Source organism: Notamacropus eugenii, chromosome 6 (genome assembly GCF_028372415.1).
Source record: "Notamacropus eugenii isolate mMacEug1 chromosome 6, mMacEug1.pri_v2, whole genome shotgun sequence".
Classification (NCBI taxonomy): Eukaryota; Metazoa; Chordata; class Mammalia; order Diprotodontia; family Macropodidae; genus Notamacropus; species Notamacropus eugenii.
This window is the reverse complement of record NC_092877.1, coordinates 183,064,515-183,208,693: the sequence shown is the minus strand read 5'-3', so window position 1 is coordinate 183,208,693 and position 144,179 is coordinate 183,064,515. Positions and strand designations below refer to the sequence as shown.

Genomic DNA, 144,179 nt, shown 5'->3' with positions numbered 1-144,179 from the left:
AGTACAACATTCAGTCTTGCCGCAAACAAGAGAAAAAATACTACAAACTTACCCATATGAGAACCTTTGAAAATATAAGTAAAATTGGATTAGTTAACCTATAAATTCCAATCCAGTTCTAAACTTTTGACCCTGTATTGAAATTTCATTCTTTTTCCTATTAAAAGTAGAGACAATAAAGACAAATCAGCAGATTTTGCTAGATTAATTATTAATTAACTAATTAAACATTAACACCAGGTTACTTTCATTCCTGATACAGGAATTTTTATATCAATTTCTGCTCTTAAGAATTTTATGGTACATTCGAAATTCATCAGTGAGTGTTTCTGTTCTTATATTTTGGCCAGAATAATTTTCCTTCCCATAAAGTAGATACTAAATTACCAATATTTTCTGGATTATGGAGAAAATAAAAGAGTTCCAGGAGAAAAAGTAAAGAAACAAACAAACAAAAATCTACTTTTGTTTCATTGAATTACTGATCAAAAATCTTAAGTGATTCCCTTTCAAATAAAGTTCGGATTTCTCTATTTTCTGTTTATTCAATGCTCTCTGCAACTTGGCATCACTTCACTTTTCCAACCATATCTAAGATTCTTCCCAAGAAAGACCAAGGTCACCCACTGCACCCTGAGTTATTGCTAGTCATCTTGACCTTTGCCTTTCCACTGGACTCCAATGACTCTGAAGGAGAGACCAAGGCTGAAGACTTTGCACAGCTTTGCCACACTCAACTTCAATTCACATGTAAGTCAAGACATCACACTCATGATGTATTTGCTCCTCTTCAAGAATGAAGGATGAACAACAAAAAACAACCTTTAATTCTATATAAAAACCTCACACTCAATATGCATTGTAAGAAAATATTTGAGCCAATGAATGTTAGTATAAAACAAATTCCGTTGTAGTTGATTTAATGACTAAATATTTTGCCCGTGGCTTAAATAAACAGACGTTGCATTCACCTTTGGATTCACCAGTAGGCAATCAAATTCTACAATTGGTGAAATATTAGGCAGACAACCTATTTTGCTGTTAATTTTTCCATAGAATAATATAATAATGCTGTATCTACATAATAATAATATATAACAATACTACATATCATATGATACGACATCTTTCACATTTTATATAATAGCACATATACAATGTATATACTTTTTACCTGAAGAGTTTTTTTGTTTTCTTTTGTTTTTTTTTGTCGATCCCAAACATTTGCTCTAGGCACAGTATTGTGGACGCATCTTTCATCCAGAGGTCCTCTGTTCATGAGGTAATATAATTTAGCATTGCAAAGGAATTAAGGGAACGTCTAGAAAAAGAAGACGAGATCCAGGGTACTGAAGTTAATTCTTCAGGTCACATAGCTAATGAGAGGAAGAATTAGAATTTGAACTCAGTTCATCTAACTCCAAAGCCAAGACTTTCTACAAACTACATTGCCTTCCCTTTTATTCTCCTTCCATTACATTGATGAGGAGCTAAATGACACAGTGTATAGAAGGCTGTGTTGGGAATCAGAAACCCCTGTGTTCATATCTTGCTTCAGACACAAACTAATTGGATGACACTGGGGAATTTACCTAACTTCTCTAAGGTTCAGTTTCCCCATCTGTAGGGGATACTAATAGTGCCTTACCTAACAGAAATGAAGTAAGAATGAAAGGAAATATTGCGTAATGTTCTTTGCAAACCATAAAGGCAATATATAAATAAATAGATACACATTTATATAATATTACTTATTTCACAGGGTTGTTATAAGAATGAAGATGAAATATGTAAAATGCATTATAATCATAAACTACTATTATCATTCCATAATTGCAGCTTGAGAAAGTCATTGAAAGATAGATAGGATTTGGGTTGGGGAATGCAATGCAAATAATTACACTGCTATATTATTATGCATGATAATATAATTATATCAAAGTATTAATGTATAATTGAATTAAGTGTGATTATGTGATGCATAGTATAGTATGATTGCATATTTTATAATGTTACAATCATATAAACATATAATTCTCCATATGTGTATGTGGCATTACTCATAATAATATTTTATGAATATCCAAAAAATATTTGAACATCACCAATGATCATGATGCTTTGGTTACTGATTTAGAGCCAGACATCGTGGAGAATAAATTTAATTGGGCCTTAGGGAGTTTTGCTTACAATAAGGCCAGTGAAGGTGACATAATTCAAACTGAGCTATATAAAATCCTAAAAGATGATGCTACTAAAGTGCTATAGTCAATATACCAGCAAATTTGGAAACTCAACAGTGGCCATGGGATTGGAAAAGATCAGCTTATGTTCCAGTGCTACGTAAGGGAACGGGCAAAAATGTTCAAATTGCTGAACAGTTGTGCACATTTCACATTCCAGACGGCTTAAGATTTTGCCAGCAGGCTCAGCAATACGTGAAATAAGAATTACCAGAAGTGTAAATTATTTTTCAGAAGCAGCGGAAGTAGAGACCAAATTGTCAGCATTTGCCATAATATCAAGAAAACAAAGGAGTTCCAGATGAAAAAACAAAAAGGTAAAGATCTACTTCTGTTTCATTTACTAACATAAAATATTTTGGGTTGATCATAACAAAATGTGGCTAGTTTACAAAGAGAAGTGAGTACCAGATAACTTGTGTGTCCCCTGATGAACGAGCATGTGGGTCAAGAAGCAACAGCTGGAACCAAACATAGAACAACTACTTGATTTAAGATTTGGAAAATGAATATGACAGGGTGGTATATATGTCTGAGTGCATCATGAGAAATTTCAGGTTGCATAAATCAAAAGTCAGAATTAAGGATGTTGAGAGAAATATTGACAATTTCAGATTAGCAAATGATACCACTCTGATTACAGAAAATAAAAACTTAAGAAGTCTTTTGAATAGACTGAAAGAAGAGAGGTTTTAAACTGTCTTGAAGTTTAACATTAAAAAAAAAAAAAACTAAAATCATGGTAAATGGCTCTATAAGTTCCAGACAAAGGGAGAATAATTGGAAGCAGTGTCAGATTTTAAATTCTTGGACTCAATGATCACTGCAGTGACTGTAGTCATGAAATTAAAAGACAGTTGCTTCTTAGAAAGAAACCTATGGAAAATCTGGACAACATAATAAAAAGCAGATACACCATCTTATCAACAAAGGTTCATATAAGAAAAGTTTTTTTCCCCCAGTAGCACTGTATTGTTATGAAATTTTGATTATAAGGAAAATTGAGCTCTTGAATTGTGGTGCTTGAGGTGACTTTTGAGAGTCCCTCATAAGCAAGGAGATCATATTAGTCAACATGTAAAATTAATACATATTATGTGTGGGAAGTAAACATTTTGAAGTTGAAACTTAAATATTTTGGACACATAATAATAAGATGGGAGTCACTGGAAAAGCCTCAGCTGTTGGGACAGATTGAAAGAAAAAGGAGAAGGAGATGGCAGAAGATAAGATAGATAGTGTCATGGAATCAGTGAATATGAGATTGGATAGACTTTGGAAAACAGAGTATGGAAGGGCCTGGTGTGCTATGGTCAACAGGGTGACTAAGAAGGAAACATAACTGAATGAACAACAAAGACTACAATCAGATATAAATTATAAATTTGTACGTTAAACAAACATATATGTATTTATGCATATTCGTTTCCTCAACCCAAATACACTTAAATGACTTGTTGAAAAATGATTAAAAAGTGATAACAGTATTTTATCACAACAAAGTAATTATATATAAATATATATTCACACACACGTGTGTTTATATATATGTATGCGCTGTGCAATTCTTATGTATGTGCGTGTGTGCATGCACATATGTGGACACATACATGCATATACTCACGTCACATGTACCTGCACATATGTAAACTCACATACACGTTTGTGCATGCTTACACACATGTGTTTGTATGCACGTACGCTTGTACATTTATATGTACACCTATGTGTGCGTATGCATGTATGTGTGTATGTGTTTTCATGTATATGCACGCATGTTCATATACGTATAGCACACATATATACAAACCTATACACTTTTCAAAAAAAAGCAATCACTTATATGGCAAAAGGATCATGTCATTACTTCCACTGGAAAATTTTAATGCTTTCTTATTGCAAACTTGACAAACTCCACATTTCTTTTCTTGAAATTCATGACATTATTCCTTCCAGCTCCAGTTCCCTTTTATAGCCATATCTTACCCTATAACCTTTCATGGAATTTCTGCTCTCAGGAAAACTGAACTTTCTGACATTACATACCTCCAAATTTTTTCCTCATCTAGTTTTGTGAAATTAGTATAGTTTTCTCGACCCATCTCCTTGTGATTAAATTCAATCACTCTTTTTTTAAAGCAGTTAAAACCTCTATCAAAAAATAAATTTTTTTAGACTCTCTCCCCAATGACCCCTAAATTTTCTAACTGGGATTCCCTTGTAATCCTCTGTCCCCTATCCACTCTAGTAAATTGCCTGTTAATTTAGGGCATATTATTTGTATTTTCATTTCCCCTAGTGCCTAGCATGGTCATTTCTACGTAGCAGGTTCCTGAATGCTTATACATTACAAGATGAAAACTAAAAAATTCAATTGCTAGAATCATGGGACCAGCAACTAGTTCAAATGATGCTTATGATTTCAACTAGATGCTGTTGTTTATCCTTTGTTTTCGAAGAGGACCAATGACAACACAGGGTGGGATCTTGACGAGTGTGAATAGACAGAGGAGAACAATGTCATTAGCATCACTCTCTTCTTTTACAGTCATGAAAGCCCAGTGGCAAGACAAATTAAGGATGACAAGTTAGCCTGTGATGCAGTGGATGACTTTGCCATGTTCACTTTCTGACCAAACTCTAAGCCCTCCATAGTGCCTGTTTCATCCTCCATGAAGGAGACAGTGGAACAAATTGTTCTCATCTGCCCATTCCACTAGGAGGATCTTTACATGCTTGGGATAGACATCCCTCTAAATTACTGATGGATTTGAGGCCAGTCATCAGTGAAAAATACTAATTCTGAAGAGGAGTTTCTGTCAGAGAGACCAGTCAGAAGTCTGCACAATTAGTTTAAGTGAATAATATTGAGGGACTAAAACAGAGTGATGATAGTAAGAATATTGTTCAGTCCTGTCTGACTCTTCATGACCTCCAAGATATCAACACTATAGATGAGGCTTTCTTTTCAAAGATTCCTGAGTGGTTTGCCAATTTCTTCTCTGGTTTATCTTTTGTCAGGACTCTTCTCTATGACTAAGAAAATGTCTTGGATCGCCCTCAATAGTATAGCTTATACCTTCAGTGAAATATAAAACTCCTCCACCATGACAAGGTAGTGATCCTAGAGGTTCAGTAAGAATGTCACTATATGTAAAGAAAGAAACCAACGAGTATGGAAGATCTAGAACTGATAAGTTAAAGAACAGCATATTAAAATGTAACTAAGTTTAACATTAATCTGTACTAATAGTAAAGTGAAGACTATATTACTTATTTTAAAAAAAATTAAAATATATGACCAATGTTTTTGGTATTTTAGATTAGGCACATGAATGATTGCTATGTATTTTGTAAAAATTACAAACACTTATTTTCCCATTTCCCCAAACTTTTTCACACTTTAAAATTTTTATAACTCGTTCTTCCTTCCTTGCTTATTTACTGCTTTTTCTTTTTCTTTCTTCCTTCTTTCCATTTTTCTTTCGTTCTCTCCCTCCTTTTATTTGTTTCTTTTCTTTACTAGACCAGGCTTAAATAGCATACAATAACAAAGTGTGAAATAGGGAAGACCAGACTCGAACTAAGATATGAGCATTTCTTGTTTTATAAGTACTAATATTCATGCTGAAATTTTATCCCTGGGCATAGGAAGTGAGAACACAACTAGTGCATCATCTCAGCATCAGCCAAAAACTAGTGATAGAAGTTATAGGTAATCTTGGGGAACTGTTCAGCTGGCACAAAGTTTAGTGAGAGTTTGACATTGAACTGAAAAGGTGTATATATCAACTCATTTAGAGAGATTGTGTGAAGGTGTAACGATAATTTAAATGGGAAGGTTTTTCCCATTCGTTAATAAGCCCATGTGACCTGCCTGGGTCAAATAGAAGTCTGAGTCACACGGTCACTTTGGTGAAGGAGTTTGCTGAATGGGTCAAACAGGAAGGGGTGGAAAAGGAAGGGGAGAAGAGGAAGAGGCAGAGGTAGAGTAAAACTAGAGCAGAACTGAGAGGAAATTTGGTCAGAGAGCAGTCAGAGCTAGGAAGACCCAGGCAAGCAGGTATGTGACTAGTGTGAGTGAAAGAGCTTGTATGTGATTTTGTTTAAAGAGCTTGCTTTTGATTTGTTTAATGTAGCTGGTTTATGGGAAGTCTAACAAAGTGATGGCTTTGTTTTTTGCATTGCTTTGTTTATGGATTTTTGTTACTATGATGCGTTTGGCTTTCTGGTATCTGAATATATGTTTTGGTTCTGTCTTCCATGTGGAGAGTCTGTTGTATGTCATGATTCAGAATTGCACTGGGATATTCATGGCTGCCGTAGGCACTGTGAATATTGTATTTGTTCTAGAGTGGGAAGAATATTGTTTTTTCCTGTAGGGAAAGAGATGTAAAGTATCCATTTTTTACAAATCCAGCATAAAAAACCAAAGTAAAGAGTTTGTTTAATCTCATTAAAATTTGCCTAAATCAGGTGCACAATGGAGTTTGCAAATATGAGATAAAATTAGAGAAAAACCTTTAGGAGAAAATCTAACCACATAGAAAGTAAATGGTCCTTATATGAACTTCATGTAACAGTGAACTTAAAATGTGGCATATCTTAGTGGTCAATGAAGAAAATTATGGAACATGCTATATAAAACACGACCAAAATGGAAAGTACAACAAAAATAAAAAGTGGGAGAGTTAAAATGTATGATGACTTTTTAAGGTCAAGAGTAAAAAAACAAAGCCAGAACAGGGAAGGTGATTTAGCTGCTAAAGACATTTTAAAATAGTGAGGAGAAAAGAAGTGGATCAAAAAACTGTGTGTGTTCCTGATGGTAAGAAAAAACTGCTAACAGAGAACAGTGAAAAGGGTAAGATTTCAAAAATCATTGGTTAACTGTTAATTGTTCAATTCATTATTGTGATGCAGTGGAAAGGATCCCAGCAACAACAGGGGAGAAAAGATATCTTAAAGACCCTGTATATATGTACTGCAGTCAGTAAGAGCTGATTCTATAAGACCCTACAACTATTAAGGAAATACCAGATTTTTATTTCAGACCTGATTGTTATAATACTGGAGAAATCATTAGACAGTAGAGATCCCTGAGAATTATAAAACATTACATGTTTTGCCCATCCTTAAAAAAAAAAAAAAAGAAAAGGGCTCAATCTACTCTGTTTCTGCTGCTATGCCTGGTTTCAACTTCTTGGAACATGGTGCCCCATGGCAGATATTTACTATATAAGAGAAAGAGAGAACACATCTCCACCGCAGTAGGGCAGGGCAGGAAGCCCTGGGTGGTCCAAGGCAGTGACTGCACTGTGGAATCTTGGGCATATCAGCCAGGACAGGAGTCCAGTTGAACCAAGTGAGTGAGAGCAGTGGAGCAACAGGTATCTGCAGCAACTGCTGCTCAGACTATCAGTCCACAGATAAAAAGTCTGTAAATCAAGTCTGTAAATCACCTACTTGAACTTCCAGCAGCCAAAATGGCATCTCTCCCTCCGCTTGTTGACCTTGAAAGAATCATAAAATACTTCCCCAGAAAAATCCTGGATCAGTGGGATCAGCAAAAGGGGCAAACAGTCTCGTAGCATGTGAGTCTAGGAAAATTGCTAGGGTGGATCCCTTTTGCTGTGGTGGAGCACCAGAGCTGCTCAAGAAAACACCACCTCAGTGAACCAGGAGGGGATCTGGAGACCCAGAGGAATGGAGCCTTTCAGTGACACACATCAGGATCTCAGGTGTGCCTCTGCATCCCAGGGAAATAAGGAAGATGCTAAGGCATCCAGGATCACCAACCACTGACTTTGACTTTGTTTTAGCTCAGTTGAGGAGACCTCCAGTGGCCAGATCATGCCTCCCCTACATTTAACAAGCTATATTCAAGGCAAATCCGGGAAATACAAAAAGACTTCACCTGGCCTCTGCTTTCTTACAACAGCCAGTAAAGCACCAGGTTCTTTAGCTTTTAGCTGAAAGAACCAGAGACCACAACAAACAAAACCTCATCATCATGAGTAATAAGCAGATCAGGAAAGAAAAGATCATATAATCTTTCTATGTGGAGAAGGACCAAAACACGAATGACAAACAGATAAGCATTGAGACTGTACTCCCATCTGAAACTTCACAATGGACTATGAATTGCTTGCAAACAAAAAGAGCACTCTTGGAAGAGCTGAAGAAGGATTTTCAAAGCTAAATGAGAGAGATAGAAGATAAACTGGACAATGATTTTAAAAGTATGAAAAAAGAATTCATTTAAGAGAACAGCTCCTAAAGAAGAAAAATTGGACAAAGGGAAAGGCTAGCAAAACACCTAACTGGGAAAATTGGACAAATGAAAAAGGAAGTACAAAAACTAAATGAAGAAAATAATGTCTTAAAAGGAATAACTAGACAGTTGGAAAGGGAGATGTGAAAGTTAACTGAAAAAAACAACTTGATAAAAATGAGAATTGGGCAAGTAGAAGCTAATGACTCTTTGAGACATCAAGAATCAGTCAAACAGAATTGCAAGAATGAAAAGATAGAAGAAAATCTAAAATATAAAATTGGAAAAACAACTGAGCTGAAAATAGATCCAGGAGAGAAAACCTAAGAATTATTGACCTACCAGAAATTCATGACATAAAAAAGAGTCTGGAAAATATCTTCCAAGAAATCATCAAGAAAAACTGTCCAGAAGTCATAGATCCAGAAGGCAAAATTATTATTGAAAGAACCCACTGTTAACCTTCCAAAAGGGATCCTAAACTAAAAACATTAAAGAATATCATTGCCACATTCCAGAACTATCAAGTGAAGGACAAAATATTATGGGGAGCCAGAAAGAAACCATTCAAATATCGAGGAGCTACAGTTAGGATCACACAGAACCTTTCAGCTTCTACATTAAAAGATCAAAGGAACAGGAATATGATATTCATTAAGGGAAAGGACCTGGGACTACAACCAAGGAAAGCTGAGCATAATATTTCAGTCAAGGAGATAAAGGCTCAGTGAAATAAGGGATTTCCAAACTTTCCTGATAAAAAGGTCAGAACTCAATAGAAAATTTGGTCTTCAAACACAGGTCTCAAGAGAAGCATAAAAACATAAACAGGGAAAACAACTTGGTGGTCAATGTGGCCAACTATTTGCATCCCTATAGGAGAGAATATACTTGTTAATCTTGAGAATTATAATACATAATCTTGAGAATTATGTATAATTCTCAAAAATATATTTTATTATGAAATATAAAAAGGATATACATAAATAAAGGGAGGGGAATAAAGAAAATGATGTGATGACAAAAATGGGATTTAAGGGAGTGAAGGAATTGTAACAGGAGATGTCAGAAAGAGGAGGTAGACAATGTTAAATTACATCACAGGAAGATGCACAAAATTCTATTACAATAGAAGCTAAGAGGGGAGGGAGATGAGCATTGTTTGAGAGGTACTCACATTTGATTTGCTTCAAGGAGGAAAGAAAAAACTTAATTAAGCATATAAATCTAATTAGCTCTATAAGAAGTAGGAGGGGAAGGGAGAAAGAAAGGGGAGGGGAGGCTAAAAGAGAGGGAAGAAGTAGTAAGGGTAAAGGGGAGTAAAAGGGAAGGGTGGCCAAAAGAAGAAAGGAAGACTGTGAGAAGTGATTGTCAACAATTAAAATTCTATTGAGGAGGGGAAGGGAAAAGGGAGAACTTAAAGCACAAATGCTGGGAAAGATGATAGAAGGAAAGACAAAGATAATCATCATGACTATGAACATGAATGGAATGAACTCTCCCCTAAGAAGGGATGGATAGCAGAATGGATTAAAAGCTATAATTCATCAATATGTTGTTTAAAAGAAACCCATTAGAAACAGGAGGATACACATAGAGTAAAGGTAAAAGGTTGGAGCAGGATATATTGTGCTTCATCTGATGTAAAAAAAAGGATAGTTAGCAATTCTAATCTCAGACAAAACAAGAGTAGAAATATATGTAATGAAAAGAGATAAATCTTAGCAAGATATATCTTGCTAAAAGACACCATAGACAATGAAGCAATATCATTAATAAACATAGATATTCCAAGTGGAATAGCATCTAAATTCTTAGAGGGGAGATTGGGGCAGTTCTAGGAAGAAATAGACATCAAAATGATACTAGTGGGGCACCCCAACCTGAACTTGATAAATCTAACCTCAAAATAAAAAAGAATCAAGTTAAAGAGGTGACTACAGTTCTGGATAAGATAAATATCTTAGATATCTGGAGAAAACTGAATGGGGATAGAAAAGAATATACTTTTATCTTAGCATGGCATATATACAAAAATTGACCACATAGTAGGGCATAACAACCTCATGAACAAGTGCAGAAAGGCAGGGATAGCCAATTCATCCTTCTCAGATCATAATGCAATAAAAATAATATGTAATAAAAGGCCATGGAAAAATAGATCAAAAATTAATTGGAAACTGAATAATCTAATCCTAAAGAATGAGTGGGTTAAACGAATCATAGAAGCAATCAAAATTTCATTCAGGAGAATGAAAATAATGAGACAACTTATCAAATCTTATGCAGTTCTTAGTTTATATCTTTGTAAGGCTACATGAATAAAATAGAATAAGAGGCGATCAATGAATTGAGCATGCAGCTGAAAAATCTAGAAAAGAACAAATTGAAAATCTCTACGAAAATACAAAATTAGAGATATTTAAAACCAAAGGAGAGACTAATAAAATTAAAGTTGAGAAAACTCTTGAACTAATAAATAAAATTAAGAGTTGGTTTTATGAAAAAAAATGTAATTGATAAACCTTTGATTAATTTCATTAAAAAAAGGAAAAAGAAAACCAAATTAGCAATATCAAAAATGAAAATGGTGAACTCACCTTTAATGAAGAGGAAATTAAAAGAATAACTGGCAATTACTTTGCCCAAATTTATGCCCATAAATTCTACAATCTAAATGAGATAGATGACTATTTTCAAAAATATAAATTTTCAAAATTAACGGAAGAGGAATTTGAGTACTCAAATAACCCCATCTCAGAAAAAAAAAAAATTGAAGAAGCCTTCAATGAACTCCCTAGCGCAAAATCTCGAGCATTGGATGGATTTACAAATGAATTCTATCAAGCTTTTAAAGAAGAGTTAATTGCAGTACTATGGAGACAATCTCAATAAATGCAGAAAAAAACTTTTGACAAAATACAACATCCATTCCTATTGAAAATACTGCAGGGCATAGGAATTAATGGAACTTTCCATGAAATAATAAGCAGTATCTATCTAAAACCTTCAGCAAGCATTACATGCAATGGATATAAGCAAGATATATTTCCAGTAAGATCAAGGGTGAAACAAAAATGTCCATTATCACCACTATTATTCAGTATGGTACCAGAAAGTTTCTCTGTAGCAATACGAGAAGGAAAAGAAATTGAGGGAATCAGAATAGGCAAAGAAGAAACTAAGCTATCACTATTTTCAGATGATATGATCATATACTTCGAGAATCACAGAGATTCAAGTACAAAATTATCACTTGAAACAATAAACAAATTTTGGCAAAGTTGCTGGTTACACAATAAACCCACAAATATCTTCTGCATTTTCTGTTGTTAACAAAGTCCAACACCAAGAGACAGAAAAATAAATCCCATTTAAAGTTAGGGTAGACTATCTAAAATATTTGGGAGTCCACCTGCCAAAACAAAATCAGGGACTATATAAACCCAATTACAAAACTTATCCCACAAAGAAAGCCAGATCTAAGTAAGTGGAAGAACATCAGTTGCTGGTGAATGGGTAGAGCCAATATAATAAAAATGATAATTCTGCCTCAATTAATTTATTTATTCAGTGCCGTAACAAACAAACTCTCTGACAATTATTTTGTAGAGCTAGAAAAATTTATCAAAATTCATCTGGAAGAACAAAAGATCCAGCATATTACGGGAACTAAAGAAAAGAAATGCTAGGGAAGGTGGCTTACCTCTACCAGTTCTCAAATTGTATTACAAAGCATCAATTATCAAAACCACTTGGCCCTGGCTATGAAACAGACAGGTAGACCAGTGGAATAGGTTAGGTACTCAAGACACAATAGCCAACGAAGGTAGCAGTGGATTCTTCGATGAACCCAAGGACCCTAGCTTCTGGGATAAGAACTCACTGTTCAACAAAAATTGCTGGGAAAACTGCATAACAGTGTGGCAGAAACTAGGCAAACACCGATGCCTGACCCTGTGCACAAGAATAAATTCCAAATGGGTACATGATCTAGGTATAAAGATTGATACTATAAACAAATTAATGGAGCAAATAATAGTTTATTTATGAAATAAATGGAGAAAGGAAGAATTTTTGACTAAACATGAGGCAGAAAGCATTAGTAAGTGCAAAATGGATAATTTTAATTACACGAAATTGAAAAGCTTTTGCACAACCAAATCCAATACAACCAAGATTAGAAGTAAATCAGAAAACTGGGAATGAATTTTTGCAAGTGTCTGTGATAAACTTCTGATTTCTAAAACATATTGAGAACTGAGTCAAATGTACAAATAAACAAGCAATTCCCCAATTGATAAATGGTCAAAGGATGTGCACAAGCAGTTTTCAGAGGAAGATATTAAAGCTCTCTTTAGTAATGTGAAAAAAATTCTCTAAATCACTATTGATTGGAGAGGAGCAAATCAAAACATCTCTGAGATGTCACATGATATCTATTACACTGCCTAACATGACAGATCAGGGAGATGATAAATGATGGAGAAGATGTCGGAGAGTTGGAACACTAATTCATTGTTGGTGGAGCTGTGAGCTGATTTAACCATTCTGCAGAGCAATTTGAAAGTTTGCCCAAAGGGCTACAAATATGTGCATACCCTTTGACCCAGAAACACCGCTTCTAGGACTGTTTCCCCAAGAGATCATAAAAATGGAAATGGGTCCCACATGTACAAAAATATTTATAGCAGCTGTCTTAGTGGTGGCCAAAAACTGGATATCAAGGGGATGCCTTTCAATTGGGGAATGACTGAAAAAATTCTGATGTATGATTGTAATACAGAAATATTTTGCTATAAGAAACGATGAACAGGAAGACTTCAGAGAGGCCTGGAAAGACTTATATGAACTGATGCTGAGTGAAACGAACTTTGCACACAGCAACAACTACAATATAAGAGGAATTTTTCTGGTAGCTTAGTACCTCATTCCAGTGCAAGGACTTAAATAATTCCCAATGGTCTCTTAAAGCAAAATGCCTTCCACAACCAGGGAAAGAAATATGCAATTTGATTGCAAAATGAAGCAGTTCATTTTCTTTTGTATTATGTTTTGGTATGCTTTATAATTTCTCCCATTCATTTTAATTCTTCTATGCAACATGACTAAGGTGAAAAATGTATTTAGTAGGAATGAATGTGTAAAACCTATATAAAACTGTATGCCATTTCAAGGAGGGAATTGGGAGATAGGGGGAAAGGATGGGAGGAAGGGTAAAAATCTCTGATACATGGATGTGATTGTAGAACACTGAAAAGAAATAAAATAATTTTAAAAATGAACAAAAATAGCCTTGTTATAGATAGGTCAGTTTATAAGCAATAGATTGGGATGATATTAAAAGAAATCATTAAAGATTCAATTTGCTATTACCTTAAATCAGAAATATTATTACAAAACAGCAGTATTGGCTTTTAGAAGAATTTCCTTCTGTGATGAAACAAACAGCATAATAGACAGAGAAATTATAGATGGGATCTACGTTGACATAAGGAACAAAGCCTTTAGAGTTTGATTTTTTTCACTTAAAGTCGAACAAGCTATGCTCTTGATCTTAGTGTCAAGATAAACTTGACTTACTTCAATTCAACTCATTTTAATCCAAAGATTTTACAACTGTTTGTGTGTCAATTAACATGGACTAGGCATACAAAAACATGTATTAGGACGAAGACTAGGAATGCAAAAACAAATATTTCTTCCCTTTCACCCTCAAGAATTTTGCATGCAGGAAGATGTGCAGGCAATTTGTACATATGTATGAGTATATATATATATATATATATATATATACATATATATATATACATATATATATGTACATATATATACTATATATATACATATATATATATACACTATATATATATGTACATATATATACTATATATATACATATATATATATACACTATATATATGTGTGTGTGTGTGTGTGTGTATGTATGTGTGTATATGTGTGTGTGTCTGTAGATAGAAGGTAAGCGAATAGAAACCTTGCCTTAGAGTAAGGAATGTATTAGATTAAATTGAACTTTAGATACTTAATGACTCTGTGATATTTAGCAAATCACTTTAACTTTCACTTCTGCTTCAGTTTTCTTTTCTTTCTCTAAAATCGGGATTGTAATGGTAACTATCTCTCAGAGTTGCTGTGAGAATCAAATGAAATGACATTTTTAAAGTCCTTTACAAACCATAAATTATCATAAAATTGCTAGCTGTTAATGTTATTATCATTGTGATTATTATTATTATTATTATTATTATTATTAAAGAAAAGCACAAACAAGGTAGTTTTTTGGTTAGAAGACACAGAAATATAACATCACAATTGAGTTGAACCTTGATGGAGGACAAGCCCTTGCTTCCAGATCTTATTTCATATCCGATCGTGGGCTTTTGTTTAGTAAAATGATAGTCAATATCTGTCTTCTGGACCAACCCTGTACAGACTCTTAAAATGAGGCAAAGCTTCCTTTGTTAAATCCTAGCGCACTGGGAGAATCCAGATTAGATTTCGTATTTAGTTCTACCAATTCCTATATTCCTGACCTGTACCTATCACACAAATTGCAACTATTACTGATCTGATTCAGGACCTATTGTTTCTGACTTTGACTCCATTCTTGTTGCAGACCCTTGTGTTTCTTTTTGCTTTCCTGGAAGCCCTGAGCCCTCACAGTTAAGTGGATAAATGAAGCATTTGAAAGCCAAACCCCAGGAGTAGTTATCAGTGACTTTGCATCAGCCTGGGGAGATATATTGAATGACATCCCATGAGGATCAGCACTGAGATTTGGTCTATTCAATATTCCTATTGAGGATTTGGACAAAGACATTGAGAGCATGCCAATTCAACTTACAAATAATACTAAATTAAATCAGGTTGCTAATACTGTGGAAGACAAAAATAGAATTATACTGACTCTGAATACCAGAGAGTAGCAGCATGAAATTCAACAGAGATACATAGTAAGCGTTCACTCTTGGGAACAAAAACTTAAACAATACAGAAGAAGAATGGATAAAAAAAATCTAGGCAACAGGACACAATAAAAAGCTTAAAGCGGTGGTTCTTAACTTTTTATGTCATAGAACCATTTTACGATCTGAGTAAACTCAGATACTTTTTTCAGAGAACAATTATGACTCAATAACAGTAATAATAAATATGCCCACATTTATACACACAAACTTTAAACACATATATGTATCCATAATTAAGAACCTCTGTCCTAAAAGCAAAGCAAGAAACACAAGAACACCTAGTGATATATCCATTATGTATTTAATATGATATAAGTTTGACAATTGTTAAAAGGAAAAAAAAAAACCTTTCCTCTCTTCAATATTTTGAAATATCTCTAATCTATATTAATCATTCTCTTGTAAAAAGTATTTTTTTTTGAAGACACGTCTTTAAAAGGATATGAGCAAATTGAGAAGGATACAAACAAAAGTAAAGAAGGTGATTAAATTAATGTAAAACAGAACCAGTGAAGAAGATTAAAGGAGATGGGACTCTTTTGGTGAAAAACAAAGAGATAGTTAAAGAATAACTATTGTTTCCATCAACATCATACAAATGTTCAGTTAGTGATTCTTTATCTCTCCAGCAAAACAAATATGAAAAAATTATCAGATTTTAAGGGATGACATAACGACCATAAACATGAACAGAAAAAGATATCCCCTTGGCACTAAAAATGGGGAAGATAGAAGTGCTTTGCGGAACCAAGAAAAAAAATAAATTCAATGGAAACTGAAGGAGAGTTCTAGAAAATAGAAAGCATGCTGAGCTATAGACTTGTTCTGAGAGAACCCACTGGAGAAAATAGGAACCATTTTGAATAGTCCAAAAAGAAGCTTCTCAAAGCTCCTTGTATAGAGTTTTTTGTGGAAAATTTTTGTGTGCCTAACTCAGTAGTCAAGGCTGCTAAAGGCTTATATAATCCTATGCAGAATGGAAGACTACAGTTTACTTCTCCAGGTGAGTACTTAGAACCCATCGGTTATTTCCTGACTACATTCCTTGCCTTGAAACTGTACTACCACTGTCCTCTAATATCAGCTACAGTTGCACGTGGATCCTATTTATCATTTTCACTTTCCTTAGGCCCAAGTTAAGGTCCTCCCTCTTTGTCTCTCCTCTTGCAGATAGTGCCAACATCTTCCATTAGTGGTGTTAACAGCAGTTTAGCACTTTTGATTTTGATAAAATAAAACTAATTGAGAATGTTTTATTTTACACCAATATCTCATAGCTTTGCCTAGTGCACAAAGGCTCTCTTCAGGTGAACATAGGAAATTTCTTTTGTGGACTAGTTTTAAAATGGACTGTTTTTTTGTTTTTGTTTTTTTGTTTTTTGTTTTTAGAGATCTGCTCATATTAAATACTTACCTGAATGTTTTCTCTCTTCTCTAAAATACATTCTTGCTTCCCATTTCTTTTGGGGGAATTGACAGGTGTTCCTAAATTATTTCAATTTCTTTTTCTTTCTCCTATCTTCCTCTTAGAACACAAGTTGTGGACTATGCAATTTATTCTGGACAACTTCTCTAATATGAGGATTTTTCTGTGATGGGAAAGACAGTAGATGGTACAGAGTAACAATGTTCAGTGTTCCCAATGGCTATTCCCAAAAGTTGTCCCTGAAATGATAAACTACTCAACAGACAGATTTTACACCATTATATGAGGATTCTCTACATGACTGTGATCAGTGCAAGAAAGAAAAGTCTTGTTATTTAGAATTTGAACTTCAAATAACATGATCTACAAGATGGTGAAACAGCTATTCTTTCTCAAATCTTTGTAACCAAGAAATCTCAGAAAGAGGTTAAAAGCCTTATGAGAAAACACTGAAGTATTTGTATACTTAAGATACTTACTTCCTATCACCTACCTCCAAAAATGTTTTATAATTCAGGTACAGGCAATGAAAGCAAAGTTGCAAGTTTGTGCCTCAGGGTCTACCTATGATGGTGCCTACTTGATCTACTTATGGCAGTGTTTCTACTTTAAATCTCCCTTCTTCTATAAAAAGTGTCAGACAGTGCTTCCTCTTAACTTGAAAAAAAAGAAAAGAAACCATCTGGAGGCAGTGGTGATAAATGATCTGAGGATATAGAGGGTGTGGTTTTGTGTACCTGAGGAAAAGGAGACTCGGACCTCAATTTGGGTCAGTTTATTCCCCCTGAAATTTCCTCTGGGAAGTGACAGGGACCAAACTAATAACAATCACCAGCAGAAGGAGAAAGAGCATACTCTATTTAGTTAATCTTTAAGGGCAATAGAAGAGGAACTAAAACATTATATGAGAAACAAGAGAAAAACAATTGTAAATATAAGAGAAGCTTAAAAGACCAAATGGCCAAATAACAGAGCTTGAGGAAAAACCTATTGAATAAGAAGAAAAAGGAACAAGAGATTGACAAAATAAGTGGGAAGAAACAATTACAAAATCAAAGTAAGATTAGAACATTATAACAGCACATTCTGCAATAAAAAATGAACCTCAAACTTTCCATACAAATACTGAGATTTACAGATTTACCAATGACCATAGAATAAAAGCAAGGAGCTCAAGAGTTTCTTCAAACGAGAAAGAAAACTGTACAAAGATATTAGACTGATATTAGTTTAAAAACTCAGAGCTCCTAATGTAGGTTTTATTTTGCAAAATAAAATACAATCTGATAGAGTCCTGAATTTAGAAGACATGAAGAAATTTCCCTCAAAGAGGTAAAAGATTAGAAAGAAAAACATGATAGATCTATAACAGCAAACTGTAAAAGTATAAGAAAAACTGAGAGAAACAAAACTAGAGAGCATTATATGTCTATCATGTGAAAGGCAGTGTGCTGAGTGTTAAGGGTACAAAGAGAATATAGGTGGAGGGTTAAGGGGGATTCCCTGCTCTTATAATGACTATGTGTAGAGATGGACAATGTCAAAGGAAAGATATTAAGATGACTGAGGACTGTAAAAAACATCAGACCCAAGGTAGAACTTTTTTTTAGTAGTATTTTAAATTAATTCAGCATTATTCTAACTTCCAGGAACCAAGACGGCAGATTAAACAGTGAGTTGCTCTCACCCTTATGTGACCTTGAAAAACCCAGAGAATATTGCCCTAAGAAAAATCCTGGAAACAAAAAAATAAAGATTTGTAGAACTAAATAGGAATACTAATCTTTATTCTACTTAGCAAAGAAAGTATTGCCTAATTTTAAGTACATGTACAAGGTTGGTCCAGAAGACAGGTATGGATCATCATTTTACTAAACGAGAGTCCATAATTGGATGGCAAATAATATCTGGAAGCTAGGACCTAGCTTCCATCAAGGTTCAACTCAATTGTGATGTTATGTTTCTGTGCCCCATAATCAATTTTTCTTTTTTTCACAGTATAAATAAATATTAGCTTTTATTATTGGAATGTCAGGCTATATGAACCCTAAGATTTCTGATAACTCTAAGACTGTATGATTCTAAGATACATAACTACATTTCAATACACAGCATATTCCCTTTTAGAAAGAAGTAAAAACTTGCAAAAGCATTTGGGTCAAAAAATTCTAACCATCAACAACAACCTTTCCTTTCCAAAAGGAATAAATACATCTAATTGTGTTGAATAGATCTGTGGTTTTGATGGCTTTTTTTTATTATTTTATTTGTTTTCAGTGTTCTACAATCACTTCTGTATACCTTAGATTTTTGCTCTCCCTCCCGCTTTCCACCTTATTTCCCCAGTCCCTCCCTGAGATAGCATGCAGTTTTATATAAGTTCTACACATATATTCCTATTAAATACATTTTCACCTTACTCATGTTGCATAGAATTAAAGTGAATGAGAGAAATCATAAAACAAACCAAAAGTTAATACAAAAGAAAATGATCTGGTTTATTCTGCAATAAAATTCCATATTTCTTCCCTGAATGTGGAAGACATTTTGTCTCAAAAGACCATTGGGAATTAATTAAGTCCTTGCATTGCTATGAAGTACTAAGTCTACCAGAAAAATTCCTCGCACACTGTGGTTGTTGCTGTGTACAAAGTTCTCCTGGTTCTGCTCCTTTCATTCAGCATAAGTTCATATAAGTCTTTCCAGGCCTTTCTGAAGTCTTCCCATTTATCACTTCTTATAGCACAATAGTATTCCACTACATTAATATAAAACAAATTATTCAGCCATTCCCCAATTGATGGGTTTCCTTTTGATTTCCAGTTTTTATCCACCACAAAGAGTGCTGCTATAAATATTTTTGTACATGTGGGACCCTTTCCCATTTTCATGATCCCTTGGAGACAGCAGTGGTCTTGCTAGGTCAAAGGTTATGCACATCTTTGGGCATAGTTGATATTGCTCTCCAGAATGAATGGTTGGATCAGTTCACAACTCCACCAACAATGAGTTAGTGTTCCAACTGTCCTACATCTTCTCCAACACTTATCGTCTTCCTGTTTTGTCATGTTAGCCAATCTGATAGGTATGATATGGTATCTCAGAGTTGTTTTGATTTCCATCTCTCTAATTCGTAGTGATTTAGAGCATTTCTTCATATGACTATAGATAGCTTTGATTTCTTCCTCTGAAAACTTTCTGTTCATATCCTTTGACCATTTATCAATTGGGAATGACTTGTATTCTTGTATATTTGACACAGTTCTCTATATATTTTAGAAATGAGGCTTTTATCACAGACATTAGTTGCAAAAATACTTTCCCAGTTCTCTGCCTCCCTCTTGTCTTGGTTACAATGGGTTTGGTTGTACAAAAACTTTTCAGTTTAATGTAATCAAAATTTTCCATTTTGCACTTCATAATGCTTTCTATCTCTTGTTTAGTCAAAAATTCTTCCCTTCTCCATTTTTCTGATAAATATACTATTCCTTGCTCCACTAATTTGTTTATAGTATCAATCTTTATACCTAGATCATGTACCTATTTGAACTTTCTTCTTGTGTACAGGGTCAGGCATTGATGTCTGCCTAGTTTCTGCCACACTCTTATGCAATTTTCCCCACAATTTTTGTCAAACAGTGAGTTCTTATTCCAGAAGCTTGGGTCCTTGGGTTTACGAAACAGTAGATTGCTATATTCTTTGACTACTGTGTCTTGAATACCTAACCTATTCCACTGGTCTGCCATTCTGTTTCTTAGCCAGCGTCAAGTGGTTTTCATAATTGTTGCTTCACAATACAATTTGAGAACTGGTCACCTTCCCTAGCATTTCTTTTCATTAGTTCCCTTGGTATTCTGGACTTTTTGTTCTTACAGATGAATTTTGATATTACTTTTTCTAGCTCTACAAAATAGTTATCTGATAGTTTGTTTGTTGTAGCACTGAATAAGTAAATTAATTGAAGTAGAATTTTCATTTTTATTATATTGGCTAAGCCTACCTATGGGCAACTGATGTTTTTCTACTTACTTAGATCTGACTTTATTTCTGCAATTAGTGTTTGGTAATTGTGTTCATATAGTCCCTCCATTTGTTTTTGCAGATAGACTCCCAAATATTTTATACTGTCTACCCTAGCTTTAAATGAGATTTCTCTTTTTATTTCTTGCTATTAGGTTTTGTTGGTAATATATAGGAATGCTCATATTGTTTGATCAAGCATAAAGACTGGGTATAACAGTCTTTTAACTCTGGCTTGGGAGGATAGTTGGATTAATGAAAAGGCTCTCTTTTGCTGTGGCTGAAGGGAACAAATGCAGGATGGGAGATGTACTAGCAGTACAGCAATAAGCTCCACCTCAGGGGAGCAGTGGGATATCCTGAGCACAAGGGTGGAGGAGCAGTCAGTCACCAATACCAGGTACACACTGCCTCCTGTTCAGCACCAAGTGAAATGTCAGACAGTGCATTATGCAACTTCAAGCACCTGAAGACCTAGCATAGAAAATTTTTAATCAGAGCCTGAGCCCCCAGAACAAGAACTCTGGGACAATACTCCTGAGACCCAGAAGCAAAGATCAAATTTAAAATCCCCCCACTTCCCAAAAAGCAGCAAAAAATACGAGCAAGAAGAAATTTTACAAAAAAGATCAAAGACAAATACCTATGTGACAGAGTTCATCAAAACATGAATTCAGGATAGGACAACATGGTAAATTTGCCCACATCAGAAGCCTCAAAGGAGAATGCGATTTTGTCTCAAACTCAAAAAGCCTTCTTTCAAAAGCTCAAGAAGGATTTAAAAACTAAAATATGAGAGTTAGAAGAAAAATTTAAAAGTACAATTGAGCAAATGGGAACGGAGATACAAAAGCGAACTAAAAAAATTCAGTAAAAATTGGAACTAGATATATAGAAATTTATGACTCTATGACACATCAAGAATGAGTCAAACAAAATCAAAGAATGAAAAAATAGAAAATAATATAAAAGAATTCATTGGAAAACAACTGAAATGTGAAATAGATCCAGGAGAGAGAATTTAAGAATTCTTGGTTTATAGAACAACCATGATGAAAAAAAGAGCCTAAACAGCATCTTTTAAATAATCATCAAGAAAAATTCTCCTGCATTCCTAGAAGCAGAGGACAAAATATCCATAGAAGGAAACCACCGATCACCTCATGAAAGAGATCCCAAATTGAAAATGTCAAGGAATATTGTAGCCAAATTCCAGAATTACCAATTTAATGAAAAAATACTTCAAGCATCCAGAAAGAAATAATTCAAATATCATGAAACCACAGTCAGGACTATGAAGGACCTTGCAGATTCTATATTAAAAGATCAGAGCACTTGGAACATGATACTCCACAAGGCAAAGAAGTTTGGATTACAACCAAGTGTCAACTACTCAGAAAAACTGAGCATGGTCAGTCAGGGATGGAAATGGAGATATAATGAAATAAAGGACTTCCAAACCCTTCTTGATGAAAAGGTAAAATCACAATGGAAAATTTGATCTTAAAATCCAGGACTCAAAAGAGGCATAAAAATCTAAACAAGGGGAAAAACATAGGATTCAGTAAGGGCAAGCTCTTTACTTCCCTATATGGGAGCATACTTGTCAATCTTAAGAATTGTACCTGTATTATGACATTTAAAAGGGATATACATTGACAGAGGATGTGGGTATATTTGACTGATATGATGAATAAAAACTTAATTGAGAGATGAAAATGGATTGTAATGGGAGAAGGGGAAAAGAGGAGACAAGAATGGGTAAATTACATCACATGACAAAGCACAAAAATATATTACAGTAGGAAGAAGGGAGGGAGATTATCATTTATTCAAATTGCTCTCATCTGATGTGGTTTGAGAAGGGAATAACATACTCAGTTAAGTATGCAAATTTAACTTGTCTTACAGGCATCAGGAGAGGAAAAGGGAAAACTAAGGGAGTGGATGGTTAGAGGGGGGAAGAAGTAATAAAGGAAAAGGGAAAGAAAAGGGAGACAGACTGATAGAAATGAGGGAAAATTGAGGGAGGCAACAATCAATAGCAAAATTCTTTTGAGGAGAGGAAGGGAAAGGGAGAAATAATAGGGTCGAGATAAAGACAAAGATAGCAACTGTAATTGTGAAAATGAATGGGATGAACTCTCTTATAAAATGGAAGTATATAGCAGAATGGATTACAACTATAATTATACAATATGTTCTTTAAAAGAACACATTTTAAACAAGGGGATAGACAAAAGCTAAATGTAAAAGCCTGCAGTAGAATATATTATGCTTCAACTAAAGTTAAAAAACAAGAGTAGCAGATAAATCTCAGATAAAGCAAAAGCAAAATAGATTTAAAGATATAACGAAGGAAACTATATCCTGCTAAAAGGCACTGTAGGCAAAGAATTAGCTGTGTTCCCCCTTCATTGTGGAAGAAGATCATGCCATCAGAGAAATGATGACATGACTTGAACTTGACTTTCTTTTGGGTGAGAGAGGGATGTGCAAGGTCACCATCCTCAGTTGTCCTCTAGAGTCCTCTGGTATAGCACGCAAATTGTTAGAGGACAAGTTGAGGGAGTTACAGGAAGAAATAGAAAGCAAAACTATACTAATGGTGTACCTCAACCTCCCCCTGCCTGAACTTAATAAATCTAAATTCAAAATAGACAAGATAAAGAGGTCAATAGAATTTTAGAAAAGCTAGATGTCTGCAGAAAATTTAATGGGAATGGAAAGGAATATAACTTTTTCTCAGTGGTGCATGGTGCATACACAGAAATTAACCATTTACTGGGGCATAATAACCTCAAGTCAGTGTAGAAAGGCAGAAATATTAAATGAAGCATTCAGATAACGATGCAATAAAATTATATATAATAAGGGGCCATGACAAGACTGAAAATTAATTGGAAACTTTTATGGGAATATGGGAAGGGAGGGGTGTGGTACAAGGGAGGGCAGATAGAGGGAACGGATAATCAGAATGCACGATATTTTGCGGTGGGGGGAGGGAGAGATAGGGAGAAAATGTGGAATCTTGTTGATCATGTTCAAATGTTCAAAATCTTGTTGAAACAAATGTTGAACACTAAATACAAATAAATTAAAAAAAATATTTAAAGAATTGGAAATTGAGTGGATGCTCATCACTGGTGAACAACCAATTATTATTTGTGATTGTGATGGATATTATCGTGTTATAATAAATAATAAGTACATAAGAGAAAAAATAAATCATAGGTATTTTTTTGTTAACTTTTTGACTAAAAATAGTCCATATACTGTTTTGTTCTTTAAAAATAAGAACCTCTTGGAACTAAGAATGTTGAGTAAGCAGTAAGTTGCTGTCACACTCCTTTATAGACTTTGAAATACCCAGAAAATATTTCCCCAGGAAAAATCCTGGAACAGTGGAGCCATCATAAAGATCAAACATATTTGCAACATATTTCTTTTTAGGTCATGATACTAGGGAGACAAATAGTGAAGCTCCAATTTACTGTGGCCACAGAGGTCCAGTATAGAATGCAAGGTTTCTTGGAAAGCCAAACCTGAGCAAACCACCAGTTTATCCTGAGCTCCAGGGTGGTGGATACCCCCACATGCCTTCTCATAACTTTGGAAACCAACAGACACCAGTGTTGTGAACCATCCTGTCCTCTGGCATACCGATGTCCACCAGGGTTTGAGCCTACCTGTGTTCTAACATAACCTCTGGGGAGGAGGTGACCTCCAGTGGCCAGACCCCTGCACACCCACACCTCACTCTGTATAGCTAAAGTCTATACAGCTTCCAGCTGCCAGCACCTGAGGACCACCAACACACAAAGCCAATAACCAGGCCCTAGCACAAGATGTGGACTTCAGAAAAACCTGGAAAGACTCAGATGAATTAATAATGAGTGAAACGAACAGAAGCAGGAAATTATTGTAGAGAGTTACAACCACAATGTACAATGACTAACTTTGATTGATTCACCCTTATCAGCAATGCAAGAATCTAAAATATCTCCAAAAGATCCGTGATGGAAAACGTTATCCATATCCAGAGAAAGAACTGGGTTCTGAATGAAGATCAAAGCATACTCTTTGGTCTCTTTCTCTATTGTTTTTGTTTTGTTTTTCTTTGCTTTCCTTTCTTGTGGTTTCTCCCATTCATTCTAATTCCTCTTTATAACATGAATAATATGGAAATATTTTTAATAAGCATGTATATGTAGAGTCTTAATCAGATTGCATGCCATCTTGGGGCAGGTGGAAGAGAGGGAGGGGGAGAAAATGTAAAAGTCAAAAGCTTATGCAAGTGTATGTTGAAAGTTAATGAAATTATTTTTTTAGACAAATATTTCTTTTCTACTAGGGACAGGGTGAAGGATCAATACAACTCTTATCCGATTTGCTCTCCACTGTACACACACACACACACACACACACACACACACACACACAAGTCTGGACACCCACACACAACACATTGGCAAATCTACAAAAACCTTCAAAGCTGCCTCAATTTTTCATTTTTTGACCAAAAGTCTGGATCCTGGGAGAAGGACAAAATGCAAATAAATTAATGGAAAAATGCTTGAACAAACAGGAAATTGAACAAATTGAACAAACGATTACTATACAAAATATTTATACTACTGAACTATTAAAAGGTGACATTTTGTGCCACTGTACAACTCTGGAACCTCCTGTTTCTTTCTCCAACCTAGTTCATGCTAGCTGCCAAGAATCATCACAATCTTATTTGCTTCATTCTTTGATGCTTTGTCAAAATTTTCTTCACTATCTGGTACACCGTCATCCTCTTCTTTAATGTCTACAGGCTTGGATGCTTTGTTATCCAACATTTGCATTGGGAACTTTTCCTCTCTCTTCCTAAAACTGGTTAGTGGTCAGTTCCAAGCTGGCTTGATATTTCAGGAAGCATTTCTGTGATTGACGTGGCTTCTGCATGGCCAGTGATTGTAAAGGTGTTGGCAGAGAGAGAAGCCTGGACTTTGGGGTTGATGAAATGAATAACTGTCTCATTACCTTTAATCATGTCTTCAATGGTTCTTCAACACTAGTAGAAATATTCACAGCCAAGTTTTTGAGAAAACCCTGAACTTCTTTTTGTGTGCTGTGGCTGTTCTATACATCACGTTCTTCTTTCTGCATGCTTTGCCCTTGCCTCCTGTCCAGATCTGAGCCTGAAGTTTTAGCTACAGCCAAGGGTGAAATGTGGTGGTGGTGGTTCTTCCAAAAGCAACAGGAAACAGCAACAAAATGATGTTCATAGTGGAGGCAGAGAAAGGAGGCTACATAAATTATTTTTTTTAGTGAACTGAAAGTAACCTTACAATCTAATACAACCTGCTCATTTTATTAAAATAATTATTTCCCCTTTTGAAAATGAAATTTTGCACAAACTTGGTCATGACAAGGAGGAAAGAAAGAGACTTGCTTTACAGAACAGTCTAAGGACAATTACCCAATACTTCTCCATCTATAAATAAGTGTAATATTTGCTTTCTCTTATTACTTATGTAATGAGTAATACGTGATCTGAGAAATACGTGGTCTGAATATATGTTTAAAATGAACGAAAATCTTGACCAAGATGGTTAAGAGAAAGCAGAAGTGATAACTTTCAAGTAGGTTAGCAAACGGTCTCTGTATTGACTGAGATTAGTCTAACATTTCTGTATAGTATTAAGCATATCAAAGCTGTTACTTATCAGTCATACCTTAGAAAACTGAAATGTGATAATAAATATCATGACTAGGATGTTGAAATATTGGTCTAATAAGCTTTTGAATATAAGAGTAGTCAGCAGCTATCTTACTTGGCAAAAATCCATTTTGCTATAATAATCATTTTCTAATTGGTGATTTGGTCGTCAGGTATTTCTTTTACTGAATCATGTTTCAAATGGACATGTATGGAAATTAAGAGATCTATTCCATTGTTTTATATACATTTCTGGTGCTCTTGTCGATAGTCATGGCATTGCAAAAAAGCCATCAGATCAGAAGGTATATGACTTGCATCAGTATTCAATCCCGGACATTCATTCTCTGTGTGACCTTAGGCAAATGACTCATTTCAGGATTATGGGAAGGTATTATGGTAGAGTGGGAAGAACTCTGGGTGTCGCATTAGAACAAGTGAGTTCAGATTGCATGTCTACTTGTGTGACATTAAGCAAGTCACTTTATGTTTTTGAGCTTCATCTTCCTTAGCTATCGACCTGTGAGTGGATGGAGCTGTCTGAATAGGAACAGAGACGGTTGGATAGCTCAGCTTGTCCTGTCCCTCCCCTTCTTCCTTTTCCTCTCCTCTCCAAAACAAGGTAAATCTTGATGTCCAGAAGTTGTCCATTTAACTTGGGGTTTACTGACTAGATTTCTTTTTTTTCCTTCCTCCCTTCCTTCCTTCTTTCCTCCCTTCCTTTCTCTCTCTCTCTCTCTCTCTCTCTCTCTCTCTCTCTCTCTCTCTCTCTCTCTCTCTCTCTCTTTCTTTTTCTCTTGTCATTCAAAAAACCTTAAACCCAGTTCACTCTGAAGCTCATAGTTTGGCCCACACCAGGTTTTGCTGAAGCTCCACTTATATATCTTGGGCCCTCCTGGCTTTGAGTGAATGTCAATAGTAACTGTTTCTCCCTGTAACAGCAACCCTGAGGATCTTCACCTCCCAGATTGATTTTTTTCTTTCTTTTCTAATTAAAGGAGCCACCTCTTGAATCATTTCTTAAAGAGACCTAGTAACTGAATGGGCATTCCTCAGTCAAAGTAAGAACCTGGAAAGGCCTTAGCCAAAAAGGGCCACCATGTCTCATTACATCCTAGGTCATCTCTAGTTGTTCTGATGAATATTTGACCACTGGACGCAGATGGTTCTTTAGCAGAAAGTGAGACTGGTGAACTTGCACAGCCCTCCCTCACTCAAATCAAAGTCAACTACAAGTCATGTCATCATTTCCATTTTGTCATAGTCCTCTTCAAAAACGAAGGATAAACTCAATATCTCTGGTGTCAAAATTAAGGTTTGGCTTTCCATAATATGACATATGATATAATAAAGGAGTACTTTTAGCCAAAGAAGAAAATACTGATAAATTATCAATTTGACAGTAAAGATCATTGTACTACTTGAGGATCAGTTAGAATATGTTTGATTTAAGGCTTATTATCAAGAGAGATTTAAATGAAACATGAAATATGGGACAAATGAGAAAGAAATATATCATTTGAAATATAAGTATGGAAGACAACATTGAGAAAGGATTAAAAATGTAAATAAATTTACCAAATAACAATATTTCTCTAAATGTTGAAAATGTAAAATTTGAAGAAAATAACTTCTTAAAATATAAAATAAAAGTTCAAAATGAATTTCACTGCTTCCACAGTTATTTTGTTTCCTTTCACTGTAAAGTTTCAAATAGAAACTGCCTCATTTGTTGGGGCATTCTTATTTTGGTGCCTTTTAGATTAAATGGCTTCTACTACCTTAGAAATAATAATTGTGATCTTAAATATTTATATACCAATATCAATAACATGGATTTGAATTTTTGTTTTGCCAAATAAAAGTGTGACTTTATTATATGCTGTTACGAGTTAGTTAAATATTTTCAAGAGTATGGCCAATAGCTTTTTTTTCCCATCAGACATAATAATCCTTAGTTTGGAAGAAATTATTTCCTAATGTTTATAAATCACAGATATCATATTCTTCTACAAGTGACTTATAGAATGACTTACACTGAGGTACAATATATTCTAATAGAGTGCATACTTAGAAATCAGTAAGACATGTTTCCAAATCCCATCTCTGATGTTTCTAGAATCTTGGGCAAGCATTTAATCTTAGTTCCTCTAGGCAGGGTTAATCTGAATTGGCAGAGTTTCTACTCTGAGAATCCTCCAAATGAAAGAAATTGTTCATCTGACCTTCCTCCCGAAAAAATCAGTTAGGATTGTAAAATATTCTTTAACAATTTGTGCGTATTAAGTAGCTGCATCATACCTCTAAGGCATTGGAATACCTCTCTAAGGCATCTGGCTATTTTCTTTAAGTAACCAGAAGCTTCATGTTGTTTATGTAATAATCATTTACTGATTTTTCCTTTGAAAAATCACAAATACATCTCATGAATAAATATTTTAAGTGTTTCTACATGGCATATCTAACTGTAAAATTAGCATAAACAGCACTATCTCTCAGTGTTTTTTGCCCCCACTTCTCTCTACCTTTACTTACAATGGTCTGAGTTTTCTTGAAGTGATGCCATGAGGTATAGGTTAACTCGTTCCAAAACGTATAAATTTGTCCTCTAGATTATATGCTACTTGAGTGCAAAGTCTGTCTTTTGCCTTTTTTTAGTATCCCACAAGCATAAGTGCCTGAAACATATTAGACAATAAATGTTTGCTGATTTATTGATAATTGGAGTACGAGTTAAGAAAGTGACTGTTACGAATGGAACAGTTTTCCTAAAAACTGGAACGTAAAAAAAAGAGTTTCTGAGAAGCCCTCAGTTTCTATAATTTTCCTAGTAACTTCTCCCTCCACACACTGATACCTTTGACAGGCTCAGTTAAAATGGTCTCATTATTTTTCCTCAAACTTGGCATCCCATTTCCTACTTCCTGGCCCTAAGAAAAGTTATGGCTCTTGCCTGGAATGTAGTCCATCTTCACCAAGAAATAATTTCAAATCCTTAATTTTCTTCAAAGCTCAGTTTATGTGACAGCTGAAGAGAAGTTTCCGTCTTGATATCTCCAGTTTTTTTAGTATTCTCTGATCCTCAAATTATATTGTTTTTGCTTATAGGCATGTTGCACTTGAGTGAGGACAGGCACATTATGTCATTTGTGTTGGTATCCTTGGTACTTAGCATAGTATTATTCATAGGAACTTAATAAATTTTATTTGGATTAAATTAAATTTTTGTATTCCTCTCCCCTCTCACTTTTTGTTTCTTGAATCCGCAGCTCTTTTTCCATCCCAAGGAATAAATAGTTGTAATAGACAATTTGTGGAAAGTCAGTATTAAACTACTTTCAGGTTCCCTGTTCTATTTTTGTAAAGTATTTATCAAAACTGAGGTCCATGCCTTCTCAAGGAAGGGTTCTTCAATGAGAAGATAAAGTTATTTTTGAAAAGCCTTAAATTCCTGCTTCATAGAAAATTTTCCCCCTATTTAATGATAATAGCTAGGATATTTTCCTAAATCTGATGGTATATTGTTTCTACAAGTATAAAACTAATCATGCTTGGTCTTTTAAGCATTCGGTTCTAACTAAAATGCAAACCAACAAAAAAAATAAGTTTACTATCATGAAATTTCGATATTGAAAAGTATTGTACTCTTTTCTCTGGATGATTAGAAAGTAATTCATTAATATAATAAACAAAGAAAAATGAGATTTTTTCTGGAGGACAACACTATGTACTTCATATGTAAAACCGAAAGTATTTTAAAAAATATTTATTTATTTTCATTTTCAACATTGCCTTTTATACCATATGGAGTTTTGATTTTTCTCTCCCTTCTTCCCCCTTCCTCTTCCCAAAGACAGCATGCACTCTGATATAGGACACACATACACACACACACACACACACACACACACACACACATACACATATATACATTCATATGAGTGTGTTGTCTGGAAGAATTAGAGCCAAAGGAGAAAAACTGCAAGAAAGAATAAAAAAGAAAATACTATGCTTGCTTTTCGATTCAGACTCCATAGTCCTTTCTCTGCATAACACTTTTCATCATGAGTCTTTTGGAATTGTCTTAGATCATTGTATTGCAGAGAAGAGATAAATCTATCAAAGTTTATCATCACACAATGTTGCTGTTACTATGTAGAATGTTTTCCTGGTTCTGCTCTTTTTTCATCAGTTTATATAAGACTTTCCAGGTTATTTGGAAGTCTGCCTGCTCATCATTTTTAAAAAATATATCCCATTATATTCATAAGTCACAATTTGTTCAATCATTCCCTACTTGATGGGCAACCCCTATTATGGAAGTACTTTGCATTTTTACACATGTATGCCCTATATTGAATTGCTTGTTTTGTCAGTGAGAGTGGGGGAGGGAGAGAATATGGAACTCAAAGCTGTGAGAATGAATGTTAAAAATTGTTTTTGCATGCAACTGGAAATTAAAGTATACAGGCAATGGAGTATAGAAATCTATTTTGTCCGACAGGAAAAAAGAGGGGAAGGGGAATGGGAAAAGGGTGATTAATAGAAGGGAGGACAGACTGGAGGAAGGGGTGGAGGGGGCTCACGCTGTTCTGGCTTGGGGGATGGGGAGAGGTGGAGAGAAACTTTTGAATTCAAATTCTTACGGAAGTGAATGTTAAGAAATGAAAATAAATAAATTATATATCAAAAAATAAAATAACATTTTTGGTAGTATGATTGGTATGGCACTAAATAAGTAAATTAATTTAGGTTGAATTGTCATTTTTATTATACTAAATCAGTCTACTAAAGAGAAACTGATGTTTTTCTAGTTATTTAAATATCACTTTTTTGGTGTGAGAAGTGTTTTCTGATTATGTTCCTATAGTTTTTGATTTTGCCTTAGCACATACATTTCCAGTTATTTTTATATTGTCTACAATTACTTTAAAATGAAATTTCGCTGTATTTTGCTGTTGGGTTTTGTTAGTATACAAAAATGAGAATAATTTATGTGGGTTTATTTTATATATTGTGCATCTTTATTAAAGTGATTAAACATTTCAAATAGTTTTTTTTTAGTTTATTCTCTCGAATTATCTCAGTATGCCATCATATCATCTGCATAGAGTGATAACTTGGTTTCTTCTTTGCGTGTTTTAATTTCTTCAGGTGTTTTTTCCATCTCTTATTACTAAAGTTATCATTTCTAGTACCATACTGAGCAAAATTGATGGCAACGGAAATCCTTATTTCACCCCTGATCTTACTGGAAATGTTTCTGTCTTATCACCCTTACACATAATACTTGCAGATAGTTTTATGGAGATGATACTTATTTAAAGGAAGGTTCTATTTATTCCTATACTCTCTAATGTTTTAAATAGGAATTGGTATTTTATTTTCTCAATGACTTTTTCTTTGTCGATTGTTAAATAATCATATGATTTCTCTTAGTTTTGCTTTTGATATGATGCTGACAGTTTTCGTAATATTGAACCAGCCCTGAATTCCTCATATAAATCCCACCTGGTCATAGTATATTATACTCATGATAAATCGCTATAATCACTGTGCTAATATTTTATTTAAAACATTATATGTCTTTTCATAAGGCTATTGCCCATAATTGTCCTTCAGTGTTTTGACACTTCCTGATGTCAGCACCATATTTTAAAAAGAATTTGGTAGTCCTCCTTCTTCACCTATTTTTCCAAATAGTTTGTATTTTGGATATAGTTTATTCGGATTAATTATTCTTTAATAGTCTGGTATAATTCATTTGTAAATCTTTCTAATCCCGAATTTTTTTTTTCCCTGAGGAGTTCACTAATGGCTTGTTCTATTTCTTTTCTTTTCTTTTTTTCTGAAATGGGGTTATTTAGTATGTTTTTTCCTCTTCTGATAATCCTGGAAATTCATTTTTTATTTTTTGCAAATGTTAATCCATTTCACTTAGATTTTCAGATTTATACCCATACATTCGCAACAAATATCTACCAATTATTGCTTAAATTTTGTTTTTACTGATAGTGAAGGCACTTTTTACTTTTATCGTACTTGTAATTTGACTTTCTTTTCGTTTTTTTCAAAATAAAATTAATGAACGATTTGGTTATGTTTAAAAACAATAAAACCACCTCTTAGTTTTATTTATTCAATTGTTTCATAATTATCATATCGATTTCTCCTTTGATTTTAAGAATTTCTAATTTAGTGTTTTATTGGGGATTTTTAATTTGTCATGTTTCCATATTTTCAGTTGCATGCTTACTTCATTAATCCCTTTATTTTACTCATGTAAGCACTGAGAGATAAAATTTCCTTTAAGTACAGCTTTGGCTGTGTCCCATAACTTTTGATATGTTCTCTCATTATCTTCATTCTCTGAGTAATGTTACTGATTATTTCTATCATTTGTTGTTTGACCTACCATTCTTTAGAATTGGATTATTAGGTATCTAATTAATTTTTGTCTATTTTTCCAGGGCCCTTTATTGTGAGTTATTTTTATTGCATCATGATGTGAAAAAGATGCATTTAATATTTTTGCCTTTCTGCTTAATATTGTGTATATTACATGGTAATATGTGCTCTAATAGATGGTCAGTTTTTCTGTAGTTCCCATGTAGTAAGGAGAGAAAAAAAAAAAAACGTTATATTCCTTTCCATTCCCATTCAGTTTTCTCCAGTGGTTTACCACATTTGACTTAAAAAAAATCAACTCGGAGGGGCAGAGCCAAGATGGTGGAGTGAAAGCAACGACTCACCTAGGCTCCTGGACAAACTCCTCTGGATATCTCTGAAAGAAGAATCCGACCAAACTTTGGAGGTATGGAATCCAGTGGGTGACAGACTTTGAAGGATTCGGAGCCCAGGTTAGACTGGAAGGTCTACGGGAAGGATCTGTTCCACGGGAGTGAGCCCCCAGTGCACAGCGCAGCTTGGTCAGCACAGCGGGGCAGAAGGGACCTGAGAAGCCTGAGAGCAGCAGGTGGAACCAGCAGAGCAGGAGACCAGCCAAACAGAGCCAGTGAGAGACCCTGAGCACCAGATATCAGCGCAGCAGGCCTTGAAACCTTCAGCCTGAAGACTAAACTTTGGTAAGTCACCTACTTGAACTTCCGGGAGAAAGGATGGCAGAGTGATCAGTAAATGCTGACTCCCTCCCCCTGATGACCGTGAAAGAACCATAAAATATTTCCACAGAAAAATCCTGGATCAGCGGAAACAGCAGAAGGGGGCAAATAGTCTCATAACACCAGAGGCTAGGAAAATAGCAAAGGGGGATTCTTCTTACTGTGGCAGAGGCAATCCGGAAGGACAGAGGACCCAGGGCAGAGAAAATTCGCACTGAGACCCAGGCAAGTCTCAGCGCTGGGAGAGGAGCGCCAGGAGGGGTGGGAACACGCATTAGCATCTAGGCGTGCCTCAGGCCTCCAGTGGAAAAGGGAAGAAAATAGGGAAGCTGGGATCACCATCCCCTGAGCTTGCCTTTGCCTCAGTTCAGCTGAGGAGATCTCCTGTGACCAGACCACTCCTCCCACACACTTAACAAGCTAACCCCAGGGTTGATCTGGGAAACAAAAAACAAAAACCTGCTTTTAGCTTTTTCACACACCAGCTCAACACAAAGTTCTGTACCTTCTGACTGAAAGAACCAGAAGCTACAACACTCAGGCAACATCATGAATAGGAAAAAACAGACGAAAAGTGAAAAAATCATAGAATCTTTCTATGGGGATAAGGACCAAAACACAAACACCAAAGAGGTCAGAGCTGAGACTGTACTTCCATCTGAAACTTCAGAAGGGACTATGAACCTCTCGCAAGAACAACTACCTTTCCTGGAACAGCTGACGAAGGACATAGAAGAAAAACTGGCCAATGATTTTAAAATTATAAAAAAAGAATTCACTGATGAGAATATCACTTTGAAAAGGAAAATTGAACAAATGGAAAAGGAAGTTCAACAATTAACTGGAGAAAAAAAAATCCCTAAAAGGAAGAGTTAACCAAACGGAAAAGGAAACCCAAAACCTAATTGGGAAAGTTGATCAAATGGAAAAGGAAACACAAAACCTAACTGGGAAAACTGGTCAAATGGAAAAGGAAGTGAAAAAATTGAATGGAGAAAATAGCTCCTTAAAGGCAAAAATTGGCCAGATGGAAAAGGAGATGCAAAAGTTAACTGAAGAAAACAATACGATGAAGATTAGAATTGGGCAAGTAGAAACTAATGACTCAATGAGGCAGCAAGATTCAGTCAAACAAAATCTAAAGAATGAGAAGATAGAAGAAAATGTAAAATATTTAATTGGAAAACCAACTGACCTGGGAAATAGATGCAGGAGAGAAAAATTAAGAATTATTGGCCTGCCAGAAATCCATGATGAAGAAAAGAGTCTGGACAATATCTTCCAGGAAATCATCAAGGAAAACTGCCGAGAAGTACTAGACACTGAGGGCAAAATAGTCATCGAAAGAATCCACCGTTCCCCTCCCAAAAGGCATCCCAAACTCAAAACCCCAAGAAATATAGTTGCCAAATTCCAGAGCTATCAAGTGAAGGAGAAAATACTACAAGCAGCCAGAAAGAAACAATTCAAATATCAAGGACATACAGTCGGGATCACACATGACCTTGCACCTTCTACATTAAAAGATCAAAAGAATTGGAACCCAATATTCTGTAAGGCAAAGCAGTTGGGACTTCAACCAAGGATCAACTGCTCAGCAAAGTTCAGCATAACATTTCAGGCAAGGAGAAAGTCATTCAACGAAATAAGGGATTTCCAGAGCTTCCTGACCAAAACACCAGAACTCAATAGATAATTTGATCTTCAAATGCAGGTCTCCAGAGAATCATAAAAAGGTAAACAGGGGGGAGAAAACAAAAACAAAAACTTGTTACTCAATGAGGGCAAACTGTTTACCTCCTTATAAGGGAAGATGATACCTGTTCAACTTGAGAACTGTTCAGCTATTATGATAAAAGGGATATGCATAGAGGGAACGGGTATAAAGTAAATGATGTCATGTCAAAAATATGATTTAAGTATGAGAAGGGATTGTAATAGGAGGTGTGAAAAGGAGGAAGGAGAAAATAGCAAATTACATCACAGGAAGAAGTACAAAACTACAGTAGAGGGAAGGAGGGGAGGGAGATGAGCATTGTTTGAGAGGTACTGTCATCTGATTTGTTTAAAAGAGGGAACAATAATCTTAAGTAGATAATCCTAACTAGCTCTATAGGTAGTAGGAGGGGAAGGGGGAAGAAAGGGAAGGGAGGCTAAAAGGGAGGGAAGAAGCAATAAAAGTAGAGGGGAGTAAAAGGGAGGGGGGCTAAAAGAAGGAGGGGAAGGCTGGAGGAGGAGGGAGTGAAAAGTGAATACTATTGAGGAGGGAAAGGGGGACAGGAGAGCTAAAAGCACAAATGGTGGGAAAGAGGATGGAGGGAAATACATAGATTGTAATCATAACTGTCAATGTGAATGGAATGAATTCTCCCATAATACGGAGACGGATAGCAGAATGGATTAAAAGCCATAATCCAACAATATGCTGCTTACAAGAAACACATTTGAAATGGGGGGTAACACATAGGATAAAGTTTAAAGGATGGAGCAGAATATATTGTGCTTCAGCTCATGTAAGAAAGGCAGGAGTAGCAATCCTAATCTCAGACAAAGCGAAAGCAGAAATAGATCTAATCAAAAGGGATAAGGATGGAAACTATATCCTGCTAAAAGGCACCATAAACAATGAAGCAATATCATTACTAATTATGTGTGCTCCAAGTGGTATAGCATCCAGATACTTAGAGGAGACGTTGGGGGAGTTGAAGGAAGAAATTGACAGCAAAACTACAGTAGTGGGGGACCTCAACCTCCCCCTCTATGAACTCGATAACTCTAACCTCAAAATAAACAAGAAAGAGGTTAAGGAGGTAAATAAAACTCTGGATAAGGTAGATATGATAGATCGTTGGAGAAAACTGAATGGGAATAGAAAGGAATATACCTTTTTCTCAGCGGTATATGGAACATTTACAAAAGTTGACCATGTACTAGGACATAAAAATCTCACAATCCAGTGCAGAAAGGTAGAGATAATCAATGCATCCTTCTCAGATCATAAGTCATTAAAAATTACATGTAATATAAGGCCATGGAAAGGTAGACCAAAAATCAATTGGAGACTAAATAATCTAATCCTAAAGAAGGATTGAGTTAAAGAAGAAATCATAGAAACAATCAACGATTTCATTCAAGAGAATGACAATAGTGAGACAACATACCAAATCTTATGGGATACTGCAAAAGCAGTTATTAGGGGAAGTTTTATACCTTTGAATGCTTACATAAATAAAATAGAGAAAGAGGAGATCAATGACTTGGGCTTGCAGTTGAAAAAGCTAGAAAAAGACCAAACTGAAAACCCCCAAGTAAATACCAAATTAGAAATACTGAAAACCAAAGGACAGATTAATAGAATTGAAATTAAGAAAACTATTGACTTAACAAATAAAACCAATAGTTGTTTTTTATGAAAAAACTAATAAAATTGATAAACCTTTGGTCAATCTGATTTAAAAAAAGAAAGAAGAAAATCAAATTACTAATATTAAAAATGAAAGGGGTAAACTCACCTCCAATGAGGAGGAAATTAAGACAATAATTAGAAACTACTTTGCCCAACTTTATGCCCACAAATTCGATAATCTAAACGAGATGGATGAATATTTTAAAAAACACTAATTTCCTAGATTAACAGAAGAGGAAGTTGAATACTTACACAACCCCATCTCAGAAAAAGAAATTGAACAAGCCAACAATGAACTCCCTAGGATAAAATCTCCAGGGCCAGATGGATTCACAAGTGAATTCTATCAAACATTTAAAGAACAGTTAATTTCAATACTATATAGAGTATTTTTGAAAATTGGGGAAGAAGGAGTCCTCCCAAATTCTTTCTATGATGCAAATATGGTTTTGATACCCAAACCAGGAAGAGACAAAACAGAGAAAGAAAATTATAGACCAATTTCCCTAATGAATATACATGCAAATATTTTAAATAAGATTTTAGCAAAACGAATACAGCATCTTATCACGAGATTAATACATCATGATCAGGTAGGATTCATACCAGGACTACAGGGCTGGTTCAATATTAGGAAAACTATTAGCATTATCGATCACATCAACAACAAAGCTAACAAAAACCACATGATTATCTCAATAGATGCAGAAAAAGGTTTTGACAAAATACAACATCCATTCCTACTAAAAACATTGGAGAACGTAGGAATAAAGGGAACTTTCCATAAAATAATAAGAGGTATCTATCTAAAACCTTCAGCAAGCATTATATGCAATGGGGATAAGCTAGATGCATTCCCAATAAGATCAGGGGTGAAACAAGGATGTCCATTATCACCACTATTATTCAATATAGTACTAGAAATGTTAGCTGTAGCAATTAGACAAGATAAAGATATTGAAGGAATAAGAATAGCCAAAGAAGAAACTAAGTTATCACTCTTTGCAGATGATATGATGATGTACTTAGAGAATCTCAGAGATTCAAGTAAAAAATTACTTGAAATAATAAACAACTTTGGCAAAGTTGCAGGTTACAAAATAAACCCACACAAATCTTCTGCATTCCTATATATTAGCAACAAAGTCCAACAGCAAGAGATAGAAAGAGAAATCCCATTTAAAGCTAGGGTAGACAGTATAAAATACTTAGGAGTTTACCTTCCAGAACAAACCCAGGGATTATATGAACACGATTACAAGACACGTTTTGCACAAAAAAAGTCAGATTTAAGGAAGTGGAAAAGCATTAGTTGCTCATGGGTAGGCTGTGCTAATATAAAAATGACAATTCTACCTAAATTAATTTACTTATTTAGTGCCATACAAGTTAAACTATCAGACAATTATTTTCTAGAGCTGGATAAAATAATATCAAAATTTATTTGGAAAAACAAAAGGTTTTCTTTTCTGATTTTTTTTGTTCATTTTATTTTTCTATTCCCTGGCTTTTAAAATTGAGCTCTCCTGCTGGAGCACAGAGGGCACTATTCCAAGTTTGTTCTGTTGGAAGCCAGTGGCTTGATCACTGGCTTTGTGAACTGAGGTCTCAGACGCTGGCACGTGGAGGCCGTAGACATTGGGCAGCTTACCTGATTCTGAGCTGGGGTCTTAGTGGTGGTATCTTCTAGCTTGTGCTGAGGTCAGATTTTTTTCTGGTTTTATGTGGAGCTAAAATGAGGGAAATGGAGGTCTGGTGGTTGGAACATGTCTCCTTTCTTGGGGCTACACTGGAGCCCAGGAGGCCTGGCTTCTGGAGGACATTTGTCTTTTTCTGAGAATGGTGGTGCATGTAGTGGTTTTCTGAGTTGGAGTAGATTGGTTCCCCTGGCTATGCTAAGGCATCTGGTGTTGGTATTTGCCTTCTGCAGCAATCTAGGGCTCATGATCTCCCCCTAGTTTGCTGAGGTAGGGCTTGCTGCTGACTTGCTGGAATGACTCCCATCCTGGACTGCTCTCCCCTTTGTACGTGTGTGAAATGGATATTTCATGGCGATCCTCCAAGTTCTCCAGTCTATAAGTACTGCTTCTCCCTATCCTTCTGTTGTGTCAGTTGTTCCAGGATCTCTCCTGGAGCACTATTCTCTGGGTTCTTCAGAGCTCAGTAAGAGAGAGTGACAGTAATTCACTGCTTACTCCATCATTGATCTCGAAATTCTCAAGGTGAAAGTAATTTCTAATTTTTATTTTTTATTGAATTTATTTTCCTTTTTCAACGTTCACTTCCACAAAATTTTGAATTTCAAATTTTCTCTCCATCTCTCCCCTTCTGCCACCCCAAGACAGTGTGTATTCTGACTACCACTTCCTCCATTCTTCCCTTTCCTTCTATTTTCATGTAAGGCAAGATAGATTTCTATCTCTCGTTGCCTACCTATTTTATTTCCCAGTTGCAGGTAAAAACAATTTTAACATTCAATTTCAAAGCTTTGAATTCTGCATTCTCTCCCTTCTCCCTTCAAAACACATTCTCATTGAGAAGGCAAGTAATTCTGTATAGGTTACAAATGTGTAATCATGAAAAACTGTTCCATAAGAATCATTTTGTAAAATACTACTTATATTTCCCTCTATTTCGTCCTGCTGTCTACTTATTCTATTCTCTCTTTTGATTTGTCTCTCCACAGAAGTGTTTGGGTTCAATAACCATTTCCCCCAATCTTCACCCCTTCTCTTATCCCTCCTCTCATTCCCTTCCTCCCTGATTTTGAGTAGGACGCGATAGATTTTCATACCCCATTGAGAGCGCGTGGCTTTTCAAAGCCAGGGGGTTCCTTAGCAGCTTCCCAGAATCCTCATCTGGCACTCAAAACTTCTCTTAAAAACTAAGTCCCAGATAGGGTGAGTTGAATAAGAAGTGATGATATCTAAAAAAAATAAAATTAAGGGGTGATAGAGGAATATATTTTGAGGAGAAAGGGAGAAATGGAATGGGGCAAATTGTCTCTCATAAAAGAGGCAAGATAAAGCTTTTTTTCAATGCAGGGGCAAAGGGTGGAGGTGGGAGGCAAAAAGTGAAGCTTACTCTCATCACATTTGGCTTAACGAAAGAATAACATGCGCACTCGATTGGTATGGAAATATATCTTACACTACAGGATAGTAGCGAAGATGTGGACAAGTGGGGTGGGGAGATCATAGAAGGTAAGGAAAATGGGAGGAGGGAGTAATTAGAAGTAAACACTTTAGGAGAGGGATAAGGTCTAAAGAGAAAATTGAAAAAATAGGGGGTAGGATAGGATGAAGCAAAATACAGTTAGTGTTTCAGAATATGACTATTATGGGAAATATAATAATATAATATGATAAAAACGTATGTATAATGGGATATGGATAGAAATATAACTGGATGCCAAATTATGGAGGGCCTCAAATAATATTTTAAAGTCTTATTTTTTACTTAATTTGGCAAGTGAAGTAATCCAAATGTTAGCTATCAATGTATAATTAGATTTAGTTATATTGAATTCAAATTGCATAGTATAATTTTAATTATTTGCCTTCCAACTATGTAATAACTTTAAGTATGCCTGGCTTTTGAGGTTAAAGCTAGGTATAAACAAACTGTCAAAACTATGAATATCCATTTTTGTTTGTAGTAATATAATTATAACATCCCTTAAGTGGTGTTTAAGTGGTGATATCTTAAAATCCAAGAGGTTACTCTTTCTCTGAAATAGGTAATGCCAATGAGCTCCATAGTCGACTAACGCTAACTGAAAATTGGCCTGTTTATTGATGTTAAAATGTAATAAAGTTTCAAAGTTGCTTAAAAAAATCAAAACACTTGAAAATGATTACTATTTTGATAGGAAGAGAATGAGAGTGGAGCATTGCTACAACTTTTAATTTGATAACTGATTATATAGAAACTGCTCCCAAGACCTGTAGCGCCAAGTCAATACTCATAGCAGTGGTCTTGACTATGCATATGCCAGCATAGTCCTCAATAGTAAAGTATACAAGAGTCTCCATATAGAAGGCAGAAGGAAAACATTTATTTAAACACCAGAAAGTCAAATCCCACAACCAGAAAGCAAAGTCCTTCATGGTGACCAGGAAGTTAATAAACATGATCGAAGCAGAGAGCAAAGTCATTCTCAAACCTCCCCTTCCCCAGCCAGGGCCTTCTCACTATCAACTGTCACAGTGTGTCAATTGAGCCTGTGTCAGTTGGCCTGTGTTCTTTCCCTTCTGACCTGACCCTGCTCAATCACTTCCTCCCGGTTCTACTCCACCCTTCCACCCTTCCAGGGGATCCAAGCAGATCATACTGATCTATAAATTCATGAGAAAGATCTTTCTCTTTGAAACTACTATTACAAGACCATTTCCATTTTACAATTCTTTTAATAAAAAAAGTTGTGTATTAAAAAATCAGAATTTTATTAGTTTTTACAAAATAAAATATATTCTGGAATTGGAGATGTAGTGGATAGAATGCTGAATTGAGAGTCACAAAGCCATGAGTTCCAATCCTGCTTTTGACTCATACTGATTACATGATTAGGAATAAATAACTTCAGCTCTTTGAGATTTTCTTTACTCATTTCTGGAAATCAGGGTTGCTAGATGCCTGCTAAGACCCATTCCAGGTCTAAATCCATAATCCCTATGTTTTGGTGTTAACATTAATATTTGCTATTTAAAATTATAATAATTTATAATAATATTTAGCATTTATTAATAATTTAATATTTCAAATGACTCATCTGAAGAGAAAAATAATTATTCAGGGTTGTAAGAAATGATTTATTGTGCTCAGAAGCCTCTACGTATTCACAGTTGTGCAACTCAAATAGAAATGGGAGTCACTAATCCATCCATAAGGATCCCTTCTGGCTGCATACTGACATTTTTAAAATGTAAGACTATGTATGTTTTATCATATTTTTATTCATTTGGTTAAATATTTTCCAGTTCCCTTTTAATCTAGTTTAGGCCACACTTGGGAGTTTTGTGTATTGCATATAACCTGTGAACTAGGTATTTGACAGCTGTGATTTTTTTAAAATCTCTGATATAGATGTAGCTATGCAATTTATGTAAGAGCTATGACTTTACTAGTGTATGTAAGTTCATTTCTGTATGTATGTATATATATGTATATACATATATACATCTGTTTATGTATGTATATGAAAGTGTATATATATATATATATATATATATATATATATATATATATATATATATATATATATATATATATATATACATATTTGAAAATATGTACACATGCCTATATATAAGTACACATAAAATCACTAGATAACAACTAGATAATTACTTGAGGTACAGAGAAGTTAAATGATTTTCTTAGATTCACTCTACTAATAAGTGAAGTATGATTTGAAATTAAGTCTTTTTGACATGATCTTCAGCTCTCTTTTATCGTCCTGCAGTTGTCTTTCAGAAATATGGTGCAATCAATTAATTTAAGCCATTTATTAAGCATCTATATGTGCCCACCACTATGTTAAGCATCCATGATAAAAATACAAAAGGGAGACCATTTCTGGCCTTAGAAGGCTTATGTTCTAATTGAGGAAACTCTTCATTCAGTTGAGTGTTGACCAGGGAAAGGAATGGAACTATGACCTAGAAAGTTGCAAAGATATTGAAGAGAATAAAGCTATCCATTAAAAGACACATTTCCAAAGGCAATGATGATTTTGATCTCATTACAGTTTTTGGAGTAACTTTATGAGTGGCTTCTCCTAATTGTGTTCCTTCTTTGTTGCCGAAGAAGACCATGCCATTAGAGAAATAATGACATGACTTGCACTTGATTTTGTTTTGAGTGAGGGAGGGCTGTGCCGGTCACCAGCCTCACTTCTCCTCCAAAGCCACCTGATTACAGTGACCAGATATTTATCAGGATGACTGGAGATGACCCAGGATGAGGCAACTGGGGTTAAGTGACTTGTCCAAAGTCACACAGCTAGTGAGTGTCAAGTGTCTGAGGTGAGATTTGAATTCAGGTCCTCCTGAATCCTGAACTGGTGCTCTATCCACTGCACCACCTAGCTGCCCCTAAAGTACTAACATCTCAGAAAGTCCATCATGTCTATGAGGAAGAAATTGGGCTAAAAATTTAGTTCATTGAAACTTTCCATCTATTCTAATTCTAATTCTTTTAAAAAACATCTTAAACTATTTTCAACCGAGGCACAAAATTGGAAAATTTGTTTGTGTACTTGATTGAGGAAATTCATACGGATTAAATATCCATGACGTCACCTACTTTCAAAAAAACCCACTAAAACTGGCGATTTCTGTTCTTAAATCATTTACTCTTCCTTATGTTCCCACTTCTATTATTAACACCATCAGTCCATGCTCCTAACCCTGGAGCCATCTTAGATTTGAGGCTCTTTTTATCTCCTATTACTGTAGCCGTCAATCCCTCCCTCCTTTTCTGTGCTATTTGTAACCAGTCAGGGACAGGCTCGCATTGCTCCATTCATTCACTCAACGGTTGTCTATATTAGGCATTGTACTGGATGCTGAGGGAGAAAAAGACAATCATGAGATGGTCCCTATCTTCATGGAGCTTAGCTTCTATTACAGGAATACAAGTATGTAATACAAAATACGTGCAAACTTAATAAAAAGTAATTTATATGCAGATGAAATTAACAAGTAGCACATCAGGCTAGGCTTCTTGTAGGAGTTGAATTCCCTGTAAATTAGCTGGACACTTTACTGGAATCTCTTCCGCCAGTGTCTCCCACTTCCAGTCCATTTAAGGGTCATCTCAAATGTTACTTTCTCCGTATTCTGGTCATGACAAAAAGGATTGTGAGATTCCTCCTTTGTATGGCATTTATCACCTTTTCCTTATTACTTCAGTTATTGATGTACTTGTCTTATCACTCTTACTAGATTATGAGATCCTAGAAGGCTGTATCTTACAATCTTCTTATCTTCCTATAATCTAGCAAAAGGCCTTGTACAAAACAGTCTCCCCATAAACATTTCCTGAACAAAATAATGAATGGACCTATAAAAGTATAACTAGGATTGAGTGGCTGGAACTTTGACTCAGAGCAATAAAAGTCAGTCAGTGTTAACAATCACTGGCATTTTTCAAAGTGTGGTCTGGATATTCTGGGATATCCTCAAAACTCTTCAAGGGGACATGCATAGTAAAAAAAAAAACAACCACTATTTTTCATAATATTAATAACATGAACTTTTCTTTCAAGTACAGTATCAAGACATAATCCACAAAACAAAAGTTCTTTGGGAAGAGTTCTTAAAACTGTAATGTTTCTACTAAGGGATCCTGAAGCCAAAAGTTTGAGAACTGCTGCTTTAGTAGTTCAAACAAAAAGGAGTTTAGCACCTATTAAATAAGAAAAAAATATGTTAAATACTTAGCAACCAGTAATAAAATGGTGTCCCCTCCTCAACTCAGGAAAGTGACAGCTATAGTGAGCTCCTCCCCATCCATCTGTATCCAAGGGTCTCAGATTCTTTCTCAAAAAGTTGATTTGAAGGTACAATTTTCTGCCTCTTACGGGTTACAATTCTCTCTGTGAGTATATTGAACAGTTCTTAAACCTAAATGAAAACAAGGAAAGCCACAGGACAGAATAAATCATAGATTTTCAGTTATAGCCAAGATAGAGACTTATTTTGCTTATCTATACTTCTTGTATGGGGGAAGGCTTCTTTCAGGTCTGGGATCTGCGGAGTCCCGTGGGAAAGGAAGTTGATAAGTACTGCTGGTCATGCGCAAAAAAAATGCCCAATACAATTAATATACATAATAGAGGAGAAGGAAGTTCAGAAAAGGAAATAGACAAGCAAAAAAACATCATTACTACAATGATAGATTTAACCTACACTTTAAAAAGTCATTATAATAGAGGGCCACAGTTTCACAAACAATCCTCTGTTCTTTGTAGATGAAAATGTTTATGTAGATTGATGTTGACTTCACTGTATATAACGTACTTTACATATATTATCTCACTTGATTCTCACAAATGAGGATCCTGAATTCCTAGGTGCAATTATTACACCCATTTTACAAATGAGGAAAACGAGGCAAACAGAGGTTAAGTGACTTGCCCTGAGTCACACAGCTGGATGAATATCTGAGGTGAGATTTGAACTCATCTTCCTGAGCTCAAGTCCACAGGTGTACCTACTATAACATCTCATGACTGGACCCAGATATCTCCAGGGGAGAAACTGAGGTTGGTGAATTTGCACAGCCCTCCGTCACTTAAATCCAAATCATTTGCTTGCCATGGCATCATCTTCCTGATGTCATGGTTCTCTTTGAGAATGAATGGCAAACAACAACAATCTCTCTACAAGTTTAAATATATGACATAATGTTATGTCATTTACTAAGTTATTTCTTTTTCTTTTTTACTAAATTATTTCATAATTTTTCTTTGTGAAATTTCTCTGCCAGTTGCTCATGTCCTAAATATTTCTTGGCTACATCCACATGTATAAAATAATAAATGTAATCATTTCTTCCTCATTTCAGCAATAATCTTCTTAGTCCTAGAGAAATCAATCTCTCTGAATTCTAGTTGGAATTAACCTAATTTGCCAATTTTATTTCTCTCTGGCAGTGAATGGCAAATTACAGGATAGGACAATTCTCTACAGGAGAAAAAGTTCCCATTTGGATGAAGTCACAAGACAACTGAAGAAGTATGTTTTTTTTTTTTTTTCTCATTGGAAAAGCAACTGACCTGGTAAATACACCCAGGATAGCAAATTTAAAAATTATGGGACTATCTGAAAGTCATGGTCAAAAAAGAGTCTAGGCATCATCTTTCACGAAATTATCAAGGAAAACTGCCCTGATATTCTAGAACCAGAGGGCAAAATAAATATTGAAAGAATCCACAGATCACCTCCTGAAAAAGATCCAAAAAGAGAAACTCCTAGGGATACGTTAGCCAAAATCTTCAGTTCCCAGGTCAAGGAGAAAATATTGCAAGGAGCTAGGAAGAAACAATTTGAGTATTGTGGAAATGCAATCAGGATAACAGAAAATCTAGCAGCTTCTACATTAAAGGACTGAAAGACTTGGAATATGATATCCCAGAAGTCAAAGGAACTAAGATTAAAACCAAGAATCACCTACCCAGCAAAACTGAGTATGACGCTTCACGGGAAAAATGGTCATTCAAGCATTCTTGATGAAAAAAACAGAACTGGAAAAAAAAATATGACTTTCAAACACAAGAATCAAGGGAAGTATAAAGAGGTAAACAGGAAAGGGAAATAACAAGGGACTTACTAAAGTTTAACTGTTTACATTCCTTCAAGGAAAGATAATATTTGTACCTCTTGAAACTTTTCTCAGGGTGAGGTGGATAGAAGGGGATCATACCTAAAAAAAATAAAATTAAGGGGTAAGAGAGGAATATATTGGTAGCAGAAAGGGCGAAATAGAATGATGCAAATTATCTCTCATAGAAGAGGCAAAATAAAAGCTTTACAATGAAGGGGAAAGGGGGGGAGATGAGAGGGAAAATAGTGAAACTTATTCTCATCACATTTGGATGAAGAAAGGAATAACATGTGCACTCAATTTGGTATGAAAATCTATCTTACACTACAGGAAACGAGGGGAGAAAGGGATAAGCAGAGTGAGGAGGGATGATGGAACTGTGGGCAAAAGGGAAGAGGGGGCAATTAGAAATTAACACTCTTGGGCAGGGATAAGGTCAAAAGAGAGGACAGAAGAAATGGGAGACAGGATAGGATGGAGGGAAATATAGTTAGGTTTACACATCATTACTAATATGGAAGTCATTTGCAAAACTACACATATATAGCTTATATTGAATTATTTGTTTTCTCAGTGGGGATGGATGGGGAGGGAGGAAGGAAAAGAAGCTGCAACTCAAGGATTTAGGAACAGATGTTGAGAATTGTTTTTGCATACAACTGGGAAATAAGAAATACAGGTAATGGGGTATAGAAATTTATCTTGACTTAAGGACAAGAGAGAAGATGAGGATAGAGGAAGGGAAGGGTGTTGGAAGGGAGAGCACATTGGTGGAAGGGGCAGTCAGAATGCAAAGTGTTTTGAGGTGGGGGCAAGGGAGAGATGGGGAGAAAATTTGAAACCCCAAATTTTGTGGAAATGAATGTTGAAAACTTAAAATAAATAAATAAAAAGATGATGACATGTTAACTAGATGGCACTCTTTGGCTGGTTTACTCTAATAGTCCCTCAGTTCCAATTGTACGCTATGAAGAAAAACATTCATTTATTTTTCATGTAAACTAAATGTATAGTATAGTTCAGAAATATTTCAACCACATATAAATTACAATATAATAAAGCTGGGTTTCATAATTAAGTGAATTCCATTTATTTCTTTATATAATACATGGCAAATATTAGTTGCATTAATAAGTACCTTGAATAATGAAGATTGATTCTGAAACATTATTTTTCCTAATAATGCTGAAAATCAATTTAACTGGTTGGCATAAAAGATTACAGACACTTTAAAATAATCACCTGTGGCTATGACTGTGTTTTTATGTGTGTCTGTGCAAGGAAATGACATACAAGAGTGAACGTGATAAATGCAATGAAATATGTAGTAGTAAAATATTTGCAATAAAATTGTAATAAGTCAATTCCTTACTTCTTCTTGACTGACTTATAAGAGCAATTTTATGTATGGGACAATGGAAATGAAAGAGAGTTAGAAAATTGATTGAATTGACATTATAATTAGTGACAAAGATAAATTATTTGTTTTTGGGAGAACAAGCTTTTTTCAAAAGTATCCAATAAGTTCCTTATCAAAGAGTTTGCTAGGAGCAGTTAATTACATGGTATTTTTATTAGTACAAACTTTTGGAGTTTATGAGTTCTTTAATATGTTGACTCTCTTTTGTTAGCCTCTGCTCTTCCAAGATTTGTTCTGGGATGTGACTGTATGATTATTTGTAGATGATCCTGATCCACAGTGCGGTAGAGCAGGCAGACAATGACAGGACTACTCACATACCTTATTATATCCAGGAGAAACAGAAGAATCTTGCTCCAAGACTCTCCACCTCCTTCAGTGTAACCCCAGGTGGGCACACTTCCTCAAATGGCTGACCTCCAAGTGCTTCAACACAACCCACAGCAGTTGGGCATCTTCAAGCCACTAAACATCCATGTACTACAGTGCAGCTCAGGGTAAACAGGTATCCTACAGGAGATGATGTGTTACAGTGTAGCCATGGTTAAAGGCACAAAAACCCCACTTGGCACCACCACATTCCAGAACACACCACTAGAACTTAGCTTAACACTAGGTAAGCTGCCAAACCCCTGCAGCTTCCAGTTGCCAGCACCTGGGCTTCCAGTCAATATAGCCAGTGTCCAGGCCCTCAGTCCTAAGCTTAAAAAGCTTGGGACAATGCCTACTGTGTTCCAGCAGTAAAACTCAACATTAAAAGCAACGAGGCAAAAAAAGATGAGCAAGAAGAAAAAAGTAATTTGTCAGAAAAAGGTATGGTACTGACAAGGAAAATCAAAACACAAATTCAGAATAGGGCTTCATTGTCAATATACTTAGATCTCAAACCTCAAAAGGGAAGATGAATTAGTCTTAAACCAAAGAAGCCCTCATGGAAGAGCTCAAGAAGGTTGTCAAAAGTTATTTGAGAGAGGTAGAAAAAGTGGGAGATATGAGAAGTATGTAAGAAAGAGCCAACAGCTGGGAAAGGGAAGGACCAAAACTGACTGAAGAAGCCAATTCCTTAAAACATATAAGTGGTCATATGGAAAAGGAGGCAAAAAAAAAAAAACTCACTGAAGAAAATACTTCCTTAAATATTAGAATTGGGCAAGTGGAAGCTAATAACCCTATGAGATATTGATAATCAGCCAAACAGAATCAAAATAATGAAATACTGAACATTTAAAATAACTCCTTGAAAAAAATCCATTAACCTGGAAAATAGATAGTGGAGGAATAATTTAAGAGTTTTCAATCTCCATGACAGCCACGAACAAAAAAGTCTGGAGAACATCTTTCAATAAATTGTCAAGGAAAACTAGCTTCATATCCCAGAAACAGAGGGGAAAATAGTCTTTGACAGAATCCATTGATCACTTCCTGATAGAGATCCCCAAATGAAAACTTCAACAAATATTGTAGCCAAATTCCATAATTTTCAAGTCAAGGAGAAAATGCTAATAGCAGCCAGAAAGAAACAATTTAAATATCTAGGAGACAGAAGAAGGATGACACATGGCTTCTCTATTACACAACTTCTACATTTTAATGAACACAAGGGCTTGGAATGTGATATTCTGGGAGGCAAAAGAGCTTGGGTTACAAGCAAGGATCAACTACCCAGAAAAACTTAGCATATTATTTTAGGGGAAAGATGGATATGCAATGAAATAGGGTGTTTTCAATCATGCCTGATGAGGAAAAAAACAAACAAACAGCTGAACAGAAAATTCAGTGTTCAAATGCAAGACTGAAGAGATGAATAAAAAGGTAAACAGGAAAGAAAAAAATGTTATTCAATAAATCTAAACTGTTACACCCTTACATGGGAAAATGATACTTGTCACTCTTGAGAACTGTATCTTTATTAGGGCAGTTAGTAGCGGTATATATATAAACAGAAGGTCTGGGTATAAGTTGACTTTGATGAGATGATAAAAAAATTACTTAATTGAAAGATTAAAAATTTTACTGGGAGAAAAGGATAGGTAGAAGCAGAATAGGACAAATGAAATCATATGATGTGGTGCAAAGACTCATTACACTAGAGCGACAGAAGGGAGGGGAGTGAATGTAGTTTGAACCTTATTTTCGTTAGATTTGGCTAAAAGGGTGAATAACATACATACTCATTTAGGTATAGAAATCTATCTTACACAACATGAAGTAGAAGGGGAAAGGAGTAAGGAAAGGGGGAGAATAGAAGGAAATGCAGATTGAAGGAAGCAGTGATCAGAAGCAAAAAATTAGTGAGATGTAAAAGGGAGAAAGGAGAGAGAAAAGCATAACCAGAGGAAAAAATAATAGAGAGAAGGACAGAGTTAATAATCATAACTGTGAATGTGAATGAGATTAAGTCTCCCATAAAATGGAAGTGGATATCAGTGTAGATTAAAAGCCAGAATCCTCTAAAACGCTATTTACAAGAAACACATTTGAAACAGAGTGACACACACAAAATGAAGATAAAAGGCTGGGACAGAATTATATTATACTTCAGCTAACACAAAAAGCAATAAAGGACAAGAAGCAGTTCTGATCTCAGACAAAGCAAAAACGAAAATAGATCTAATTAAAAGGGAAAGGAAGGAACTTTCATCTTGTTAAAAGGTACCATAGAGTGTGATGCAATAGCAATACTAAACTTATATGGACCAAGTAGTATAGCAAGTTAAATTCAAACTCACCTTCTCAGAACTAGATAATTCTAACCACAAAATAAATGAGAAAGAAGTTAATGAGGTGAATGGAACTTAAAAAGAGTTAGATATGTTATGGCCCTGGAGAAAATGAATTGTGATAGAAAGGAATATACCTTTTTCTGAGGAGCACATGAAACCTACACAAAAAACGACCATGTAATAGGGCATAAGAATTTCACAATTCTTTTTTTCCTGGGGGAAGAGCCAAGATGGTGGAGTGAAAACAACTACTAATCTAAGCTCTAAGACAAACTCCTTCATATAACTCTAAAAAGAGAATCTGAACAAATTTTGGAGTGACAGAATCCAAAAGAAGACAGTGTGGCAGATTTTCAACCCAGGATAGACTGGAAGGTCTACTGGAAGGATCTGTTGCACGGGACTGGTAGAGCACACCACACAGTGCACAGGCAGTAACATTGTGACCCCCACCATAACAAAGCCAAGAAGTAAACCTCAAGAGGTCTGGAGAAACCACAATGCAGAATCTCAAAAATATCAGCTCAGGACAGGTGTCCAGTGCACCTCAGTGACAGAGAACTGCAGAACCACAGGTAACTACAGCAGCTGCTCTTGAGACTATCAGATCACAGATTAAATATCAGTAAGTCATCTACTTGGACGTCCAGGAGCCAAGATGGTAGAGTGATAGGTAAATGCTCTACACCTCCCCTTGTTGACCTTGAAAAATCCATAGAATATTTTCCCAGGAAAAATTCTGGATTAGTGGAATCAACTGAAGGGATAAACAGTTTCTTAGCCCGTGAGACTAGGAAAATCGCAAAGGCGGGGAAGGAGTCCCTCTTGCTGTGGCAGAAGGGGGTCAGTGCAGGGCCAGAGCTGCCCCAGACAGCCCCACCTCAGCAAATCAGGATGAGATCTTGAGCCTGAGGGGGATGGAGCCCACAAACGTCAACCAGGGAACTCAAGCTTGAAACTGCACAGACGGAGGGGGGCGGAGCCAAGATGGCGGAGTGAAAGCAACGACTCACCTAAGTTCCTGGACAAACTCCTCTGGATATCTCTGAAAGGAGAATCTGACCAAACTTTGGAGGTGTGGAATCCAGTGGGTGACAGACTTTGACAGGTTCGGAGCCCAGGTTAGACTGGAAGGTCCACGGGAAGGATCTGTTCCACGGGGGTAAGCCCCCAGCGCACAGTGCAGCACGGTCAGCGCAGCAGGGTGGAAGGGACCTGAGAATCCCGAGAGTGGCGGGCGAAACCAGCGGAGCAGGAGACAAGCCAAACCGAGCCAGTGAGAGCCGCTGAGTGCCAGATATCAGCGCAGCAGCCCTTGAAACCTTCAGCCTGAAGACCAAACTTCCGTCAGCTGAGGAGATCTCCTGAGACTAGACCACCCCTCCCACACACCTAACAAGCTAACCCCAGGGTTGATCTGGGAAACAAAAAACAAAAACCTGCTTTTAGCTTTTTCACACACCAGCTCAACACAAAGTTCTGTACCTTCTGACTGGAAGAACCAGAAGCTACAACACTCAGCCAACATCATGAATCGGAAAAAGCAGACGAAAAGTGAAAAAACCATAGAATCTTTCTATGGGGATAAAGACCAAAACACAAACACCAAAGAGGTCAGAGCTGAGACTGTACTTCCATCTGAAACCTCAGAAGGGACAATGAATTTCTCGCAAGCTCAACTAGATTACCTGGGACAGTTGAAGAAGGAAATAAAAGAAACTGCACAGATGGGGGAATAGGGAATACAGTAGTACAAATGAGGTTCACCAGAGCCTGGTTGAGCCTGCCTGAGCTCAGTAGAGGAGACCTCCCATGGCCAGAACACTTCTCCCCCACACTTAACACATCGAGCTCCAGGGAAACTCAGGTCAAACTCAGAAAGACTTCACTTCGCCTCTGCTTTGGCACAGATCTGAAACAGGTAAACTACAGCACTCTAGCCCCTAGCTGAAAGAAGCAGAGGCCACAATACACAAAGCTTCTTCTAAGTACAAGAAGAATGGGACAAAGACCCCTGTGCCCCAGATACACTTTAAAAGCCAAAAACATGGCAATCATCATGAGCAAGAAGCACACCAGAAAAGATAAGACCACAGAATCTTTCTATAGGGACAAGGATGAATACATAAATAGGAAAGAGAATGTACACCCATCTGAAATTACAGAAGGGATTATGAACTGCTCTCAAGCCCAAAGAGCATTTTTGGAAGTGCTCAAAAAGGATTTTAAAAGCCAAATTAGTGATATAGAAGAAAAAGTGGACAATTATTTTAAAAATATGAAAAAGGAAATCAAGGAAGAATTTTAAAAGGAGAATTGGACTAGTGGAAAAGGAAGTGCAAAAACCAACTGGAGAAAATAACTCCCTAAAAGGAACAATTGGACAGATGGAAAAGGAGATTCAAAAGAGAACTGAAGGAAAAGAGAGAGAAGGAGGGGAAAAAATCTAAGATATATGGAAGTGATTGTAGAAAACTTAATAAAAATAAAATAATTTGAAATACAAGATTTAAAAGAGAACCTCATAACCCAATGCTCCAAAGCAGAGACATTAAAAGCAACATTTAAGGCATTAAAAATTACATATAATAAAACTCTTCCAAAAGATAAGCTACAAACCAACTAGATACAATAATCTAAACTTAAATATTGAATAGGTCTTACCATGCATCTTAGAAACAATGACTTCAAAGAAAATAGCAATAATCAGAACAACACACCAAAAATTTTGGGATGCAGTGAGAACAGTTCTTAGGGGAAATTTTATATCTCTCTATACTTACATGAATAGAATAGAAACAGAATGCAAAAAAGCTAAGGAAAGAATAAATTAAATATCCTCAATTAAATAAGAAATGAGAATTTCTGAAAATCAAAGAGAGCAACAAAATCAAAATTAAGAAAATTATTGATGTAATAAAACTAAGAAGTGATTTTATTTTTTCAAGCAAAAAAATAGTAAACCTTTGGTTTATTTGACCAATAAATAGAGAAAGAAGAAAAACAAATGACCAATATGAAAAATGTAAAGCCATACCAGATCTAAAATGGTATTATAAACCACAATCATCTACTTCTGGCTAAGAAGTAGAGTAGTGGATCAGTGGCATTGGTTAGGTGGTACATAAGACATAGTAGTCAGTGATTAGCAATCTAGTGTTTGGTAAGCCTAAAGTATCTATATTCTGGGATATCAATTCGCTCTTAAAAACTGATGGGAAAACTGGAAAATAGTTAAGCAAAAACGAGGCATAGAACAAGATATTATACCATATATAAAGATAAAGTCAAAATAGGCACATGATTTAGAAATAAAGGATGATACTATAAACAAAGTGGAAGAACAAGGAATAGTTTATCTGTCAGGTTTGTAGAAAATGGAAGCATTTATGACCAAACAAGAGATCGAGAACATTATGATATCCAAAATGGATAATTTTGATTACATCAAATTGAAATGATTTTGCACAAGCAAAGCCAATGCAGCCAAGACTAGAAGGGAAGCAGAAAACATTTTTACAGCCAGTGTTTCTGATGAAGAAAGTCAAATTTATAAGAATTCAATTCATTCCCCAGGTGCTTAATGGTCAAAGAATATGAACAGGCAGTTTTCAGTTGAAGGAATTAAAACTATCTGTCGCCATATGAAAAAATGTTCTAAATACCTATTGGTTTCAGAAATGCAAATTAAAACACCTCTGAGTTGTCACATCACACCTATCAGACTGGTTAACGTGACAAAACAGGGAAAATGATAAATTCTGGAGAAGATGAGGGAAAATTAGAATAATAATGCATTGTTGCTGGAGTTGTGAACTCACCCAAACATTCAGAAGAGTAATTTGTAACTCTGCTATTGGGAGTATAAAAATTGTGCATGCACTTTGATGGAGTAATATCTTCTCTAGGTCTATATCCCAAAGAGATAATAAATGTGTGTGTGTGTGTGTGTGTGTGTGTGTGTGTGAATCAGGTGTTTGTTTGTTTGTTTTTTGTGGTGATCAAGAATTGGAAGTTGTGGGCATGGCCAGCAATTGGGGAATGGCTGAACAAATTATGTATGCAATGGTATGCTATTGTTCCACAAGAAAGGACGAGTAGGGTATTTAAGAAAAAATTCGGGAAAGCTTTCATGATTTGGTGATGAGTAAAATGAGCTGACCCAGGAGACCATTGTACACAGTAAGGACAATGTTGTTCAATTACCAGCTTTGATACACTTAACTCTTCTCTGCATGTGATGATCTAAGAAAATTCCAACAGACTCATAATGGAAAATGCTCATCACTTACAGAGAAAATTATGGAGTCTGAATGCAAATCAAAGCATACTATTTTGTCTTTTTCTGTTGTTCTTTCTTTCTCATGATTTTCCTTTTTTTCTGATTGTTCTCTCGCAATGTGACTAATGTGAGAATACGTTAAATATTATTGTACATGTATAGCCCATAGATTTATTGATTTAAGATTAATAGTTAGATAGAGAGATGGACTGATTGATTGATTGAATGAGTGAATGACGTCTTTGGGGAGGAGACGGGAGAGAATGGGGAGATTTCGAACTCAAAATGTTCCAAAAGTGAACATTGAAAACAAGAAATAAATAACGAAGGAACAAAGAAAGAAATAAAAGCCCAGAGCAGAATATTTGACTTTCAATTACAAGACTCAAAAAAATTACAAAAAGGTAAACTGGAAAGGGAAAATCATAAGACACTTAATAATTTAAACTGCATTCCTATATGGTTATGTTATACTTGTAACTCATAAGACATTTTCCATTTTTAAGGTAGTAAGAATGAGTATATTTGGACAGAGGGCGCAGCTGTGTGTTCAGTATGAAACCTGAAGGACAGAAAAAATAAATGACAAATGTTGTAGGGGATTTGGGGAAATGTGTGGGGAAAAATCAACGCACTGTTGTCAGAGTTGTGAATTAATTCAACCATTCCCTTGAGCAATTTAAAACCATGACCATAGGGGTATGAAACTATGCATACCATTTGACCCAGAAATATCCCACCTAGTTCTGTATCACAAAAAAGTTAAAAGAAAAAAAGATCTATATGTACAAAAATACTTGCAATAATTCTTTTCTGCACAAAGAATTAGAAATTGAGGGGATGTCCTACAATTTGGGAATGAATGGAGTAGTTATGGTATGTGATTATGATAGAATATTGTGGTACTATAAAAAATCATGTGCAGCATGCTCCCAGGAAAACCTGGAAAGCCTTCCATGAACTGATGCAAAGTTAAATGTACATGTTCAAAGTAAAACCAATGCGATAAGATGATAGATTGTGAGTTATCTAGATGTTCCCAGTAATTCAATGATCCAAGAAAACTTTCTAAGAGTAATGATGAAAAATGCTATTCATCACCCGTCAAAGAACTGGTGATTTCTAAATAGAAATTGAGATATACTTTTTTAACTTTCTTGATTTTTCTTTTTTTCTTTTATCTATATTTTTTTCATTACATGACTATTATGGAAATGTTTTGCGTGGATACACATGTATAACCTATATCAAATTGCCTGCCTTCTCAATTGGCAGATATGAGTGTGGAAGGGAGGAAGACTGGGCCTTCTCCAATCATCCTGATGAATATCTGGTCACTGTATCCAGATAACTCAGGAGGGGAAGTGAACTTGCACAGCCCTCTCTCCCTTAAAACAAGGTCCAGTGAAAGTCATGTAATCATTTCTCTGATGTCATACACTTCTTTGAAAAAGAAAGACGAACACAGACAGATGGAAGACTGATGGGCAGTGTCTTTGTATTATTTTTGTTGCTGAATAAGAAGAGTGGTAGTGAATTCCTTTTGCTCTTCACTATTGGCTCTGGTGAGGTCTTGGAAACTGGGTGCATTTTTCTCTCCTCCCTCTTTTTCTCAGCTCTTTGCCCTTTCTCCTTATCAGTTATATGACTTCTCTTTGGAAAGAAGTCCCTTTAACACTCCAAAGATCCTACTACTCTAAGTAATACAGGCTTGTGCTTGGTGAATTATATAACATTTTCTACAATGTGGAGGAGTATAAATCCTGTATAGAACACCTCATATTAATAACTTGGAAGAAACATGTGATTGTTAATCTAGATTAAAATAATCTGTTCAGACAGTATGGCCAGTCCTAAAACAACTTCTTGACAGTAAGGTTTCTAATGGAATAGTTTTTGTATGCAATACATTTAGTAAATATTTGATAAGAAAATATATACCCATTATACTTTATTCATTTAAAAATAATAATGCTTTTATCTTTAAGTCATTTTGACTAAGTTGTAATATTTCCAATAAGAAAAGATATTATTAGAGGATGACATTAACAAATTTAATAGTTCGTGTATAAAAATAAAACTAAATGAAATGTGTATAAAAGCAGGTTAATTCACTAAGGAAAAATTTGTGAATGCAAATTGGTAGAAGATTGTTCCTAGGCAAATATGGCAGTTAATTTCCTGTTATTCACAATAAACAAATGTATGTAAAAAATCAATGTCATTTTTACTCTTAAAAGTCAATTTTTAGACAGTCACATAATAACCTCTTCTCTGTAACACCAATAGCTAATATATACCACTTCAAGATTTGCAAGAGTTTTTACATGTGTTATTTCATTTACTGCTAAAACAAAAGCAAGCCTATGAATTAGGTGTAATTTTATTCTTCAATTTACAAATGAGGAAGCAGCGGTTAAAAAAAGTTTAGGAACATGCCCAGGAGGATGTACCTAATAATTCAAGTTTGAATTTAGGTCTTTCTAGTTCAAAATACAATACTCTATACATGGTACCTTAGTGCTCCTATAATTACTCTGCTTGGCCATATATTTATTATTGTTGTTGCGCCCATCATCATCATCATCACCATCATCATCAACAACAACAACAAGGGGGAATATTTGAAGCTTGATAAGGAATTTGAAAAAAAAATAGAACAGTCAAAAGGCTTTTAGAAATTGGGAATTTAGAGAAACATTAATGAATCTAGATCTACAGAAGAAAAGACAGAGAAAAAGGTTACTTGGTTGGTTGCTGTTGGTTGTTGTCCTGCATCTTCGAAGAGGACAAAAATGACATTACCATTGTAAAGTGAAATTTCTATACCCAGACAGAAAGATTAGACTCTCTATATAGCTACCCTGTGTTTTATTATCCTACAGGAATTTTCCTTACCAATCTGTCATAAAATGAACCATCAATTTCAGAAAAAAGTAGTCAAGCCTCTTTGGAGTTTAGCAAATGTGAATTACATTTTTAATGTCAGAGATAAGATTATATATTGGATGGTTAATAGAGATTCTCTGTGTCTGTTGAAGGCATATTAAAAACAGCAGACGAGAACCGTTTGGACCAAAGTTAGATCTTGGTAATTTCTGAAGATACAGGCAAAGATTACTGATAACATAGTATCAGGCTTAATTTTCATGCTGAATATTCATTAAGTCTGTATCTATAAAAGAATTGTCATTTATCTGATTATTCTATTAGTTCCCAAACACTAGAATGATTACTATGAAGATGTATTAAGATAGAGATTTTGATTTCATTATCTTTTTGTCCTCTCTTTTCCAAGGGTGTGCCTTCCTTCATATGTTTGTAAACATCTTGTTTCTAGGACCACCATTCCTTCATCCATCCTTTATTCCTATCCATAACCCACTTAGTCTATAAATTGCAGTTTAAGTCATACCTTCCTCCATGTAGCTTTGCATGATAACCCTAGCTATTCATTGATTTCTACCTTTCCTCTGAAGTCTTGTACTGCCCCTCTAAAAGACGGTTTAGTATTTACTTACATATTTTCTTTCATTTGTTTTCAATTATTTCAAATACATAAATAAGCTTTGTCGCATCAAATAGGTAATAAGATCTTGGGGGACAAAACACATGTTTTATGCTCCTATAATCCCCACAGCACCCAACACAGTGATAAGCATGTAGTATCTGCCCAGTAAATACTTATTAAATAATTGCTGCCTGCCCAAAGGATCTGGGACCTTACGATTCAATACCAGGACATTCTCTTTTACTTCTAAAAGTATTAGAAGTCAAATATTTTCCCATTTCTTTCCTTTTAAATGAAAATTCACTTGGTTTTGAAAAGCTGGTGACAACACAGATCCTTGAGATAACTGGAGACCGCCTGAGTTGTCACAGAACCAGGGCTAATCATCACTGTTAAAGAGCATCACTATAATCTTTGTGATCAACAGAGACTCCTTTCATGTTCTTACAGTGTTCCATCACTTTCATCCAAACGGTGTTGTTCAGGTTGTTTCTGTTTTTGTTCTAGAGTAAAAAGCAACTTAAGGATGTTAAAGAAAATCTGTTGTCATGGTAACAGCTAAATGCCTTGAAATAAGACCATTTCTCATGTAAGTTGTTGTTTTTTCTTTTCACATTCCTTTCTTGGTCCTCATTTTCTTTTGCTGTTCCTTGATGTGTGTGTGTGTACACACATATAAATATATGGTAATATATATAGTAAATATATATATATATACAAATATATATTTATATATGTGTGTATACAAATATAGACATATGTATGTATATGTATATATACACATATAAACACATGCATATATATATATATATATATATATATATATATATATATATATATATATATATATACACACATATATTTTCTTCCATGTTATCCATGTGAAGGTCTTAGATTTTATTTCTAGGTCACTGACAATATTGTAAAATATTGGCAATAGTTATTTCAATTTGTGCTTTTAAGTTGCACAGTCAAACCTTAGGGATTATTACACTCAGTACCAAAACTATACTTGAAGTATATATAATGAAAACTTTATATTTGGCTAATGTGTTCACTAAATGCACTGTGAAATCATCACTCATTTCAAAATACTTCCACAGGAAGGATCTCTGAAATTTTCTTCAGAAGGTAGATGAATAATATCATTGTTCATCAGGGACAGCGAAGTCTTAGCAAAAAATGCCCGAATTTTATATGGGAATACGACTATGTAAATAGAAGTTACATATGATACAAACCTAGGCCAAAAACAAATGTTAAACATGTCTCATTTTTCTCTAGTACTTCCACAATTGATTATACCTCCTGTACAAAGATGTACTTAGTTTGCTCTGGTATTTTCCTTATTACATTTTTCCCTTACCAAAGAGACACTACTGCTCTCTTTTGCCTTCTTTTCTGGCTTGGTAGTGCTAGCACCACTTAACAGAAGAGCTACCGTCATTAAATACATATGGCCATAAGGGCTTCTGAGTAATGACATAATATAATTAGAAAAAGTGATAAAACTGGTACTGCTGTGATCTTTTTTTCCCGAGAAGCTTTAGAAGCTTTGTTACAACGTATTTAAATACATATTTCACTTATTACTTTTAGCTTCTGTTCTTTCTTGGTATTTTTTTTTCAATATCCTTTTTGGTATTTTCTTCCTATGATTACTACAGCTCCCAATTTTCTGTCACTTTATACAACTCAGATCTCCAAAACCCAGAAAGAAGAGAAAAATGGTATGCCATTTTAAAGGTGCACACAAATTTTAAATGGGAAATTCATTCCTTACAAATCAGTACTATTTTGCATTTCTGTGAAAGCTACAGAATACACACAGATACTCATGTATACATATGTATATATATATACATATGTATATGTATTTATATGTATTATTGTGTATATGTATACACATATATGCATATATAACAAATCATCAACATTTATTTTTACTAGTATGACAACAACCTTGAGAACTTTCCTTACCCTCTGAATAGATTTTATTGATCTTCCCTTTGCTCAAAAATCAAAACTTATCTCCTCTTTGTTTATCATTGAATTGTCTTAATTTTCACAGAAAATAGAATAAAAAATCAGTTTCAATGCATCTATCTACATAAGTAACCTTTTAAGTCTTTTCACACCAAAGAAAACTTATCAAGCTCCTTTCCATTCTCTACTGTAGCATATTATAAAAGTAAAATGTATATAATAGGGACAGGTCAAGGGAGATAATGGAATGAATGGAGTGCAGAACAGGATAGAGGAAAATGCGGTTATTTTTTCACAACATGATTGTTATAGAAGCGTTCTACATTGCTACACATATATGACCTATATCGAATTGCTTGATTTCTCAACGAGGGTAGGTGGGGAAAGAGGAAGGGAGAAAATGAAGAACTCAAAACTTTAAAAATGAATGGTAAAGACTGTTTTGCATGCAACTCGGAAATAAGTTGTACAGGCAGTGAGGTATAGAAATCTATCTGGTCGTAAAGGAAAATAGAGGGAAGGAGGATTGGAGAAGGGAGGTTGAAGGGAGGGCAGATGAAAAAAGGAGGGGTTGAGGTACACACTGTCCTGGGATAGGGGAAGGGAGAGATGGGGAGAAAATTTTGAATTTAAAGTCTTGTGGAAGTAAATGTTGAAAACTGAAAATAAATTGTATTAAAGTTTTTAAAAGTATATAACGTGTTAATTTTATAAATATATGTAAATATATATGTATATAAATATATATTATATATAATGTTATATACTATATATAATAATATGTTATATATGTATATGCACACATACATAAAACATCCATGATCTAAAAAAAGTGTCTTTCTCAGGTCTACATATATCATATATCCATGTCCTCTATGTGTTTGCTTTGCCTTCCCCTTCATACCTTACAGCGTCTTTCTCTTAGTAGCTTTGAGGAATACTACAAAATTCTTTCATCAATCAATCAGTCAACTGAGTAATTACTACCAATTTTGAAATTATTCTTAATCTTGGTGACTGAGTTTACCATAAATCTCTAACTTGTTAAAAAATGTGGGGTACTTATAAGAAATGACATTTAAATAAATTTAATGAATATAACAACACCTTTGAGGTAGTGAGGTACACTAGATAAAAGCTATCCCATCTGGACCTTTAAAACCGGTGTTTTTGCAGCTTTTTGCAGACCATTTAAAGTCATTTCACAGGATGGATTCAGATTTTCTTTAAGTGTAATTATTTATGGAGAACATAATGGGAACAGAAAGAACAAATAAAGTAAGGCATATGTCTCTCTCATTTTTAAGAAGTGCCAATAATATTTTGGGTAGTGGGAAAAGTGCCGTTAGAACTCATTGCTTTGAACTCTGAGACAAAGGAGGAATAAAACTTAATTCACTTCTACTTACTCATTTAAGGCTGGAGATTCTTTGTGAAAGAGGAAAGCTAGGAAATTTATAGCTAGCTTCCTGAATTGCCCTTCTCTGTCCCATACATGTGGAACCATTAAAACATACTTAGTAGCCTGAAGCTTGTGTTCTAGATAGAATTTCTAGACAGAGTGGAAAAACATTGCAAAGCAGTAACAGAGAAAAACCTCCACAAATGGAAGTCACAGCTATGAAGTATCACAGAATCTATGTTCCCAGGTTCAATGGGAGTAAAATCCAGTAGTAGCTGTGGAACTATAAGGGGTCGAATCTATGTATACAAATGGGGAAAGGGTTTTTAATTCATGATATAAAGCAGACTATTACCTTAAACTTAATTCACTATGGAAAATTAATTTTCTGCCAGTTTGTTCCTTTTGTCCAACAGTGAATGATCTAAAGGAAACGTTGTGTTTATGCATAGAATGCTACGAAGAATTCAATTTTTTTCTTCCTCCCTGTTATTGATTTTTTAACATTGAAAATTTATTAAATCATTGTTATTTGCTTTATTATTTCTAGTTAGTCTGTTGATGAGGAAGGCAATAAATAGGTATATGGGACAAAAATTTTCTATCCCCACTTTACAATAGAGTGATGCCACAGATAAAGGTAATACCTATTTAAGCTAATTTCAAGGTTTTAGAAATTATCTTTGCATTTGATTCTTACAATAATTTTGTATAGTTAGAATTATTATGCCAGTTTTGCAGGTTAGAAAAATGAAATATTAGAGAAGTGATGTGACTTGTTCAAGTTCATCCACTTAATAAATACTAAAGCTAGGAAAGGAAAGTGAGGGTAGGAAGGAGTGACAAATAATTGTTCAGAAAGAGATTGCATGGGAACCCTAGCTGGGATTGGAAGTAGGAGTCTGAGGCATTGTCAATAGACAAGGTCACTATTCAGCTGACTTGCAATTGTGTACCCAGGGTATCAGGAGCCCTCAGATCAGCCGCAGAGAAGAGAAAATCATTAGCACTTGCTGTGACAGGGGAATAAAATTGCATTGTGTCTTGTGGAGGGGGAAGGGGTAGGAAGGGAATAAATTTAGAACTCAAAATCTTATGGAAGTGAATGTTGAAAAGAAAAATAAATATATAAATTATGAAAAGAAGAAAATGTAAAATATCTATTGGAAAAACAACCTACTGGGAAAATAGATGCAGGAGAGATAATTTAAGAATTATTGAACTACCTGAAGGTTATTATTTAAAAATGAGACAGAACAGCATATTTCAAGAAATTATTAAGGAAAACTACTCTGATATACTGGAATCAGAGGGTAAAATAGTCACTGGAAGAATCCACCAATAACATCCTCAAAGAGATCACAAAATGTAAACTCCAAGAATACTTAACCAAATTAGAGAATGATCAAGTTAGGGAGAAACTACCACCCACAGTCAGAAAGAAAGTATTTAAATATTGTGGAGATACATTCAAGATTACACATGATTTAGTGATTTCCACATCAAGTGATCACAGGTTTTGTAATATCATATTCTGAAAGTCATATGATCTTGGATTATCATCATCATCACCTCACTCAAAACGAGGTCAAGCACAAGTTAATTCATCATTTCTCTGATGTCATAGTCTTCTTCGAAAAAGAAGGACAAGCACAACCTGTGAGTAGACCAAGCTGCCTGAGTGGGAACCCAGCTAGCTTCCTTCCTCTTTCTTTCCTTCCTCCCTCACGCCCTCCTCTCTTTCTTACTTTGTTTCTTCCTTTGTTTGTTTCTTTCTTTCCTTCTTTCTTCCTTTCCTTCCTAAAACCTTAAACCCAGTGTACTCTGAAGCCCATAGACTGGACAACAATAAGTCCCTGCCCAAGTTTGACTTAATGGCTGTTTTCTGGACCTTCTGGCTTAGATTGATTATCAGTAGTAACTGTTTCGCTTTCCCGTCCAGCTTGATGTAGTTATTTTTTTCCCTTTTGCTCATTAAAGTGGCCATTCCCTGCATACTTATAAAGAGGCCTATTCAATGAATGGGTGTTACCTCCCTCTAAGTGAGTAGGTAAAAGGCCTTAGTCTAAAAAGGCCAAAGTCTCCCTTTCCATCCTGGGCTGTCCCCAGTAATCCTGAAGAATATCTGCTCACTGTATCCAGACATCTGAGGAGAAAGTGGGGCTGGTGACTTACACAACCCTCCCTCCCTCAAAATAGTCAAGTGCAAGTCATGTCATCAGTTCTCAGATGTCATGGTCTTCTTCGAAAATGAAGGACGAACACAAACCAGAAAACAGTTAGCATAGTTTCCTTGGAAAAATATGGCATTCAATTAAAAGGGGGACTTTCAAATTTTCTTAATGAAAAAAAAAAAAACAACCAGAGATGAACAGAAAATCCATTCTTCAAACACATCACACAAGAGAAGCATAAACTGGTAAATAAGAAGAAAACAAACATGGTTTTTTTTGGAATAAGGTTAAACTGTTTACATTGCTACACAAGTAGATGATATGTTTAGTTCTTGAGAATAATATATTTATTAGTGCAGTGAGAAGAGGGTGTGAATATAAGTGGAGTTTGATGCAATGATAAAATAATTAACTAAGGGATAACAGTATAATAGCATTGTGAGAAGAGGAAAAGAAGAGGTAGAATCATGTAAATCATGTCACATGAAGAGCCACAAAGGAGCATTTACTGTAGAGAGGAGAATGGAATGGGGTGATCATTATTTGTTTTCATCTTGTCGGATATGGAAGAAAGAGAAAAACATATTCAGTTGTGTAGAGAAATCTATTTTACCCCATAGTAAAGTAGGAGGAGCAAGGGGGGAAAAAAAGAGGCTGTGTAAAAAAAGAAAGGCAGAAGGGATGTCAAAAGTAGTAGGGTGAAGGATAAAGAAAAAAATTGGACAAATTAAGGAAAGTGGTGGTCAGAAGCAAAACTCTAGTGAATAGAAAAAGGATGAAAAGAGAAATAAAAAAAAATAAATGGGGAGGGGAATGAGATAGAGGAACAACACGTTAAGCAATCATAACTGAATGGGATGAACTTTCCCATAATATGGAAGCAGAAAGCAGAATGGATTAAAAACCAGAATCCTCCGATATCTTGTTTACAAGAAACACATCTGAAGCAGAATGATACCCACAGAGGAAAGATAAACTGAAGCAAAATGTATTATTCTTCAGCAGAATTAAAAGGAGAGGTAACAATCCTTATCAAAGCAAAAGCAAAGCAAAAAGAGGTCTAATTAAAAGATATAAGGAAGGTAACTACATCCTGCTGAAAGGTACCATAGAAAATGAAGAATACTAAATATACAAGCAACAACTTGTAAAGCATATAGATTCTTAGAGGAGAAGTGCAGTAAGTTACAGGTAGAAATAGATAACAAAACTATACTAGCAGGGAACCTTAAAATCCACCTCTCTGAATTAGATAAATCTAGCCATCAAAACACAATAAAGAAGTTCAAGAAAGAAATAGAATTTTAGAAAAGTTAGACATGGTTGACTTCTGGAGAAAACTGAATAAGGATAGAAAAGAATATACATTTTTCTCATTTAGCACATGGCACTTACACAAAAACTGATCAAGTATTAGGACACAAAAACTATACAATCACAAGCAGAAAGGAAAAAACATTAAATGTATTGATCATGATGCAGTAATTTCTTTTTTGTTTCATGAGGTGCCGTAGAAATATATTCTAAAATTTATCTGGAAACTAAATAATCTAATTCTAAAGAAGGAGTGGGTCAAACACTAAATATTAGAAACAATAATTTTATAATAGAGAATACCAATAGTGAAACAATACGCCAAAATTTATGGGACATGACCAAGACAGTTCTAGGGGAAATTTTATATCTCTGAATGCTTACAAGAATAAAATAGAGAAATAGCAGATAAATAAATTGGGCATGCAAGTAAAAAAAAAAAGCTGGAGAAAGAAAAAAACTAAAAATCTCCAATTCAAAACCAAATTAAAAATCCTGAAAATCAAATAAGAAATTAAGAAAATTGAAATTAAAACTATTGAATTAAATAGAAAGAAGAGCTGGTTTTATTTAAAAAAAAAAAAACAATAAAACCGCTAAACCTTTGGTTAATATGATTTAAAAAAAAAAGAAAAAAGAAAACCAAATTGCCATTATCAAAAGTATAAGGGTGAATTCACCACCAATAAAGACGAAATTAAAACAATAATTAAGAGGTATTTTGCCCAACTGTATTCTAATAAATCTGAAAATCTACATATATACATATATATGTATATATATATGTATATATGTATATAATTTTTCAGATTAACAGATTAGAAAATAAAATACTTAAACAACATCATTGCAGAAAAATAAATCAAGCAAACCATCAATGAACTCCCTAAGAGAAAATATCTCCAGGATACAGAGCCAAGATAATGGAGTAAATGCAGTGAGCCACCTGAGTTCTCCCTCAAACTCTTCCAAATACCTTTATAAAAGACTTCAAATTGTAGAGCAGCAAGCCCCACAAAAAAAGATGAAGTAAAACAAATTTCTAGACCAAGAATATATGGAAAGTTGACAGGGAAGTTTTATTGTACAAGGGTGAGGAGAACACAGTACACTGCTGACCAGATTAGCACAGCCCCAGCTCCAGAAAACCAGGATCAGGCCTTGGGAATTACTGAATATGCAGTAGTAGCACTAACAACAGCTTATTTTTGAGCTCTCAGTCTACAGAGAGTACAGGGGTGGAACAACTGGTCAGAGGGAGATTACAGGGGTCTTTTTGCTTTCATTGAAAAATGTTGCTTACCCACACTCATATGACAGTTGGAGTCCTGGATGGCAGTCCCAGGGTGAGGAGGAGCACAAGCATAGCAGACCTGTTAACAGAGTGAAGGAGGGACTCTCCTCCCAGGTCCTGAGCAAGAAAGAGTGCTTGTGCCCACACACAGGTCCGAGCACAGGCTGTGAGAGTAGTAAACACATCTCTCCTTAGATCATACCACCTAGGAATAACTGTAAACTTGCAGGTCCTAACAAGTATTTCTGAAAGCAGCTACACAAAACCCGTGAAGTTTGGGAAAGTGTGCCTGTTATCCTAGAAAGAGAACCTCACTTTAACTAAGAGTTAAAGCTCAAATAAAAAGCTGGAAATAAAAGCAAACAATGGGAAAAAAGCTTCTGACTATGGAAAATTAGTATGGTGATGTGAATGGTCAAAACAAACTCAGAAGAAAAAAAAAAAAAACAAAATCAAAGTTCCTATATTCAAAGCCTCCATGGAAAATATAAATTGGTCTCAAAACCTGGAATAGTTCAGAAAGGATGTTGAAAATGCATTGAGAGGCAGAGGAAAAATTAGTAAGAGAAATTATAATGGTGCAGGAAAACTGCACACACACATACACACACACACACACACACAGTCAACAACTTGGTAAAGAAGAAACAAAAAATACTGAAGAAAATAACACCTTGTACAGAAACCATAGATGGTAGAATGAGAAGCAAGTCACACTCACTCTCCCTTATTCGTCTCTAAAAATCTAGAAAAGACTTCCCCTGCAAAATATTCTCCATCCTGGAATAATGAAGTCAAGAGAAAGATGGGGTTCAGCAGTGTTTTAGCCCAGGAGGCTTGGGAACAAGGAAAGGTTCCTCTAGCTCTTCTGGAAGGGGAGCAATAAATGACAGGAGGCATCTCAGCAAGTCAGTCTCAAGCCCCACCTCAGCAAACTAGTGGGAGATTCTGCGCTCCGAGATGATAGAGCAGGTAAGAGTCAACACAAGGATCCCCATGTTGCTTGGGACAGACAGGGAATCCAGTAGAGTATAGCTGGGAAAACCAGAATGAGTACTAGTAGGTGGGCACGCATCCTGAAGCAGCCAAACTTTACCATGTTCAGCACTATTCCAGGAAGCACAACTCCAAGCCAACAGACCTCTTCCAGTAGCCCTAATATTCTGTGCTTCAGCACAACTCATGGTGAGCAAACAATCTAGTATCAGCACACACCAGACATCTCCACTAGGACCTCAGCTCAGCACCAGGAAAGCTTCCATGCTCATAAATTCTCCAGCTGCCAGCACCTGAATAACCACGAAACAACCCTGTAACCATGTCCCTGGACCCCAGCGAAAGAAACTTGGGACAGTGATTCCAGTGCTCCAGCAGGAGAATTCAGCTTTAAAAGCTAGGAAAAAAGGCAAGTGTCATGAGCAAAAAGCAGAAGTGCACAAAGGCAATAAGTTTTTATTATGGGAACAGGGAAGATCAAAACACAAATTGAGAAGTGGACAACATTGTCAATATACACAGGCAAAACCTCAAAGGGGAATATGACTTGGTCTCAAGCCCTCCCAAAAAAACTCTTGGAAAAGCTCAAAAAGGGTTTTAAAAGTCAAATAAGAGAGGTAGACAAAAATTGGTGTGCAAGAGGAAATAAATAGATTGGAAAAGGAAGGTAAAAATTTTATGTAGACAACAATTATGTAAAAAACAAACTGGCCAAATGTAAAAAAAAAAAATCACTGAAGAAAAGAATTGCTTAAAAACTAGAACTGGTCAAATGGAAAAGGAGGTACAAAAATTAATGAAGAAAATATTCATTAAAAATTAGAATTATGCAAGTAGAAGTTATTGACTCCATGAGACAACATGAATCACTCAAACAAAATTAAAAAGATGAAAAGAAGAAGAAAACATAAAATACTTCAGTGAAAAAGCAACTGACTGAAAAATAAATCCAGGAGAGATAATTTAAGGATAACTGGTCTAATGGAAAGCCATGATCAAAAAGGAGCCTGGAAAGCATCTTTCAGGAAATCATCAAGGAAAACTTTCCTGAGGTCGTAAAACAAGAGGGTAAAATACGCATCAAAGAATGAACCAATAACCTCCTGAAAGAGATCTCAAATTGAATACCTCAAGGAATGTTTTAGCCAATTCCTAGAATTATCAGCGCATGGAGAAATTATTGCAAGCAACCAGAAAGAAACAATTTAAATAAGATGAAGCTGCTGTCAGTATTGCCAAAGACCTTTCAGCTTCTATATTAAAAGATGGAAGTGAGTTGAGGGGGCAGAGTCAAGATGGTGGAGTGAGAGCAATGACTCACATAAGCTCTTGGACAAACTCCTTTGGATACCTCTGAAAGGAGAATCTGACTAAACTTTGGAGGTACAGAATCCAGTGGGAGAGAGACTATGGTGGATTCAGAGCCCAGGACAGACTGGAAGGTCCATGGGAAGGATCTGTTCCACGAGGGTGAGCCCATAGTGCACAGTGCAGTGAGGCCAGCACAGCAAACCGGAAGAGCCCCAGGAAACCTGAGAGCAGCCGGATGAACCAGCTGAGGGCAGAAGACAAGCCAGTGAGAGCCGCTGATATCAGCACAGCTGCTACTGAGACTTTCAGCCTGCAGATTAAACATCAATAAGTCACCTACTTGAACTTTAAGGAGCCAGGATGATGGAGTGATCAGTAAATGCTCTCTCCTTCCCCCTTGATGACCTTGAAAGAACCATAAAATATTTCCTGAGAAAAATCCAGGATCACTGGGAACAGCAGAGAGGGCAAATAGTCTCATAACACTTGAGGCTAGGAAAATAGCTAAGGGGAATTCCTCCTACTGTGGCACAGGCAAACCAGAAGGACACAGGATCCAGGGAGGAGAAAACTGACACTAGGACCCAATTAAGCCTCAGCGCCAAGAGAGAAGCCCCAGGAGGGGTGGGAACTTGCACTAGCATTTAGGCATGCCTCAGCACTCCAGGGGAAAAGGGAAGACAATAGAGCAGCCAAGTTCACCATCCCCTGAGACTGCCTTTGCCTCAGCTCAGTTGAGGAAATCTCGCATGACCAGACCACCCCTCCCCAACACTTAACAAGCTAACCCCAGGGCTGATTGGGAAAACACAAAACAAAAGCCTGCTCTTAGCTTTTTCACACAAGTCAGCTCAACACCTAGTTCTGCAGCTTCTAACTGAAAGAACTAGAAGCCACAACACACAATCAACATCATGAATAAGAAAAAGCAAAAGAAGGGCGAAAAAACCATACAATCTTTCTATGGGGATAAGGACCAAAATACAAATACTAAAGAAGTCAGTACTGAGACTGTACTTCCATCTGAAACTTCGGAAGGGACTACGAACTTCTCACATGCACAAACAGCTCTCCTGGAACAGCTGAAGAAGGAAATACAAGAAAACTGGCCAAGGATTTTAAAAGCATGAAAAAAGAATTCACTGATAAGAACATGTCTTTGAAAAGGAAAATTGAACAAATGGAAAAGGAAGTACAAAAATTAACTAGAGAAAATAACTACTTAAAAGGAAAAATTAGACAGATGAAAAAGAAGTTGCAAAAGTTAACTGAAGAAAACAATTTTATAAAGATTAGAATTGGGCAAATGGAAACTCATGACTAAATGACACAGCAAGAATCAGTCAAACACAATCTGAAGAATGAAAAGATAGAAGAAAACGTAAAATATCCAATTAGAAAAACAACTGATCTGGAAAATAGATCCAAGAGAAAAAATTTAAGAATCATTGGCCTGTCAGAAAGCCATGATTGAAATAAAGAGTCTGGACAATATCTTCCAGGAAATCATCAAGGAAACCATCTGAAATCAAATCAGAAGGGCTAGACCCAGAGGCAAAATAGTCACCAAAAGAATACACCATTCACCTCCTGAAAGAGAACCCAAACTCAAAACCCCAAGAAATATCATTGCCAAATTCCAGAACTGAAGGAGAAAATACTACCAGCAACCAGAAAGAAACCATTCACATATTGAGGAGCTACAGTCAGTATCACACAGGATCTTCCTGCTTCTACATTAAAAGATCGAAGGAACTAGAATCCAATATTCCGTAAGGTAAAGGAGCTGGGACTACAAACAAGGATCAACCACCCAGAAAAGTTCAACATAACATTAAGGCAAGGAGATGGTCATTCAACGAAGTGAAGACATTTTGTCATACCTTCCTGACAAAAACACCAGAACTTAATAGACAATTCGGTCTTCAAATGCAGCTCTCAAGAGAAGCATGAAAAGGTAAATGGCAGGTAGGAGGGAGAAACAAAACAAACCCCCCAAAAACTTGTTACTCAATTTGGGCAAACTGTTTACATCCCTATAAGGGAAGATGATAAAGGTTCTTATTGAAAATTGTGCATCTATTATGAAATATAATAGGCATATACATAGAGGGAACCAGTTTAAAGTAAATAAAGTAATGTAAAAATATGACTCAAGTATGCCAAAGGGATTGTAACAGGAGGTATGAAAAGGAGGAAGCAGAAAATGGTAAATTACATCAAAGGAAGAAGAACAAAATCACAGTAGAGGGAAAGAGGGGAAGGTGATGAGCATGGTTTGAGAGGTACTCTCACTGATTTGTTTCAAGGAGGGAACAACAAAGTAGCTAATCTTAAATAGCTCTATAGGCCGTAGGAGGGGAAGGAGGAAGTAAGGGGAAGGAACCTAAAAGGGAAGGGAGAAGCAGGAAGGGTTAAGAGGAGTAAAAGGGTGGGGGAGTTAAAAAAAGACAGAGAAGGCTGCAGGAGGAGGTTGTGAAAAGTGAAAACTATTCAGGAGGGGAAGGACGACGGGAGAGATAAAAGCCTAAGTGGTGGGAAAGAGGATGGAGGGAAATACACAGATTGTAATTAGAACTGTGAATACGAATGGAATGAACTCTCCCATAAAACGGAGATGGACAGCAGAATGGATTAAAAGCCATAGTCCAAGAAAATGTTGTTTACAAGAAACACATTTGAAATGGGGGAATACACACAGGATAAAGGTCAAAGGTTGGAGCAGAATATATTGTGCTTCAGCTGATGTAAGAAAATCAATGGTAGTAATTCTAATCTAGGACAAAGCAAAAGCAGAAAAAGATCTAAACCAAAGAGATAGGGAAGGAAACTACATCCTGCTAAAAGACACAATGAACAATGAACAATAAACAATATCATTATTAAATGTGTATGCTCCAAGTGGTATATCATCCAAATTCTTGGAGGAGAGATTGAGGGATCTGAAGGAAGAATTTGAAAGCAAAACTATACTAGTGGGGGACCTCAATCTCCCACTCTCTGAACTTGATAAATTTAACTTCAAAATAAATAATAAAGAGGTTAAGGAGGTAAATAAAACTCTGGATAAGGTAGAGATGATAGATCTCTGGGCAAAACTGAATGGGAATAGAAAGGAATATGAATTTTTCTCTGTGGTACATGGCACATTTACAAAAATTGACCATGTACTAGGACATCAAAACCTCACAGTACAGTACAGAAAGGCAGAGATAATCAATGCATCCTTCTCAGATCCCAATGCAATAAAATTATATGTAATAAAAGGCCATGGAAAGGTAGACCAAAAATCAATTGGAGACTAAATAATCTAATCCTACAGAAGGAGTGGGTTAAAGAAGAAATCATAGCAACAGTCAACAACTTCATTCAAGAGAATGACAATAATGAGACAACCTACCAAATCTTATGGGATACTGCAAAAGTAGTTCTTTGGGGAAGTTTTATATCTTTGAATGCCTACATAAATAAAATAGAGAAAGAGGAGATCAATGACTTGGGCATGCAGCTGAAAAAGCTAAAAAAAGAACAAATTGAAAATCTCCACGTAAATACCAAATTATAAATACTGAAAACCAAAGGAGAGGTTAATAAAATTGAAATTAAGAAAACTATTAAATTAATAAATAAAACCAATAGTTGGTCTTATGAAAAAACTAATAAAATTGTTAAAACTTTGGTCAATTTGATTTAAAAAAAAGAAAGAAGAAAATCAAATTAATAATATTACAAATGAAAGGGGTGAACACACCTTAAATGAGGAGGAAATTAAAACAATAATTAGAAATTACTTTGCTCAACTTTAGGCCCACAACTTCAGTAATCTAAATCAGATGGAAGAGCATTTTAAAAAATCCAAATTGCCCACATTAATAGAAGAGGAAGTTGAGTACTTAAACAAACCCATCTCAGGAAAAGAAATTGGACAAGTCATCAATGAACTCCATAGGAAAAAATCTCCAAGGCCAGATGGATTTACCAGTGAATTCTAGCAAACATTTAAAGAACAGTAAATTCCAATACTATATAGACTATTTTTGAAAAATGGGGAAGAAGGAGTCCTCCCAAATTCTTTCTATGATACAAATATGGTTTTGATACCAAACCAGGAAGAGACAAAACAGAGAAAGAAAATTATAGGCCAATTTCTCTAATGAATATAGTGGCAAAATTTTTAAATAAGATTTTAGCAAAACGAATACAACATCTTATGATGAGAATAATACATTATGATCATGTAGGAATCATATGATGAATGGAGGGCTGCTTCAGTAATAGGAAAACTATTAGCATCATAAATAATATCAGTAACAAAACTGACAGAAACCACATGATCATCTCAATAAATGCAGAAAAAGCTTTTGACAAAATACAACACCCATTCCTATTAAAAACCCTAGAGAACATGGGAATAAAGGGAACTTTCCATAAAATAATAAGCAGTATCTATCTAAAACTTTCAGAAAGCATTATATGCAATGGGGATGAGGTAGATGCATTTCCAATAAGATCTGGGGTGAAACAAGGTTGTGCATTATCACCACTATTATTCAATATGGGACTAGAAATCTTAGCTGTAGCAATTAGACAAGATAAAGAAACTGAAGGAATAAGAGTAGCCAAAGAAGAAACTAAGTTATCACTCTTTGCAGATGATATGGTGATATACTTAGAAAATCCCAGAGATTCAAGTAAAAAACTACTTAAAATAATAAACAACTTTGGTAAAGTTGCAAGTTACAAAATAAACCCACACAAATCTTCTGCATTCCTATATATTAGCAACAAACAGCAACAGAGATAGAAAGAGAAATCTCATTTAAAGCTAGGGTAGACACTATAAAATACTTGGGAGTTTACCTGCCAAAACAAACCCAGGGATTATATGAACACAATGACAAGACACTTTTTGCACAAATAAAGTCAAATTTAAGTAAGTGGAAAAACATCACTTGCTCATGGGTAGGCTGAGCTAATATAATAAAAATGACAATTCTACCTAAATTAATTTACTTATGTAGTGCCATACCAATTAAACTATCAGATAATTATTTTCTAGAGCTGGATAAAATAATATCAAAATTCATCTGGAAGAACAAAAGGTCCAGACTATCAAAGGGACTAATGAAAAGAAATGCTAGGGAAGGTGGTTTAGCATTTGCAGATCTCAAATTGTACCATAAAGCAGCAATTATCAAAACCACTTGATATTGGCTAAGAAACAGAAGGGTAGGCAAGTGGAATAGACTTGGAACTCAAGACACAGTAGGTAAGGAATATAGCAACCTCCTGTTTGATAAACCCAAGGACCCCAGCTTCTGGGATAAGAACTCACTGTTTGACAAAAATTGCTGGGAATACTGGATAACAGTGTGGCTGAAACTAGGCGTAGACCCATGCATGACTCCCTGCACAAGAAGAAAGTCCAAATGGGTATACGATCTAGGTATAAAGATTGATAACATGGAAAAATTGGAGGAGCAAGGAATAGTATATTTATCAAATTTATGGAGAAGGGAAGAATTTTTTTTACTAAAGAAGAGATAGAAAGCATTATGAAATGCAAGATCAATAACTTTGATTACATTAAACTGAAAAGTTTTTGTACAACCAAACCCAATGCAATCAAAATTCGGAGGGACGTAGTAAATTTGGCAAGAATTTTTACAGCTAATCTGGGAGATAAAGGCCTCATTTCTGGAATATGTAGAGAACTCAGTCAAATGTACAGCAATACAAGTTGTTCCTGAATTGATAAATGGTCAAAGGATATGAATAGGCAATTTTCAGAGGAAGAAACTAAAGATATCTATAATCATATGAAAAAATGCTCTAAATCTTTTGATTAGATAGATGCAAATCAAAATAACTCTGAGCTTCCATAGCACACCTATTAGATTGGTGAACATGACAGAACAGGAAAATGATAAATGTTGGAGAGGATGTGGGAGAGTTGGAACACTAATTCATTGTTGGTGGAACTGTGAGCTCCTCCAACCATTCTGGAGAGCAGTTTGGAACTACGCCCAAAGGGCTACAAAAATATGCATACCCGTTAACCCACCAATATTGCTACTAGAACTGTATCCCCAAGAGATCATAAAAATGGGAAAGGGCCCCACATGTACAAAAATATTTATAGCAGCACTTTTGTAGTTGCCAAAACCTGGGAATCAAGGAGATGCCCATCAATTAGGGAATGGCTAAATAAGTTGTGGTATATGAATGTAATGGAGTATTACTGCACCATAAGAAATGATGAACCAGAAGACTTCAGAGAGGCCTAGAAGGACTTATATGATCTGATGCTGAGTGAAAGGAGCAGAACTAGGAGAACTTTGTACACAGCAACGACCACAGTATGCTAGAGTTTTTTCTGGTAGACTTGGAACTTTGTAATAACAAAGAACTTAAAAAAAAATTACCTCCAATGTTTTTCTAAGGCAAAATGCCTTCCACACTCAGAGGAAGAACTATGGAATTCATTTGCAGAATGTGGCAGATCGTGTTTGTATATGTGTGTGTATTATGTTTTGATTTCTTATATGATTTCTTCCATTTATTTTAGTTCTTCTACACAGCACGACTGTAGTGAAAACGTATTCAATAGGAAAGTATATATAGAGCCTACATAGAATTCTATGGAGTCTTGGGAATGGAGGGGAATTGTGGGGAGTAGATGGAGGGGTAAAAATCTAAGTTTTTCTGGTAGTACTTGTAGAACATTAAAAAATAAATTAAGAAAATTGAGATGAAAGTGCATGGAATACAATGTTCCTTAAGTCAAAGGAGCTTTGATTATAATCAAGTCTCAACTACTCAGCAAAATTGAGTATAATCTATCAGGGGCAGAGATGTACATTCAATGAAATAGGGTAGTTTTAAACCTTTCTGAAGACCACAGTTCAATAGAAAATTTGATCTACAAATAAAAGAATCCAAAGAGACAATAAAGGGTAAACAGGAAGGAAAAATTATTATTCAATAAGAGAAATAAATTTGCATCCCTAGATGGGAATGATACTTGTCACTCTTAAGAACTATATCAGTATCACAACTTTTAGAAGGGGTACAAGTAGATATGAGGCATGGATGTAAGTTGACTTTGATGTGATGATAAAGGTATAATTTAGTGGTTAAAAGAAATTGCAATGGGAGAATAGGGAAGGAGGAAGTTGGAAATGGTACATTATATTACATGAAGAGGCTCAAAGAACTATTACAATAGAGGAAAGGATGGGGGGAGATGGGAATTGTTGGAACCTTATTCTCATCTCATTTGGTTCAAAGAAGGCATTACATGATCACTTAGGGACAAAAATATAAATTACTCTATAGAAAGTAGGAGAGAAAGAAAACGAAGTGATGAATAGAAGAGAGTGATGTAGTATTAAGGGAAAAGAAAAAGAAAAGGGAAAGGCTGATAGGAGGACAGAATGAGGGATACAGTGGCCAAAAGCAAAATTCTAGGTAGAAGAGAAAGGGAGATAGGAGAGAGAAGCATAAACAGGGTGGGGGAATAGGATAGAGAGAAAGACACAGATAATAATGATAATTGTGAATGTGAATGGGATGAACTCTCCCATAAAACAGAGTAGTATAGCAGAATGGAATGAAGATCATAATCCTAAATGATGTTGTTTGCAAGAAAACATTTAAAGACAAGGGATACACAGGATAAAGATAAAAGACTGGAGTGTACTATATTATGCCTCAGCTGAAGTTAAAAAAAAAAAAAAGCAGGGGTAGCAATCCTGTTCTCAGACAAAGCAAAAGCTAAAAAATAGATAGATCCAATTAAAAGAAATAAGGAAGGCAATGGTATCTTGATGAAAGTTACCATAGGGAATGAAGTAATATAATTACTCAATATATATCCACCAAGTGTTATAGCATCCAGATTCGCATTGAAGATTTTAAGTGAAAGGAAGAAATAGACAGCAAAATCGTACTAATGGGGCACTTCAGCAACCCCTTCATGCTTCAGAAAAGAAGCCAACAAGGTGAATAAAATTTTTCAAAAAAAAAAATAGACATGGGAGATCTTGGAAAAAATTGAATGGGGAAAGAAAGGAATATCCATTTTTCAAAATGGTACATGACACCTACACAAAAACTATCTTATTGGAACATAAAAACATTTCAATTCAGTGCAGGACAGAAATATTAAGTACATTATTTTCCGATCATGGTAAAATAAAAATCACGTGTAATAAAGGACCATGTAAAGAGAGACTAAAAATTAATTTAAACTAAATAAACTAATACTAAAGTATGAATGAGTCAAACAACAAATTATTGTACCAATCAATAAATTCATCTAAGAGAAGACAATAATGAGACAACATGAAAAAACTTATGAGATGTAGTGAAAGCAGTTCTTAAGGGAAATTTAAAACGCTTAATGTTTATGTGAATAACATAGAGACAGAAGAGTTTAAAAAAAAAACTGTTCATGCAATTAAAAAAACTAGAAAAGTAACAAATTAAAAGTACCTAATTAAATGCCAAATTGAAAATTCTGAAAAACAAAAGAGAGTTTAATGAAATTGAAATTAAGAGAACTATGGAACTAATAAATAAAACTAAAATTTGGTATTATATAAAAAAAAACACTTAACATAGATATACCGTTGGTTAATTATATTATGAAAATCAAAGAAGAAAATCAAATTACTGGTATGAAAAATGAAAAGGATAAATGGATCATCAATGAGTAGGAAATTTAAACAATAATTAGAAGATAGTTGGCACAATTTTATTCCAATTAAATCTACAATCTTAGTAAAATGAATGTGTTAGAAAAAAATTGCTTAGATTAACTGAAGAGAAAATAAAATACTTAAATAATTCCACTTCAGAAAATAGAAATTGAATAAGCTATCAAGCAAAATACTCCAGGGTCAGATGGATGAATTTTATGAAACATTTAAATAGCAAGTAATTCCAATATTACAAAAAACTATTTGGGAAAATAGGCAAAGTAGGGGTCCTACAAAATTCTTTTAAGATACCAATATGGTCCTAACCAAATATGATACCAATCAGGTTTGAGCAAAAACAGAGAACGAAAATTCTAAGCTAATTTACCTGATGAAATAGATGCAAAATTTTAAAATAAAATATGATGAATGATATTTCAGCAATTTATCTTGGGAATAATACACTATGAACAAGTTGGATTTATACTAGGGAGGTACAATTGGTTCAATGTTAGGAAAACTAACAGCATAATTGATCATATCAACAATTTAACTAAGAGAAACCAAATGATTATCTCAGTTTCTTAAATTCAGTAAAATCGTTTGAAAACATTCAACCCCCTTTCCTATTAAAAGCACTAGAGAGCATAGGAATAAATGGAATCTTCCTTAAAATGATAAGTAGCATCTATCTAAAACCATCAGTTAGCATTATATATAATGAGGATAAGCTAGAAGCTTTTCCAAAAAGTTCAGGGATGAAACAAAGATGTTAATTATCACCACTGTTATTCAATATTGTACTATAAAAGTTAGCTTAATAATGAGAAAAAGAAAAGAAATTGAAGGAATTAGAATAGGCAAAAAAGAAACAAAGCTATTACTCATTGCATGTAATATGATGGTATATTAAAAGAATCCTAGAGAATCAAGTGAAAAATACTTTAAATAATAAGCCATTTTATCAAAGTTTCAGCCTATAAAATAAACAACGGCATTTTTATATATTACTGACAAAGCCCAACAGTAAGAGATTGAAAGAAAAATTCCATTTAAAGATAATGTAGACATTATAAAAATGACAATTATGCTTAAATTAATTTGCTTATTCAATGACATACCAATCAAACTATCAAATTAATAAAAATTTATTTTACAAATAATTCATCTAGTAGAGCAACAGTTCAAGAGTATGAAGGGAATTAATGAAAATTGGAAGGAAGGTAGCATAGCCTTACCAGATCTTAGACTGATAAAGCAGCAGTCATCAAAACTACCAGGCATTTGGTAAGATATGGAATAATGGATCAGTGGAATAAATTTTGTACACAAGACACAGTAGCCATGGAATATGGTAATTTATTGTTTGATAAAATTAAAAATTCCAACTTCTTGGATAAGTACTAGCTCTTAGACAAAAACTACTGTGAAAACTTGAAAATAATATTGAATAAATTAGGCATAGACCAAAACTTTACATCTCATACCAAGATAAATTCAAAATGGGAGCCTGATTTAGATATACTGGTTTACACTATAAGCAAAAAAAGGATCAAGAAAAGTTTACCTGTCAGATTTAAGGAGAACTGAAGAATTTATGACCAAACAAGAAATATAGAATACTATGAAATGCAAAATGATCATTTTGATCTCTTTAAATTGTAAAGGTGTTGCAATAAACGAAGCCAATGCAATAAATATTAGAAGGGAAGGAGAAAGCTGGGATACAATTTTTACAGTCAGTGTCTATGATAGAGTTCTCATTTCTAAAATATATGGAGAACTGAGTCAAATGTATAAGAAAGTCATTTATCAATTCATAAATGGTCAAATAATTTGAACAGGGAATTTTCAAATGAAGAAATTTAAACTTTCTATGGTCATAGGAAGAAAATACTTTAAATCATTATTGATTAGAGAAATGCAAATCAGGCCAACTCACCACACCTATCAGATCAGCTAACATGACAAAATAAGAAACCAATAAATGTTGGAGAAGATGTAGGAAAATTGGAACACTAGAGCATTTTTGGTGGAGGTTTGAACTGATCCAACCATTCTGGAGAGTAATTTGTAACTCTACCTAAAAGGCTATAAAACTCTGATTATGCTTTCATCCAGCAATAATACTTCCAGTTCTGTTTCTGAAAGAGATTATATAAATGAGGAAAAGATCTACATGTACAAAAATATTCCTAGTAGCTCTTTGATTTGGTGGCCAAAAAAATGGAAACTGAAGGGATTCTCATCAGTTGAGGAATGTCTAAAGAAATTGTGGTGCATGAATATAGTGGAATACTATTGTGCTATAAGAATTAAGGATCAAGTGACTCCATTAATGGTGACTTCAGAAAAATCTGGAAAGGCTTACATGAACTGATGCTGAATGAAGTGAGCAGAGCTAGGAAAACATTATATACTGTAACAGAAACACTATGCAGTGACTCTTTAATAGACTTAGCTCTTAGCAATGTAAGGATCTAAGTCAACCCCAAAAGATTCATGATGTTAAATGCTACTATATCCAGAAAAATGAAGTATGGAGTCTGAATGCATATCAAAGAGAATTCTCTCTCTCTCTCTCTCTCTCTCTCTCTCTCTCTCTCTCTCTCTCTCTCTCTCTCTCTCTCTCTCTCTCTCTCTCTCTTCTCACTCTCCCCTTAATTTTTTTTATTTCCTGTGGTTCCTCCTCTTGGTTCTAATTCTTACAACTTTATTAATATGAAAATATGTTTAATAAGCATGTTTATATGCAACATATATCAGACGGTATGCTCTCCTTTGGTTGGGAGAGGGTAAGGAGAGATATAAAATTATAACTCAATTCTTATGAAAGCAAACAATGGAAACTCAAAATTAATTAATTTATTAATTCTGAATAAAATGCCTTATAAAAAAGACTAAGCTAAATGCAAAAGTGGTCCAAAATGTCAATGAGGAGAAGAATGTCTTGAAAGGCAGAATTAACCAAATGGAGAAGGAAGTATAAAATCTCACTGAAGAAAGTAATTCCTTAAAAATTAGAATGAAGAAATTTGAGACTAATGACTTTATGAGATATCAAGAAAAAAAATAAATTGGAAAACTGAAAAATCTCATTGGAAAAATGACAGACCTGGGAAATATATGCAGAAAAAAATCATCTAAAAATTATGAAACTACTTGACAGTCATATTTCTTTAAAGAGCTGACACATCATCTTTCAAGAAATTTAAAATATATTTTTAAGTTGTCCCGGTATTCTAGAACCAGAGGGTAAAATAGAAATTGAAAGAATCCACTGATAACTTTCTGAATAAACCCCCCTCAAAAAAAAACTGACAGAAATATTATAGCCAAATTCAAGAATCTTAATATCAAGAAAAGAATGAAAAGACGAAAAAAAAGGAAAGAGAAACCATAAGTGATTCAAGGTGGCTAATCTCTTTACATCACAACATGGGAAGATGATACTTGTGCTTCTTAAGAACTGTCTCACTAATTGTACAGTTATAAGAAGTATGCATTGGTATACTTCTTATATACTTATAGTTGGAATAAGATAAGATATAAGGAAACTTTGAGGGACTGACAAAAATAATTAAGGGGAAAGAAATGATTATACTAAAAGAAGGAAGGGCTAGGTAAAATGAGGTAAAGTGTCTCACACCAAGTGGCTCTAAAGACATATTGCAGTGGAGGGGAATATGGAATCACGAGTAGTGGCCATTGCTTGAATTTTACTCTAGTTAGCATTAATTCGAAGACTGCATAAAATAAACAATCATTTGCATATAGACATCCATCTTACATTACAGGGAAGTAGTAGAGGAAAGCGTTAAGTAAAGTAGGAATAAGACAGCTTGGGTTTGCAGAAAGACATGATGATACCATTTCTATCTTTTCCTTACTAGTCTGCTCCTTTCCCCCGTGGTCAAAATACCTTTTTCAAAGTTTATCTCTTTCCCTTGCTTTTTATTTCATTTTAATTAGTTATAAATGCTAGATTAAGATAAAATATAATCAATCATAATGGCTTCTGAATGGTATTCATTTCATTTGGGAGAATGGAGAGTCAAAAAGATACACATGACTGGAATCATCTAAAGATAATGGGAATGAAACTGAGAAAAATAGATTCTTTGTCAGAAATTATCACAGTTCTTCCCCAACCATAATTAAATGAGAAACAATATTAATTTGTAATATTCTCTAAATTGCCCAAATCAGAAAAATATTCAAACTACATGAATCCAGATCATTGACCCCCTAAAGAATTGTTGAGCAATACATAAGTAGCTCAAAGTTACCAATAAAGCTTTCACACATTTTTGATATTTGAAGTACACTTTTACTTCCCCTTCATCTTAATGAAGTTCTACAAGTTGATCTTATTCTGATTAATTTTTTCCTGTTTTTTAAAGTTCCTTTGATTGTTTTGGTATGTTGTTAACATTTGAGTTTAAGACTTTCTGTGTATTGTCTTTATCACCACATAGCTATGTTGCATTTCAAAATGAATATTTGTTAATTAGTGGTGTTGATGTGACACTGCCATTTCATTGCTTGTAAATATGTGGATTCTATTTCTGTTATTGTTGCTACCTTATGTATTTGTCTTAGTACTGCTTGCTTAGACTATTGCTTCTTATGTTGATCTTTGATCCTGTGCTGCTACTTTCTTTCATTATCATATCATGTATCACATATATTTCTTGTATGAGACATGTTAGACCATATATAGTGTGTTACTTGGCCAAAATTGCAATGTATTTTAATTGAAAACTCATAAGGATTTCTTGATTGTGGGAATGGACTTATAGAATAAAAATAAGAATTAAAATATTACAAGGTCATTGAAAAAATGGACAGAGAGTTAGGATATAGCAAGATATTTCATAGGAAGGTCAGAGTTAAAGAGATAGCTAGTACATTACAAGTTACCTGATCATTTGGAATATTTGAAAATATGAGGCAAATGAGATTTGGAGACAATACAGTATGAAAAAGTATGTTACAGTATATAGTGCTGAAATTAGATTCAAGAAGGCTTGAGTTTTAATTATGTTTCAGATATTAGCTGCATAAAATGGGGCAAGCTATAAACTCTCTGTGCCTCACTTGCCTCACCTCTGAAGGTTGGCTATAATTCCTTCTAAGGTCCCTTTTAGCTCTAAACGTACAATTCCATGCTCCTATGTTCTTTTCAACTAATTTACATAACTCCTCCTGAGGAAGAGGAAGTGGAGGTAGTGAAGAAAATTCAAACCTTAATGAGCATAAAGTATAGCGCAAGGAGTTAGAAGGGAATTTTTGGAGAGGGAACGGGCACCTCACCCATAGAAGGAAGAGAGCAAGGTCAAATATGAATTGCTTACATCAATAAGTGATAGCTCAAATACATAGATATAGATATATATATATTACCAATAGATAGATAGATAGATAGTTAGATAGATAGATAGATAGATAGATAGATAGATAAATAGATGATAGAAAGATAGATAGATAGATGGATAGATGGATGGATAGATAGATATTACAGATATTGGATCTGCTTTAGCAGAGAGATGTAGCTCTCTGGTAAGTCTGACAAAGTATAGACCATGGTGAGCAGATCCCAGACCAGATATTTCGCTGAAGACAGAAGTATGCCTGGGACAGAAATTTCTTAATAATGGAGCCTTGCCTGGAAAGATTCTGTAGATGTCTTAAGTTCAAGAGTTCAATAGAACTATTAAAATATTGGAAGGCATTAGACAGGGACAAGACAAAATGTTTGATGGAAAGTGTCAAAGACTCCAGATCTAAAGATTTGAGTGCTCTGAAGAAAAGAAATCTTGGAATCATATATTAGGAATACCTAAAAGATTTTAAGTTTTTCTATGACTTTGGCTAAATGGAGGAAACGACACTTTAAGGTTTTGGCAGCAGTACATCTCAGTTCTTGGCATGGGTGAATAGAAACCTAATGGAGTGGAGCAATTTTGTTGCTACTGCTGTTTATTGAGTGCCTATCATCAAGGACTGGTACCACTGTGAAAAGGAAAACACGTACAGAAAGAGTTCAGCTGTCAAAGAACTAAAGGTTTCACTTGGGATGAGTATATTCATGAATATTGCATTAGTAATGAAAGTCATAAACCCATTGAAAATAACTTAACCATATGAGGATGTTTGAACAAACAGAAAATACCTCAGAAGTTACTCGCTCTTACAAATATTCCATTGCGACTACCAGAAGAATGTATTCTCGTGTACGGACCATGGAAAATGAGAAAGAAAACTTCCTTGTAGATCCAAAGAAAACAGCAGAAGTTTATGGGAAATATTACAGAAGGTGGATCAAAGGACAAAATGCTCCACATGGAAAGGTAATGAGGCAAGGTATTTTAGTCCATGTTAGCCTGACGCAAAAGTAATGGGCAGGAGAAACCTAGGAAGGCTGCATTGGAACCACAGAAAAGATGGTAATATGTAAGTCCCATGCATGCATAAAAAATTCAGAAGTGGCTCCACAACATTTGAACTTTATAGTACCTCCAACGTGGAAAGGAGATGGAACCAAGGAAAGGAGTTGCCCTACTCCATGCAAACACTGAGGAAAACTTTCTCAGCAATTCTTTATGTATCGTTTCTGCCTGAACTCTTAAGAAACCATACTAAAGTAACAGGGAAGACTGGGAATAGGGACAGTCGAACTCTTTTACTGTGTAATGAGACAAAAGTTGCCATCATCTTCCAATAATTTTATGAAAGTTAAGGAAAATACTTTTGAAGACTCAGAATTTGACCTGCAGTCAAAAAATTACTCACATGGGTGAGTAATGGAAGTAAATTTGAAAATTCCAACGTAGTTGTTGGCATTTAAAGAGCTCCTCTAACTTTTCCTTTCCTTTCCTATCTCCTTCTCAGCTTGATGTCTTTATTTTTCTTTGTTCATTAAATGGGTCATCCCCTGTCTACTGATTAAACAGACCTATTCAATGAATGAGCATTATTTCACCCACAGTGAATACCTGAATAGACCTTGACCTAAAGGGATTAAGGTCTCCGAGTGCATCCTGGGTCGTCTGCAGTCATCCGGATGACTATCTGCTCTTTGGATTCAGATGACTCTAGAAGTGAAGTGAGACTGGTGACCTTGCACAGCCCTTCCTCACTCCAAACAAAGTCAAGTGCAAGTCATGTCATCCTTTCTCTGATGGTATGGTTTTCTTTGGCAACGAAAGATGAGCACAACAATCTATGGGTAGACAAAGCTGCCTGAATGGAGACCCAGATAGTTGAGTAACTCAGCTCCTCCTCTCCTGTCTGTGTTCCCCTCCCCTTCTTTCTCCTCTCTAAAGGAAGGCAAGTTTGAATGGCCAGAAGATGCCCAGTTAACTTCGGATTTACTGCCTAGATTCCTTCCTTTTCTTCCCTTCCCTTCCCTTCCTTTCCCCAAACCTTAAACCTACTGCACTCTGAAGCTCATACATTGGGCAACACCATGCCCTGCCTAAGGGCTCTCTTCTGGACCCTCCTGGCTTCAGAGAGTTTATCGGTAGTAACTACTGCGGTTTACCTCCCAACTGATGTATTAATTTTTCTTTGCCTACTTAAAAGGGCCATCCCCTAGCTACTTCTTTTTTAAAATTTAATTTAATTATTATTATTTTTTAATGTTTAACAATCACTGCCATAAAATTCAGATTTTATCCCCCCTCACACCTACCCCCCACTACCGCCCTCCCTCTCCATGACAGCATACAATTCTGTATAGGTTCTACATATACTTTCCTATTGAGTAGATTTTCACTATAGTCATGCTATGTAGTCGAACTAAAATAAATGGAAGAAATCATATAACAAATCAAAACATAATACACATACACATACAGACATGATCTACAACATTCTGCGAACGACTTCCATATTTCTTTCTCTGAGTGTGGAAGGCATTTTGCCTTAGAGAACCACCACTGGGATTTTTTTTTAACAAGTTCTTGCGTTATTACGAAATTCCAACTCTACCAGAAAAAACTCTAGCACACTGTGGTCGTTGCTCTGCACAAAGTTCTCCTGGTTCTGCTCCTTTCACTCAGCATCAGATCATATAAGTCCAGCCAAGCCTCTCTGAAGTCTTCTTGTTCATCATTTCTTGTGGCACAATAGTATTCCATTACATTCATATACCATAATTTATTCAGCCATTCCCCAATTCATGGGCATCCCCTTGAGTTCCAGTTTTTGGCAACTACAAAGAGTGCTGCTATAAATATTTTCGTACATGTGGGACCCTTTCCCATTTTTATGATTTCTTGGGGATACAGTCCTAGTAGCTCTATTGCTGGGACAAAGGGTATGCACATTTTTGTAGCCCTTCGGGCATAGTTCCAAATTCCTCTCCAAAATGGTTGAATGAGCTCACAGCTCTACCAACAATGCATTAGTGTTCCAATTCTCCCACAGCCTCTCCAGTGTTTATCATTTACTTGTTCTGCCATGTTTGCCAACCTTATAGGTGCAATGTGGTAACTCAGATTTATTTTGATTTGCATCTCTTTAATCAAAAGTGATTTAGAGCATTTTTTCATATGATTATAGATATCTTTGATTTCTTCCTCTAAAAATTGCTTGTTCACATACTTTGACCATTTATCAATTGAGGAATGACTTGTATTGTTGTACATTTGACTGAGTTCTCTACATATTCCAGAAATGAGGCCTTTATCCCCGAGATTAGCTGTAATTTTTTTCCCCAATTTACTACATCCCTCCAAATTTTGGTTGCATTGGGTTTCTTTGTGCAAAAACTTTTGAGTTTAATGTAATCAAAGTTATTGATCTTGCCTTTCATAATGCTTTCTATCTCTGCTTTAGTAAAAAAAAAAAATTCCCTTCTCCATAAATCTGGTAAATACACTATTCTTTGCTCCTCCAGTTTATTCATGGTATTAGTCTTTATACCGAAATCATGTACCCATTTGGACTTTATTCTTGTGTACAGTGTCAGGCATGGGTCTATGCCTACTTTCCGCCACACTGTTATCCAGTATTCCAAGCAATTTTTGTAGAACAGTGAGTTCTTATCCCAGAAGCTGGGGTCCTTGGGTTTGTCAAACAGGAGGTTGCTATATTCCTTACCTACTGTATCTTGAGTGCCAAGTTTATTCTATTTGTCTACCTCTCTGTTTCTTAGAAATACCAAACAGTTTTTATAATTGCTGCTTTATAGCACAATTTAAGGTCTGGTAGCGCTAAGCCACCTTCCCAAGCATTTCTTTTCATTAGTCCCTTTGATATTCTGAACCTTTTGTTCTTCCAGATGAATTTTGATATTATTTTATCCAGCTGTAGAAAATAATTATCTAATAGTTTAATTGGTATGGCACTAAATAAGTAAATTAATTTAGGTAGAATTGTCACTTTTATTATATTAGCTCAGCCTACTCATGAGCAAGTGATGTATTTCCACTTACTTAAATCTGACTTTATTTATGCAAAAAGTGTCTTGTCATTGTGTTAATATAATCCCTGGGTTTGTTTTGGCAGGTAAACTCCCAAGTATTTTATAGTGTCTACCCTAACTTTAAATGAGATTTCTCTTTCTATTTCTTGCTGTTGGGTTTTGTTGCTAATATATAGGAATGCAGAAAATTTGTGTGGGCTTATTTTGTAACCTGCAACTTTGCCAAAGTTGTTTATTATTTCAAATAGTTTTTTACTTGAATCTCTGGGATTCTCTAAATAAAGCCTCATATCATCTGCAAAGAGTGATAACTTAGTTTCTTCTTTGGCTATTCTTATTCCTTCAATATCTTTATCTTGTCTAATTGCTACAGCAAATATTTCTACTACCATATCGAATAATAGTGGTGACAATGGACATCCTTGTTTCACCCCTGATCTTATCATAAATGCATCTAGCTTATCCTCTTCGCATATAATGCTTGCTGAAGGTTTTAGATAGATACTGCTTATTATTTTATGGAAAGTTCCCTTTACTCCTATGTTCTCCAGTGTTTTTTAATAGGAATGGGTGTTGTATTTTGTCAAAAGCTTTTTCTGAATTTATTGAGATAATCACATGGTTTTTGTTAGTTTTGTTATTGATATGATCAATAATTTTGATAGTTTTCCTAATATTGAACCAGCCCTGCATTCCTGGTATGAATCCTACCTGATCATAATGTATTAATCTGGTGATAAGATGCTGTATTCGTTTTACTAAAATCTTATCTAAAATTTTTACATTTATATTCATTAGGCAAATTGGTCTATAATTTTCTTTCTCTGTTTTGTCTCTTCCTGGTTTTGGTATCAAAACCATATTTGTATCATAGAAAGAATTTTGGAGGACGCCTTCTTCCCCATTTTTCGAAAATAGTCTATATAGTATTCGAATTAACTGTTCTTTAAATGTTTGATAGAATTCATTTGTGAATCCATCTGGCCCTGGAGATTTTTTCCTAGGGAGTTCATTGATGGCTTGTTCAATTTCTTTTTCTGAGGTGGGATTGTTTAAGTACTCAACTTCCTCTTCTGTTAATCTAGGCAATTAGTGTTTTTTAAAATATTCATTCATCTCGTTTAGATTATCGAATTTGTGGGCATAAAGTTGGGCGAAGTAGTTTCTAATTATTGTTTTAATTTCTTCCTCTTTGGATGTGAGTTCACCCCTTTCATTTTTAATATTAGTAATTTGATTTTCTTCTTTCTTTTTTTTAATCAGATTGACCAAAGGTTTATGAATTTTATGAGTTTTTTCATAAAACCAACTCTTGCTTTTATTTATTAATTCAATAGTTTTCTTAATTTCAATTTTATTAACCTCTCCTTTGGTTTTTAGTATTTATAATTTGGTCTTTACTTGGGGATATTCAAATTGTTCTTTTTCTAGCTTTTTCAGCTGCATGCCCAAGTCATTGATCTACTCTTTCTCTATTTTATTTATGTAGGCATTCAAAGATATAAAACTTCCCCTAAGAACTGGTTTTGCAGTATCGCATGAGGCTTGGTAGGTTGTCTCATTATTGTCATTCTCTTGAATGAAATTGTTGATTGTTTCTGTGATTTCTTCTTTAACCCATTTCTTTTTTAGGATTACATTATTTAGTTTCCAATTGATTTTTGTTTTATCTTTCCATGGCCTTTTATTAAGTGTAATTTTTCTTGCATTATGATCTGAGAGGGATGCATTGATTATCTCTGCCTTTCTGCACTGGATTATGATATTTTTATGTCCTAGTACATGGTCAGTTTTTGTAAACGTTCCATGTACCACTGAGAAAAAGGTGTATTTCTTTCTATTCCCATTCAGTTTTCTCCAAAGATCTATCATATCTACCTTATCCAGAGTTAGATTTATCGAGTTCAGAGAGGGCGAGTTTGAGGTCCCCCACTAGTATAGTTTTTCTGTCAGTTTCTTCCTTCAACTCCCCCAACCTCTCCTCTAAGAATCTGGATGGTACACCACTTGGAGCATACATGTTTAGTAATGATATTGCTTCGTTGTCTATGGTGCCTTTTAGCAGGATATAGTTTCCATCCTTATCCCTTTTGATTAGATCTATTTCTGCTTTTGCTTTGTCTGAGATTAGGATTGCTACTCCTGCCTTTCTTACATCAGCTGAAGCACAATATATTCTGCTCCATCCTTTTACCTTTATCCTATGTGTATTCCCCCAATTCAAATGTGTTTCTTGTAAACAGCATATTGTTGGATTATGGCTTTTTATCCATTATGCTATCCGTCTCCGTGTTATGGGAGAATTCCTTCCATTCACATTCACAGTTATGATTACAATCTGTGTATTTCCCTCCATCCTCTTTCCCACCATTTGTGCTTTTAGCTCTCCTGTCTCCCTTCCCCTCCTCAATAGTATTTACTTTTCACCACCTCCTCCTGCAGCCTTCCCCTCCTTCTTTTAGCCCCCCTCCCTTTTACTCCCCTTTACTCTTATTGCTTCTTTCCTCCCTTTTAGGCTCCCTCCTCTTTCTTCCCCCTTCCCCTACTACTGCCTTTAGAGCTAGTTAAGATTATCTTCTTAAGTTTATTGTTCCCTCCTTTAAACAAATCGTATGAGAGTACCTCTCAAACAATGCTCATTTCCCTCCCCTCTTTCCCGCTACTATAATTTTTTACTTCTTTCTGTGATGTAATTTCCCATTTTCTGCTTCCCCCTTTTCACTCCTCCTATTACAATTCCTTCTCATACTTAAATCATATTTATAACATAACATCATTTACTTTATACCCGTTCCCTCTATGTATATCCCTTTTATCATAATTGCTGCACAATTCTCAAGATTAACAGGTATCATCTTCCCTTATAAGGAAGTAAACAGTTTGCCCTAATTGAGTAATAAGTTTTTGCTTTTGTTTTTGTTTTTTCCCCCCTGTTTACCTTTTTATAATTCTCTTGAGATGTGCGTTTGAAGATGGAATTTTCTATTCAGTTCTGGCGTTTTGGTCAGGAAGCTCTGTAAATCCCTTGCTTCGCTGCATGACTTTCTCCTTGCCTGAAATGTTATGCTGAACTTCGCTGGGTACTTTATCCTTGGTTGTAGTCTCAACTCCTTTGCCTTACAGAATATTTGGTTCCAATTCTTTCAGCCTTTTAATCTAGAAGCTGCAAGGTCCTGTGTGATCCAGACTGTATCTCCTTGATATTTGAATTGTTTCTTTCTGGCTGCTTGTAGTATTTTCTCCTTCACTTGATAGCTCTGGAATTTGGCAACGATATTTCTTGGGGTTTTGAGTTTGGGATCCGTTTTGGGAGGGGAACGGTGTATTCTTCTATGACTATTTTGCCCTCTGAGTCTAGTGCTTCTGGGCAGTTTTCCTGGAAGATATCGTCTAGACTCTTTTCTTCATCATGGGTTTCTGGCAGGCCAATAATTCTTAAATTTTCTCTCCTGGATCTATTTTCCAGGTCAGTTGTTTTTCCAATTAAATATTTTACATTTTATTCTATCTTCTCATTCTTTAGATTTTGTTTGACTGATTTTTGCTGTCTCATTGAGTCATTAGTTTCTACTTGCCCAATTCTAATCTTTATCAAATTGTTTTCTTCAGTTAACTTTTGCATCTCCTTTTCCGTCTGACCATTTTTTAAGGAGCTATTTTCTCCAGTTAATTTTTGTACTTCCTCTTCCATTTGACCAATTTTCCCAGTTAGGTTTTGTGTTTCCTTTTCCGTTTGATCAACTGTTCCTTTTAGGGAATTATTTTCTCCAGTTAATTTCTGAACTCCCTTTTCCATTTGTTCAGTTTTCCTCTTCAAAGAGATGATTTCTTTTTTTTATAATTTTAAAATCATTGGCCAGTTTTTCTTCTGTTTCCTTCCTCAGCTGTTCCAGGAGAGCTGCTTGCGCTTGCAAGCAGTTCATATTTCCTTCTGAAGTTTCAGATGGAAGTGCAGTCTCAGCTCTGACCTCTTTGGTGTTTGTGTTTTTGTCCTTATCCGCATAGAAAGATTCTGTGGTTTTTTCACACTTCTGCTTTTTCTTGTTCATGATGTTGATTGAGTGCTGTGACTTCTGATTCTTTCCGTCAGAAGCTGCAGAACTTGGTGTTGAGCTGATGTGTGAAAAAGCTAAATGCAAATTTTTGTTTTGTGTTTAGCCGATCAACCTTGGGGTTCCTTTGTTAAGTGTGGGGGAGAAGTGGTCTGGTGGCAGGAGATCTTCTCAGCTGAACTGAGGTGAAGGCAAGCTCAGGGGATGGTAATCCCAGCTGCCCTATTGTCTTTCTGTTTTCCCTGGAGGACTGAGGCATGCCTAGATGCTAATGTGTGTTCCCACCCCTCCTGGCTCCTCTCCTGGCTCTGAGGCTTGCCTGGGTCCTATTGCGAATTTTCTCTGCTCTGAGTCCTCTGTACTTCTGGTTTGCCTCCGCCACAGTAGGAGGAATCCCCCTTAGCTATTTTCCTAGCCTCAGGTGTTATGAGACTATTTGCCCCCTTCTGCTTTCCCGCTGATCCAGGATTTTTCTCGGGAACTATTTTATGGTTCTTTCAAGTTCATCAAGGAGGGAGGAGAGAGCATTGACTGATCACTCCGCCATCCTGCCTCCCGGAAGTTCAAGTAGGTGACTTACTGAAGTTTAATCTTTGGGCTGAAGGTCTCAGGAGCTGCTACGCTGATATCTGGTGCTCAGGGGCTCTCAGTGTCTCTGTTTGGCTTGTCTCCCTCCCTCGGTGCCGCTCCGCCAGTTCTGCCTGCCACTCTCTGGTTTCTCGGGTCCCTTCTGCTCCGCTCTGCTGACCGTGCTGCGCTGTGCGCTGGGGGCTCACCCCCGTGGAACAGATCCTTCCCCTGGACCTTCCAGTCTAACCTGGGCTCCGAATCTGTCACAGTGTGTCTCCCACTGGATTCTGTACCTCCAAAATTTAGTCAGATTCTCCTTTCAAAGGTATTCGAAGGAGTTTTTGAAGCGCTTAGGTGAGTTGTTACTCTCACTCTGCCATCTTGGCTCCACCCTCCCCCTAGCTACTTCTTAAACAGGTCTATTGAATGAATGGATGTTACCTCACCCTAAGTGAGTAGCTGAATAGACCTTGGCCTGAAGAGGCCAGTGTCTCCCAGTGCATCCTAGGTCATCTCCAGTCATCCTGATGGATATTTGGTCACTGACTTCAGATGGCTCTGGAGAAGAAGTGAGGTTGGTTACCTTGCACAGCCCTCCTTCACTCAAAAGAAAGTTAAGTGCAAGTCATGTCATCATTTTTCTGATGGCATGTTCTTCCTCAGAAACGAAGGATGAACACAACAACAACTCTCATTATACATTAGTAACCTTTCCGCAGTCTATGATCCAGCTTAAATGTCCTTCTATCTACTCCTATTCTGCTGTCTCTACATTATTTTATTGCTTAGCTCCATTCTTGGAATATTCAGCTTGGAATGTTCTCCCTCCCTATGTATATCTCAAAGAAAGAAAACACAATACAAGAACTACCTTACAGAGGAAATTTTTCATCATCCACCAGCTCCTAAGGTCCTCCTTCCCTTAGTTATTTTTTTATGTTTATTCTGCGTACTTACATATTCAATTGCTATCTAATCAATTGGAATGTAAGCTCCTTGATGTAGACACTGAGTCATTCTTTTGAATTGTGTCCTCAATGCCTAGCAGAAGACCTGATAATTAGTAATTATTTACTGAATGACTGATTAATAAGGAAGAGACGAAAAGATAAAAGAGTATCCACTGAGTACCACAAACCCCAGACTTATTTTATTTTTCCTTTGGAACTTCCTAGAGTTTTAGAAGGAAATAGATTAAGAATAGAGTTTTTTTGGTAATAAAATGAAAAGTAAATGAAAAGGAAATGCATTAATAAACTTAAATATATCTTAATAATTTAAAATGTCTACTAAGAGCAAAATTCCTAGTCCTGATATTGAATTCTCTAGATTACCAGTGGAATAATTATTTAGCATCTCTGAGTATAGCCATGTTCCTGTACAAATGAGTACAATATTTCTTACTTAAAAGTATAAGTGGACTGCAAGACCTTGAATTGTTGTTCTTTTTGGTTGGACCAATCTAAGCACTTATAATACAAAGCAAAACTTTATTTTTATTGTACAACTGCAGTACTAATAACTCGTGGTGTGTACAGGATCCTCACTATATTGCAGGTATCTTAAAAGAAGGTCTTTTTCAAGTTTAGGTTATAAATGAATTTTTATTTAACTAATACATCTTCTGTGACTCCTGGAGAGTTCTGGGCATAAATAAGTTATTTGACTAATAGAGCATTTCTGATCTCATAGTAAAAAAATCATTTCTGTGAATAATTTCCATCTTATTTCTCACTTATAACAATAAGCACTTACTAACTTCTTAGCGTGGTATCAAGCACAGAGAGAGATAAACAATTCATATAAGAGATGCACGTTTATATGCACATATATACATACATATGACATGCACAAGGGTATGATAGTGTACATATATTAATATGGATATGTGTACATATATGCATATGTATGTGTATGTACACATGTACTTATGTTTGTATATAATATACACACATATGTATGTATATACTAGAGCCAATGTAGTCAAATGGATAGAGACTCACATTCAGAAGTAGGTAGATCTGCAGTCAGGTCTTGCTTCTGATATCTACTAGCTATGGAACACTGGAAAAATCACTTAACCTCTTACTACTCCAGAAAAATATACAAATTTGTGTATTTGATACAAATTTCAGAGAATGGACCAAGTCATATAGGTAAAGCTTCCCATTAGTGCTTCCAACTAATAGAAGCTTCATATTCTGTGAGTTCCTTTTGTAAATTAAAATCAAAAATTCAATTCCTTCCTCTCCTTATACATTGTGCTTGTGAAAGTTGACCACCAGTTAATATATTCCTTTTGAAAAGAAAAACTTACAAAGGCCATATACTAGGGCATGGTATGCATCAGAGCAGAACAAGATATTAAGCTGCTTCTGGGTTTGAAAGTGGACATTTGACACATGCCGACACCAAAATAGAAGTATAGTAATATTGGTGAAATTGAAACCAGACTTTTCAACAGTGATAATAATAGAATCATAGCAGGAAGAAAGAGAGGGGAGTAGGAAGGTTTGAAATTTTATAGCGATCATTAAGGCAATTTGACAGTTGTTTTTCCTTTGTTATTATAGTTTTACAGACAGGAACAAATAATGATTAACTGTTATTCTTGCAAATTAGTTGAGTTTGGCATCAAAGGAGTTTCTTTATCTTACTTCATGTCTGTAGTTCAATCCAAAGATATTTTTGATTTTCTAGGAAAAAAAAAAGAAAAAAGAAAAACCTCATATGGATGTTGGGAAATGGGCATTACTGGAGAAGATTGTCTAGATTCAGTCATAGTTCTCAACACTAACTCATAATGTGGAAAGGAATTGGTTGTATTTGAAGAAGACTTGGCTTGGGGAGGGCAGAAGAGGGAATTATGTCAGTAGGAATGACAGTAACACTTTGTAAGAGATAAGTCAAAGAATAGGATTCATACTCCAACCCCTAAGAAGCTACTGGACACTCCCAAATGAAATCTTCTCCTTTCAGTTAGAATTAGCATTATTGAAACTAGATTTCAGATCATACTGGAAAGGATAAAGACTAAGAAAGAACTTGAAATAAAAGCAATACTTATTGGAAAGACACAGTGAACACATAGAGGCATCGACAAATAGAGTGAATCAACTGAGCTGGCAAGAAGGAATCGGTATTAAACTATTACTTGAAATGAGAGAAGGAAATATAAAATAAATAAGTAGAAAATAAAAGAAAACTCAAAAATCTTAAAGGAAATTGGTTAACAGAAGGAAAGGGGTATTGCAGTGTAATAGGAGGAAATATGTATGATACGAAAACTACATTCAATTTCTTTTCATTCTCTCTGTTCCAAAAACCTCTGAAGTTTGAATTCTGACATGATACTCAATTGGAATTTTTTTGTCAAAAGTTTAAAGACAAAGATAGCCTGCTTGCTAAATTCTCAGTTAACGAAATTTGTGTTGAGGAGGATGCTAGCAAAGAAAATAAAAGAGTCAAGATCCAATGGGACCTTAATAGTACAGATCTTTGAGCTAAATATAATGAGATCAAATTCAATAGATAAGTGCAAAGTACTGCAAATGAGTTTTTTAATCAAATTCACAAGTATCACGGAGATATACATGGGTGATTTAGAAGCTATTGTTTTTGAAAAATAATTATCTGGTGTTTTAATGGACCTCAGGTTCAAAATGAATGAGCAGTTTAGTATGGTACCCAGAAAGAGTTAAAGCAATTTTGGTCCACATTAAAAGAGTAATAGCTTCTATTAGCAGATAGCTGATAGTCCCATTTTATTATATCCTCTTAAGACTTCATTTGAATTATCATGCCCAATTTTGGGAAGTATAGCTTAAAAATAATATTGATAAACTGTAGAATTTTCAGAAGAAAGCAACTAAAATGATGACCATCCCTTGAGGATGAAGTCAAGACCCTCAGTAGTTTTAGCTTGGAGAAAACAGTGGAGCAGCATAATGTCTCTCCAAGAGCTATCATGCTGAATAGAAATTAGACTTTTGTTTGTTTACTTGCTTTTGTTGTTGTTTTGGCCCCAAATGTCAGAACAATAATCAGTAAGTGAAAGTTTCAGAGAGGTCACTGTATACTTGGCTTCAGATGAGAAAAAGAATCCTGATAAATTTGTCCAAATGTAGAGCATACTGCCCTAGGGGATAATGGGCTCCCTCTCATTGAAGTCTTCAAATAGAGGCTGGATAAGCATTTGACAAATTGTATGATTTTGTGATTCTTTCACACAGATCCCAAAATAATCAATTTTTACTTACTCATTTTGGTTCAAGCGTTCTGTCACTCCCTTATTGCCTCTAAGATTACTCCTTTAAAAAATAAAGTTTTCTCAATCTGTTTTCAACTTACCTTTCCAGACTTATTTTATAATACTCCAACTCATACACTGCATTTTCTAGTTAAACTGACATAGTAATTGCTTCTTATCTCTACTTGCCCTCTCATCTCTATGCTTTCGGAATAAAGCCCTCTCCTAACTTATGCATCTTGGTGATCCCTAGTTTCTTTTTTCAAACCCTAATTCCAATGTCATCTAGTACACCAGACCTTCCTGGCTTCCAACCTTTCTTAATTGTAAGAGAAAGGTCTGTAGCCTTATCTGCCGATGTGGAGCACACCGCCTCTGGTTTCAAAAGGATTTAAGTAACTTGAGGGCAGGAGATTTCTGTTCTTGTCTTCGAATTTCCAGAGCCTGACAGCATCTTGAATGTTGCTGCTACTGTTCATCTTTCATTTTTTGTTCCAGAGAAAAAGACATTTTTATTTGCATATTTAGCCCATTGTTTAAGGACTATGGATACTTTGTTTCTTTGCTGAGCAAAGCATAAGGTTCATGTTTGCTAGTTAGCTCAACTGTCCAACCCAATTCCACATTGTAATGGTATTTTCCCAATTACATCTCAAGACAATTTTTAGTCTTCAGTTATGCAAGATTTTGAACTCCAAATTTTTCACTCTTTCCCCCCTCTGAAAATGGTTGGCAATATTGTATAGGTTATACATGAGGTATCAAGCAAAACATATTTCCATATTAGTCATAGTTGTGAAAGAAGAAAGAAACCAAAAGGAAAAAAAAAGATTAAAGTGAAAAACATGTTTAATTCATATTCAGAGTCCACTAGTTCTTAGTCTGGATGTGGAAAGCATTTTTGTTCATGAGTCCTTTGTATTTGTCTTGGATCATTGTTCTACTGAGAAGAGCTGAGTCAGTCACAGTTGGTCATCACACAAAGTGGCTGATATTGTGTACAATATTTTCCCGTTTCTACTCATTTCAATTTGTTTCAGTTCATACAAGTCTTTCCAGTATTTTGTGAAATCCACCTGTTCATCATTTCTTATGGAATAATAGTATTGCATTGCATTCCTATGCCACCCTGTTGAGTCATTCCCAAATGGATAGGCATCCCCTCAATTTCCAAAATTTTTCCAACATGAAAAGGGCTGATATAAATATTTTTGCACATGTAGGTCCTTTTGCCTTTTCATGATTGCTTTGGGATGTAGACCTAGTAAGGGTATTGCTGGATCAAAGAGTATGAACAATTTTATAACCTTTGGGCATAGTTTCAAATTGCTCTCCAGGATGACTGGATCAGTTCACACCTCCCCCAACAATGCAAAAGTGTTTCTTTTTCCCACATCCTTTCCAACATTTATCATCTTCCTTTTTTGTTACATTAGTGAATCTGACACATATGAATTAGTTCCCTTAGAACAATTTTAATTCGCATTTCATTCATCAAAAGTGACTTAGAGCACTTCTTCATGTGACTACAGATAATTTTGATTTCTTCACTTGAAAACTCCCTATATTCTTTGACTATCTATGGCTCATATTCTGATATATTTCACTAAGTTCCGTATATATTTGAGAAATAAGACTTTAAAAGAGACACTTGTTATGAAAATTATTGCCCAAATTTCTGCTTTCCTTCTAATTTTAGTTACATTGCTTTTCTTTGCCAACAATTTTTTTATTTTAATATAATCAAAATTATCCATTTTACATTTTGTAATGTTCTCTATCTCTTGATTGGTCCACTAATTCTTCTGCTCCCCATATATGTGATAGGTAGACTAATCCTTGCTTTTCTAATTTGCTTACAGTGTCACCGTTTATGCACCCATTTTGGCCTTATGTTGGTATGTGGTGTGAGATATTGGTCTATGCCTACTTTGAGTCTTATTGCTATCCAGTTTCCCTAGAAGTTTTTGTCAGATAGTGAGTTCATATCACCAGGGCTGGGGACTTTAAGTTTAACAAGCACCAAGCTAGCAAGATCACTGACTATTGATTCTTGTGTGCTTAATCTATTCCATTGACTGTAGGGTCAATCAAGGCAGCACACCTGAGGACTGCTGCTTTGAATAATTTTAAATATCTTATCGTATAGTATAAAGAACTTCTCTATTCAGTAATAAACTAAACATTATTCAAGTAATTAAAACATAATATTTACAGCAAAATTAACATAGATCAGTACAGTAAAGCATATCATTCATAGCAACATTCTTAAGAGAAACATGTCATCTAATAGATATATGTATCTCATAACACTCAGTATGTCTTATGGAGCATAACACATATCTTTGCAACCCCAAAGTCCGAGTGTCCCATGCTATTGTATTCACTAGCATGATGTATCCTTAATTGGTAGCACAAAATACCATATTATCCACCCCTAGATCACTGAAAGAACAATCTTCATAATCATCGCATAGCGTTTAAGTAAAGTCCTCTCTAATTTTGATTCCAGGCTGACTTCCAAACTCCTCGGCTCCTCCTCCATGGGTTGACCTCTCCCAGCTCTTGCCTGGGCTCCCAAGCAGGCAGCTTTCTGATCCTGCACCTTCTCTCAGTTCATGGGGACTGTTCCCCTGCAAACTCTTCTGCCCGACAACAGGCTCCAGGGGTTCCTGCCTGCAACTTTTGTTTTTAGGAAAACAAAGCTTAGCAGGGCTATGACAATATTTGTACCCATTATTAGTGCCATCATCTCAATTCACAGATAAGGACCAACAGACAGGGCTCCTCTCTGAGAAATTAACACAGTCCACCAGACAGGACTTCTGTCTGAGAAACCAACACAGATCAACAGACAGGGCTCCCGACATCACAAACAATCTTTCTGTTAGGCCTCACCACAAGCAAGTTCCCCTTGCCTGCTCATGCTCCTGTCTCTCTCTCTCTCTCTCTCTCTCTCTCTCTCTCTCTCTCTCTCTCCCTCTCTCTCTCACCTCGACTTGTCACTGCTCTACTATCTCTCCAAGCAAAACTCTATATACACACTCATGTATCTATGCATTTGTATATATATATATATATATATATATATATATATATATATATATATATATATATATATGTGTGTGTGTGTGTACATATATGCATATTTATATGTGTGTATATGTATGTGTGCATATGTATAAGTATATACATATAAATTCATGTATATGTATACACACAAATATACATATACATGTATATACATATGTGTATGTGTATATACATATGGGTATATGTATATATGTACACACAAATACACACACACACACACATATATATATACATATATGCATATACCTATGTGCATGTATATGCATGTTTGTGTATATATACACATAACTATGTGTGTATGTATGTATATGTGTGTACATATATACATTTACTGTTTCCAGTCAAAGATTCTGCATCAGTTCAATCGAAGGTACTTAACTGGCTAAAACTCAATCTAGAACAGCAGCAAAATATCATACTTTGTTGCTGTTACATTGATACAACACCCCATTTCTTAGTCAATACCAGATAGTTTTGATAATTACTGCTTTATAATACAACTTGAGATCAGGTATTCATAGGCCACCTTTCTTTGTATATTTTTTTCACTGATACTGTTCATCGTTTACTCTTCTAGATGAATTATGTTGTCATCTTTTCTAGGTCTTTAAAACATTCTTTGAATAGTTTCTGTGGTATTGCACTGAATAGGTAAATTAGTTTAGGCAGAATTGTCAGTTTGTATTGTATTGATTTTGACTACTGATGAGAAATGGATTTTTCTTCCAAATGTTTACTTTTGACTTTGTGTGTTAAGTGTTCCTACAGTTTTTGAGTTTTTCTTGGTAGAGAGACTCTCAACTATGTTACATTGTTAAAATTATTTTAATTGGACTTCCTCTTTCTATCTTTTGCTGCTGGACATTGTTGGTAATATATAGAAAGGTGAATTATTTAAGTGAGTTTATAGTATATCTCATTATTTTGCTAAAGTTGTTAATTATTTCACTCACTTTTTTTCCCCTTGATTCTCTAGGACTGTCTAAGTATATTATTGTATCATCCACAAAAGTGATAGTTTTGTTTTCTCAACGTCTATTTTGAATTCTTTAATTTATTTTTCTTCTCTAATTATTGAAGTTGGTATTTAGAGTATTGTACTGAATAGTAGTGGTGATAATGGGCATACTTTCTTCACCGATGATAGTTTTTAAAAAAAAATTAGCATTTTATATTTTCCAATTACATGTAAAGGATACTTTCAAAATTTACTTTCATAAAATTTTGAGTTTCAAACTTTTATTTTCTCCATCATTCCTTCCCTTTATGTAACTCACTTAACTTCTGTAAAATTTTGGAAACGATACCACTTGGTGCATACATTTTTAGTACTGATGTTACTTCATTGTCTAGAGTACGTTTTAGCAGGATGTAGTTTCCTTGTTCATCTTTTTTTACTACTTCAATTTTTACTTTTGCTTTCTCTGAGATCGGGATTGCTATTCATGTGTTTCTTTTATTACTTTAAACTTCAGCTGAGGCATAATATATTCTGCTCCAGTCTTTTATTTTATTCTGTGTGTATGCTGAGAAAAATACACAGAGTAAAGTAAAAGGTTGGAACACTCCCTTACAATCTTGTAATATGTAATCTGCAAGTTCCTGCATAATTCTGACTCTAGTTACATAATATTTAAATTCTTTCTTCCTGGCTGCGAGTATTATTTCTTCTTTGACTTGGTAATTTTTGAATTTAGCTACAATATTCCTTGACATTTTCATTATGGGATCTCGTTGAGGAGGTGGCTAGTGGATTTTTTTCAATGACTACTTTACTGTCTGGTTCTAGGACCTCAGGACAGTTTTCCCTCATTATTTCTTGAAAAATGCTCTCCAGGCTCTTTTGTTGATCATGACTTTTAGGTAGACCAATAATTCTTAATTTATTTCTCCTGTGCCTCTTTTCCAAGTCATTTTTCCCATCTATGTATTTTACATTTCCTTCTATTTTTTAATTATTTTTATTTTATTTGAATGATTCTTGATGTCTCATAGAGTCATTAGCCTCCATTTGCCCAATTTCAATTTTTAATGAATTATTTTCTTAATTTACATGTTGTACCTCCTTTCCCATCTGGCCAATTCTACTTTTTAAAAAGTTGTTTTCTTCAGTGTACTTCCCTCCCCCCATTTTGAGAATTGTATTTTTAAAGAAATTGTTCAATTATTCTTCTTCCTCTTCCTCTCTAATTTGACTTATAAAATCCTTCCTGCACTTTTTGAAGAAGGCTTTTTTGACTTGAGAACAATTTATATTCCCCATTGAGGTTTCACATGTGGGTATCTTGACAATGTGGTCCTCTTTTGAATTTGTGTTTTGATCTTCCTTGTCCCCATAGTATTAATCTATGGTCTTTGTTTTTCCAAGTTGCTTTGTGCTTATGGTGTTCACCTTTCTTGTGGCTTTTAAAGTTGTTCTGTGCTTCTAGGATACAGGAGACACTGTCTTAAGTTTCTTGTGCTGGGGGCCAGGGGCTTTATTACTGGCTTTTGAGTGCTGAGGCTTCGTGTCTTAACAGTTGGAAGCTTTAGAGTCTGTAGCTTATCTGCTGATGTGCTGAAATTGTTTATGGTGGCTGATGTGTGCAGAGGTCACCTGGGTTTTTCCTGCATTTCTTCATGACTATACTGAAATTTCCATGGTAGGATGTAGGGCTGAGGATGGTTTCGGTGTTGGAGTTTGCCTCCTTCCCTGGGGTGGTGCCAGGGCTTAGGTAGGCTCTGCCACTGGTTGATACCCATCTGCTGACACAAGTGGTGGTTCTCCACACTGGAGTCTTCTCATTCCCCTCTTGCAACTTGCCAACTCCACCCTAGGGCTAAAGATCTCCCTCTGCTCTATTGAGGTAGGGCTTTCTGCTGGCTTGTCAGGACATCTCCAATCCTGTGCTGGTTCCCTTCAGCCATAGAAAGAGGCACTTTTCCCACTAATCCCATTAGCTTCACAAGTTAAACTGTCTCTGCTGCCTCCACTGTTCTAGAATTTTTCCTGAATAGGTATTCTCTGGGATTATTTAAGGTAAATAAGAGGGAGAGCAAATTACTCCTTACTCCCCCATCTTGGCTTCCAGAAATCCTCATATGTTCTTTCTTTTGAAAGCAGGTATATCTAGAGGCAAATTCAATACTGGAACTCATATGATTAATGTGAAGTCAAATGTTCTTCCTTTATAAAGAATATCTAGGCTATTTTGTTCATCCTCTATATCAAATTGTTACTATCAGCATAAATTTGAAATTCATCTGCCTTTTTACAGAGCCAAGAATTCTGCATATCTCTAAGGTGTGTTTGTCTACAAATTGAAGGTCTACAGAGCCGTTGTGCTGACCTCATTGTTATATTGTGAAACATGGACAGTCTACCAGCGCCATGTCAGGAAAATGAGTCGTTTCCATTTGAATTGTCTTGGGAAGATTCTAAGGATCAACTGGCAGCATAAGGTATCAGACACTGAAGTCCTTGCTCCAGTTGAACTGCCAAGTATTCAAACTATGCTTCAGAGAGCACAACTCTGATGGGCTGGCCACATTGTTCGAATGCAAAAATATATGTTTGCCAAAAAAGACTATTTTATGGAGAACTTGCATGGGGCAGGCAATCACATGGTGGCAAGAAGAAACCATACAAGGATACTCTGAAGGTGTCTCTCAAGAACTTTGGATTTGACTGTGCAACATGGTAGACATTGGCACAGGACCACTCAGTGTGGCGTGCCCACATAAGAAAAGATGCTGTGCTCTTTGAGCAAATCAGAATTGACATAGCACAAAGTGAACTTAGGATTCTCAGATTTTGGATATCCACCCCAAATCGTCACATGGACTATCTGTTCCAAAGCTATGGTAGAGCATTCTGGGCTCCTATTGGTCTGATCAGCTTCATCTGGACATGCTTAAATTTCACTTTACAATGGTGATGTCATTTCAATCCTTTTGGAAGAGGAAGGACAATCAACTTTTGATGGGATTAAATGCTACTTTCTTAGAGATATAAGTCCTGAGATGTTTTTGTTTTTCATTTGTCAGCTTCTGAATTTCCTCATTATTTTCATCAAACTAGTTTTAGTGTATCTGAGTTTTTTGACCCAGATGAGTAAATGGAGTGCTGTACACCAAACTTCTGAAAGCTGCCCATTCCTTTTCTGTTCCACTTTTGCTGACTGCGTTGGTTGAACTTTCTCTCCAAGTTAGCAACAAACTATTTCTGCTCCAAGAAGTGCTCTAATTTGTTTATATTGATTCTTCTGGTTGTCTTTTGCCTTGGAGACACCACTTTTGTAGAATGCAAATATTTAGCTTAGAAAGGATAAGTATATGATTAGTTCAGCATTCTGCACCATAGATTGCTTTCCTCACACTCACATCCTTTCTGTCTCTTCTCTTTACAATCACATAGTTTATTAAATATCTTGCAGCAGATATTGGCATTTAATAGATGATATTACATACAATTGTGTAGAGGGATTTGACTACATGGGTTTTGCTGCGAGCTCCATTCTTGAATTTTCTCTCTTATGAATTTCTAATTAAATCAACTACTATCCTGCCTACTATATTGTAACTTAATTCTTAGATATTTACCCTGATAAAAAACAATTGTCTTTATCCCCTTTACTTTTTGGTTGAAAATTTATTTCACAAGGCAATAAACAAACATATTTTAAGCTGAAATTCATAAACCCACTTCTCATTCTCAGACATTATTGTGTAGCCAACTACAAAACCTTGAAATCTTCTTTTATCTTTTGTCTATTGGACACACAAACAATTTATCAAATAAATAAGAAATTTAAAAATAAGTTTTATCAATCTTTATTTTATATCATCTACGTTTTACCTATGTTCTTCCCTCTCAATCACCTGTAGAAGAAAGATTATTTTAAAAAGAGGGAAAGGAAAATAAGTTAGTAAAACTAATCAATTCATCTATCTATCTATATCTATGTGTATATATATATGTGTGTGTGTGTGTGTGTGTGTGTGTGTGTGTATGCAATTTTCCTTTGCAAAAGAGCATGGAGAAGTATCATATTATCTCATGTATTTTGGGTTATGTTTCTTTGTTTTTAGTAATTTTGCAAAAAATATAATGTGCTTTTAAAACAGCTAAATACATTTTAACACAATGCCATTGATCTGAGCTTACCAGTATTCAGTTTTATAACCATTCCCCCTCTCCAAGCTTTTTACTTGACTTGCTCCCTTATTGTATTAATCATTCTGAAGATGATGGTAATTCAGGGATGTATTAAAATATTTCATCATTAATTAATAAGATTTAAATATTTCTCTCAATTGATCAAATAAATCAAACAACAATTAATAATCACATTCTATGTTTTTTTTTTTACAAAATGCAGTCACTTCCTACTGATTCATCAAATATGATTTATTAAATAAACTGGAAATATTTTCTTTCCTGATAGAACACACACACACAAACACAGACACACACACTCATGCGTGTGTATTTATTTATTTATTTATCCTAGGACTAAAGGACTTTTTGCTGAATACACAACTGATTATCAATGACATAATAAAATAAATACCCATTTGTAATATATTTTTTTCTAGGAGAAGGATAACATTCAAAACCATTTCAGTCTATCCCTCTAAAGGCAGGTGAATTAACTGCCAAGAATAGTGTCCTATGCGATTTGCTTCATTCACAAACCAAGAAACTTTTTTCAAGTCTCTTCATCTTCTTGGTAAGATTAAAATGATGCTACCTAAAGAAAAGGTCTTATCATCTGCTTTTATCCCTTGTATTTTACAGCTTTTCTCCATCCATGATAGGAAAACTGTTTCTTCGGTTTCTCCCAATCTTTCATTCCAAATAAACAATGTTTCTAAAATTATATTTAAAATAAAAATTTCCATAATATCACATTTGGCTCTTCAAGTTATTAAAAATATAACCTCTGTAAGAGAAGCTTTTGTAAAACATGTTACGTGAGTATATGTAGAAAAATGTAAATAAAATAAATACAAATAAATTCAAAAACATACATGGCAGTTTATGAGAAAGAACACTAGAAGTTAGAAGAATAAATATTACTGTAGGTAGTGGTACTTGAACTGTGTCTTGGAGGAAGACTGACTAAGATAAAGAAGGAGTGGATTCCTGATGAAGGTATGGTTCAATCAAAAGGCATGGTGAAAAGGGATGAATCATTATATGTGATAAAGGGAATTGAGGACAGTTTGATACTACTGCAAAGTACAAGACTCAAAGTAATGTACTAGGAAAATAGAAATATTAATTTGGGCTATTGTGAAGAAATTACTGTTACAAAGATGTTTATATTTTAACTTAGGCATAAGAGGTAATCATTGGAGTGTACAGCATAGGTAATTGGAAAGAATGACTTGATCTATATTTAAGGAATATCTCTGATAATGATGAACTAAGGCAAAAAAGCTTAAGGCAGAGCAAGCAATTAGGAGGATGGTGCAATTATCTAGGTGAATGATGATTAGTACCCGAAGTAAAAAGTTGTTAGAGTGAAGGTATGTGAGCAGAGAAAGGTTCATATTGATGCTCTTGAGTCTTGTATTTGAAAGTCCCATTTTCTATTCAGCCCTACTCTTTTCATCAAGAGTGCTCAAATCTCTTTACTTTATTGAATGTCTATTTTCTCCTTCAGGGGCTATAATCAATTTTGTTGGGTTTTAATTTAAAGATTGTTGGTTTTAATCATAGCTCCTTTGACCTCTGGAATATCATATTCTTAGCCCTCTGACACCTTAATGTAGAAGTTGCTAAATCTGGTGCTATTCTAACTGTGGCTCCACGATATTGAATTATTTCTTTCTGGCTCCTTGCAGTATTTTCTCCTCCACCTGGGAACACTGGAATATACCTACAATATTCCTAGGAGTTTCCATTTTGGGATCTCGTTCAGGAGGTGATCTGTGAATTCTTTCAATTTCTAATTTGCCATCTAGTTCTAGAATATCACGGCAGTTTACTTTGATATGTTCTTGAAAAATGATGTCTAGACTCCTTTTTTATCATGACTTTCAAGTATTTCATTACTTTTTTCAATCATCTTTCCCGGATCTATATTCCAGGTCAGTCTTTTTTCCAATGAGATATTTCACCGTGTTCTATTTTTATCATTCTTTTGGTTTCATTTTATAATTTCTTTTTTTCTTATAAAGTCATTACCTTCCCTTTGCTGTATTCTATTTTTTAAGGAATTCTTTTCTTTAGTGAATTTTTGGGTCTCCTTTTGCCATTTACCTTAGTCTGTTTTTCAAGACGTTATTTTCTTCAGCAAATAGTTGACTCTTTTTTCGTGATTTTCTTATATCACACTCATTTCTTTTCCCGATTTCCTCTACTTCTCTTACTTGATTTTCAAAATAATTTTTGAGATCTTCCAAGTCCTGAGACTAATTCATATTTTTCTTGGAGGCCTTGGATGTAAGAGCTTTGACTTTGTTGCTTTCTTCTGATTGTATATTTTGATCTTCTTTGTCACCAAAATAATACTTTTAGAGTCTGAGTTTTTTTCTCTTGTTTGTTTAAATTGCTAATTAATTGCTTTATTTTCTAGCTCTTTTGTAAAGTAAGACTCCACTTCCAGGTCAGAGGGTGTACTGTACTAAGATTCAGAGTGTTTGTGTAACTGTTTTCAGAGATATTTCTAGTTACCTGTACATTTTCAGTTCTTCAAAGGTGGTATGATAAAAGGAAAGATGGATACTCCTCTCCTGGTCTGTGCTCTCGTCTGTGAGTGACCACAAGCACTCTTTTTTACCTTGAAAGCTTCCTTTCACAACTGCTACAAGTTCCACCATGCAAATGCCCCTACTTGCCTCAGAACAAACTTCCAGGACTCTGACACAGATACAGCCATGAATAAAGTCAGAGTCCTTACTCAGTGCCAGCAAAGAGATCCCTCTAATCTTCCTCTGATCAGTAACTGAATCGCCCTAGAGTCTATGGGGTAAGAGCTCCAGAAGCCATAACTGCCACCTTTGCCACTCAAGGACTAGGCCACAGAGCACTCTTCTCTCACCCAGGTGCAATCGACCTTTTATAATAACCGCTAAGGTGTTTTTGGCATGTATTAGTTGAGAAGTCAGGAAACTGCTACAGATTCCAGTGACTCGGTCCTGTGAGGTCTCCTCCATGTAAGCTGGGATGCTGGCTGTGCTGGCAAATTTTGACCAGACATTTTCTTTTGACCTCTCAGAGTGTCTTGGGCTGGAAATCTGCTTCACTCTGCCATTTTGTGGGTTCTGTTGCTCTAGAATTTGTTTATTTATTTATTTTATTTACTTATTTTTAAAATTTATTTTATTTATTTTCAGTATTCTACAATCCCTACCACATAATTTGGATATTATTTTTTCTTCCCTCCCTCCTCTCTCCCCCCTCCCTGCCTGAGATGGCATAGAATTTAATGTAGGTTCTACACATACATTCTTATTAAATACATTTTCTTTATAATTATGCTGTGTAGAAGAATTAAAATAAATGGGAGAAATCATATAACAAACCAAAATATAATACACACACAAAATGATCTATTATATTCTGCAATTGAATTTCATAGTTCTTTCTCTGGGTGTGGAAGGCATTTTGCCTTAGAATGTCATTGGGAATTATTTTTTTAACTCCTTGCATTGCTACAAAATTCCAAGTTTACCAGAAAAAACTCTTGCACACTGTGGTTGTTGCTGTGGGCAAAGGTCTCCTGGTTCCGCTCCTTTTGATCAGCATCAGGTAATTTAAATCTTTCCAGGCCCCTCTGAATTCTTCCTGTTCATCACTTCTTATAGGGCAATAGTATTCTATTACATTCACATACCATAATTCCTTCAGTCATTCCCCAATTGATGGGCATCCCCTTGATTTCCAGTTTTTGGCCACCACAAAGAGTGCTGCTGTAAATATTTTTGTACATGCGGGACACTTTCCCATTTTTATGATTTCTTGGGGATACAGCCCTAGAAACGATATTTCTGGATAAAAATGTACTCATATTTTTGTAGCCTTTGGGGCATACTTCCAAAATGCTCCCTAGAATGGTTGGATAAGTTCACACTTCCACCAACAATGTATTAGTGTTCCAACTCTGCCACATTCTCTCCAGCATTGATCATCTTCCTGTTCTGTCATGTTTGCCAATCTGATAGGTGTGATGTGGCACCTCAGAGATGTTTTGAGTTGGATCTCTCTAATCAAAAGTGATTTAGAGCATTTTTTCATATGATTATAGTTATCTTTAATTTCTTCCTCTGAAAATTGCCTGTTCATATCCTTTGACCATTTACCGATTGGGGAATGACTAGTATATTTGTACATTTGACAGAGTTCCATACACATTCTAGAAATGAGGCCTTTATCACTGACATTTACTGTAAAAATTCTTTCCCAGTTTTATATATCCCTCTGAATTTTGGTTGCATTGGGTTTGGTTGTGCAAATTCTTTTCAGTTTAATGTAATCAAAATTATCCATCTTGCTCTTCATATTTCTTTCTGTCTCTTCTTTAGTCAAAAATTCTTCCCTTTTCTTACCCATTGATTTCTTAGCCAGTACCAACTGGTTTTGATAATTGCTGCTTTATAATACAATTTGAGATCTGGTAGCGCTAGGCCACCTTCCCTACCATTTCTTTTCATTAGTCCCCTTGATATTCTGGAACTTTTGTTCTTCCAGATGAATTTTAATACTATTTTTTCCAGCTTTATAAAATAATTATCTGATAATTAATTTGGTATGGCACTAAATAAGTAAATTACTTTAGGTAAAATTGTCCTTTTCATTATATTGGTTTGACCGACGCACGAGCAACTGATGTTTTGCCACTTACTTAGATCTGACATTATTTATGCAAAAACTGTCTTGTAGTTGTGTTCATATAGTCCCTGAGTTTGTTTTGGCAGGTAAACTTCCAAATATTTTATAGTGTCTACCCTAGCTTTAAATGGGATTTCTCTTTCTATCTCTTGCTGTTGGGCTATGATACTAATATATAGAAATGCAGAAGGCTTATACAGGTTTATTTTGCAACCTGCAACTTTGCCAAAGTTGTTTATTGTTTCAAGTAGTTTTTTACTTGAATCTTTGGGATTTTCTACGTATGTTATCATATCATCTGCGGAGAGTGATAACTTAGTTTCTTCTTTGCCTATTCTAATTCCTTCAATTTCTATATCTTGTCTAGTTGTTGTAACTGACATTTCTAGTACCATATTGAAAAATAGCTGTGATAATAGACATCCTTGTTTCACCCCTCATCTTACTGAAAATGTGTCTAGCTTATCTTCATTGCATATAGTGCTTACTCAAGGTTTCGGGTAGATACTGCTTATTATTTTGTGAAAAGTTCCCTTTATTTCTATGCTCTTCAATGTTTTTAATAGGAATGGGTGTTGTATTTTGTCAAAAACTTTTTCTGCAGCTATTGAGATAACCATGTGGTTTCTGTTAGTTGTTGATATGATAGATAATGCTAATAGTTTTTCTAATATTGAACCAGTCCTGCATTCCTGGTATGAATCCTACCTAATCATAATGTATTATTCTTGTGATAAGATTCTGTATTCATTTTGCTGAAAGCTTACTTAAAATTTGTGCATTTATATTCATTAGAAAAATTGGTCTGTAATTTTCTTTCTCTGTTTTTTCTCAGCCTGGTTTAGGTATTAAAACCATATTTGTATCATAGAAAGAGTTTGGGAGGACTGCGTCTTTCCCAGTTTTCCCAAACAGCCTATATAATGTTGGAATTCACTGTTCTGCAAATCCACCTGGCCCTGGAGATTTTTCCCTAGTGAGTACATTTATGGCTTTTTCAATTTCTTTTTCTGAGATGGGGTTGTTTAAGTATTCAACTTCCTCTTCTGTTAATCTGGGCAATTTGTATTTTTTAAAATACTCATCCATCTCATTCAGATTGTCAAATTTATGGGCAAAAATCTGGGCAAAGTAATTTCTAATTATTGTTCTAATTTCCTCCTCATTGGAGATGAGTTCACCCCTTTCCTTTTTGATATTAGTAATTTGGTTTGCTTCTTTCTTTTTTTAATCAAATTGACCAAAGGTTTATCAATTTTATTAGTTTTTTTTTCTTAAAACCAACTATTACTTTTATTTATTAGTTCAGCAGTTTTCTTGATTTCAATTTTATTAATCTCTCCTTTGGTTGCAACATTTCTAATCAGGTATTTACTTGGGGATTTTCAAGTTGTTCTTTTTTCTAGCTTTTTCAGCTGCATGCCCAAAGTATTGATCTCTTCTTTCTCTATTTTATTCATGTAGGCATTCAAAGATATAAAACTTCCCCTAATAATTGCTTTTGCAATATCCCATAAGATTTGTTTGGTTATCTCATTTTTGTTATTCTCTTGTATGAAGTTGTTGATAGTTTCTATGACTTGTTGTTTTACCCAGTCCTTCTTTAGGATTACATTATTCAGTTTCCAATTAATTTTTGGTTTATCTTTTCATGGCCTTTTGTTACATACAGTTTTATCGCATCTGAGAAGGATACATTGACTAACTCTGCCTTATGGAACTGAGTTGTCAGGTTTTTATGCAGAGAACATGGTAAGTTTTTGTATATATGCAATGTGCCGCTGAGAAAAGGGTATATTCCTTTCTATCCCTATTCAGTTTTCTTCAGAGATCTATCATACCTCTCTAATCCAGAGTTTTATTCACCTCCTTAACTTCTTTCTTGTTTGTTTTAAGGTTAGATTTAAGAAGTTCAGAGAGGGGGACGTTGAGGTCTCCCACTAGTATAGTTTTGCTGTCAGTTTCTTCCTGCAACTCCCCCAACCTCTCTTCTAGGAAGTGGGATGCTATACCACTTAAAGCATACATATTTAGTAATGATATTGCCTCATTATCTATGATGCCTTTTAGTAGGATATATTTTCCTTCCTTTTCACTTTTGATTAGATCTATTTCTGCTCTTGCTTTGCCTGAGATTAGGATTGCTACCCCTGTTTTCTTACATGAGCTGAAGCACAATACATTCTGCTCCAGCCTTTGACCTTTACCCTGTGTGTATCCGCCCATTTCAAATGTGTTTCTTGTAAACAACATATTATTGGATTACGGCTTTTAATCCATTCTGCTATATGTCTCCGTTTTATGGGAGAGTTCATTCTATTCACATTCACATTCACATTTATGATTACAATCTGTGTCTTCCCTTCATCCTCTTTCCCTCTCTTTGTGCTTCTAGTTCTCCTGTCTCTTTTCCCCTCCTCAACAGAGTTTTCACTTTTCACCACCACCTCCCGCAGTTTTCCCTTCCTTCTTTCATTCCCCTCCCTTTTACTCCCCTTCACCCTTACTACTTCTTTCTCCCCCCTTTTTGGCTTCTACCCCCGTTTCTTCCCCCTTCTGCTCCTACTGCCTATAGAGTTTATTGTTCCATCCTTGAACCAAATCAGATGAGAGTGTCTCTCAAACAATGCTCATCTCCTTCCCTCTTTCCATGTACTATAACATAATTTTGTAGTTCTTCCTTTGATGCAATTTATCATTTTCTGTTTCCTCCTTTTTGCATCTTCCGTTACAATCCCTTCACATGGATATTTATCATCACATTATATACTTTATAGCCATTACCTCGATCTGTATATATCCCTTTTATACTTCGTAATAGATGTGCAGTTCTGAAGATTAGAAAGTCTATGAGACTTGTTCACTTATATTCCCTTGTAGGGATGTAAACAATTTGAGTAACAAGTTTTTCTTTTCCCCTGTTTACCTTTATATGCCTCTCTTGAGACCTGCTTTGAAAGATAGACTTTTCTAATTGAGTTCTGGCTTTTTTATCAGGAAGGTCTGGAAATCTATTATTTCATTGGATGTCCATCTCCTTGCCTGAAATGTTATGCTGAACTTTGTTGGGTAATTGATGCTTGGTTGTAGTCCCAGCTCCTTTGCCTTATAAAACATAGTGTTCCAATTCCTTCGATCTTTTAATGCAGAAGCTGCAAGGTCCTGTGTGATCCTGACTGTAGCTCCTCAATATTTGAATGGTTTCTTTCTGGCTACCTGCAGTATTTTCTTCTTCACTTGATCTGGAATTTGGGAACAATATTTCTTGGTGTCTTAAGTTTGGGATCCCTTTTGGGAGGTGAAGGGTGGATTTTTTTGATTACTCTTTTGCCTGCTGGATCTAGCACTTCTAGGCAGTTTTACTTCATGGTTTCTTGGAAGATTTTTGTCCTGACTCTTTTTCTTTCGTGGCTTTCTCGTAGGACAATAATTGTTAAATTTTCTCTCCTAGATCTATTTTCCAGGACAGTTGTTTTTCCGATTAGATATCTTACGTTGTCTTTTATTGTTTCATTCTTTAAGCTTTTTTTTGACTGATTCTTGGTGTCTAATAGAGTCATTAGCTTCTACTTCTCCAGTTCTTATTTTCATCAAATTGTTTTCTTCACTTAACTTTTGCATTTCCTTTTCCATGTGTCCAATTATTCCTTTTAAGGAATTATTTTCTCCAGTAAGTTTTTGTATTTCCTTTTCCATTTGTTCAATTTTCCTTTCTAAAGAACTATTCCCTTCAATCAATTCTATTTTCATACTTTTAAAATCATTGGTCATCTTTTCTTCCATTTCCTTGTACAACTCTTCCAGGAGGGCTCTCTGTGCATGCAAGCAATTCATAGTCCCTTCTGAAGTTTCAGAGGGGAGTACAGTCTCAATGCTGACCTCTTTGGTATTCATATTTTGGGCCTGATCCCCATAGAAAGATTCTATGGTCCTTTCCCTCCTCCTTTCCTTCTTGTCCATGATGGTGAGGTTTTGAGTGTTGTAGCGTCTGGTTCTTTCACTTAGTAGCTGGAGAACTTGTTGCTGAGTTGCTATTGTGAGAAAGCTAAAGGCAGGTGCCCTTGTTTTTCCTTTTTTGTGTGTGTTTTCCCAGGATTAGCCCTGGGGGTAGTTTGTTAAGTGTGAGGGAGTGGTGGTCTGGTCATAGGAGATCTCCTCATCTGAGCTAGAGCAGATGTAAGGTCAGCTCACGTTTAGGTCCTAGTGAGAGTTTCCTCTTCCTGTGGGGCTTCTTTCCTTCCAGTTGGCCTCTGCCACAGTAAGAGGAATCCCCCTTAGCTATATTCCTCTCCTCAGGTGCCAGGAGACTGTTTCCCCTTCAGCTGTTCCCACTGATACAGGATTTTCCTGGGGAAATATGTTATGGTTCTTTCGAGTTCAATACTGGGAGAGGGAGAGAGCTCTTACCAATCACTCCACCATTTTGACTCCCAGAAGTTCAAGTAAGTGACTTACAGATGTTTAATCATTGGGCTGAAAATCTCAGAAGCAGCTGCAGCTGATACCAGGGTCTCAGTGGCTGTCACTCACTCAGCTTCACTGGTCTTCTGCTCTGGGCTACCACTCTGGCTTTCTGTCGTGCTGCTGCTGCCTCAGGCTGCTGGGGCTTTCCTGCTAGGTCATGCTGCTGCAGGATGCCCTGCACCGTTTGCTGTGGGCTCATCCCCCCCCCCCAAAAAAAACCTTCCTGTACATCTTTCAGTCTGTCCTGGTTTGTGGATCTGCCACAGTCTGTCTTCTGTTGGATTCTGTACCTCCAAAATTTGGTCAGTATCTCTTTTTACAGGTATCTGAAGGAGTTTGTCTAAGAGCTTAGCTGAGTAGTTGCTCTCACTTCGCCATCTTGGCTCCACTAGCCTAGAATTTCTTTAAAGTCATTTTGGAGGGATTTCAGAGAGAATTCCAGCAAGTTCCTGCTTTTACCCCATCATTTTGGCTCTGCCTCTATGATTCCTATATAATAACGCAAAAAACAAAAATAAAAACCAAACCAATCACTGAGTTCCGTCCCAAATCTTAATCCATTGTTCCCCACCAGAATGTCACATACTAAAAAACCCCTTAATAGAATACTTCAGTAAACAGTGCTTTTAAGATTTTTTTAAAATCCCATAGATTTAAAAGCTTTTTTTTTTTTTGAAATGTCTCAGTCTAGATTGTCAATCACTTATATGAATGAGGAACAGGTTGTGCGTGAAATTTGTCCTAGGTTTTTATGTGGATGATTCACATCCCTGGAATATTTTTCTGAGCTAATGATGCACATATGCATGCAGCACTGTATATCTCAGTATGAATAACAGAGCAAAATACTTTGAACAGTTTTCAAGGTGTAAGAATTACAAAGAAGCACAGTCTAGAAATAATGATACATTGTAATAGTCACACCAGGAATAAAGGAGAAAAATGACTGAGGAAAAAATACAATCATTGCAATTTGCTGCCTGAAATGTTAGAAAAACATGAATGTTTTGCTAATTTGTGATAAAAAAAACAAGTCAAATTATTTTAATTGAAAACTAATTATTAACTCTGTTTCAAATTCAGTTTACAAATGCAAGTGGTTATTGCTATTGTTTTACTGTCATTTCTGTCAGTCTGAGTCTTTGAGTTTTCTTCAAAGATCCACAGCGATTTGCTATGGCCTTCTAGAGCTCATTGTACATATGAGGAAACTGAGGTAAACCATTTTAAAGTTTATTAAAGTCTATTTATTTAAATTAAGTTAATAATAGTGGTTAAAGTCTACTTCAACCAAATTAGTGAATGAAATAACTTATTGTTATTACAGTGAAGAAACGATTTGTTTTTCATGAAGGATCTACACTGAGCCAATTTCCTGTTGAGGGCATAAAATTACTCCATTCCTGCCCTAATACCTTTAAAGAACACTTATTTTGTGTCTGAATTCTTCTTTTCTCACCTTTGTCCTTTCCATGAATCTTCAGTTAACATTCAAGACAAACTTAAGTACCATCTCCTACAGAAAGCTTTCCTGATACTTTTCTTCTTAACATCGCTTGCATAAAATTTCATCAAATATAAATGGAGGATACATATGCATGTGTGTATACTTTATATTGTATATTAAACATATATATATATATATATATAGCCACACATATATACTTCATTTATTCACAGATGTGTATATATATGCATGCTTATGCATTACATAAGTATGTTTCTGTGTTGTATGTGTATGTATGTCTCTATACACGCATACACATGTGTATAGATAGAAATATAGATGTGTGAGAAAGAGACAATGTGTATATGTGTGTGTGTGAGAGAGAGACAGACAGACAGACAGAGACAGAGAGAGAGAGAGATACAGATGGAGAGAGAGAGAGAGAGAGAGAGAGAGAGAGAGAGAGAGAGAGAGAGAGAGAGAGAGAGAGAGAAACTGGAATCTCTAGTACTTGATTCTGTTGCTATATTAAGACAAGCTAATACATTAGCTCAACTCTATCACTTCAAAAAGCAGTGAGACAATGATACATGGGACAGGCATGTTTCACTGCAGAAGAGAACTTGGACAGAATATTGAATATCCTTTGTCAAGTGTTAAAATTTATTCTTCTTCTAGATGAACACTAAATGAAAAGAATTGCTTATAAAGGTTATGGTCTATTAGTAAGTTTAGGAATTTACTATTACTTAGACTACTTCAACTGAATCACTAGAAAAATATATTTCATTAGCATTGCTCTCTATGTGGCAGTATTCTTCATAAGAATTCACTATTTAGAAGTACAGCGTCAACATTTGCCTTAGCAATATAAAGATAAACACATTATGTCCAAATGTATAGGTTTCATTTGCCACAAGAGAATGATATACAGAACATTTTCCCTTTCTCTGGAAATGAAATGCCAATACAAACATGAGTTAGGAAAGTGGAAATTTCAGCAAATACCTGGATAATTGCATCAAGGTAGATAGTCAGGCTGGATAATAGAAGTCTAAGGAACCCCCTTTCTAAAACTAAGCAGAGTTATTGCTTTCTGAATTATCTTGTACAATTTCTTGAACTTGCCACTTCATTTTGTACTGCACAAAAACCTGTGCGTCTATTATATTTCACAGTGCTATATCTATATAGAAATTAACATCAAAAAAGAAATAAATGTCCACATTTAAGTTGAAGATAAAATGATTCTGACTATGCATTTACTTTCCAACTTATTATACCAAATCCTTACTCCTTGGGAAAACAAAAGTTTTGACTTTTAAGAAAGGAGTTTCCTATATAAAAATATTTTTATTTTAATAATATTTTTCAATAAAAAAACTCATGTCTACATCACATACTTCAGAGAAATGCAGTTATGAAATAAGTTATTGTTGATTGTTAGGATTTGAAAGTGCAGATTTTCAATACTGAGTATTCCTACACTAATTCTTGAAGAGTTTGGTTTCAGGAAATTTATTTTCAATGGATGAACCAATAAACAGATCCTTCTGAGATTCTCCAGTACATGAGCTACTAGAAACAGAGTCAAAAAACTGGGAACCTGAAGCAAAAAGTATAGAACTCTTTTTGAAACTCAGTGTGAAAGAAAAAGATAAGAGTGATGTTGAATAATTGTGTTAAATGAAGTGCCCCTGAAATAAGTGTACTCTCTATGCAACTGAAATATGGTGGTAATATCATGCAATTGGCTCCTTTTAAGTTTTTTATGCTTGTTTATCCGTAGGGAAAAATCAGAATATTTATTGGACTTTTAAATTAAAAAAAATAGTTTTGACATTGGAGTGAGAAAAGGTTTCCACTAAGTTGTCATTCTTCTGGGAATGAACCTTCATCATTCCCCCACCTAAAAAAGATGTTTTCAAAAGATAGTTTCAATAAAACAATAATTTCCAACATAATGACATGTCAATTCATAACACAATTCTTCTACATTTTGAAATATTTTCTTCATCAGCACCAAAAATAGCGTCTATTAGTGGATAAACTGGTTCATGGCCAGATTCCCAGATCATTTTCTAATTTACTATTGTTTTTGTTGTAATATTGGTTCAAAATATTTAAACTGCTAATTTGAACAATATCCAGAATCACTTGATGAAGGAATGGAATGAACAAAATATGATTCTACTTCCTACAAACAGAATCACATATTTATATGTTATAACTATCTATAATGACAATTGTATAACCCATTTTTAACTCCCTCCTTTCATTCTATCATATTTATTGCCAATTCGTGTCATTTCTGCAATATCTCTTACAATTGCCCCTCCTCCACTCCCACTATAACAATTATGATTCAGTAACTCAGATTCTTTCTACTATATTTGTGAAACACATTTCTAGTTTATATGCACTCCTCCATACTGTAATCTATCTAATGTATATTTCAATTATTGCATCTATAATCTTCCAAATGTCCTATTTTGATACTTTCCCACTTTCATTCAAACAAATATATTGACTTCCTGTTGTCTGCTGAATACAGCAAATTTTACTGATTCTAGGATTCAAGACTCTTCACAATCTGCAACACATGTTCTAAAATAGAGATAATCAGGGGCCCCTCTCTGAGATTCTGAATTGGAGACTGAATAAAAATTCATAAGGATAGACCTGTTGACTGGACAACTGCTAGAAAGACAAGTGGACTTAATGCTAAAGGAGTTGCCCTTTAGGATGACATAGCAAAGCCTTATGGATCTGTTGGTCTCCATATTGGGAAGTGTTGCTGAGCATGCACTCTAGCTATTTCCGGTGAAAATATGTGCCCTGTAATCTTGGTGAAGGGTATGTGAACCTGGTCAAAGTTTCCTATTTGGTCACAGTTGGGAGTTAGAATAAGAATAAGGATTAGGAGCAAAAATTATACATAAAAAGAATAGCCACTGAAAGAGGAGATCCTGCCAATCAAGGGAATTTTAAGCTGAATTTTTGCGTTTACATATTTGTTTTATGATAGATAAATGGAATAAATAGCTATTTCATACCTGGTATATTGCATATATAGAAAAAAATTTAAGATATCTATTAATTCACTTTGGAGTCCTGCTAGACATAAGCCATTCCTAAGCCACCTTCTTCCAGACTTCTGAGAGAAATATGAGGAAAAACTTGGTCCACTCTCTTTAGGGGTCAGTCTCTCAAAGAACTTCATTACAAAGAGTTTTTCTCACAACTCTCTGAGGTAAGCAATGTTTAATGTAATACATAATGTGTTACACATATACTGAATGTATTTGTATATACATGTATAAAAGATAATATATATGAATAAGGAAAACTAAAGTTTGTATAGATTGTGACTTTTCAGTCACACATATAACAGAGTAAAAACTCAAAAATAGTTTATATCAAGTGTCTTTTTACCTCTTAAATGAATTGCGATTCTTCTGAAATGGGGAAATTGAAAGGAGACATATGTTTTCAGGGGAAGATGATAAGGTCAGTATTGATTATAAGTTTGGTGAGATATAAGAGAGGAGACAGTCATTAGCAATTGTAAATATAAAATTGGAGCTAGAGATAAAAATTTAATAGTCATCCGCATGAAGATCATTGACCAATTCATAGGAAGTCGACAAGAATGCTGAGGATGGGAGTGTAGAGAAGAGAACTGTGAGACATGTTTTACAATATTCCAACATTTAAAGGATAAGGAGACAATGATGATCCAGCAAATAACAGTATCACTCAGAGAAAGCAGGATGCAGGGAGATGAGAAATATCAGGAGTGTCAATAGTGTCAAATGTTCAAAAATATGAGGGAGAAAAACTAAGCAGAAGACACTGAACTTTGCAATTATGAGTTAAATATTAGCCTTGGAGGGAGTCTATTTGTTTACGTAACAGAAATTAATCAGAGAATGATAATATAGAAGATAATGAAGAAGTACTGGCAGCAAGTATAGATTATTTTCCCCAGAAAATTGGTATTTAAGAGTACAAGAAAATTAGGGTAAAAAATTGAGAGGAAAACAGAATCAATGGAAACAGATTTTATTTTGTCTTGTTTTATTCTGGAATATTAAAGACCTGATCATATTTGTATAAAAAGACAAGAATCCTGTAGAGAAAGCAATTAGAAGAGGGAAGAGAGAGAAACTAGTAGATGAAGACCTGAAGGAGACAGACGAGGATGGCTTCAGGGTAAAAGAAGAGGGCCTTGGCAAGAAAGTTCTGTGTCACTCAAGTAAAAGGGGAGTGAATTCCATGGTAGACAGCTTCCTAGGAAACCAGTAGCAAACTCCACCTCATTAAAGCAGCAGGAGATTCTGAACCTCAGTGTAGCAGAAAAGCAAATACCAATATCAGAACCACCCACATCTAGCCAAGGGAACTGCCATACTCCAGCTCAGAGAACAATTATGTATTTTCTTGCAGCAAGAGGCAGGCAGGCATCCTCCAGAAACCAGACTTACATGCTCCCAAGGGTGGAACTCAGTCAAGGATAGACAGGTGTCTTCCATCAGCAATCCTCCATAGACTTCAGTGTAGCATGGGAGAAAAGCAGAAAAACCCACCTGGCCCCAGCACACACCAGACACCATCACTAACAACCCAGCTCAGCAGCAGGTCACCTGAAGAGCCCTACGGCCCCCAGATGCAAGGATGCAGAACTCATCACACAAAACCAGTGACCAGGCCCCTGGCTCCAAGACAAGAAACTTGGCACAGTACTCACATTGCTTCAGAAGGGGAGCTAAACTATAAAAATCAAGAAACAAGATCTAAGATGAGGTAGAAAGAAAAATTAATATCAATCACAGAAAATTACTATGGAGGGGAGGAGCTAAGATGACATAGTAGAAATATACACATAAGCTTAGCTCTTACCCCACAGCCCATAAAATACCCGTAAGGAAGAACTCTGAATAAATTCTAGAGCAGCAGAAGCCACAGAACAACAGTGTGGAGGAGATTTATGTTCCAGAGAGACCTGAAAAAACAAAGGGAAAGGTCTTTTGTGCACCAGACTCAGAGCATAGCCCATTCCTGACTTGACCATGCAGCACCAAGGGGAGCAGATCTGAGTAGGCTTCAGGGACAGAATCTCCACCAGCAGAGCAGATCCCTCAACCCACAGGCACCAAAGGTCAGTGAGAGGGTCTTCTTGGCTGACCGAGAGGAGAGTGGGGTGTCCCCATAATTCAGGCCTCCTCAGGAGGCAGCAGCCGAGGCAGCAGCGGACAGGGACTCCCACAGAAGGCAGTGGCCCATATCCATTGTTGAAGGTCTCCTCATAAGCCCCCTGAGGGAAATGAACCCGATATGGCTACCATGTCTCCACCTCAACAGCTGAACTTAATCTCACACTGAGAGCCCCGCCCTCACTGGAAACTCCTAAGGCTTGGTAGCAGCACAGTTGAGTCAGCCCCCAAGTGCTTGCTGGGCAGAACTGGAGACAAGGTGGTTGTGTAGCAGAAACTCAGAAGTCAAGTAACTGACTGGGAAAATGCCCAAAAAAAGGGAAAAAAGTAAGACCATAGAAGGTTGCTTTCTTGGGGAACAGATGTCTCCTCCCATCATTTCAGATGAGGAAGAACAAGGCATAGTGTCAGAGGAAGTCAAGGCCTCTGCCCCCAAAGGGAACTTAAAATGGGCTCAGGCAATAGAAGATCTTAAAAATCAAGTAAGCAACTTACTAAAGGAGAACCAAAAAAAAAAAAATGCTGAGGAAAATAACAGCTTTAAAAAGAGGCTAACTCAATTGGAAAAGCAGGTCCAAAAAGCCAACGAGGAGACGGAGGTTTTAAAAAGCAGAATTAGCCAAATGGAGGAGAAGGTTCAAAAGCTTACTGAGCAAAATAATTGGTTGAAAGAAAGAATTGAGTTCAGGGAAACGAATGACTATGAGTTAATCAAAAAAGTAAACAAAACCAAAAATTTGGAAAAATAGAAGATAAAGTGAAACAACTCATTGGAAAAACAATTGACCTGGAAAATAGATCCAGGAGAAATAATTTAAAAATTATTGGACTACCTGAAAGCCATGATCAAAAAAAGAGCCTAGACATTATCTTCCATGAAATTATCAAGGAAAACTGCCCTGATGTTGTAGAATCAGAGGGCAAAATGGATATTGAAAGAATTCATTGAACACCTCCAGAAAGAAACCCGAACAGAGAAACTCCTAGGAATATTGTGGCCAAATTTTAGAGTTCCCAGATCAAGGAGAAAATACTGCAAGCATCTAGAAAGAAACAGTTTGAGTACTGTGGAAATACAAACAGAATAACACAGGAACTGGCAGCTTTAATATGAAGAGATCGAAGGGCTTGGAGTGGGATATTTCAGAAGTCAAAGGAACTGGGATTGAAGCCAAGAATCCCCTACCCAGCAAATCTGAATATAGTACTTCAAGGGAAAAAACGGTCATTCAGTGATATAGACGAATTTGAAGATTTCATGTTGAGGAAAAAATTTGGCTTCCCAAGACAAGAATCAAGAGAAGCATGAGAAGGTAAACAGAAAAGAAAAATCATAAAAGACTCTCTAAAGCTGAACTGTTTACATTACTACATGGAATGAAAATATTTTTAACTCTTGAATGTTTTCTCAGTATTTGGATAGTTGGAGAGATTGTACACACACACACACACACCCACACACACACACACAAATAAAATTTAAGGGGTGAAGGAGGAAAATTCCAGGAAGAGAAAGGGAGTAATGGAATGGGGCAGGCTATAACTCATAAAAGAGATAAGAAAAATCTTATTCAATAGAGGAGATAAGGGAGAAGGGGAGAGGGGGAAAAATAAAGCTACTCTCCCCACGTGTGGCTGAAGGAGGGAATGACATGCTCACTAAATTTGATATGAAAATTTCTGTACACCACAGGAAAGTGAAGTGGAGGCAAAAAGTGGAGGGAGGGGAAAATTAGAAGGGAGGTCAAATGGGAGACGGGAGTCACTACAAATAAACACTTTCGAGAAAGAAAAAGGTCAATTATAGGGGGGAAAAATAAGGAGGGATAGGATAGATCAGAGGGAAATATAATTAGTATTATACAACATGATTACTGTGGAAGTCTTTTTCAAAACAACACATATATAGTCTGTATTGAATTGCTTGCCTTCTCAGTAGGGCTGGGGAGGGAGGGGGAAGGGAGAGAAATTGGAATTCAAAGTATTAGAAACTAATGTAGAGAATTTTTATTGCATATAATCGGGACATACGAACTACAGGGATAAGGGTATGGAAATTTATCTTGCCCTGTAAGACAAGAGAGAAGATGGGGATAGGAGAGCGGTGGGTGCGATGGAGGGGAGGGTACATTGAGGGAAGGAGTAATCAAAATGCAAAGTATTAGGAAGCGGGGGATGATAGTGATAAGGAGAAAAATTGGACATGTTACAAAGTGAGGTAAAAGCAATTAGTATTAAAACAACAGATTGAATTAATTACTGAGAACAAATCAATGACATCTTTAGTTTGGGGGAAAGAATTTTAGTCTAAATTTCCTAGAAGAAGGTAACCTCGGATAAAATTTGGAATTGATGAAAAAGTCAAGGTTTTAATGGTAAATTTGATTTTATGATTGCCATTTAATTAGGAACTAGAACATGTATAGAAAGGCATGGAAGCCACTTAAGCCTTGCCTTAAAAGATCTTCTTCAGCCAAAGTGAAACTATCATCATATTTGAAACCTGGTTATTGGAACTTGCCATTTTTAGATGCTATGGGACTATTAAGTGACTGTTCTCCTGAGTCTGACTCCAGTTATAGGTAGGAAGAAAGGCGATCTGAGCCTCCAATACATGATGTCAGTAAGCTGATGAGATGTTGATATGAACTGCATAAGGTGATCTCATGGGATGGTGGGAGAGCGGCTGTTCACCATGGGCTGATGTGGGATTCTCCTGACTCAGTTTCCCCACCTACATCTGGTAGACTTTAAGCCTGACTGAATGCAAGTGGATAATCTAATCCTGCCTGGAATTGACATGAAATTGGGGCGATATTGTATCCCTGCAATGTCCTTACTATTGGTGGCAATTTCCTATGGTCAAAAGATTTGTAAGCTTAAAATCAGATCTATTCAATTAGAGATTATTGGTAGGAGAACATCCTAGGTTTTTTCTAAAATTAACTATTATATTTCAGACTTTAAACCAACAAAAATAAGTTAAAGTCCTTTAATTTTAGTAATACTGCGGAGACAATTAGGTCAAGAGCTTGTGAAGTTAGCAACATAAATATTATTTGTGTCTCAGTTGGTTAATGTTTTAAAAAAATATCTTTCTTGGTACATATTGTAAATGCTTTAAAAAAAAAGTATCACCTGACTAAAAGGTGGAATTGCTTTATCTATTATAAACTGTGTTAAAAATAAATAATAGTAACAAAAAAATTACTCTGGTGACAGGGAAGATCAAAACAAAAATTCAGAAGAGAGCAACACTGTCAATACTCCTTCATATGAAATATCAAAGGGGAATATCACTTGGTTTCAAATAAAACCAGTCTTCTTGGAAGAGAACAGGAAGGATTTTAAAATCAAATGATAGGTGTGAGAAAAATTTTGGGGGAAAGAAATTGGATATACAAGAGCATTAATAGCTTGGAAAAGGGAGGACAAAAGTTGATTGAAGAAAAAAAATACCTAAACATACAATTGGCCAAATGGAAAAGTAGGTACAAAATCTAACTGAAGAACATAATTCAATTATCACATCAAGGAAACAATACTACAAGCATTCAGAAATAAACTATTCAAATATCTTGGAACCAAAGTGAGGATGACACAGCACCTTCTAGCTTCTATATTAAAAGGTCAGAAAGCTTGGGATATGATATTCCATAAGGAGCTTGGATTACACCCAAAGATCAACTACCCAATGAAACTGAGTATAAACTTTCAGATGAGGAGATGGGCATTCAATGAAATAGGAGTCTTTCTGATTTCTCTGAGGACAAGAAAGGAGCTCAACGGAAAATCTGATCTTCAAATAGAAGATTAAAGAAAAGGACCAGAATGTAAACAGAAAAAGAAGAAAACATACACATTATTCAATAAGGAAAAAGGTTTTTTATCTCTACATGGGAAGATGATACAACTCTTGAGAACTATATTTTTATTGCATCAAATAGAAGGAAAATATAGACAGAGAGGGTGAGTTTAAGTTGATTTTGATGTGATGACAAAAAAATCTAATTAAGTGCTTAAAAAAAAGATTGTAAGATAAGAAGAGAAAAGGAAGAGACAGAAAATGGTAAATTACCACAAGTGAAGAGACACAAAGACGTATTACAGTAGATGGAAGGAAGGGAGGGTGATGTGCATTGTTTGAAATTTAACCTTACCAAGTTTGACTGAAGGAGGGAATAACATACTCAAGTATAGAAATGTAACTTACTGTATAGGCAGTGGGAGGGAAATAGGAAAAAAAAAAGAAAGAAGGAACAGAAGGGAGGGAGGAAACAGAAAGGGGAAAAGGGAAGAAAAGGGAGGGCAGAATGATGGAGGTGGCGATCAAAAGAGAAACTCTATTGAGGGGGGAATGGGGAAAGGAGAATTAATAGCATAAATAGAAGGAAGGATAGGATGGAGATAAAGAAACAGGTAGTGTTCATAACTGTGAATGTGATTGGGATGAACTGTGCAATAAAAATGGAAGTGGGTAGCAGACTGAATTAAAAATTCTAATCCTATAATATGTTGTTTGCAAAAAACACTTTTGAAACAGAGAGATACACACAAGGTAAAAATAAAAGGTTGGAGCAGAATATGTTATGCTTCAGATGAATTTTAAAAAAAGCAGGGATTGCAATCCTGATCTCACACAAAGGAAAAGCAAAAATAGATCTAATCCAAAAAGATAAGAAAGGAGACTAAATCCTGCTAAAAGGCACCATAAATATCGTTACTAAAAATATGTACCAAGTGGTATAGCATCCAAATTCTTAGAAAAGAAATTAAGGGTTGTACAGGAGGAAACTGACAACAAAACTATACTAGTGGCTGACCTCAACCTCCCCTTCTCTGAAATTGGTAAACGTAACCTTAAAATAAGAAAAGAAAGAAGTTAAATGTATAGAATTTTAGAGACGATAAATACGGTAGACCTCTGTAGAAAAATGAATGGCGATAGAGAGTAATATACTTTTTTCTCAGTGAAGCATGACACCTACACAAAAATTGACGATGCATTACGGCATAAAAATCCAGTGAAGAAAAGAAGAAATGTTAGATGCATCATTTTCAGATCATAATTCAATAAAGATTATATATAATAAAGAGCCATGGAAAGACAGATTAAAAATCAATGGGGAAGTAAATGATGTCATTCTAAGGAATGGGTGGGCCAAAAACAAATCATAGAAACAATCAACAGCTTCATTCAAGAGAATGGCAATAATGAAACAAAATACCAAGCTCATGGGAAGCAGTGAAAAGAGATTTTAGAGGAAGTTTCATATCTCTGAATGCATACATGAATAAAATAGAGGAAAAGGAGATCAATGAAGTGGGTATACAACTAAAATATCTAGATAAAGAACAAACAAAAATCCACAATTCAATATGAAATTACGAATACTGAGAACCAAAGGAGAGATTAGTAAAATTGAAAGATCCAGCAAAACTATCGCTCTTTGAAGATGATATAGAGATATACTTAGAGAATCCTAGACAATCAAGTAAAAAATACCTGAAATAATAAACAACTTTAGGAAAGTTGCAGAATATAAAATAATAACACAGAAATCATAGCTAATTCTATATATTACTAACAAAGCCCAACAGCATGAGATAGAAAGATAAATCCCATTTAAAGGTCTGTAAATATTATAAAATATTTAGCAGTCTACTTGTAAAAACATACGTAGGAAATATGAACACAATTACAAAACACTTTTCACACAGGGTCAAATCTAAATAATTGGAAAAAAAAACATCAGTTGCTCCAGGGGAAGTGTAATGGTAATTTAAATGGAAGATATTTCCCATTCCTTAATAAGCCCAAGTGATCTGCTTAATTTCATGGAAGCCTAAGTCACATGAGTTTGAGTCACAAGAAGCCTATGGTGGGAGGCATTTGCAGAAAGGGTAGAACAGGAAGAGTTGAACAAGAGGAAGTGGAACTACAGCAGAGTTGAGAGGGAAAGTCATGAGACCAGTCAGAGCTAGAAAGGATGCAGGCAAGCAGGTAGTGAAAGAGCTTGCTTGTAATTTTGTTTAAAAGATCCGGTTTGTGATTTGTTTAAAGGAGTGGGTTTGTGGTAAGCTTAGCATGGGGAAGGCTTGGGGATGGGTGGTGTTCTCTGCATTTTTATTGTGAATATATTGTTGTTAGTATGATGGATTTGGTTTTCTGTTATCTGAGTAAATTATTTGTTTCTGTTTTCCATGTGAAAGGTCTGTTGTATTTCATGATTCAGAATTGTGCTGGGATATTGATAGCTGCCATAGATACTGTGAATATTGCATTGGCCCATCAATAAGCTGAACTAATACAATAAAAATGACAATTCTACCTCAACTAGTTTACTTCTTCAGTAACATAACAATCAAACAACCAGTTATTTTATAGAGCTAGGAAAACTAACAACAAAATTTATCTGGAGGAAGAAAAGGTCCAGAATATCAAAGGAATTAATGAAAAGAAATAGAAGGGAAGATGGCCTGACCATGCCAGCTCTTAAGTTATATTATAAAGCATCAATCATCACTTGCTAATTATTGGTACTGGATAAGATACAGAGTGGTGAATCAGTGGAATAAGTTAGTCACAGAAGACATAGTAGTCAGTGACTATAGTAATATACTGTTTGATAAACCCAAAGACTCCAGCTTCTGAGATAAGAACTCACTATTTGACAAAAGCTGCTGGAAAAAAAAAAAAAAACTAGAAAAGAGTGTGGCTGAAACTGGGCATACACCAATATCTTACACTGCATACCATAATAAAGTCAAAATGGGTACACAATTTAGACATAAAGCCTTTTATTATAAGCAAAATGGGAGGACAAGGAATAGTTTACCTGTCAGATTTATGGAGATCAGAAGAACGTATGACTGAATAAGAGATAGAGAACACTGTAAAATGCAAAATTGATAATTTTGATTACATTAAATTTGAAAGGTTTTGTAAAAAACAAAACCAATGAAACCAAGATTAGGAGTGAATCAGAAAAATGGGAAAGACTTTCTACAGCCAGTGTCTCTGATAAAGGCCTCATTTGTAAATATACAGAGAACTGTATCAAATTTATAAGAACACAAGTCATTCCCCAACTGATAAATGGTCAAAGGATATGAACAAGTAGATTCCAGTGGAAGAAATTAAAGCTATCTTTAGTTATATGAAAAAAAAATTCTCTAAATCACTATTAATTAGAGAAATGCTAATCAAAATAACTCTTAGGTACCACATCACAACTGTCATTGGCTAACATGGCAAAACATGAAAATTATAAATGTTAGAGAAGTTGTGGGGAAATTGGAATACTAATGCATTGTTGCTGGAGGTGTGAATTGATCCAAACATTTTGGAGTGAAATCTGAATCTAAGCCCAAAGGCTATAACAATGAACAAACCCTTTGACCAAGCAATACCACTTCTAGGTGTGTATGTCAAACAGATCATAGAAGTGGGAAAAGGATACTCAGGTACAAAAATGTTCTTAGCAGCTCTTTTGGTGTTGGTAAAATATTAGAAACTGAGGCGCCTACAATTAGTTAGGGAATGACTGAACAAGATGTGGTTTATGAATGTAATGGAATGGTATGGTGCTATAAGAAATAATGAGAAGGTAGACTTTAGGAAAACATGGAGAGAATTACATGAACAGATGTTGAATGAGGGGAGTAGAATCAAAGCATCGTATGCAGTTATAGCCACATTGTTAGATGACTAACTTCGATAGATACAGTTTAGCAATGCAAGCGTATAAGCCAGTTCCAAAAGCGTCATGATCAAAATTGTTGTAGACATCTGGGGAAAGCATTTTAATCTCAGAATGGAGATTGAAACATACTATTTTCTCTCTCTCATTTTGTTTCTATTTTTCATAATTCATTCAATTGCTTATAATTTTTCTTTACAACACAGACATATATTAAAATATGGTTAGTATGAATGTATATGTACAGCCTATATCAGGTTTCATGCTGTCTTGCGGGGGAATGGTAAGACAGAGATAGGGAGGGAATTTAAAGCACAAAATCTTGTGGAACTGAATGCTGTGAATTAAAAAATACACAAATATTTTTGATAAAAAGAAAATTCCTCCAAAACTAGAATTTGGCACAGGGAAGGTAATGATTTCATGAGATACCTAGAATCATTCTAAGAAAAATAGGAGAATGAAGAAATGGAAGAAAATGTAAAATACTTCATTGGAAAAACAACAGACTTGGAAAATAGATCCAGGAGAGATAAATTAAGAATTGTTGGTGTACCTGAAAGCCATGCTCAAAAAACAAAAGACCCAGAACATCATCTTTCTCGAAATCATGAAGGAAAACAGCCCTGAGGTCCTAGAAACACAGGGTAAAATGGTCACTGAAAGAATCCATTGATCACCTCCTGAAAAATGAAAACTCCAAGAAATATATTAGCAAAATTCAAAAATTATCAAGTGAAGCACAAAATAGGGCAAGCAGCCAGAAAAAAAAAATTAAGCACTATGGAAGAAAAGTCAGAAATACTCAGGACTTAGTAGCATCTATATTAAAAGACTAGGGAACCTGTTAGATGATATTTTGAAAGGGAAAGGACCTTGGATTTAAACCAATAATAGACTACCCTAACCTAGTAAAACTGCATGCAGCCAAAGTAGTTCTAAGATGAAATTGCACATCTCTAAATGCTTGCATAAGTAAAAAGGAGAAAAGGAAAAAATTAAAAAACCCTCCAAAATAACAAATTAGAAATTCTGAATATCAAAGGAGAGGTTAATAAAATGGAATGTAAGAAAACTGTATAAAGTAACAGAAAACTAACAACTCATTTTTTGAAAAGCACAATAAAATCGGTAACTTTGTTATTTTGATTCAATAGAGAAGACCAAATTACCAATACAAAAAATGAGTTTATTTACCACCAAAAATAAATAAAAGAAATAATTCAGAGCTATTTTGCTTAACTGTATAACAATAAATCTGACAATCTAAATATAAATATTTAGAAAAATACAAGTTGCCCAGATTAGCAGAAGACAAAATAAAAAACTTAAATAACCACATTTCAGGGGAAAAAGAGAAATTGAACAAGGCATCAATGTCTTGAAAAAATCTCCAGGGCCACATGGATTTATAAAAGAATTCTAATGAACATTTAAAGAATAATTAATTCCAACACTATATTAAAACTATTTTTTTAAAAAAGTAGCTGGAGTTCTACCAAATTCCTTTTGTGAAAAAAAATATCGTTCTCAGACCTAAACCAAGAAGTCAAAAGAGAAAGCCAACCCAGAGAAAGAAAATTACAGACTAGTTTACCTAAGGAATATCAATGCACAAATTTTAAATAAAATAGTAGTAAAGAGATTAAAGCAATATATAATGAGGGTAATACACTATGACCAGGTAAGATTTAAACCAGGAATGCAGGGCTGGTCCAATGTTAGGAAAATTCTAAGTAGAAATGACCATATCTGCACAAAATTAATCAAAATTTTATTACATCAATAGATGCAGAAAAAGCTTTTTGACAAAATACAGCACCTATTCCTATTAAAAATACCCCAAACCCTATTCAACACAGCAGGAGCCGTTCTTCATCTACAGTGGTCAACTATGACACCTGACTGCCCAGCAACTACGTCGTAGTCTTCACCTTTGGCATTGATCTTGCCACCACTTATTCCTGTGTGGAAATCTTCCAACATGAGAAAGTGGAGATCATTACTAATGACCATGTAAGTGGGACCACCCCAAATTTTGTCGTCTTCACTGACACAGAATGTTTAGTCAGCAATTCTGCAAATAACCAAATTGCAAAATCAATACAGTTTTTGATGGCAAACATCGAATTGGTCACAGATTTGATGATGCAGTTGTGTAGTCAGACATGAAGGTATTTTGTGAAGATGAATGATGCAGGCCGGCATAACATCCACGTGGAGTACAAAGGGGCGACCAAAAGTTTCTATACAGAATTATCTTCTATGGTTTCGATCAATAAAAAAGAAATTGCTGAAACTTATCTTGGGAAGACTGTCACAAATGCTGTATTCACAGTACCAATCCATTTCAATAATTCCTAATGTCAGCTCACCAAAGATGCTGGAACTATCGCTATTCTCAATGTGCTCAAAATCATCTAGGAGGCAACACTTGCTTTCATTGCTTATGATTTAGACAAAAGAGGTTAGTGCTGAGAGAAATGTGTTGATCTTTGTCTTTGGAGGAGGCACTTTTGATATCTCCGATATTACCATTGAACATGGCATCTTTGAGGTCAAGTACACAGCAGGGGACACCCACTAGGTTGAGGAAGACTTTGACAACTGACTGGTCAACCATTTCATTGATGAGTTCAAGCAAAAGCACAAGAAAGACATCGATGATAACAAGAGGGCTGTTCACCATCTTCTCACCACTTGTGAAATGTGCAAAGCATATCCTCTATTCCAGTAGCCAGGCCAGTATTGAAATTAACTCCCTCTATGAAGTTATCAACTTCTATATATCAATCACCTGAGTCTTTATTTTTTTTTTCAGTTTTCTTCAATTGTTTCCATAAGTCTTAGATTTTCTCCCCTTCCATTCTCAACCTGGCATATATGGGTTCTACACACACATTTTGATTAAGCACATTTTCAAAACAGTCGTGTTGCACAGAAGAATTAAAATGAATGGGAAAAATCCTAAAAGAAAATCGAACAAAACAAAACAGAGAGAAAATATTCTGCATCATTTTCCGTTCCAGTGCCATGCTTCTTTCTCAAGATGGGGATAGCATTTTGCCTCAAGAGTCTCTTGGTAATATTTTAGATCGTTGCATTGTGATGAAAGGCTAACTATGCCAGAAAAATTGCTCGCACCCTGTGATTGTTACTGTGTACAATGTTTTCCTGGTTTTGCTCCCTTCACTCAGCATTAGTTCATATAAGTCCTTCCAGGCCTCTCTGAAATCTTCCTGTATAATTTCTTATAGCACAATTGTATTCCATTACATTCATACACCAGAATGTCTTCAGCCATCCCCAAATTGAGGTGCATCCCTTTAATTTCCGATTCTTGGTCACTACAATGAGAGCTGTTATAAAGATTCTGGTACATGCGGGACCCTTTCCCATTTTTACGATTTCCTTGATATACAGGCCTAGAAACTATATTGCAGAGTCAAATGGTGTGCACATTTTTGTAGCGCTTTGGGCATAGTTCCAAATTCTTCTCCAGAATGGTTGGATCAGCTCACAGCTCCACCAACAATAAATTAAAGTCCCAATTCTCGACATCTTCTACAACATTTATCACCATTCTGTTATGTAATATTAGCCAGTCTCATAGGTGTGATGTGGTACCTCACAGTTGTTTTGATTTGCATCTCTCTAATCAATAGTGATCTACAGCACTTTTTCATATGACAATAGATAGCTTTAATTTCTTTCTCTGAAAACTACCTATTCATAACCTTTGCCCATTTATCAATTGGGGAATTGTTGGGGGTGGAAGCTCAATTCCATGTGGACAGTCTCGGGCGGGTAAAGGTGGGAACTTCTAAATCTTAGAGTTCTCATGAGGCCCCCCAGAAAACAGCAGGGAATCGAGGAGTGAGACCGAGCTATCTCGTGTATTTCCGCCTCTTCCCGTGAGAAACGTGATGGGAGGAGCATCCCCGCCCTCGAGACTGACCCGGATCTGGGCACACCTATTGTTATCTAACAGGCATGGTATTCAGGTGCAAACTACGCGGCCGGAGAGCTTAATTAGGGTCAGGAAAGCCTGAAGGCGCTCTTAGCGCGGGAGGGGCCCTTACAGGACAGAAGGCGCCTCTTCCCTTTTCCTCTCTTCCCTCTTCCTCCCCCCTCTCTCCCCACTTCCACTTATGCTTTCATTCCCTCACTGTAAGATCTTTGCCTCCTTGGGAGATTTCTCTCTCCCTCTTAAGGAAGAGTTCCCCCTGCACATGTAACCGAGACCCTGAATAAAGCCTAACCCTTGTTCGACTCCAGAAAGTCTCTTCTCTCGTACGTTTATCCGGTTTGGCCAACCGAAGACCTGGGACAGGTAAGGTAAGACTCGGGTAGCCCTCAGGCCTCTAGACCTGGCAGGGAATGACATGTATTCTTGTATATTTTACTCATTTCTTGATATATTTTAGAAAGGAGGTCTTTATCACAGGTACTAGTTGAAAAACTTCTTTCCCAGTTTTCTGTTTCCCTCCTAAACTTGATTGCATTGGGTTTGTTTGTGCAAAAACTTCAATCAAATGTAATCAAAATTATCCATTGTTACCTTCATATTGTTTTCTATCTCTTGTTTGGTCGTAAATTTCTCCATTCTCCATGCATCTGACAAATACACTATCCCTTGCTCCCCTAATTTGTTTATAGTATCAGTCTTTATATTTAGAATCATCTATATATTTGAACTTTATTCTTGTGCATGGTGTCAGGCATTAGTCTATTCCCAGTTTCTGCCATATTGTTATCCAATTTTCCCAGCAATTTTTGTCAAACAGTGAGTTCTTATCCCAGAAGCTGGGATCCTTGTGTTTGTCAAGCAGTGGATTGCTTATAAGCTGTGACCACTGTGTCTTGAGTGCATAACATATTCTACTCATCTCCCCCTCTGTTTTTTAGCCACAACCAAGTGATTCTGATGATTTCTGCTTTATGCCATAATGTGAGATCTGCTAGGGCTAGGCCACCATCCATAGCGTTACTTTTCCTTAATTCCCTTGATATTCTGAACTTTTTGTTCTTCCAGATAAATTTGGTATTATTTTTCCTTCTCTGGAAAAATATTTTTCTGGTAGTATGATTGGTATATAACTCAATAAGTAAATTAACTGAGGTAGAATTGTTTTTATTGCATTAGCTCGGCCTACCCACGAAAAACTGATATTTTTTCCACTTATAGCCACCTTTTTTTTTTTTGAGTAAGAAGTGTTGTATAATTGTGTTCATATAGTCCCTGGCTTTGTTTTGGTAGGCAGATTGTCAGATATTTTATAATGTCTACCATAGCTTTAAATGAGATTTCTCTTTCAACCACTTACGGTTAGGCTTTGTTAGTAATATATAGAAATGCTAACGATTTATGTGGGTTTATTTTGTAACCTGCAACTTTGCCAAAGTTGTTTTTTACCTCAAGTAATTTTTACTTGATTCTCTTGAATTTTCTAAGTTTATCATCATATCATCTGCAAAGAGTGCTAAATTAGTTTCTTCTTTCCCTATTGTAATTCCCTCAATTTCTTTTTCTTCTCTTATTGTTAAAGCTAATATCTCTAGTAACATAAGGAATAACAGTGGCGATACTGGACAACCTTGTTTCATCCATGATGTCATTGGAACTGTATCTGACTTATTCCCATTGCGTATAATGCTTGCTGATGATTTTAGGTAGATACTGCTTATGATTTTATGGAAAGTTCCATTTATTCCTTTGCTGTCCAGTGTTTTCAATGAAAATGGGCGTTGCATTTTTGAGCGCTTTTTCTGCATCTATTCAGGTAATAATATAATTTCTACTAGTTTTCTTGTTGATATGGTCAATACTGCTGATAGATTTCCTAATATTGGACAACTTCTCCATTGTTAGTATGAATCCTACCTGATCATAAAGTATTCTTCTCATGATAAATTGCTGTATTCCTTAGCTAATATATTATTCAAAATTTTTCCATCTGTATTCATTAGAGAAATTGGTCTACATTTTTTCCTCTGTTTTGGATCTTCCTGGTTTAGGTATCACAACCATATTTGCATCATAAAAAGAATTTGGTAGCATTCTTTTTTCACTATTTTCCCCAAATAATCTATGTAGAATTGCAATGAACTATTCTTTAAATGTTTGATAGAATTCACTTGTGAATCCACTTCATCATGGAGATTTTTTTTCCTAGGGAGTTCATTGATGACTTCAACGTCTTTTCTGGATGAGGTTATTTAAGTATTCAACTTCTTCCTCTGTTAATCTGGCCCATTTTTACTTTTTTAAAAAACATTCACAGGGCGGAGCCAAGATGGTGGAGTAGAGAGACACACATACGCTAGCTCCGAACCCAGAGCCCATAAAATATCTGTGAAAAAGAACTCCCAACAAATTCAGGAACAGCAGAAGCCACAGGATAATGGAGCAGAGGAGATTTCTGTTCCAGAGGGACCAGAAATCCTGACTCGAAAAGTACATCGTGCCCTTGACCTGGAGCCTAGCCCAGCCCTGCCTTGGCAACACGGCACTGAGAGGAGCAGATCCGACCAGGCTTCAGGGACAGAATCAACAGCAGACTCGCAAGTCCCTCCACCCACAGGTGCCAAGGGTTGGTGAGAGGGTCATTTCAGTTAGCCGAGAGGAGAGTGAGGTGTCTCCATAACTCAGACCCCTCAGGAGGCAGCAGCAGAGGCAGCAGCAGACTGGGGCTCCCCAAGCAGAGAGGAGCCTGGATGCATTGTTGAAGGTCCCTGCATAAATCCCCTGAGGGAACTGAGCCTGTGAGGTGGCCCTGCTGCCACCTGAGCACCTGAACTTAATCTCACACTGAATAGCAGCCCTGCCCCCACCCAAAGCCCTGAGGCTGGGAAGCAGCATTTGAATCTCAGACCCCAAGCTCTGGCTGGGCGGGTATAGAGGCAAAGTGGGTGTGAAGAGGACACTCAGAAGTCAAGTCACTGGCTGGGAAAATGCCCAGAAAAGGGAAAAAATAAGACTGTAGAAGGTTACTTTCTTGGTGAACAGGCATTTCCTCCCTTCCTTTCTGATGAGGAAGAACAATGCTTACCATCAGGGAAAGACACAGAAGTCAAGGCTTCTGTGTCCCAGCCTACCCAATGGGCTCAGGCCATAGAAGAGCTCAAAAAGCATTTTGAAAATCAAGTTAGACAGGTAGAGGAAAAACTGGGAAGGGAAATGAGAGAGATAAAAGAAAAGCATGAAAAGCAGGTCCACACCCTGCTAAAGGAGACCCAAAAAATGCTGAAGAAAATAACACCTTGAAAAGTAGGCTAACTCAACTGGCAAAAGAGGTTCAAAAAGCCAATGAGGAGAAGAATGCTTTCAAAAGCAGAATTAGCCAAATGGAAAAGGAGATTCAAAAGCTCACTGAAGAAAATAGTTCTTTCAAAATTAGAATGGAACAGATGGACGCCAATGACTTTACGAGAAACTAAGAAATCACAAAACAAAACCAAAAGAATGAAAAAGTGGAAAATAATGTGAAATATCTCATTGGAAAAGCAACTGACCTGGAAAATAGATCCAGGATAGACAGTTTAAAAATTATGGGCCTACCTGAAAGTCATGATCAAAAAAAGAGCCTAGACATCATCTTTCATGAAATTTTCAAGGAAAACTACCCTGAGATTCTAGAACCAGAGGGCAAAATAAGTATTCAAGGAATCCACAGATCACCACCTGAAAGAGATCCAAAAAGAGAAACTCTTAGGAACATTGTGGCCAAATTCCAGAGTTCCCAGGTCAAGGAGAAAATATTGCAAGCAGCTAGAAAGAAACAATTCAAGTATTGTGGAAATACAATCAGGATAACACAAGATCTAGCAGCTTCTACATTAAGGGATTGAAGGGGCGTGGAATAGGATATTCCAGAAGTCAAAGGAACTAGGACTAAAACCAAGAATCACCTACCCAGCAAAACTGAGTATAATACTTCAGGGGCAAAATTAGTCTTTCAATGAAATAGAGGACTTTCAAGCATTGATGAAAAGACCAGAGTTGAAAAGAAAACTTGACTTTCAAGCACAAGAATGAAGAGAAGCATGAAAAGGTAAACAGCAAAGAGAAGTCATAAGGGACTTACTAAAGTTTAACTGTTTACATTCCTAAAAGGAAAGACTATATTTGTAACTCTTGAAACTAACCCTTCCCTATCTCTTTTAATTAGATCTATTTCTGCTTTTTATTTGTCTGAGATTAGGATTGCTACCCCAGCTTTTTTTTTTTTTATGTCAGCTGAAACATAATATATTCTGTTCCAAGCTTTTATCTTTAGCCTGTGTGTATTCCCCTCTTCCAAATGTGTTTCTTCTAAATAACATATTGTTGGATTATGTATTTTCGTCCATTCTGATGATCTCCTTCATTTTATGGGAGAGTTCATCCCATTTATATTCACAATTATGATTACTACCTGTGACTTTCCCTTCATCCTATTTCCCCCCATTTATGCTTCTAGTTCTTGTTTCGTCCTTCTCCTCCACAACAGAATTTTATTTTTTTGACCATCTACTCCCTCAGTCTTCCCTCCCTTTTTTCTGTACCCTTCCCTTCATTTCCACTTTTCCCTTACTACTTCTTCCTTCCCTTTTCTCCTCCCCTCCCTTTTCTTTCCCCTTTCCCCTCCTACTGCCTGTAGGGCAATTTAGATTGTTATGCTTAACTGAGTGTGTTATTCCCTCCTTGAACCAAATAAGATGAGAGTAAATCTCGGATAGTGCTTATTTCCCTTCCCTCATTACCTCTCCTGCCATATGTTTTTGTGCCTCTTTCTGTGATTTAATTTAACTTTTTCTACCTCCTCCTTTCCATGTCTCCCATTACAATCCCTTCTCACCTTTAAATCACATTTTTTATTATCATATAATTTAATGTATGCTCATTTCCTCTATCTATGTATATACTTTTAAAATATCATACTAAACTTAGAGTTCTCAAGATTAACAAGTATCATCTTCCTTCATAGGGATATAAACAGTTTGCCCATATTGAATATCAAGTTTTTTTCCCCCTGCTTACCTTTTTATGCCTCTCTTCAGACGTGTCTTTGAAGATCAAATTTTCATTTGAGTTCTGGACATTTCATCAGGAGAGTCTGGAAGTCCCGTATTTTATCGAATGTCCATCTTCTTGTCTGAAATTTTGCTGGTTAATTGTTCCTTGGTTGTACTCTCAGCTCCTTTACCTTATGAAATATCATGTTCCAGTAATATCAGTGTTTTGATTTAGAAGCTTCAAGTTCCTGTTGGATCCTGACTGTAGCACCTCGACATTTGAATTGTTTCTTTCTGGTTACCTGAATTATATTCTCCTTAACAACATTCCTTGGTGTTTTCAGTTTGGAATCTCTTTCAGGAGGTGATTGGCAGATTCCCTTGATGACTGTTTTGCCTTCTGGATCTAGGACCTCAGGGCAGCTTTCCTTGATGATTTCTTGGAAGATATTGTCCAGGCTCTTTTATTCATCATGGCTTTCCAATAGATCAATAATTCTTAGATTTTGTCTCCTGGATCTATTTTTTAAGTCAGTTGTTTTTACAATGAGATAGTTTACATTTTCTTCTGTCTTTTCATTCTTTAGATTCTGTTTGACTGATTCTTCATGTGTTGTATAGTCTTCTACTTGCCCAAATCTAATTTTTGGTAGATTGTTTTCTTTATTTAACTTTTGCATCTCCTTTACCATTTGTCCAGTTGTTCCAGTTATGCTTTGTATCTCTTTGTCCACTTGTCTAATTTTCTTTTTAAATTCTAATGTGAATTATTTTTTTTAATATTTTTATAGACATTGGTCCATTTTTCTTCTACCTCTCTAATTTGGCTTTTAAAATTCTTAAGCTCTTCCAAAACTGCTCTTTGGACTTGAGATCAGTTTCATATTCCCTTCTGAGGTTTAAGATGAGAGTACAGTCTGAATGCTAAACTCTTCAGTATTCATGTTTTGGTCCTTGTCCCCACAATAAGAGTCAACATTTTGTTTTGTTTTTTTCTTTTCTGGTTTGCTTCATGTTCATGATGATTGTATTTTCCCTGGTTTTTAGAGTGAATCTATGCTTCTGAGGCCACAGTGCTCTCTCCCATGGTTCTTGTGCTTAGAACTTAAGGGTTTGTGTATTGTGGCCTCTGGTTCTTTGAGCTAGAAGCTCAAATCCTGCAGCTTACCTTGTGCTGAGCTGCTTGGTGTGTCAAAGAAGAGGCCAGGTAAAGTCTTTCAGAGTTTTCCCAGAGTTACCCTGTAGTTCACTGTACAAGGTGTGGGGAAGGGGTGGTCTGGCATCAGGAGTTCTCCTCCCCTGCACTAGAGCAAAGGCAGACTCAGTGGTTGAAAGATCCCTAGTGTCTTCCCGATTCCCCTGGCTAAGAAAAAGCACACCTGGTGTCCTGGTGTTGGCACTTATGGACTCCACCCTCCTGAGGATTAGGATCTCCATCTGGTTCACTGAGGTGGGGCTATCTGGGACAGCTCCTATCCCTAACTGTTTCCCTTCAGTCACTACAAAAAGGACACCCTTTTTCTATTTTCCTGACCTTTCAAGCTAAGAAGCTGCTTATTCCTTTGGCTGATCTCACTATTACAGGATTTTTCCTGGGGAAGTATTTTCTGGGTTTTTCAATATCAACAAGGGGAGAGGGATAAGACTTACAGATCACTCCGCCATCTTGGGTCCAGGATGGTCAAGTGGGTGACTTACAAACATTTAATCTGCAGACTGATAATCTCAGGGGCAGCTGCTGTTGTTACCAGGGGTTCTGCATTTCTCTCTTGCTCAATTCCACTGGACTCTCATCCTGGGTTGATATGTTTGAGATTCTTCAGTGCAAAAACATTTATAAAAGCTCTTTTCTGTGGACATAACATTGGAAAGTGAGGGGATGCATATCATTTGGGTAATGGCTGAACAAGTTCTGTTGTATAATTTTGATCGAATACTATTATGCTATTTGAAATGATGAGCTAGATGCTCACAGGAAAAAAATAACTGAAATGACTTACATGAAGAGGTAAGTAACTGTCAAGGACTTAGCTATTTCCAGCAACAAAATGGTCAAGTCAACTCTGAATGATTTATGATGAAAGAAGTCTGTCCATCCCCAGAGAAAGTATTGAAGGTATCTGAATAAGGATCAAAACACACATATTTTCACTTCTTTTTGTTAAATTTTGGTCTATGTTTCCTTTTACAACATGACAAATATGGAAATTTGTGTTCTGTGACTACAAATGTATAATCTACATCAAATTGCTTGGCTTCTCAATGAGGGGAATGGAAGGATGGAGCAGAATTTGGAACACATAATTTCAAACTTTATTTTTTCCACATAAATTTAGTTATGTTCAATTTTCAACATCCCCTTCCACATAATTTTGAGTTTCAAATTTTCTCCCCATATCCTCCCTACTCACACCCCAGGACAGCTTGTATTCTGGTTGTCCTTTCCTCCAATCACCCCACCCATCCCTTTGCCTTCTATTTTCCTACAGGGTAAGAGAGATTTATATAGAGCACAGCTTATACATCTTATTTCCTAGTTGCATCTATAAACAGTCTCTAACATTCATTTTTAAAGCTTTGAGTTTCACATTCTCTCCTTTTCCCCCTCCCCACCAAACCTCATTGAGAAGGCAAGCAATTCGATAAAGGTTATATATGTGTGCTCATGCAAAATGCTTCTAAAACAGTGGTGTGAAAGACTAACTATATTTCCCTTTTTCCTGTCCCACTCTCTATTTATTCAATTTTCTCCTCTGACATATCCCTTGACCAAAGTATTTGCTTCTGATTACCCCTTCCCTCACTCTGCTGTTCCTTCTATTTTCTTTCCTCATTTATCTCTTTCCTTCCTGATTTCCTGTATGGTAAGATAAACTTCCATGCTCAATTTTTGAATTAAGTTCCATCTTGAAGCCAAATAAGATGGAAAGAAAGGTCACTTAATCCACCTCATCTTCCCCTTCTTACCCTCCACTGTAAACTTTATTTCTTTCCTCTTTTATGGGACATGATTTACCGCATTACACTTCTCCTTTTCTCTTTCTCTTAGTACATTCCTCTCAACCCTTGATTTTCTTTTTTAGATAAAACCCCTTCATATTTAGCTCACCCTGGTCCCTCTCTGTTTGTTTCTGTCTCTCTGCCTCTCTCTTCATCTCTCTCTCTGTCTCTCTCTTTCTCTCTGTCTGTCTCTGTCTGTCTGTCTCTGTCTCTCCCTCTCTTTCTCCCTCCCTCCCTCCCTTAGCCTGAAAGGGCCAGGGTCTCACATTGGATCCTGGGACATCTTCATTCCTGCTGATGAATATCAGGTCCCTGGACCCAGATGACTTAGGAGAAGAAAATGAGGTTGGTGAACTTGCACAGCCCTCCTTCACTCCACTTAAAGTCAACTGCAAGTGATGTCATCATCTTGATATCATGGTCGTCTTTGAGAATGAAGGACAAACATATATGTATATACATATGCATGTGTATGTGTATACACATAAATACATATACACATATACACACATAAATACATGTATATACACACATGCGCACATATATATGCACACAAATATATACACACATACCATGTGTGTACATGTGTATATGCACAAACATATATGTACATGTAGGTGTGTATACATGTGTATGTGTATAGGTGTGTGTGTATATGTGTATATATGTATGAGGATATATGGATATCTGTGAAAACATGCATACATGTATATATACATATGTATGTGCATGTATAAATATATGCATATGAGTGTGTATACGTGTATGTATACGTATATGTGTATATATGTATGTATGTGTATGTATTTGTATTTGTATGTATTTGCATGTGTATGTGTGTATAAATATATGTATGCATATGTATATGTGTATGTATGGGTATATGCATGTGCATGTGTGTGTGTATATGTGTATACACATATACATGTGTGTATGTGCATACATATGCACACATATATATATACATTCACAGACGCATAACACACCTATTTTCATCCAATTATCCTAATACCTAGAAACATCTCATGCACTACAAATATCTTTCTATGCAGGAATGTAGAAAATTCAACTCTAATAAGTTCCTTATTGTTTCTTTTTCCTGTTACCTTTTCATGCATCTTTTGTTTCTATTTGAAAGTCAAATTTTCTGTTCATCTGTAGTCTATTCAACAAGCATTCGTGGAAGTCCACTATTTCAGTGAAGTTATTTTTCCCCCCTCATATATAATAGTCAGTTTTGGGGGATAGATAATTCTTGATTTTAATTCTATCTCCTTGGAACTCAGGAGTATCTTATTCCAAGACCTTCCATCTCTTAATGTAGAAGCTGCTAAATCTGGTTTTATCCTGATTATCTTTCAACAATGATTGATTTTTTTTCTTTCTGGCTGTTTGTAATACTTTTTCCTTGAACTGGCAAGCCTGGAATTTGGCTACAATACTCGTAGTTTTCCTTTTTGGATCTCTTTCAGGAGGTGATCAGTGGATTCTTTCCACTTCTATTCTACCCTTCTGGTTTTAGAATATCAGGGCAGGTTTCCTTGATAATTTCTTTGATGTCTAGGGTCTTTTTTGATCATGACTTTCCAGTAGTCCAATAATTTTTAATTGTTTTCTTCTAGTTCTATTTTCTAGGTAAGTTTTTTTTCCTATGAGATAATTCACATTATCTTCTACTTTTTCATTCTTTTGTTCTTGTTTTATAATATTTTGATTTATCACAAAGTTATTAGCTTCCATCTGCTCCATTTGCTTCATTATAATTTTAAAAAAATCTTTTTCTTCACGGAGCTGTTGACCTCTTTTTTCCCCTCTTTCTCCAGTGTTTTTGTAAGGAATTCTACTTACTGACTTTTTTCGAACTCTTTTTCTATTTGGGTTAGTGTAATTTTAAAGGTCTTTTTATCTTCAGCGTTTTTTGGGTTTACTTCAGCAAGCTGTTGAATCATTTTTCATGATTTTCCTGCATTGCTCTCATTTCTCTTTCCAATTCTTCCTCTACTCCCTTGACAATTTTCAAAATTGTTCTTGAGCTCTTCCATGGCCTGAGACCAATTAATATTTTTTAGAGACTCTGGATTCAAGAGCTTTGGCTTTGTTGTCTTCTTCTGCCTGTTGGTTTTGATCTTCCTTCTCACCAGTGATATAGGAAAACACCTCTTCACTGAGAAAGTGAAAATCTGTATTCTGTTTCAGTTTTAACCATTGACTCTATTCTGCAGGCGATTACTTGCCTTCTGAGTTTTGTAAAGTGAATTGCTCCAGAAGCAATTTCTTCAGCAGTGGCTGCAAGCATCCTGGAGCTGGGACTGGGGCTGGCGTCAGGCTCCACTCTCAGTCCTTCCCATTGACCTTTGAAGCTGTCTTTAGCGTTTGTGGGTTGAGAAGTCAGGAATCAACAGCATTTGTCAGCGATTCCATAACATAATGCTGGCTCCACTCAGTCTGCATGCCAGTGTGGCCTAACTGTGCTGTGCTCCCAGCCTGGTAGGAGAGACACTTCTCATCGACCTTCCAAATTGTCTTGGGCTTGAAATTTGCTTCACTCTGTCATTTTGGGGCGTCTGCTGCTGTTGAATTTGTTTATAGTCATTTATATACGTTAATTGAAGGCGTTTGAGGGGGAGAGCTGTAGCTGGTCTCTGCTTCTACTCTGACAACTTGGCTCTGCCTCCTTCAGCATCCAGTCTTAAAAATGGGTTTTGCATGCAATAGTGGAAAAACAAAATACTAAATTTAATAAATGCACATTTTATGGAACATAGTGGGGAAAAAGATCAAACCAGAAAAGACATAATGAACTGAGGAAAATTATCAGGAAACTGGTAAAGGTGGTAAGGGGAGCCACATCAAGGAAGGCAGCAGCAGATCCTAATATAGATCTGAAAAAAGCACTACTAAATGACGCTGGGAAAATAAAATCAGCAAATATTTGGTCTAGTTACTGGAAACATGAATTCACATCATTTTCTTGGAATATGAGAAGAGAAACAGAGAAAGAATCAACTATCATAGATCGTTGAATAAGAACCTCGAGAAGTGTGAATGGAGCTTCTAAAGTTGGAAATTGAATACAGCAACTAATGCAGAGGAAAGGGTCTAATGGCAGCCTTCTATTACTGGATCGATAAGAAATCCAGATTACAGAGGTGCCAGGAAAAAACAGGATTTATATAAACTTTTTTATAGGATACAGAAAAGACTGACTTGGGTACAAAATTCAAACAAGAATCAAGGCTGAAAATTTAAGAATAATAAAAATAGAAACAAAGGAAAACATCAAACTCAACGAAAAGATATCATGGAGTTGAAAAGTCCATGAGTAAACTGAAGAAGAGAGTAATCTGACAGCTATTGAGAAAAGCATAATAGTTTTGCCACAAGGTCTATAAAAGGAGTGGGGATAAATAAAAGATGAAAATTAAAATTGGAAATACATTTGGAGTTTAGGGAGAAAAAAATAATAAAATTAAAATAGCTTTAAATATAATATATAAAACCATACCCTTGTGGTGAACTCCTAAAGAAAAGATATTAATATGTAAAACTCAATGACTTCATGAGACTATATTTGTGTATATATATATATATATATATATATATATATGTATATGTATATATACACAGATATAAGTATACATACATATATACACAAATGTGTTAGAGCAAAGTCAAAAGATGGAGTTTTTAGGTAAAATATTTGCTTTATAAATGACTTTACAATCAAGTAAAGATAATTTTAAAAAAGTTTTAAAAGTATAATCTATTAATCATTCAAAAATTATTCACATGTTATGAAAACTATTTATATATTTTTATAATATACAATCAAATTTTAAAAATAGGAAAAATGGAGAAAAATGCTAAATTCTGAAATTCAATTGAAGGAACAAAGAACAAAGATCTAAAGGGAAATAATTCCAAAAAGTGGAAAGGTAGAGGTTCTTAGCACTACCAGATCTCAGAATATACTACAAAGCAATAATCATCAAAATTATTTGCTATATTTTAAAAATGGAAATGATAATCAGTGGAACAAACTGGATCTAAAAATGCAGAATTGAATACTGTGGTATCTTTGATAAATCCAAGTATTGTTCCTGCTAAATAGTCACTATTAGAGCAGAAGTACTTGAGAGCTGAAGAGTATAATGTCAACAATTAGATTTACTTTAACGTTTCACACAATATATCACAATCAGCTCACAGTGAATATAATGATCTTAGAACATCATATGTAAAATAAAGGAAAAGGAAGGAAATACCTCTCCCAACTCTGTTTAGAGCAAGAATTCTTTACGAACAAATGATGGAAAAGCTCCCAGGAAATAAGAGACAGTTGTGATACAGTTTATCACCAAGAAAAGCAGTGCAGTTAGAATTAGAATGGAAGTAGTTAACTAGGACTTAATATCTAAGAAAGTTTTTTTTCCTATAGGCATGATAATAAAATCTATAGGAAGCTTTATACGTATATATGATCAAGACATTTTTGAT

General features: G+C 35.5%; 1 pseudogene; it reads right to left on the bottom strand.

The window, feature by feature from the left end:
- Positions 1–25,671: 25,671 nt before the first annotated feature.
- LOC140512201 (transcription factor BTF3 homolog 4 pseudogene) lies at positions 25,672–113,518 on the bottom strand (annotated as a pseudogene).
- Positions 113,519–144,179: the final 30,661 nt, after the last annotated feature.